The 119,194-nt window shown below is 46.5% G+C and overlaps 1 protein-coding gene and 1 pseudogene across 4 annotated transcripts; both read right to left on the bottom strand.

Annotated features, from left to right (window-relative positions):
• Positions 1-14,366: 14,366 nt before the first annotated feature.
• On the bottom strand, positions 14,367-117,563 carry DOP1B (DOP1 leucine zipper like protein B; the record flags this gene model as incomplete). Of its 3 annotated transcripts, none has more annotated exons than XM_081302373.1 (36): positions 14,367-14,885; positions 15,890-16,019; positions 17,725-17,883; positions 18,383-18,438; positions 18,841-18,977; positions 24,465-24,593; positions 25,287-25,348; positions 27,491-27,637; positions 27,744-27,853; positions 28,399-28,481; positions 35,456-35,600; positions 43,121-43,187; positions 43,286-43,390; positions 45,738-45,793; positions 48,051-48,185; positions 50,480-50,602; positions 52,468-52,656; positions 53,334-53,445; positions 54,652-56,275; positions 61,332-61,522; positions 62,155-62,255; positions 62,895-63,047; positions 66,723-66,994; positions 67,998-68,673; positions 71,824-72,015; positions 72,694-72,796; positions 75,813-75,932; positions 76,642-76,762; positions 80,143-80,257; positions 80,483-80,589; positions 81,967-82,090; positions 82,421-82,519; positions 85,088-85,277; positions 91,411-91,581; positions 92,284-92,465; positions 117,426-117,563. In XM_081302373.1, the coding sequence occupies 36 exons, from the start codon at positions 117,561-117,563 to the stop codon at positions 14,634-14,636; spliced, it is 6,876 nt and encodes a 2,291-aa protein (XP_081158499.1). In that variant the 3' UTR covers positions 14,367-14,633. The 3 variants fall into 3 exon arrangements, 2 of the variants coding, with proteins under 2 accessions (XP_081158499.1, XP_081158500.1); XM_081302374.1 differs by having other exon boundaries at positions 14,368-14,885; positions 28,399-28,478; XR_014023091.1 differs by lacking the exons at positions 14,367-14,885; positions 15,890-16,019 and having other exon boundaries at positions 17,802-17,883; positions 18,841-18,907.
• LOC308652734 (BRCA2 and CDKN1A-interacting protein-like) lies at positions 57,444-60,767 on the bottom strand (annotated as a pseudogene). Its single transcript has 3 exons — positions 60,745-60,767; positions 58,741-59,584; positions 57,444-57,490 (listed from the first exon to the last, which is right to left on the bottom strand). The product of its transcript is annotated as a BRCA2 and CDKN1A-interacting protein-like (transcript).
• Positions 117,564-119,194: the final 1,631 nt, after the last annotated feature.

The raw sequence follows: 119,194 nt of genomic DNA, 5'->3' as shown, positions 1-119,194 counted from the left end.
GCAATTTGGGAGGCTGAGGCAGGAGGATCGCGAGTTCAGAGTCAGCCTCAGCAACCGCGAGGCGCTAAGCAACTCAGTGAGCCTCTGTCTCTAAATAAAATACAAAATAGGGCTGGAGTTGTGGCTCAGTGGTTGAGTGCCCTGAGTTCAGTCCCCAGTATCCCGGTATTCCCCCCCCACCACCACCACCAAAGAAAAGAAATTAAGACAGAACATAGTTCATTCTTTGGGAAGTTACCAGAAGATTATCAGCCTTCAACCCGATAAACGCCTTTAGCTGAACGCCCTGGTGCATGTCTGTAATCCCAGCGACTCTGAGGCTTTGGCAGAAGGATCCAAAGTTCCAGACCAGCCTGGGAGACACAGCAAGAACCTGTCTCCAATTTTTAGAAAGACTGGGGATGTAGTTCAGGGGAAGTGCTACCCTAGCATGCTTGAAGCCTAGGTTCAATCTCCAGCACGGAAAATAAATTAATAAAAGCAATATAGAAATAAAAAGGCTTACTCCAGATTTACTACTTACTAAGTATTGTTTGCATTATGGGACTCCATTGAAGCAAGGTTAAAGACAGGCAGTCAAAATAGATAGGTAATCAGACAGAGGATGGTTTGGGTTGGGGAAGTTGAAGGCTGCCTCTGGGGCATTGAAATGTTAATGCCTGCAAAGTCCTTTCTCTACCTTTACCAACCTGTAGCTAAGGTAACGATTCCTGTTGCGGGAATTGTTCCTCCCTGAAGGGAATTGTAAAAGTTGTTAAAGAATGCCTTCTGGGCTGCTCCTTCCTGCCCGCATCACTCCACCTTTGGCCATTCTCCCTTGTACATTTGCTTCTCAGCTTTTGGCCATCCCAAGGCATCTCCTGGACCAAGTCAAGTGCCTCTGGGAAAACAGAGCTCAGCATTGGTAATCAGCAAAGGTAACTCAGCAAAGATATCACTACCTTTCCTACTCTTCTGCAATTTGCATCTTATCATGTATTTTAACTTGAGACTCTCGTAAATGTCAAGGATTTTTAAATTAATGAAAGAATAAGGAAATATAAAACCAAACAACCCTGTGATCTCTTGTCATCTTTGTCACTGAAGAATAAAGTAAATCACCTAGAAGTGCTAGTTATTACCATTTGCGAAGCTCTGAACCAGGCAAGTTCTCAGGTTTCCTGGGGCTTTCAGATTGTTTTGTTAGGTGCGAATCTCTTTCATCAACTGTATATTAAGAGCCTTCTTGGTGTCTGGCAAAGTAAGAGTGTTGAAGGGTACACTGGTAAGCAAAATAGAGAAAGTTTCAAGACTCTTAAATGAGAGGTGGCAGTAATGACAGTGAGTTGTGAAATCAATGGTGAGTCTTAGCCTCTCTTGGTTAAAAGAAAAAGCATTTTAATATAATGGCAAAGTGCAAGGTCTCTTTGAGCTTCCATGTGTACTTACTAGCTGTGTGACATCCAGCATGTTACTTTATCTCGTTGTCTCAGTATCCTTACCTGTAAAATGGGGGAAACTATAGTACTTTCCTTGTAGGGCTATATGAGAATTTAATTATTTGGAGGGGCGGGGGAGGGGTTTTGAACTCAGGGGCACTTAACCACTGAGCCATATCTCCAGGCCTTTTTTGTATTTTATTTAGAGATAGGGTCTCATTAAGTTGCTTAGGGCCTCGCTAAATTGCTGAGGTGAATTAGTATTTTTTTAATATATTTTTTTATTTTTTAGTTGCCAATGGACCCTTATTACTTATATGTGGTGCTAAGAATCGAACCCAGTGCCTCACACATGCTAGGCAGGCGCTCTACCACTGAGCCACCACCCCAGCCCCATGAATTAATATTTTTAAAAGAGCTTTGAAGCTTACCTGGCACATGGAAAGTGCTGTATCAGGCTTGGTGGTGGTGCATGTCTGTAATCCCAGCAGCTTGGGAGGCTGAGGCAGGAGGATCACCAGTTCAGAGCCAGCCTCAACAACACCAAGTTACTAATCAACTCAGTAAGACTGAAAGGAAATCGAGGAACCAGAAGACAGGCAGGCGAGAAATGAAAGACGGAGACCAGGCAGAGATGCACAGGAAAGTTTATTTGTCAGAGCTAACAGATAAAGGCCATCTCTCCATAGATGGAGATAGGCAATCCAGGCTTAAGAGTTCCTCAACTCTTATGGGGCAGGCTCAGGGATTAGAGCAGGGCAGGTCCTAATGTGGGCAGTTAAGGATGGGGTTGGTATGGTCCTTTCTCAGAAAGGTTCTTGGGTGAGAAAGCAAAACTTTTTCCTTAAGATGGTGCTGTCACTTACAAGAACTTACAAGACCCTGTCTGTAACTAAAATACAAAGTAGGGCTGGGGATCGGCTCAGTGGTAGAGTGCCCCTGAGTTCAGTCCCCATGACCAAAAAAAAAAAAAAAAAGAGAGAGAGAGAAAGAAAAGAAAGTGCTATATGAATGTTAAATGAACACTTACAAATTTGAGGTCTACTTTAGATACAGTGACAAGGGGAAGGCCGACCTAATGAGGCAAATGGGAATAGAGAGGAGTTTCCACAGCCTCCTGTGGAGGCATTTCAGGGAGATATGACTGCATTTCCAAGGACAGAGCAACTGAAAAGCCTAGAAGATTGAAGAAGGCCACTCACTAAGGCTGAGCTATTGCCTTGGCCCGTGACTGTCTCTTTGGCTGTATGCTTTTAGTCCTGAAGTCTGAATTTTTTTGTTAACTGTCATTTGGGTCCACCCCCATTTCCATCCACCATTCCCAACCCCCCCACCCCCCACTCTGGAGACAAAGGAGTGGACCAGAATGCTAGCCTCACAGGGTCGCCTTTACATTTGAAAAAACCTTATCTGTGGTGCATTACACTCATGTACGGCCCATGACATCATGTTAGGCCCATGACATCATGTTAATCAAGATGATTAATTTGCCTATCTTACTGGGGGGTAAAAAGTAAAAGCTGCTAGTCACAAGAAATGGGGCAATAGGTTCCAGTACTATTAAATAAAATTATAACCTGGGGACAAAATAGTCTCCACTTTTTAAGATCTAACAGGATGCCCTATTTGGCCAGAGGACACTTCCGAGTGCAGCCCTTCCTGTTGCCCAAAAAGCTAAAATACAAGGGCCTCCCTGAGTCTCCATGAATTCAAGCACCTATATCTTGGCTTCACTGATTTCTACAGAGAGGGGTCCCTAATAATCTTTGTATGGTCGGTGTGACCTTCATCGGACAGAATGAAGGTCTTCATATATGTATGTATCTAGGACCTTCGTTTTCCCGCCCTAGGGAAATGAAGGCCCTAGATATATACATATTAAAAAGAGAATCTCTGGGTACAATTGACAGTGGGAAATTTACTTAAAGTTGATGGTATTATGATGATTATGATAGGCAGACTAGTCAAACAACAATAACCTGTGTTCCAACCCCATGAGTGCAAACTGGAAGGGAAAAAGATTTAAGGCACAGTTGTTGTTTTTAATATGCTAGACTGTCTGATAGCTCTCCTGGGATAAAATTTGTTATGTAAATTAAATGTACAAATAACATGCTCTCCCAAAAAGTAACAAATTCATTTGCAAGTGCCTTCCTGGAAAACAAAACAGAACCTGTTCTGCTGGAGGTCTCCTAGAAGAGAATAAGGCCTTAGGCCAAAGGGACTCTAAGAAAATGATCAATGTTATCTTAACCAAGATTTTATTTTAGGAGGAAATAACTTGCCCCCTGGGTGGGGGTATAACTGCTTAAGAAACATTAATGGGAATTCTGGGGATTCATTCTCTTCTGAACAGTTGTTTAAAATGTGAATTGAGTCAGCCTTTCCAGATATCTTACTCTGCCTATTCTTCCCGTTTTAAAAAACCTCACACTGATGAGTAACAATTAGTGCAAAGCTTCAGAGCTATAAAATATTAAAGTTTAGTGTCCATTACTTTTAGGATTTTTATTGTTGTTGTTGTTAGGGAAACAGCCAACTTACAATTTTAACCAGGCTTGATTTTTCATAAATAACCTAAATATATGTGTCTAGAGATATGTATATATCTGAAACTAAATATGTTTGTCTGAATCTTATCTCAATGTTCTGTAAAATTTATAAAATGAAAGTTCATATAGGTTTAAACAATAAGTGCTGTCTTTTATATTTTGCATCTGGCATAAAAAGGGCCACACTGCTATTTGAGAAACTGACTTATATCTGTCTGCTTTAACTAAGTCTAGTTCTGATCATTAACACAGTTCCCTAAATGTATAAGAGATTTAAGTCTATCCTTTGATTTTTGCTAGTACCGCTACACTCTGCAAGCCTATAATGATCAACAGATTCTAAATTTTACTGTGAAAAATTAAACCTAATTAATATAAGGACATCTGTGTAATGGTGATGCTAACTATTAGTTCTTTGCATATTAAGTATACTCATGTTCTTCTAGTATACAAGTTTTAAAATATAAAGCTTGAAAAAGTACTTTATCAAACTAATGTTCTCCAAACTAAAGTTGTCTGAAATGGTAATTTTAAACTTAAAGAAAAAACAAATTTGGGGCTGGGGATGTGGCTTAAGAGGTAGCGCACTCGCCTGGCATGCGTGCGGCCCGGGGGTTCGATCCTCAGCACCACATACAAACAAAGATGTTGTGTCTGGCGAGAACTAAAAAATAAATAAATAAATATTAAAAAAAAGAAAAAACAAATTTAATTGGAGATTTATTTATGTCATTTAATGTTCTGTAACAGGACCTATTATCAATAAGATGTATGTAAAATTTTGGTACTTTTTACACTGGGGAAGAAATTTAAATGTATTTTTAAAAGATAATGAGAGCCTGATCTGTTTAAAGCTAAATATTACAAAACATGAAAACATTTTACCATTTTCCCCTCACAAAAAAGGTTAAAAGCTCTCTAAACAATTTTTTTATTCATATTTCAGATGTAAAGATGTATTATGTTATTTGTGAAAAGCCCTGCCATTTCTGAGATAAGGCTCTGCCTCCCACCTTACCCCATGTTAGAATGGCTCCAAAAGGCTAAACTTCAGCTCAATTAAAGTTGGGTTCAAGGGGCTGGGGCTGTAGCTCAGTGGTAGAGCGCTTTCCTAGCATGCATGAGGCACTGGGTTCGATCCTCAGCACCATATGAAAATAAATAAAATAAAGGCGTTCTGTCCATCTACAACTCCAAAAGAAAACTTTTTAAAATAAAATAAGTTGTGTTCAAAAGATTATTTTTATTTTAAAGATTACTGTGATCTCAAACAGGGGATATAATGTGTAAGTTGTAAAGGTAAAATTTCTAAGCTGATTCCAAGCTGCAAAAGCTTGAGTTAAAGTGTAAAAGACTGAGCATTGTAAAGCTTCTAGATTACAAGGCCTGGGCTAAAAAGCAAAAGACAATTGTTACAATTGTAAAAGTCTATTGTTACAATTCCTCTGCTACCCCCCCCCCCCAACCTGTAATCTCTGTAAATTGTTAGGACAATGCGGGAACTGCCCAGTAAATATCTCCATTGATTCCCTGGTTGTTTAATAGCTAAGGGCTCCAGGTAACTTGGCACTTAAGCATCTAGGCCCCAAAACCAATCAGTTTAAATGTGTACCCCGCTTAGGAATGACCAATCACCCCTGCCCAGATTGTTCCCGCCAATGAATGTACTAATCCCGTCTTAGAGTTGTTGTTCAATTTTCCCGCGCCTCATGATGATTTGTTCTGATGTATGCAAAGCCCACCCCCCTCTCCAAAAAGTGTACTTAAGCTCTGCTTGACCTCTGCTCTGGGCTCTGGGCTGCTCTCCCTTCTTGAGTGAGCACAGAGCCCCAGCCGCTGGAACGGATCCCTAATAAATCACCCTTGCCAATTGCATGAAGCTAGTCTCGTGTGGTGTCTTTCTCCGACGTTCCGCCGGACCCTTACAAAGTAAAGGTTCAAGATTATAAAAATCATTTTTCTTGATTCATAACTATTATATAAGCTAAATGTTTTTGCTCTGTTCATTTCACTTCGTATATTCCTTTTAGACTTTACAACTATTGCCTGTTAGTGTTTTACAAAGGTTCTGCTTCTAAAAACAAAACTCTCAGGTTAATTTGAGAGCATAAACCATCACCTACAGGACAAATAGTATATAATGGTGATTTCCAGCCCTAATACTAACCCGGTTAAATAAAAGGGATAATTATAAAATTAAAGTTGTAACCTGTTACTCCCTCTTTAAGACTGGTGAAACTAGCTTGCTGGGTGTTAAAACTGGGAGACCAAAGTCAAAGAAGTAAAAGGGTCAAGGAAAAAGCAGCCAATATTTGGCCTTTGCCCTCTAACGTCAGCCAGCACACAGAGAAGGATGGGACCCCTCTGAGGGCTCCTATAATCTGATGAGTCACCTGATCTGCCAATCAGGGAGATGGAGAGGACGAAAGTCAACTGGTGATACACATTCTGCAAAGGGGAGGGTCACTGGAGAATGAAATGCCTGAAGTTTCCTGGAGAAGCTGTAGTGGCACCCCCTCCTTCACAGAAGATCTTAATTAATCTTCTCCAGAAATCTTCACCATGATTGATTTTAGGACTATAAGTAAAAGAGTCTCTACAAAAGAGTTCAATGTGGTTAAACTTCCTATTTTCCTGTTGCTCTATTTTACTTGGCCTCAGGCCTAAAAGAGATCACTCTAGGTGCTGAATGCCCCTTTACTAGTCTTTCACAAACATTTATCCAGTATAGTAGTTTGCAGAAGTGTGTTTGCAAATGCAAAATGTATAAAGGAATTGTCTTTTTTTTTTTTTTTTTTTTTTTTTTAAACAAGGCCTCTGGCCTTGAGCTGGGCTTCTCAGAGATGTCTACATTTCTAAGATAAGATAAGTTACTAATTGACTCCACGGTAATAGCTGGCAGGGGGAGGGAAGAAGGTGGGGGAAGAAGCTCTCCCCTTCTCAGGAGCTGTCCTTGAAGGGTTAACTTGCCAGAACCGTGAAAGGAAAAGCTACTTTTGTGTGAACTTCTGAGCCCCTCCCCTTACATGCTGGGTATAAAGTTCTGAAACTACCTGAACAAGGGGTTCAGGGGATTAATTGATTACAATGAAAGGAAGCTGTGCCCTCTGGACCTGAACCAACCAAATAAAGATCTTTCCTACTATCTTCTTTTTTCAGTGGTGCTGGGAATTGAACCCATAGCCTTGGTACATGCAATGCAGACACTCTACCAAGTGAGCCATATCTCCACCCCCTGTCTCTTGCTATCTTCAGTGCCCTGCCTGTCTGTCCTCCACAACAAAGCCACATATGTGGTCATCAAGACCCTGACTTGACCCATCCTGGCCCATGATACCACTGATAAATGAAACCTAAAGGAGCCAGGAGGCTTCACACAGGTCCCCAAGAGTGATCTCAGAGGAATCTCAGCTGGCTCTTAAGAATAGATAAGAACAAGGTCAGTTTTTACCAGCTTGGTCTTAAACATCTGGCAGGAGAGTATAATAGCCTGAGCACAGTCCTATATGGACACTTAAAACAATGCTTTTTTTTTTTTTAATTTAACTTAAGATGTACACTTGTGTCAGCCCTAACAAAAGTAAGTAAAACTGGAGGCTGTAAAGGAAGTGTTCTTATAAGAGTGACCAATAGTTAATTATCACAAAGGACTCTGGAGACACAAGCTTGTCTTGCATTCCAGAGACTGGCTGAAATACTAATTGTTTTCATATTAATTGTTTACCAAAAAAGTAATGCTTTTGCTATCTTGTTTATTGTTGTTCTAGCATAAACCTTGCCCTATGGATACCTTGTGCAGTCACCTGCCAATTGCCACCATGGACCTTTGGATTGCTGTGGTGCCTAATACTCTTAACTCTCCATGCCCCACCTGACAGAAAACAAGGACTTTGGGCTACTCCCCCCAACTTCAACTTCTCAGCAGGAAATAACCTGCAGATGTTGTTGCCCACTTTTTATTTTTTAGTTATAGGTGGATGCAATATTCCCATTTTATTTTTAGGTGATGCTAAGGATGGAACCCAGTGCCTCATGCATGGGGTGAGCGCTCCACCTCTGAGCCACAACCCCAGCCCTATTGCCCACTTTTCCATAGAAATGGAAGGTAGAAATTGACAGTGGGGAAATGTAACCGTGGTAATGAAGCCAGATTTAAAGTTAGGTAGGTAGTCAGTGTAGTTAGGTAAATCGGTCTAATATCTAGTAAACTCGAAAATGGAGGCCATTGTTGAGAATGAATTCCGGGAAAACCTGAACAACTCTTGGAATGTTAATGAAGTCGGGAAAGGAAGGAAAACTCATGGAATGTTAATGTTCCCAAGGCCCAGAGCCCATCATAAAGGAGTGTTAATGAAACAGCTCCCAGCAAACTTGAAGATGCTGACCCAAAAGTCCTTCCTGCCCAGATTACTTCTTTGGCCCACCTGTGCCCCACGCTTCGGGCCTTCCCACCTACATCCCATCACTGAAGGAACTATAAAATGGGGAGACAACCGCACTTCCACGGATTCCACCTCTTGGGTCCCCTTCTTCCTCCAGGAGAAGTCTTTTCTGCTGTCCTTTAATAAACTTCTACTTTCCACTCTGACCTTGCCTCGGCCTTGCCTCTGCGTGCTTCTCTGGTGTTATACTTCAACATTGGGGAAGCAAGGACTCGTCACCCCTGTCAGCAGCGGTAACAGTAACAACCTTCTGAATGTAGTTCTCATTGCTCTAAGACTTTTTTTTTTTAAGTACTTAAATTTTTTTTTTTTTTTTTTAGTTGTAGATAAACACAGTACCTTTATTTTATTTTATTTATTTGTGGTGCTGCAGATGGAATCCAAGGCCTCACACGTGCTAGGTGAGCTCTCTACTGTAGAGTCGCAACCCCAGCCCCAGGCTTTATTATTATTTTTAAAATTTTTTTCTCTCTTCTCCTCTCTCCCCCTCCCTAACAAAATTGGGGAGAGGGTGTTACCTTTTCTTTCCTAGTTAATTGCCCTTGAACACACCCACTACGGAAAGCAGGTGACTGCTGAGGATCTTGGAAGTAAACAACTCCCAAATTAACAAATGAATTCTAACACACTGAGGTCGGGGCATGCCCTGGGCCCCCTACCAGAGCACACCTGGAAAGTAACCCTTGAATTTCCTTTAAAACTCGCTGTTCCTCCTGATCTGGAGAGTCACAGACTTTGGGACAGGAGTCTCCTGTGTTTCTCCTTTGCTAGCAAAGGAACAAATCTTCTTTTTCTCAAAACCGTGTCCTCATTAAATTGGCATTGATTGACACTGGGGACAGGGACCAAGCTTTTGGTTACAGAATGAAATCGGATGAGTGCATTAAGAGTCTGGCAGTTGGAGCAGAGTGTGACAGGACAGCGATGAGTTGATAAGGCAACTGGTTGCACAGTACAGTGTATCTTCCAAATTTCCTAGCAGGGCTAGCAGGGAAAAGACCATGCAGGGCAGCTGAAACCACAGGGAGACGTACCTGACAAACAAGCACCGGGAAGTTGGGGCTCCGTATGTGACCACCTCTCCTGGCCATAATTACATTCCCGTAAGACAACATTGTTTCCAGGTCCTGCAGCACCCCACCAGCTGGCCCTGACCCTACCTCATCCCAGAAATGTCAGAACCCTCAACCACCCTAACCACCAAAATATCAGGACCACCACAGAGAAAGCTTGTGGAGGGCTACTCCAGGGTAATAAGCTGATTAAAGGGGCAGGACATTGAGGAAAACAAGGGGACTCAAATTCCTTAAAAATTCCAACTCTGTGAGCACTCCACCCTCCTCTCCTGGAGGGGGTCCTTGCAGTTCCTATGATGTCCATTAAAGTCAAAAGGAGGGGCTGGGATGGGGCTCCGTGGCAGAGCGCTTGCCTCACACATACCAGGCCCTGGGTTCAATCCTCAGCACCACATAAAAATAAATAAAATAAAGGCATTGTGTCCATCTACCAAAAAAAAAAAAAAAGTAAAAAGGATGACCTGGGCAGTTCTTTCTGGAAGCTTCCTTGGACTCCACCAATAAAGTTGGAGGACAGGAGAGACATATTGTCCCTTTCCTCTCTGACAGGAAACATTCTCTCCTTTGAGAGTGTCCCCTTTCTGAGGAACATGTCTGAAAATTTTCTGACTTGGTCACAAGAATCAGGGTTTGATTTTGTTTAGTTTTAGAGGTGTTGGAGATTGAACCCAGGGCCTTTTGCATGCGAGGCAAGCACTCTACCAACTGAGCTATACCCCAGCCCCAGGAATCATGGCTTTGAAAGGGGGTCTTTGCACTGCCTCAGTTTCCTGGAAGGCCTCAGCCAGGCAAGAATTTCATATAAAATAAGCCATAAGAGGCTGGGGTTGTGGCTCAGAGGTAGAGTGCTTGCCCAGCACTCGAGGCACGGGGTTTGATCCTCAGCCACACATAAAAATGAAATAAAGATGTTGTGTCCACGAAAACCAAAAAAAAAAAAAAAAAAAAAAAAAAAAAAAAAGTAAGCTACTTAGGAGTTGTGCCATAAGCTGGGGTAGGGTCGATCGATCATTTAGCAGGCCAATGTTCTTACGGGAAGTTAAGCAGCTTTGCCTCAGAATCGAAACTTGGGAGCCTCTTGATAAAATGGCAAATCTAATATTGATCTGGTGCCAATGTTGATCTGATGCCAATAAGCACTACAAAAGAATAAAAAGAAGCCAAGTTAGGCTGGGTGTGTATGTCAAAGAAAACCTGTCTTCTTTGGGGCAGGAATTTAAAAATCCCATACAAGGGTCAAATAGACTTATTTATTCAAATCAAGACATGATGTGAAATCTAGGTGCTTTCAAAATAGTCTATGAAGCTTTCCATCTTTATTCTTATTTTATATTTGACACTGGGGATTGAGCCCAGGGGTGCTCTATTACTGACTTACACCCCCAATCCTTTTTATTTTTTGAGACAGGTTCTCCCTAAATTGCCCATGCTGATCTCAAACCTGCAATCCTCCTACCTCAAGTCTCCTGAGTAGCTGGAACTGCAGGCACACACCACCACACCTGTTTGTAACTTGATTTGTTTTGGCAGGGGGCTACTGGAGATTTAACCCAGGGCCACTTTACCATACTGCCTTACATCCCTACCACTTTTTGAGACAGAGTCTCATTAAGTTGCTGAGGGCCTCATTAAATTGCTGAGGCTGGCCTCAAGGATGCCGTCCTCTTGCCTTGAACTACAGGGGAGCACCACCGCACCCGGGTTGCAACTTGATTTTTACATTGATCAATATGTCTTGGGGGGCTGGGGAGGTGGCTCAGGCGGTAGCGGCTCGCCTGGCATGCGTGCGGCCCGGGTTCGATCCTCAGCACCACAGACACACAAAGATGTTGTGTCCGCCGAGAACTAAACAATAAATATTAAAAATTCTCATTCTCTCTCTCTCTCTCCCTCTTAAAAAAAAAATATGTCTTGGAGATCCTTCTGCGTCAGTATTTTGCGCTTCAGTAATATTCCATTATATCAATGTATTGTAATTTATTTAGCCAATCTCCCCCTGGAGGACATTTAGGTTGTCTCCAAAGTTTTGCTATTACTATTAATACTATAATGCATAATGTGTACATAAAAATTTTGCACATATGCACGAATATCACATAAATTCTTGGAAGTGAACTTGTAAGGTCAAAAATATGTCAATTTGTAATTTTGATAGAAACTGCCATTTCCTCCATCAATCAATTTATATTTCTACCAACAATGTTTAAGGGACTACTCTATTTTTGATTCCACAAAGTTAGTGAACGCAGAGCAATTTTCTTTCTCATCTTGTAAACTTGGGCATCTGGTCATAACAGAGCAAGGCCGTTGTTGAAAGTCTCTTCCTTGGTGATGGCCGGCAGCAGCTGCCTAATTCCAGTTTCACTTTCCCCCGTAGTGGGCTGATAGGCAGAACTCTCCTGGCCCTGAATCTCTGAAACTCAGTTCTGTTTTTTTTTTTTTTTTTTTTTAAATATTTCTTAGTTTTCAATGGACCTTTATTTTATTTATTTACATGTGGTGCTGAGAACCGAACCCAGTGCCTCACACGTGTTAGGCAAGTGCTCTCCCTCCAGCTAAGCCACCACCCAACCCCCTCAGTTCTGTTCTGCTGGTTTGCAGAATGGGTAACAGCCCTCACCTCCCAGGGTGGTGAGAAATGAAGTCCTGCATGCGAGGCACTGGGCGCCCGCCTGGCCCCTGCAGCAGGGTTCCTTCATGCCCACACGTGAGCTATACTCCCACCAACGCCCCCAGAGCTCCCTACATCTAAAAGTAGAACACAGCATGTGCTCCCACAAGCCCTGGCAAGCACCTCTCCTCCAACATACTGCCTGCCCTCAGTGTGGTGATCCTTTTCTCCTTGGGCCACATAAGCATGGAACTTAGAGCAGGTAGCTCTCCTGTTGAATGGAAAGAAGAAAGTATCAGAAATGCTCATTTTGTTTTCCCTCACACTTTGACAACTGTTTATAGAGGCCACAGAGATGGCATGGAGTAGCCTAGCTGCTACCTCTTGGGGTGGTAGCATCTTTTGGATCAGAACTGAGGTCCCATTTTATGGATGAGAAAATTGAGGCACAAAGCATCTGCCCAGGCAAGTAGGAAGGGAAGCTGACAATCAAGCTCAGCCATGTGGACAAGAGCGCCAGCACTCTCAGCTACAGCAAACAGCTTTGAGGAAAAAGAGATTTGGGCATTTATCACTTTAGGAATTCTTTCTTATCAGGAGTGGTGGTACATGGCCTGTAATCTCAGAGACTGGGGAGGCTGAGACAGGAGGATCATAGACAACCTCACTAATTTAGCAAGGCTCTAAGCAACTTAGCAAGCCCCTGTCTCAAAATACAAAATAAAAAGGGCTGGGGATGTGTCTCTGTGGTTAAGCACCCTGGGCTCAAGTCCTGGCACACAAAAAAGATAGACTTGAGTACTCCCAGCTAAACATAAATATGCAAGTGTTGAATCCCCATCTTTTAGGATTTCTAGTTAACAAATAAAGATTAAATCATATGTGAAATCAGTAGAAAACAATAAAGTATTGTAAATACTGGAGAGAAAAAAGCCAAAAAGTTAAACTTGTAAGTCTACATAAAGACTCAAGAACCAACTTTCAAGGCCTAATAGCTGCTGGTGATATAAATCAGCTATTGATTTTGTTGATAAATGTACATACACATCTACCTTGACATTAGCTATTAATCAAGGTAGGGTCAGCTTCACACAGCCTGAGTTACAGATAACTCAATGTGTAAGCAATTGTGACACAGAACTTACTATTTCACACTTCAATAATTTTAGTGACCAAACATTAAATGTTTTTAAGAATATCTCCTTGCACACAAAAATGACATACCCTCCATGTAATTTTCAACCAGTATTTGCGTGATTGCCTTCACATCCGGGGGTGATTTTTAGCTCATAGGCAGGGAGGAGGTTTGGTGAGGCCAAAATGCTGTTTGAGCTAATGATATAACTGCTTTTGCACTGCACCAAATCAGTAGTCAGATGTTAAAATAAACTACTACTACTAATCAAATTCCCAGAGTACCCTTGTGTGCAGTAGGAGTGGGTGGGTGTGTGAGCATTCACAGGAGAGAGGACTAAGCTCGCTCTGCAATGTGGACGTGAGGAGGGGCTGGAGGACACACTGTGCTCACCATGGAGAAGGAGCTCCAAGCCAGGATCTGAAGCAGGGGAGTGGGCAGAAGACAGAGGCTGCCAAGCCAGGGTTATCTGAATGTACAGCAGTGTCTGCCAAGTGGTACAGAAATCCCCGGGGAGACAGTAAAGAGAAAAGGCCAAGAGCGAGCGCCGACTGACTTGTATTACATAGCACGCACTTGGAAGGTACACAGATACATAACTAAGGTTACAGTTGTCAGAATTTTAAAACTACATAATTCTTATGCAGTGATTTTTGTGGGCAAGGGCCAAATATGTTGGTATATATTACACACACGCACACACACACACTCGCACAATTTTGGTACTGGGGATTGAACCCAGGGATGCTTTACCACTGATTCATATCCCAGTCCTTTTCTTTTTGAGACAGTGTCTAAGTAGCTAAGGCTGACCTCAAACTTGTGATCCTCCTGCCTCAGCCTCCCAAGTCTCTGGGATAACAGGAGTGCACTGCCACACCTGGCTACTATTGAGATATATCCAAGTGCTTAGATCTGCTGAATCGGTAACAGGGCCATTATTATTTTCAGAAAGCAATATATTTTAGTTCTAAAATTCAGTATCAAATAAATGTTGAAAGGACATTTGTGTGAAACATTAAAGATAACATTCTTAAAAGTTTAAACTTTCAGAGGAATATATTAAGAAAGACCCATTCATCTGCTTCAACAAAATGACTTCTTCATTTTCTTTATACTTTACTTCATATTATAAATTGTGCACTGCCATTAGATGATAATATTAATTTTATTTCCATTACATAAATCCAGGAAGAAACACAGAATGAGATCCAGATATATTACAAGACATTTAGGGAGGTGTGTTTTGTTGCCGGACAGAGAGTTATCTGAAATTAACTTTTGGAATTGAAACAAGAGTTGCTTAAAAGTACTATCCTGGCTCCTTTTTTGTATAGACGGTTTCCGGGTTTTCATTAAAGCATCAATAAATGAACTGAACAAATTCTTTCTTATGAAGTTAACATTCCGGGTGTTCCAAAAAATCATATTCCACACATTCCTCCAGTTGTCTCAAGACCCTTGGGCTCTCGGTGACGGGAAGCTCTGCGAGTGGAGCTGTGGGGGCATCTGCAGGCAGCTGACTCTGGGTTTTAAAAGCACAGTTGAGAGTCCTGAAGAATGGCACCAACTGCCGAACGCTGGGAATGGAGTGCTGGCGCAGAAGAGGAAACTCGCTCCTCATGGTGAGCTCATCCGAGCTGCTGATTTCCTGCAAAACCAAGACCACAAAAATGATGTGGCTTTACTAGGGGAGATGCCCATGAAGCACCTGATGCAGCCACACCTAAGAGATGAGTTCTTCCAGAAAACTCATGCCCAGCTCAGTGACAGGGGCAGGGACTCAAACTGCAGGTCTTCTATTTATTTATTTATTTGGTTATAGGGAATTGAACTCAGGGGCACTCGACCCCTGAGCCACATCCTCAGCTCTATTTTGTATTTTATTTAGGATCTCACTGCAGAGGCTGGCTTTGAACTCCCACCCAAGCTGAGGCCTTCCATTCCTCCCAGTGGGCTCTCCCTCCTCCTGGATGCTAGAGCAACCTGGGGAAGGTGACTTCCATGGGACTGTGCCACCAAGGGAGATGTATCTTAGCCACTGGATGACAGGTAAGAAAACAAGGTGAATTTATAGTCCTTTCAAGTTTCAAAACTTGTATTTTGAAAAACTTACAAGTCATTAAAATCAAGTCACATAGAAGTTACTTTCTCACTACTTAGCCCTTTTCCCATTTAACAAAAAAAATATTATTATTTTTTTTTTTGTACGAGGAATTTTGTTAGAGACACTTTACCACTGAGCCAAATCTCTAGCCCTTTTTACTTTTTATTTTGAGACAGGGTCTCTCTAAGTTGCTTAGGGCTTCACTGAGTTGCTGAGGCTGGCTTTGAACTTGTGATGCTCTTTCCTCAAGTCTCCTGAGCCACCAGGATTACAGGTGTGCACCACTGTGCCTGGCACAAATGTAATTTATTTATTTTTTTTTTTTTAAATAAAGGTATTTTTTTTTAAAGAGAGAGTGAGAGAGGGGGGAGAGAGAGAGAGAGAGAATTTTTTTTAATATTTATTTTTTAGTTCTCGGCAGACACATCATCTTTGTTGGTATGTGGTGCTGAGGATCGAACCCGGGCCGCACGCATGCCAGGCGAGCGCGCTTTTGCTTGAGCCACATCCCCAGCCCCACAAATGTAATTTAAAAAGAAAATATTTACCCCATATTTCAATCTCAGAAGCTCTAGAATCCTAACAGTGTGGGGTTTGCACTCTTGGTGATTCTCCTCTAGATCTGGTAGGAAGGCAGGGCTCTCTGTGTCCACCTCTGGAACAAATGCCCATCTATAACTGGAGAGAAAAACCACAGGTCAGACATGCTGGATCAGAGCCCATGTAAAAATTTTTTAATTTTATTAAGATATAATGTTTGCCTCACCCATTTAATATATACCACTCAATGGCTCTTATGATGTTTGAAAGAATTATACATTTATCAACACGATGAATTCTAGAGTATTTATTACCCCCAAAAAACCCCTGCTCCCCTCGGCTCTCACACCTGGATCTCCTCACCCCTTGGTCCAGGCCGCCCACTGCTCTTCCTGCTGCCCCAGGGCTTTCCTTATTCTGGAGATTCCACAGGAATGGAATCACTTTATGTGTTCCTTACACGGGCTCCTCTCACTTAGAATAAGGTTCATTCACGTGTAGCATGTCTCAGTTTCTTATTTCTTTATGCTGTTGGGTGAGATTTCACTACCATCTGGGCAAGAGTTAGTCTCCACTTTTTGGCTATGATAAATAACACTACTGAGAACTATCTGTTTTTTTTCTTTTTCTTTTTTTTAAATAGATCTTTTTTTGGTGATTTAGGTTCACAGTTAAATCGAGAAATTACAGATTTCCATATATCACTTATCTCCCCTCATACTGAGCCTCCCCTACGACTGACATCCCAAGCCACTGTGGAAATTTGTTACAATTTGTGAAATTTGTGAATCCATATTGATACACCATTATCACACAGCATCCATAGTTTACATTAAAGCTCATTCACTCTTGGTGGTGAGCACTTTATAGGTTTTGACAAACGTGTAATGACACATACCCACCATCACAGTAGTCTATAGTAATGTCCTAAAGACCTGAGCCCACTCCCCTCCTTCAATCAATCCCTAGTAGCCACTGCATTTTTTTTTTTTGTACCAGAGATTGAACCCAGGGGTGCCCAACCACTGAACCACATCCCCAGACCATTTTTATATTTTATTTAGAGACAGGGCCTCAACTGAGTTGCTTAGGGCTTTGCTAAATTGCTGAGGCTGGCTTTGAACTCGAGATCTTCCTGCCTCAACCTCCCCAGCTGCTGGGACTACAGGTGTGTGCCACCGCAATCAGCACCACTGCTCTTCATACTGTCTGTGTAGCCCTGTCTTTTCCAGAATGTCATACAATTTGGAATGATACGGTGTGTGGCCTTTCGGTTTGGCTCTTTCAATTAGTAATACGCACTTAAGAGAACCCACAAATGTTTTAACCACAAGCATTTCTGCAGGACTACTCCTTTGGTGGGGCAGGACAGAGAGCAGTGGCCTCTGGGGCCAGGCATGAAATTAATCCCCGAGCAGCTGTGTCGAGCCTGAGGGAAATGTGCGCCACTGGGCAAAGTGACCCGGACACGGCACATTCTGAATAAAGGCATGCAGATTTAACTACAGATGGACAATAAAATCTATGTGAAGGCAGCGAGGACTACCAGGGGGTGACCCCTGTTCCAGAAGCATCCAACAGCAAAAAATAAAAATGTATGTTCAAGCAAAAACCGCCCAAACTCACAACACGTGCGGGCACACACTGCGCAGAGACACACTCATGAACACCACTGCAGCCAAACTCGTGGAACGTCAGGGCTGTGCGTGGCGTGGCATGGGTTCCCAGCCGGCTCTGGGCCACTGGAAGCTCATACTGGGGCTTCTCGCTACTGCAGGGGCGAGAGCAAGCGAAGCTGAAGGAGAGGAAGGCCCCACTGGGAAGGGCGGCTGGTCTGACTTACATCTGAAACAGCGGCATCTTGTCGGGTGGGAAAGACAGCGCCGTGTCCAAGAACTTGCACGCAGATAAGTACAAGAGGAGCTCACTCGGGGCCATCTCCCCCACCGAGGGCCCGTTTCCATCAGCCACTGAAGCTTTTGTTCTGTTTATTTTGCTGTTTCTATAAATTAGCAGAGACATTTTTGTTATAAATCCCTTCATGTCTATGAGAGTTCATTTCCTTATGAAGAGTTTATTTATTTTATTTTATTTTTTTTTAAAGAGAGAGTGAGAGAGGAGGGGGAGAGAGAGAGAGAGAGAGAGAGAGAGAGAGAGAGAGAGAGAGAGAATTTTTAATATTTATTTTTTAGTTCTCGGTGGACACAACATCTTTGTTGGTATGTGGTGCTGAGGATCGAACCCGGGCAGCACGCATGCCAGGCGAGCGCGCTACCGCTTGAGCCACATCCCCAGCCCCCTTATGAAGAGTTTATAAGGTGAAGTTTTCTTAAGAGATTTTCACACTAGCTGGTCCCTTCACAAGTCCTCTGAGAAGACAGTACTTGGCATTAGACAACCCTCCGTCACACAGGAACATCCCTTAGCCCTGACACACACACACACACACACACACACACACACACACACACACACACACACACACACCTGGTTTCACTTACCTCAGTGACTCGTCTTCCTCTCTCAGATCATCTTCAAGCTGGATGAATGTCTGAATCTTAAAGAGAAAATGTGTATTCAAGTAAATACCGGAAGGAGATTAAATCTACTAAAATTAATATGTCTAGAAGAACTAGCAGGGCTGGGGACACAACTCAGTGGTAGAGTGCTGGCCGAGCGTGTGGCGAGGCCCTGGGTTCCAGCCCCAGCGCCACGGAGGGGGGATCTAGCAAATAATATGGAATGATACAAATCAATTGGCTTAACTGACAGGAGGCACTAAACCAGGATAAAATATTCTCTATTTAACAAGGAGCCGACTAGTACTACCAACCTGATTAACAAGTTTCAGATAAAATAAGATTACACATGGAGTGGCATACTGCGCGGCAATGAAAAGCATCTCAGAAAGCTCCAGCCTGCTCTCAGGACAGACAGTAGGACAGATAGGCGGACTCACCAGTTCAGAGACCATTATTGGCCACAGTGAGGTGAGGTGTTGAGGAGATATCCTTAGCAGCAAAACTCTGAAAAAAAGAAACATCTGAGCAGCAACTGTGGATGTCTGTCCGACTCTGAGATTGTCTGTCAGGCGCTCTACGGAAAGAAGATTTTAAAGATGTCACGCAAAGATGCAGCTTGGGGTTTCTCATTACCCAAAGAAGAAAAAAACAAAACTGCTAACTGCTTTGACATTTTCATGACAGTGCTGGGGGGAGGGTTCTGTGCAACCCGCTGCCTGCAGCCCATTCTGGGAAGTGAGCAGGCCACAGCCCTGAAGGAGGGGAGCCAGATTGCTGTCAACCCCCAGCCACAGCTGAGGAAGGCATGGCCTCTGATAACCTGCGACACTTACATCTCCTCTTCCTCCTCCTTTTTTTTGGTACCAGGAATTGAACCCAGGGAGCTTAATGTCTTGAGCCACATCCCCACATCTTATTTTTCATTTTGAGACAGGGTCTCACTATGTCGCTTAGGGCCTTGCTAAGTTGCTGAGGTTGCCCTCGAACCTGTGATTCTCCTGCCTCAGCCTCCCAAGCTGCTGGGATTACAGGTGTGTGCCACCATGCCCAGCTACATCTTCTTCTAAGGATGAGAATTAGGAGACATGGGAACCAAAGGCAGCCTTGGCTGAGTGACGTAGATGACCTTACAGATTGCCTGGCACACAGCACAACTTGGAGGGGGCGGGGTGGATGGGAAGTGAAGCAAGTGAATAAAATAGATTTATCCAATAAAGTTTGGATTTGGTGACCATGCACAAACTAATTCCTCAAGGGAGAAAAACACCCCAAGCTAAATTCTCCAACCTTTAACATTCTTCCCCACTGAAATAACTGTTTGTAGAATGAGATTTTTAAGGGTTTCTTAGGAGTATAACACTGCTAGAACGAAAAGCTCAATGATGGTCATGCTAGCTAAGATCTGCTGCAGAACATCAGCAACTTCTCTTTTTTTTTTAAAGAGAGAGAGAGAATTTTTTTTTTTTTTAGAGAGGGGGGAGAGAGAGAGAGAGAGAATTTTAATATTTATTTTTTTTTTAGTTTTCGGCGGACACAACATCTTTGTTTGTATGTGGTGCTGAGGATCAAACCCGGGCTGCACGCATGCCAGGCGAGCGCACTACCGCTTGAGCCACATCCCCAGCCCAACAGCACCTTATTTATTTATAAAAAAGTTGTTTTTGGTTTTTTTTTTTTTTTTTTTGGTAGCTGTAGATGGACAGCATGCCCTTATTTTGTTTATTTTTATGTGGTGCTAAGGCTCGAACCCAGTGCCCGACATGTGCTAGGAGAGCTCTTTGCCACTGGGCTACATCCCCAGCTCCTGGAAAAAACAGCACCTTGACCCCCTTTAAAAACTGTTTTCGGCTTATTATAGTTTCTCTTATGATCAATGTAAAATTTAAAAATCTGTATATGTGAGGTGTACGTGATGTCCCCAGGCTCCCAGTGAGACACAGGGTGATCAACATAGTCCAGCAAACCAACAGCAGCGCCATCTTGGAGCATCACTTTTCTTTTTTTGTTGCAAGGCTACCTAATACCTTTACCTCATGGGTGTGCTCCTGGTTAACTGCCAGGATGTAACGTGCTATTATTAACTCAGTCCTCATGCTGTGCATCCAGTGGCTTTGTACAGTGGAATTTATGTCTCCCCATTTCTCTCCATCAGTGTAAGATTTATGTCACTCTGAGCCAAGATGGGTGCTCAGCTCTCCACTCCATGCACATCAATCTCTTTCACTGCTATCTGATGGTGCTATAAATCAGGGTGAAAGAACCTAACGAGAAATGTTAGAAGTCTGCCGTCCCTGCCCTTTTTGGTTGGGCTAAGCTATCCACCAGGAAGTGCTATCCCTCCTTAGAGGCAGACGTGGTCACTGTTCCATGGAGCATCTTGAGGCCAGCCAAGTGTCCCAAGACTCGGTCAGAGACTGCTGTGAATGCACTCCAGCCCCTCACACTGCTGGGCCTACCCAGGCACAGTGCTGGGGACAAGGACAATAAGTAGGAAAGAGCTTTGTAAACAGCTAATCAAAATAGAGAATAGGGGAAAAGTATATTATTTTAAGCCAGTACTTTTTTTTAGAAATGTAGCACTTGAGTGGGTGTAGTTTATTGGGAGATTGCTTGCCTAGTAGTGAAAGGCCCTGGGTTCCATTCCTAGCATTGGCAACAAAAAAGAGAGAAAGAAATGTACTTGTTTACAAATTCTTTTCTTTCCCCCAAGAGCTCCCAAACCACCTTCTATTTAAGTCAGCAATATGCTGACTTTATTACATATGAAAAAATAAATCAGTATATTTGAGGATTTGGGGCTGGGGCTCAGTGGTAGAGCACCTGCCTAATGTGTGTGAGGCCCCATGTTCAAACCTCAGAAGCAGTAAATAAATATCGTTATATTATAATCATATTTTAATGTTATTACTATGTTAACATCATATTTTTAGTATTATTAGGGATCATCAGTGTAATAGCGATATAAAATGTACATGCTAGTACACAGCCCCCAATTCTGTCCCTCAGTGGAATGATTTCTCAGAATTGTTTGGATGGACACATCTGCACACCACAGCTTGAGAAAGGCTGCTTGCTGGCTACTCTTTTTTTCATTCTAGCCTCTATGCAGCTGGAAGCATCTCTGTAGCTCTCTGGGCCTCACTCATGTCTTACCCAAGATGTGGGAGAGGGAAGGAGCTGGTGTTTGCTCTCAGACCAAAAGGAAAACAAGGTACATGCCCAACACATTCTTCATTTCCTACTGGCTCCTCTATCGATAAAGGAGACTCAGCGTTCCCATTGAGACTACTGTCCCCTGGCCAGGTTTGTAAAGCACATCCAGAAGCTGCATGTCAACTGTGGGAAACCTGACGCCCATGGTTTTCACCCCTGCATATTCTGTAGGCATGCAACCAAGTTCAGCTCTGATCTGCTTCCAGCCAAAATCAATGGAGGGCTGCCCTCGTCCTCACTGGCATTCCTGGTCTCCCTCTGATCAGATCAACCTCTTGGTAATTCATGTAAGGCATGCCATTTGCATCTGTCAATATTCAAATATCTGCTTTCATGTATCTTACGTGTTCAAGATATTATGAGGTGAAGATTTTAATGTGCATTACATGTTGAAGTTACATCATCTGAAGCATAAAGATACTTTATTATTGCAAATATAAATTATTATAATTAATAGTCATAAAAGTTGTTAATATTTTATATTAAAACAATTAAGACCTTCCAACAGTTAGAAGCTTGAAGTAGACTGATATTAAGAATCATATTGGGCTGGGGATGTGGCTCAAGCGGTAGCGCGCTCGCCTGGCATGCGTGCGGCCCGGGTTCGATCCTCAGCACCACATACCAACAAAGATGTTGTGTCCGCCGAGAACTAAAAAATAAATATTAAAAAAATTCTCTCACTCTCTCTCCTCTCTCACTCTCTCTTTTTTTTTTTTTTAAAAAAAAAAAGAATCATATTGCTGAGCATAGTGGTGTTCGCCTATAATCTCAGCAACTTGGGAGACAGAGACAGGAGGATCCCAAGTTCGGGGCAAGCTTCAGCAACTTAGGAAAGGCCCTAAGCAACCTGCCAAGACTCTGGCTCAAAATAAAAAATAAGAAGGACTGGGGATGTGGCTCAAGTGGTTAAGCTCCCCTGGGTTCAATTCTTAGTTCCAAAAACAAAGGAGTCAATCCTGATGACTTCAGGAAAAGCACAAATGAGACGACAGATGTTGAAGAGCACACACATTGAGCTGACACGTTTATAAGCAAAAAAATTTTTAAAGATCAGAGCAAAAGACACATCGTGTTTCTACCTAAAAACAATCCAAATGCCCTTCCATTGGTGAGGGAGTAAATAAACTACAGAGTAAAATCTCCTAGAAAAAAACATTAGCTACTAATAAATGCAATGATGTGGATTACTCTCAGATATATTATGCAAAGAGAAAGAAGCCAGACTCCAAGGCTATACGCCATGTGATCACATGTGAATGACATCAGGAAGCAGACTGGTGGCCCCAGGGGCTATGGGGAGGGGCTCACTCTTAAGGGCACAAAAGCTGGGTGCTGTGGCACATGCCTAGGATCCCAACTAACTGGGAGGCTGAGGCAGGAGGACTGCAGGTTCAAGGGCAGCCAAAGCAACTTATGGAGACCCAAAATAAAGTAAAATCGGTTGGGGGTGTAGCTTAGTGGTGGAGACTCTTTCATGAAGCCCTAGTTCAATCACCAGTACTGCAAAAAAAAAAAAAAAAAAAAAAAAGAGGAGAGGCATGAGGGAACAATGAGGTGGAACGTTCTATACCTTGACTGTGGTGATGTCTATATGCATGGGCTTATCAAAATCCCAGAACTGTATAACTAAGGGGTGACATGAACTACATGTAAATTATACCTTCATGAATCTGATCAAAAGAAAAAAAGATTTATTCTATGATTTTATTTGTAGAATTGTTCATTATGGTAGCCTTTATAACATGAAACAACAAAATCCTTGTACTAATTTTATTTGATTCTATTTAGGCCATGAGTCTTAAGAAAAATAAATTCCTGTTTGGGAATTTTTTTCATATCTTGGAGGAGGGTGAATTAAAAGCAGAGTATCCACTTTGCCACCTGTTTTGGTTTGGATCTGGAAAGTCACCCAATGGCCTGGTCCCAATGCAGCAAGGTTCAGAAGCGGGGATTTTGGGAAGTGACCGAATCATGAGGCTTGGACCCCATCAGGGGATTAATTCCCCGAGAGCTGAAGGGACAACTGGGAGTGAAGGAAGCTGTAGGCGGTGGAAGTCACTGGAAGGGCCTACCTTGTCTCTCTCTCTCTCTCTCTCTGCTTCCTGGCTATTATGGGGTGAGCAGCTTTCCTCTACCACACGCCTCTGCCATGATGCTCTGCCTCACCTCGGGGCCAAAGCAATGGAGGCGGCCGAGCATGGGCTGGAACTGTGAGTGAAAGCAGACCTCCCCTCCCTGGAACTGCTTTCCTCAGTATCTGTCACTGCAATGGAAAGGTGACTAACACACCCCTTTAACGTTTTAAAGAAGGAAAAGAGCCCTCAAACTCATGGACGATATCTGTGACAGTTAATTTTTTTTATGCAGACAAAAAATTTATATGAAGGAAAAAAGGGCCTTTACCAGCCCGTGTTCAAAGTGCTGATTGAGGGAGTTCTATCAACATGAAGCACAGTGGCTGTGGGAAGAGGCTAGCAGGAGACTGGTGTGAAGACAGTAAACAGTCAGACTTCTAGGTCTGAAGGTCTGTCCTATCCAACACACTGAAATTCAATTGCCAATGTAATGCTATTAAGAGGTAATTAGGCCACTAGGGCTCCACCCTCACAGGTGGGATAATCGGTGCCATTATAAAATAAGGAGTTTGACCTCCCTCTTGCTCTCCTGTCCTTCTGCCTTCCACCATGAGATGAAGCAGGAAGAAGACCATCATCAGAGAAATTGATGAGCCCGTTAATTTCCCAGCTTCCAGAGCTGTGAGCCAGTACATTTCTGTTCATTATAAATTACCTAGTCTCAGTAATCTGTTCTAGTAACTAAAGACAGACTAACACAGCCATCTTACCTTGTATCAATGGAAGGTAAAGGTGGTACTGATCAAGTTCTCCACTGAAGACAGCAAAAGCCTGGCGCTTTAACAGCATGGCTTTCTGCTCAAAACTTGAGAACAGTTTTAAAGAACTGCTCTGCATGTCTGGAACAAATATATAGCAGATAGATTGATTACACTTGGTAAGAAAACCACAGACAGAGGTTAAGTGAAATTGAGTCCAGTGCAATTCCCATTTTCCCCATTGAAAAATCATGACCATGATTAAGTGAGAGTGTGTGATAATTATTTTCATGTATTATTAAAAATACTCATTTCATTAATGATATATAATGACAGGGCAGTAGAAGAGGATCTGAGGTATAGAAAAGTACTCCTGTTATGGAAAACAAATTACTTTTGACACAAAGGTGTGAACCTGGCTGCTTTCAGCAGTATTTCTCCACAATAAAGTTGTAAAAAAGGCGTCATGAGGCCGGACACAGGCTGGGCACAGTGGCGCACACCTGGAATCCCAGTTCAAGGTCAGTCTCAGCAACTTAGTGAGACCCTGTCTCAAAATAAAAAAAAAAAGGGCTGAGGGGGTATAGCTCTGTGACTGAGCACCCCTGAGTTCAATCCTGAGCACTGAAGGAAAAAAAAAAAAAAGGGTTGTCCAGGCCTCCTAGTAAACAGAGGGAACGGGAGGACACAGTCACGTAGTCCTGACAGTTGGCACATCTCATCACAGTTTAAGGCTCAGCACAGAAAAGGTTTGGGAGGGGTTCTGAAATGCATGGTAAGAGCCAGTTAGGCTGGCCTTGGTCCTTAAAGTGTGGCAAGGAACACACAACTTACTCATTAGGTCCTTAAACATGGTTTTCTCATGAGTCAGAAGATGGTCAATAATGGACTTCCAACTGGATATTAAAAAAAGCAATATTAATTAAATTTGTAATGTTTGATAATAAAATTAAAAGCATCAAGAAAATAGCCTACTTTTAAAATAAGATCTGTTAAAAAAAAAAAACAAAACTGTTCTCTGAAGAGGCTGTTACACAAATACATAAGCTGTTGTATGAGGAAAGGATAAACCTTAGCATTTCTTGTCTTTATTTAAAAACCTTTCTTTATGACCCTAGCATCAGGAAGAAGGATGCTCTGCCCAGCTGGCCACGAAGCCCACTCACACTGCCAGGGTGCTCTGGTTTCCCAAGGGTGCTCTTCAACATACCTATACCAGGCGATGCTCCAAGTTTTGTGGAGGGAAGGTGGTGGGTGGTGAAGACAAATACCACCCTTGGCTCTTACTTCCAAAGGGCTAATCTGGGCTACCCAGCAGAGCAAAAAGCTTATGGCCAGCCCTTTCCATATATCCTATTTGCAGACTCAGCCAATCATGGATTGAAAATACTCAGGAAAAAGATTGTGTTTGTATTGGACATGTGCAGACTTTGTTATTATTCCCTAAACAATACAGTAAAACAAGTATATACATAGCATTGACATTCTGTTAGGTGTTAAAAGTCACTTGGGGATGATTTACAGTACAAGGAGAATGTGTGTAGGTTCTATGCAAATCTAGTGCATTTTATATAAGATACCTGAGCATCCGTGGATCTGGGAACCCACAGGGACAGAGGCTCCAAGCAGCCTTCTGGTGGCAGAACAAACATTTAGGGCACACAAAAAGGCTGTCCCAGGCATTTTTGGTGGGCACACTTGTACGACCAGCTACTTGAGAGGCCAAGGCAGGAGGATTGCATATTTGTGACCAGCCTGGGCAATCTAACAAAACTGTGTCTCAAAATTAAAAAAAAAACAAAAACAAAAACAAAACAAAAAACGGGGGTGAGGGCTGGCGTTGTGGCTCAGTGGTAGAGCGCTCACCTAGCATGTGTGAGGCACTGGGTTAGATCTTCAGCATCACATAAAAATAAATAAATAAAGGTATTGTATCCAACTACAACTAAAATAAATAAACACACACACACAAATTAAAAAAAGAAAGAAAAGAAGAGAAAAAGGGTGTGGTATGGTGAAGTAACCCTGTTATCTCAGCAACTTGAGAGGCCAAGGCAAGAGGATCACAAGTTTGAGGCCATCCTCAGCAATTTAGCGAGATCCTAAGCAGCTTAGTGAGATCCTGCCTCAAAATAAAAAATAAAAGGGCTGGGGATGTGGCTGAGTGGTAGAGCTACATCCCTGGGTTCAATTCCTAACACTGCCAAACAAACAAAAAACTCTGCCCCCATCTGCACTGTCTCTCCCCACACTCCCTTGTCTTTAAAAAAGGCCCATTCAGCAAGCCAGGGGAGCCACTGAGTGGGTTCCTTGATTTCCAGGGAAAAGGCACAGGAAGCACATCTTGCATCTGTGTCTCAGGTGATCTCTAATGGCAATGTGGGGCTTGGCCCACTGCAAGATCTCAGTATGAACTTGGGGTGTATGAGCTGAAAAATGGGGTCAAGATACCACCTGCATCACAGTGGGCTCTGCCACCTCAATGCTGGCCAAATATTCCATGATGATGATAAAGCAGCATATCCGGGCACAGTGGCACAAGCCTGTGGTCCCAGCTACTTGGGAGGCTGAGGCAGGAGGGTCAGGAGTTTGAGATCAGCCTGGGCAGCACATCAAGATCCTATCTCAAACCCACAAACAAACAAAAAACTCAAAGCAACACTGGACCAAGTGTCCCTAGAACACCTACAACCCTATATTATGCTCTTCAGGAATAATGCACTAACTCTCTCTCTTTTTTTTCCTATGCTAGGGATCAAACTCAGGGTCGTGCATTCTAGGTGGACACTCTGCCTCTGAGCCATACCCCAGCCTATGCACTCTTCATTTAGCAAAATTATTCTTTTGATGAAAAAGGCACCTTTGTATCCTAAGAGATTCTGAGTGCCTTTCTGGTGAAGGCCTGGCTGACTACGAGCCTGTGACATGTGTCCTATGATCGGAGTCGATGCTAAGGGTCTGCTTCCATCTCCACAGTGATAACTACTGAACCACAACCCTGAGGTCCAGAGTGTGCTGTCCAGGGCAGCGTTTCTTACTGAACACAAGAAGTATCCATCTGAAAGAAAGCAGGGTCCAGAAACAGCTCCAGCACGTCCTTCTTCCAGGCGCGTTTCGTGTAGGCGTAGCCGCTCAGGGAGCTGAGCAGCTGGGCGCTGGCCCGGAAGCTTGGAGCGTTGTAGGCGCTAAACAGGGATGGGAAGAGCAGCAGTCAAGGTCAAGAAAACCCCTAGATTCTTCTTCAAAACACATTCTGCATCTGGGGGGATGAAAGGGAGGAGACAGCCTCACCTGTGGTTGCGTAAGTAGGGAAAGACATAATAGAGCAAGCGGGAGATTAAGGGCACGGCCTTCTCTTTCTCGTCACTGCGGTAAACCATGTCCAGCAGAGAAGCCAGAACCTAGAAGGACCAGAAGGTAAGAAAACAGAAACAAATATCCTCAGGAGAAAAGCCCACGCTGTAGCTGGAGGCCTGCTGTGGTCTGGATGAGGCAGCTCCTCTCAAGGCTCTGTGGGTAAAGGCAGATCACCAGCCTGGGGCACTGTTGGGAGGTGGTGGGACCTTAGTGGAGGAAGTTAGGTCACTGAGGACAGGTCCTTGAAAGGGATACTGGGGTCATGGCCCCTCCTCTTGGTACTTCCTGGCCACCAGAGGAGGGCAGTTTTGCTCCACCACACCCTCTTTACCATGGTATTCTGCCTCACTACACGCCCTAAAGCTTCTGAAATTGTGAGCCCAAAGAGACCTTTCTTCATTTTGACTTGATTTTCTCAGGTACTTTGTCATAGCAAAAGGAAGCTGACAAACAAGGTCCTCACTGACTTTGGAGCTCACCTGGGAGGGTGAGCCCACACTCGCTGGCACCTGAGAATAAACACATGCCTTTTCGATAATTCAGGATGGCAAGCATTTCCACAAGGGACCACACTCAGGTGTGTATTTACCTCTGCCAGGAGAGAGAGGGCTTGCACACTGTAAACCGAGGGGGCAGACGCGGACACCATTGCTGAAGCCGCAGCAGCATCTGCTGACAGAAAGGCATTTGTGTTTAACTATGAGGGTCGGGTCACCATTTACTGCCCCTAAAACACCACATGAACCTGAGCCATGAGCTTCTGTCTTTCTTATTGACTGGGTTTAACAAAGACATTCTTCTCGGTTAACACTGAATTTCATCAACTAAGAATGGAGATATTTGGACAAAATAAATTAGCACCAACTCACCCTTTCCCTCCTCATTTCTATTCTTGTCATTATTTTTCAAACTTCAATATCCCCTTGGGTGATCCATCTAACATTCTGGTCCCTATGTGCCTTGACCTCTTCCAAAAATCTGTGACTGTGCTCCAGCCCAGACACTAAATGTGTTTGTCATATCCCTGAGCTCACATATTTCACAGCCTCCATTTCCAGCTGTGAACACCCATAGGGGATTTTCCTAAGTCCCTGTGTGGCCTCCACTCCTCTACTCTGCACTAGGCCCTTGTCTCTGCCCTACCTGGCAAACACGTGTACCTCTCTTGATTCTCTCTCCTCTGAAGAAATCACCTAAAAAACTCAACGCTGGCTAACCCCAACCATCTACAGCTATGACTAGAATGTGGTTTGGCCTGTGGGGCCTTTCAGAAATGATTAGGTTAAGAGGGAAAAATGCCTTTTTTGCAGGATGGGGTTAGTTCTTGTGGGTCTGGATCAGTTATCAGAGAGTGGGTTGCTAAACAGTGAGGCCGCCACTACTGTCGTTGATTCTTCTGCACATGCCTGCTAGCCCTTGACCTTTCTCCTGTTATGACAGAACACAAAGGCCTCACTAGAAGCCAAGCAGATGGCAGCACCAAGATTCTGGGACATTCTAGCCTTCAGAACCACAAGCCAAAACAAACTTTTGACTTGCAATCCTCCTGTCTCAGCCTCCTGAGCTGCTGGGATTACAGGAGTGCGCCATCGCTCCGGTCAAAATAAACCTCTTTATATATTTCAAAAGGGACCTGATGCAAGCAGACCGTCTTGTCACATGTTCCTTGGTGGTGTGCTGGCTTTTCTCTCTCCGATACAATTCTTTTACATCCTCCCTCAACACCGACTCCCACTGATAACCTCTCACCCCATATTTCTTCTCTTTTTAAAAATTTCTTTTATTTTAAAAAAAATATCTAAATAAAGATATTATGTGGTGTTGGGGATTGAACCCAGGGCCTTGCCCGTGACAGGCGAGTGCTCTACTGCTGAGCCAACCCCAGCCCCTTTCATCCCATATTTCATTGAAAAAATTAAGGCAATCAAAGGTCACCCCTTCATTTTACCACTAAGAAATTATTAACCCCAGTGTTTACATTTATGTTCTCTGTCTCATCTCCTATTTTAATAGACAGCTTTCTGGTTCTTATCAAAGAACAATAAGCCCATTTATGATCTCAATTCTGTCCCAACAGTGGTGAAGAACTCTGCTCTCAATTCTCCTCTCCCTCTCTTGCATTAAGAGGAACTACCACATCATTCCATTGCCATGCACGCAGGCCCTGAAACACTCCAGCGTAAAAGCAAAGCATAAGAATAAGCATCTTTGGTCCTTAGTTCTAACTGGTTATTGCCCTACTAGTTAAGCTTCAAGGATTCTCTCCATCCACTGTCTCTACTCCTACCCCAACCCCCGCTTCACCTACTCCATTGAGTGTTCCCCCTCGTCATCCCAACCACATCCCCACGGCTTCGTACTGTCCAGTCCAGCAGGTCCTGTCCTCCCCTAACCACTTCTACTCCTGGAATCTCTTCTGTGCTCTCTCAGCTTTCCTCCCCACCCCATGACTGCCTCTTCACCTTTTGCTGGATGCTTCTCTTTTTTATATATCTTAGCTTTAACCCATGTAAGACCAAGCTCAATGTCCCTTTCCAACCCAATGATCTCCTCCTTCGGTCTTTTCTACCTCAATAAACTACTTAAGCCCCAAACCTAAGTCATCCTCGATTGCACTCAATCCCCAATCCTCCTGCTGGCCTGAATTTAAACCACTGCTCGCCCTGCCTCCCAGCCAACAGCATCTCTTTCCCAAATGACTGTGAAATCCTTTAGGCTAGACTTCTGGCTTCCACTGGCTCAGGACACTCTATCACTCGGACAGCCTAGGTGATATTTTCTTTCTTTTTTTGGTACTGAGGATTGAACTCAGGGTGCACTTAACCATTGAGCCACATCCCCAACGACCCCCCCCACACACACTTTTTTCTTTCTTTTTTTTTTTTTAGAGACAAGGTCTCACTGAATTGTTTAGGGCCTCAATAAATTGCTGAGGCTGGCTTTGAACTCAACAGTTCTCTTGCCTCAGCCTCCCAAGCCGCTGGGATTACAGGCGTGCGCCACTGTACCCGGTATTTCTAAGAATTTTTTTAAAGCCAGGTAATCATATTACACAACACTGTCTCAAGGTTACATTTAATTGTTGCACAAAAGCCAGGCCCAGCAATACTTGATGCAACCAAGTTGCCAGAGCCCCAGGGGTGGGTGGAAGCGTCCTCACGCCTAGGCAGAAATGCCCAGCAGGGCAGCCAGGGAGGAGGGTGCACTCCTCCCCTACCACCCCCAGTCATAGCGCAGAAAGCACAACTGCTGGTTATCGCTCGCCAAGGGTAGTACTCAGAGTATCTTCATTACAGGATTAGGTGCAACTACTTCTTAGGCAGACCACAGGGCCAGCTATCTAGCAAATATGGCACAAGTAATGGTGTGGTATCAAAATCCGCCCAGCGCTCTGCCCTTCCTCCTTTTGGGAAGAGAACCAACTTTTGGGTGAGAGCCCACATCACGTGGCTTCTGCCCTTCCTCTGGGTTAGGTATGTCACCCAGAAGAGCTACCAGAGTCATTTGAGCATCTGGTCACTCCACTGCTTAAAGCAGATATTATTAGCCCTGGGCTTTTCATGTGCAGGAGCCCAGAGTTCTTCATGTGGTATTTTTGTTTTTGTTCATCTGCAATAGATTTCTGTTATCTGTAAGGGAAAAGAGCCCTGACTCATGGACGCGTCTTCCCTTGTATATAAAAAATGACCAACTTGGGGCTGGGGATGTGGCTCAAGCGGTAGCTGGCTCGCCTGGCATGCGTGCGGCCCGGGTTCGATCCTCAGCACCACATACAAACAAAGATGTTGTGTCCACCGAAAACTAAAAAATAAATATAGAAAAAAAAAAATGACCAACTTAACCAGATGAAGTGGCACATGCCTGTAATCCCAGAAGCTTGGGAGGTTAAGGCAGGAGGATTGCAAGTTCAAAGTCAGTTTAGCAACTTAGTGAGGCCCTAAGCAAATTACTGAGCCCCTGTCTCAAAATAAAAAATAAAATAAAAAAAAAGGCTGGGGATGTGGCTCAGTGGTTAAGCACTCCTGGGTTCAATCCCTGGTACCAAAAGAAAAAAGACCCATTTAGCATTGTTTCTGTGGATATATCCATCACTAACAATTCTGAAAGAAGAGTAATATAAGCTAAGAAGTTTTGAACATTTACTCTGTGGCAGGTACTGTGCCATACAGTTCATACTGAAAACAAAAATGTAATTTCTGTTCACTGTGTTTAATAAAACTGGGACTAAACTTACCTCTCATCCTGCATTAAGCAACAGTGCACAGGCTCTCCAGTCCCCATGTTAAATAAAATGCAGAACTAGCACAGAAAATCAATTGCCCCAAGGCACACTGACTCCCAAGAGAAAACTGAACACCAACTAAAGCAGTTAGCTCATCAAAACTGGCAGCGCACTTACCAAGAGTCACTTCTGGGTCCTCACCTCATGCTGCACCCACCAATCCAAACCACTAACTCTGTGAGAAGAAAGGGACTAGAAGAAGCACACGTGCGTGTGTACACACACATACACACATGCACACTCCTTAACCTTTGCCACGTGTTGCTTTGTGCTGCCTGGGGACTCTGCCATCATAGGAAAGACCCCTAGACCTCGCACCTCCAGAACCACGAGCTGAAATAAACCTTCTTTATAAGTTACCCAGTCTATAGTACTGTGTTTTTGGTAAGAGAAAATGGATTAATACACCCACCTTAAAAGATCTGTCACAACTCAGCTCAGCCAAGGTCCTGAAACTTTATAAATATCCTTGCCGACTATGTTTGAGATACTCCTTTGACACATTCCAGTGTCTCCCTTACTGAGTGCCATGCCCTGAGATCTGCCTGGTTGGCAGGTGTGCCTGCGGGTCTTTAGGGCCTGACAATTGACAGCCTAAACTACCACACTGAGTTTGTAACAATGATGTAGAGGCTGTTTTTGCTAAAAAGCACTGACTCTTCACTTTGGCCTGCAGATGCCCAATGGGAAGCAGCATCTCTGCCTGTGTCTCTATCTCCTTTACCACCTTAAACTTTGGGTCAGAATCCTATTTGGCTCTCCAGGCATGTTAATCACTTAGGGAGTGTCTGTGTAAAAACAGGTACTACAAAGACGATTAGTCCTAAATCTACCTAATTTATTTTGTCTTCCTTTAAGACTGAGGACACCAAGATAAGGGTAACCAGGGCATTTTCAAGACCTCCTGGAGTGGTGCCTAGAAGTCTCTAGTCACTGCCCAAAGCTGCAGTCACCCGGAATAGCACAGCCTTGCAGACACATCACCCCACAATGGATGAGATCACCGTCCTAAGCAGGAACAATTACCCCATGACAGGAACTGTGGCTGCCCCCCAATTAGGAGTAATCATCTCGTGGTAACTGAACTGCCCTTTTAAGCAACAAGGACCTCTCCAGAGTCACCTTGAAAAACTGAAGGAGATAATGATCAAGACTGCTCTGCTCTCCACCAGTACAGTAGTGGTTTGGATCTAAAATGTCCCCCAAAGACTCATGTGTCAAAGGCTTGTGCGGTGTCCAGAGGTGGGGTTTTGACCTCACCAGTGGAGCCAAATTTGAGGACATTATTGGGAGGCGGTGGAAACTACGGGAGTGGGTCTTTGGGAGCATGCCCTTGGGGACTGTTCCTGCTTCTCTCCTTTTTGCTGCCACACCCCCCCCATCTCCCCCACCTCCCATTTTCCAGCTACCACGAGCTACTCAGCTTTCCTCTGCCAGGCACTCTGCTGTGATGCTCTGCCTCACTCAGGCCCAAAGCAATGGAGCCAGCCGACCACCACAAACTGAGACCTCTTAAACCATGAGCCAAGAAAAACCTTTCTTTCTGGTCACGTTTTTTTCTCAGGTATTCTGTCTCACCATCAGAAACCCATCTAACACATGTCACTCTAACCCCCACCCTAATTCTTCCTCTATTTAAACCTACAGCCCATGTCAGTAGCCCCAAAGACAGGGCCAGCATGCCTGATCCGTCTTCCAAGTACAGCTCTATTGATTACACGCCTTTCCTGCTTTCACCATTACCTTTGTTTGCTGTCTTTGGGGCAAAGAGTCAGACCTGACTTGTTGGGACTATTAATCAATTTTTGACTCCAGTGGCTGAATCCTTTTTCCCCCTTGGAACTGTGGAACCAGTAATAAGATCAAGCACTAATTGAACAGCAAAAGAGATTTTTATTCTTGGCCGAGAATAGAAGTGGGAGACAAATTTATGAATCAACTCCCTACCCCTTTGGGGCTGGGAGATTACCCATATTGGGCAAAAGAAATGAGGAAGACAAATAGGCTAATAAAGGGGAGGAACAGTCATTTCTTTTATTATAATGAAGCTAGAGATTGTCTGGTGGTCACCCTGGATGTCACCTTAGATCCAATTGGCTTTGGCCAGCACACCTGAAGAGGGACTTCTGGCCTTCAGGCACCCCGTGCATGTGCATTATCTAGGGAGGTCACCTTTGGGACTCTCCCTGGGCCCAGCGAAGGTTAACATGGCATCTGTCCCTGGGATGCCATCAGAGGGACCCTACTGTCCGTTACACACACAACTCAAGTTGTTAAGAAGTGAAGACTGTTCATTCACTTAGCTGCTGAGCACAAAGGGCACTTGGGTGAATGGACGCAGGCCTAAGCAAGCAGGACATGCTTTTTCCTTAGCTTAAACTTTTCCCCCTTTGGTCCTGGGGACTGAACTCAGGGCCTCCCATTTCCTAGGCAAGTACTCTACCACTGAGCTATACCCCCAGCTTATTGTTTAATTTTGAGACAGGCCTCCCTAATTTACCCAGGCTAGCCTTGAACTTTGGATCATTCTGCTTCAGCCTTGGGCCACCAGGCCTGGCCCTAATCTTGCTTATTCTGAGGACAAGGGGCTGGAAGGCCAGAAGTTCCTCTTTGGATGGGCTGGCTGAAGCTGGCTGGATCTAGGACAAGCTGCCAGCTGTAGACCAGACAACTTCAGCTTCATCACAATCCCATCTGCATGCTGAAGGAGTACTCTCTGGTGCCAGATAGCTGACCATCATGACAATAACCAGAAAGAACCATATAAAGAACAAGGTGGTGCCCAAACAACAGGAAAATATCTACCCATTCCCCGAAAATACATGCATATTTCTTCCCTTTATTAGCCTACTCCCCCATTTCTCTTATTCTTCATCTATGACCCCCCAACCCCCAAGGGGTGGGAACTTGATTTGCAAGTTCATCTCCCACTTTTATTTTTGGCCAAGAATAAAAGTCTCCTTCAGTGCTTGGTCTTGTTAATGTTTCCACAATTCCAGGAGGAAGCAAGCACCCAGCCTTTGGGATTGAAAACCAGTACAGGGCTGGGGCTGGGGCTCAGTGGTGGAGCCCTCACCTAGCATGTGTGAGGCCCTGGGTTCGATTGTCAGCACCACGTAAGAATACATAAAAAAAAATAAAGGTACAATGCCTTTGTGTACAACTACAACTAAAAATAAATATTAAAAAACAAAAACAAAAACAAACAGTACCACCTTCACTTCCCAACCTCATAGCTTCTCCTCTCTTTCTCCCCAGGTGTGTCTATCTGTTTTTGGTGGTGAGAACACTTAAGCTCCTTCCAAAGGCCAGCGAGGGCCCCAAGCGGGCAGCAAGCATTACCCTCTGATGCCCCCACACCTACCGTACAAGTCCTCCTCAGGGTCAGACTCTTCCAGGGCCACCTGTGGCTGAGCCTTCACTTCCAAGTTTCTGCTGAGCCAGCTGGTTTGTTCCAGGGAAGAGCCAGCAATGTTCCCTATGGCTTCCAGGATTTTCTGAGTGATTTCCTGAGAGCCATCAGAGGAAGAGGAATGGAAGTCAGTTAAGAAGTTTAGATGCGAAGAGGCAGCACCATCCAATAAAAATATAACTCAGGGGCTGGGGCTATGGCTCAGTGATAGTGCACTTGCCTGGCATGCGTGAGGCACTGGCTTCGATTCTCAGCACCGCATATAATAAATAAAATAAATAAATAAAGTTCTATCATCAGCTTAAAAAAATATATATATAAATACATATAACTCAGGTCATAACTGTGAGCCATTTACATAACATCAAGTATTCTATGGTCACATTCAAGGTAAAAAGAAATAGGGCAGCTGATTTTTTTTAAACATTTATTTTTTTAGTTGTAGGTGCACACAATAGCTTTATTTATTCTTATGTGGAGCTGAGGATCGAACCCAGTGCCTCACGCATGCTGGGCAAGCGCTTCTACCTCTGAGCCCCAACCCCAGTCCTAGAGGCAGCTAATTTTAATATGTCCTATTTAACCCAATGTATTCAACACACACAACGTATCCAATCAATATAAAATTACTAATGAGGTTTTGTACTTTATTTTGTATCATGTCTGGAACCAACATGCATTTTACATTTCTAGCACATTCAATTCAGCCACACTTCCAGGTGCGCAGTGGTCACATGGTTAGGCAACAGTCAGACACAGGGGTTTGAGCAGTTAGGTCAGGGGTGTAAGAAAACACTCAGTGCCAAACAAATCAGTTAATCAACAGCACTGCCTCTGTGGCACCACAAGGTCTGAGAAGATAGCTACTTCAGGGCCCCACCTGATCTCAGCCCTATAAACTATTCCTCTTACAACCGGACAAGATAAACTCAGGGGTTAAGCACCAAGGGCAAAGGTACGATTGCTCCAGAGGGTCTAACTGCTACAACATCTTAAGCAAGGCCCTGCACAAACAATGCTGACCAGACTATGTGTTGGGTAAACGTATAACGGCAGCAGCACCCCAGAGAAAAACCCCAACATGGAGTCTAACGACCCTCTTTCTCCTCTTTGTTTCTTTCACTGGCGCGAAACGTTCCCGCCGGCGAAAATGTTCAAACCCTGCTGGTGGGAAGCCTTAGCCCCAATTAGAATTCACTTCTTGGGCTCCAGAACTGACACATGGAAGAGCTTGCCAATAAACGGGCGACTTGTTATCTACCTCAGCCCTGCGACCCCTCCTCAGGCCCATATAAACACACAGCCTTTTGTAATAAAGCGGGAACCTCTTTGGTACTCTGTGTCGTGTGGTGCGGCGTCTTCCAGCCTTTCACTATGGCCTAAGATAAACACAACGCAACCATAAAGCTCACGATGGTCATGGGACCCTGAGTCCCTGGGAAAGCAGGGTGACGAGGTCCAGAGCCCATCAGCCCATCTGTAAAATAAGTTCCAATTGGAACTTGCCAGCTGGTCAGGATGACAGAGAGTTGCCCTTAGGTTATTAGCATAACCTCGCCTTACTCCCCTTCTCATGGGGTTCCTGGAACACCTACAGGTAAAAGTGTTGTAGGGCAACTTTGGGAATCTAGTGGAGTTTGTCAATCCAGACCACAAAGGACCTTCCAACAACTTTGCCTCCTACCCCAATTAAACCACACTCACAAAACAAATTGCTGTTCTCTTTGAGATGACCCATCCTCCTCTCTGGGTGTTTTCTTTCTTAATAAACTTTGCTATATTTGTATGGTTGAGGTCTTGCTCAGAACACAAAGGCGATGGCATTTCTGGTAACGACAAGTGCCCAGTGGTTACTGTACTGGCCAGGTACACAGACATCAGGAATCAGACATATTCTGATAACAAAGGAGCACATTGTTAACAGGTTGGTCTTCTGGTTTCTCTAGGACCAGGGGTTCTTACTAGTGTTAAATAAAAATTACAGGAGACCACTTTTTTGAACTGAGCTCCACTACTAGCCCTGACAGGAACAGCCTAAAATGAAAATGGGGTCATTCATGCTGATGTCCACATCGCCAAGCTGCAACTAAGCTGTTTATCTAACCCTCTGAAAAATCAGGACTAGCCAGGTAACAGACAGGTTCCCCAAACAGGTCAGTTTCAATTGGCTTAATACTGAAGTTCACTCTCTGCCTTAATCTTTGGATAAAAAGTAACCTGAACTAACCTATTGTTAACTAGTTAATTAAAAAAAAAAAATTTTCCACGTCTCCCTGTACCCTCATTACAAGAAAAGTAGCTTTTTTAAAAAAAAAATTTTTTTAGTTGTAGTTGGATACAATACCTTTATTTTACATATTTATTTTTATGTGGTGCTGAGGATTGAATCCAGAGCCTCACACATGCTAGGTGAGTGCTCTACTAATGAGCCCCAACCCCAGCCCAAGAATAGCTTTTCTTTTTGGTACTGGGGACTGAACCCAGGGACACTTTATCACTGAGTTATATCTCCAGCCCTATTTTTAATTTTGAGACAGGGTCTGGCCAAGTTGCTGAGACTGATCTTGAACCTGTATCCTTCTGACTAAGCCTCCTGAACTGCTGGGATTACAAACTTGTGCCACCACAAAAACAAAGAACGTAAATGACTGTGGTCATTTCCAAGTTCTTGCTTTTTTCAGTCCTTTTTAAATCACACCAAGCTCCTCTGCTCAGCTCAATGGAGCACACTGTATTATGACATGAAGTCATTAATGGGAGATGTAAATAAATCCTCCAGCTTCACTTGCTCTTAATTGACTTAAAAATCATTAATTTTGGGGGCTGGGGATGTGGCTCAAGCGGTAGCGCGCTCGCCTGGCATGCGTGCGGCCCGGGTTCGATCCTCAGCACCACATACCAACAAAGATGTTGTGTCCGCCGAGAACTAAAAAATAAATATTAAAAAAAAAATTCTCTCTCTCTCTCTCTCCTCTCTCACTCACTCTCTAAAAAAAAAACAAAACATTAATTTTGGAGGAGGTCACACAGCTGGGCAATATGTTACCAGCCTCCCACTAACTTGGTGGGGGTGACATCTCTGATGTGTGGTTATGACGGTAAGGGCAGCTAGGCTACTCTTTAGGGAGCAGAAGGCCACTTCTGCTGAAAACACTGGCTCTCTTCTTGGACTTGCAGGTGTCTGCTGGGTGACTGGAATGGAATTAGAAGGCCCGCACCTCTACCTTCAGATTTGGCTGGTGTCCTCTGCTGCTGAGAGCCATAGCCAAGTAGGAATGATACATGGCATTTTGGGTTGAAAGGTGACCCTGCTCAGGAATTAGGGTGGCTCTGGGTTTTTTTTTTTTTAAAAGAGAGAGAGAGAGAGAAAGAGAATTTTAATATTTATTTTTTTTTAGTTCTTGGCGGACACAACATCTTTGTATATGGTGCTGAGGATCGAACCGGGCCGCACGCATACCAGGCGAGCACGCTACCGCTTGAGCCACATCCCCAGCCCCAGTGGCTCTGGGTTTAGGGTGGATCCTGCTGGGAATAGGGCGGCTCCAGGATTAGGGTGTATCCTGCTGCCTCAGGCACCCACTCCTTTGGAGTTCCCTTGAGTTCTCCCGGGGTTCTGAGAGAACTGGGACACAGAGCCCGGTGGAGGGAGTGTATTTCCCAGGTAGTGTGTGTAGAGTGCCGGTGAGAGTTTGGGAAGAAAGAGTTGCTGTTTAAATCTACAAGGCTTTGTGGTGGCTTGGTGATTTTATGCCCAGACAGACTGCGGCACTCTGCTGCCTTGACCCTGCCTTGACTCTACTCAGGTCTGCATGTAGACGTGTTGATCATTTAAGAAATGTCTCTCCCAAACTATAACACAAGGATAATCTGACCCAGGCTTTCTTAGCCTCTGTCCTCCTCCTTCAAGGCTAAAGACATCTATCAGCTGCCATAACCAGAAAGACCAGACTAAGAAGAGAGCAAAAACAGCTGGCACCTGAATTCCAGAAAGATCTCTGCCTATTTCCAGAAAAGACATGGATGTTCCTCCCCTTCATTAGTCTCCCTCTCCCTCCCAACCCCTGCAGTAGAGAAGCTGGCTGGGAAACACAGTTCCCTCTTTTCCACTCTTTGGCCACTGAATAAAGCCCTTCTTTCTCCCTAGTACTGTCCCATGGAACACTGAGTTTTCTGTGGCTGAGCTTTGGGACTAAGCATGCCTGAGACTAGAATGGAAAATCGAGACATTGTTATGCTAAATTGTTGTAGTTTTGTCCTTTGACACTGGGATTGTACCTTTCAATAATATAAAAAATAAAATTAAATAAATTGGCTAGATGGGGGCAAACTTACAGGTTACCCACTCTCAGGAGCACCATCAGGGAAGAACTTGGTCAGCAGGTGAATAGACAGGAACCCTGAGCAGGGTTCATGGCCAGTATAACGGCTGACCAACCACCAGCTAAGAGCAACTATAACCCCTGACCTCAATTATTACACAAGGTCCATCAGCTTTGGAGCTATGTTTAGGCACAAAACAAACACATCTGCCTCCTGAGTGGGAAGGGGGCGCACCTGAGCAAATCAGCTGGCTGGCAAACCTGTATGTGTGTGTGTGTGTGTGTGTGAGGGGCGAGTAATGGGCAGAGTGAAAGATCAGGAAATGGGGTTTGTGCTAAGAGAATTCCCACGAGGATCCTGCACAAATATGTCCTGTGAAATACTTACTTGGTCTTCCTCCCACTTTCCTGGCATCTCTCTTCTAAAATCCTTGGAAATCTCCCAAACTATCTACCTATCATTTTTTGAGACAGATATATATCTAGATAATATGTATCTAGATATAGGTATAAATCTAGATATAGATTTTTCCACCTCAAAATGATATATCAAGGTATATATCTTTCAAGATGACTGAGATATATAGCCATCTTAAATTCATACATATATATATAAAATATATCACATACATATATATGTAATTTTGTAGATATTCCATTTTTTTTTTCTTTTTGTGATATGGTGATGCTGGAGATCGAATGCAGGAGTGCTCTACCACTGAGCTACATCCCCAGTCCTTTTTAAGACAAGGTCTTACTAAATTGCTGAAGCTGGTCTATTTTTTTTTTCTTTCCTGGTGCTGGGGATTGAACTCAGGGCCTTTTGCATGTGAGGCAGGCACTCTACCAACTGAGCTATATCCCCAGCCCCTTGAGGCTGGTCTTAAAAACTTGAGATCCTCTTGCCTCAGCCTTCTGACTTCCTAGGATGGTGTATACCACCACGCCTGGTGAGGGGTGGGATTTTCAGCCCCATATTTCAACCACCTGTGCTGAAAGAGGACTAAACGTTGAGCTGATCCCCAATGGTCAGTGACTCAATCAATCATTCCTTCATAATGAAGTCTCCATAAAACCCCCACAGGACTAGGCTGAGAGATCTTCCAGTGAGCTGAACACACAGCAGTTCCTGGAGGAGGCCATCTGGGGAGCATGGAAGCTCATGTCCCTACCCACACCTGGCCTTTGTACTTCTTTACCTGTAATATATGTGATAATAAACTGGTAAATATGTTTCCCTAAGTACTGAATTGCCCCAGCAAATTAAATGAACCCCGATTTAGAGGACAATAAGCAGCACAGGCAAAATAACCTGGGTTGTGCATTTGAAATGAGGAACAGCCAGTGGGTTAGAGCTTTCCCCTTGTGCAGGCAGCTGACTCCAGGTAGGTAAGCCTCCGAACTGACCTGATTTAGAGGCCACCAGGCTGGTATGCCCTGGAGAATGCATTGCATGGTAGCAATTCACACATTTTGAGATAGAAATTTGGGGATACAGGAAAAATACACTGAGTCTCAAAGGAGAAGCACCCATGAACTGTTGGAACCTAGGAAACACCCATGAACTTTTGAAATGCAGTGAGCAACTGTGAGCAACCCAGCCCATGTCCTTGGCCTTCTTTCTTTTACTCAGGAAGGCAATGTACACACACTAGAAGAACTGTCAGGAAATCAAACTCCATACTCCCTCCACCTCCAGTCCAACCCCTAGCTGCTGTCCTCTATAAATATCAACATCCCAGGGCAGCATTGCATGGTAATGATGCTTTCTTCTCCACAAGTTGAGTCCAAAGGAGCCACTCAAAACTTCTCATTATGCTTTATACAGTTCCTATTGTGGTACGTCCTGATACTGTTGCAGGATATACCTTATACAAATGCTGGGGATCATAACAATTTTCAATAATATCACTAAAGACATAAAACTGTTAGACAAGCCTTGGGATCTACACATTCAATCAACCAGGAATGGAAGTATCAGAAAGAAAACTGTATTTGCACTGAACACCTATAGACTTTTTTCTTCAGCATTATTCCCTAAACAGTACAGGATAACACCTCTTTACTTAGCAATTCAGTACTTAGGGAAACATATTTTCCAGTTTATTATCAAATATATTACAGGTAAAGAGGTGCAAAGGCTAGGCAAAATAAGTAACCTAGAGATGATTAAAAGCATCCAGGAAGATATGTACAGGGGGGCTGGGATTGTGGCTCAGCGGTAGAGCACCCGCCTAGCATGGGCGGGACCTGGGTTCGATCCTCAGCACCACATTAAAAAAAAAGAAGGCATTGTGTTGTGTCCATCTACACCTATAAAATAAATATTAAAAAAAAAAGATATGTACAGGTTATATACAAATAATATGCCATTTAATACAAGGGACTTCAGCATCTTTGGACTTTTGTATTTTGTGTGTGGGGTCTTGGAATTGACAGATACTGGGCTGGGGTTATAGCTAAGTGGTAGAGCGCTTGCCTAGCACATATGAGGCACTGGGTTCAATCCTCATCACTACATATAAATAAATAAAATAAAGGTATGGTGTCCATCTACAACTAAATATATATTAAAAAAGAAAGAAAGAAAACAATTGACAAATACTACACATCCCAGGTTAAATTGAAGCCTTTGACCACAAGTCACCATCTCAATCAATATTTTATAACAGTGGCAAAATAGTGATTTTCTAACTCCATCTTTTTTAAAGAATATTTTTTAGTTTTAGGTTGACAAAATATTTTATATTTATGTGGCGCTGGGGATCGAACCTAGTGCCTTATGCATACTAGGTGAGCACTCTACCACTGAGCCATAACCCCAGCCCCTCTAACTCCATCTTGAAGTCTACATATTAGTCAGCTTTCTGCTCTGAGAAGTTTTCCATCTGAGCAAGTTGTACTTTTGTTTTTCAGTATTTACAAAATTTTCTATAAGCATGCAATGCTTCTATAACAGAGAAAAATAAAGGGAAGAAATATTTCTTCTTTTAAGGAAAGAAATCTATGTGTAACGGCAGATGGATGTTTTAGTGAGGGCTCCACAGACATCTGCATACCCTGCAGGGTTGGGGGGGCCCAGTAAATTCTAGGGTAGGCTGCTCAAACACTAACCAGGAATCTTCATAGCAAATATAGGCCCCAAGCCTGCCTGCACCTCCATTGGCAGATGATGAACTTGATCATAAAGGCAAAGCCAAGATGGGACTCTGCCAGTGCTGGTCATTGGTGGTGACCTACCCTAAAGATGGCATCGCAGGAATGACAACATTCACTAAACACTGCACATACAGACCTGCAGGTCTTTCTGGTCCTTCTTGCTTTCCAGGTTGGGAGTTCTTGTTACAAAGTCATTCAGCATGCTGTTGGGGGACAATTAGTTTCTGATCAAAAATGCTGCAGAAACAAAATATGTTCCGACAGAAAACACTACCTCCATATGAATGTGGTGATGTGATACCTGAGAAGCAGAAAATATCCAGGTGGAGCCAGATTCAATTGCACAGATTCCTTCAGTACTCCCAACAGGGAAGCAAAGTTCTCCTGCAAGGCTAGTATTGGAAGCCTATTTAAACAAACAAAGGAAACAATGTTAGCATGGGAAGGCAGCTAGGGATGAGCAGGAAATGGATCAGGGAAGGATAGGAAGGAGTATAAGAAAAGCCCCTTGCTGGGAACTGACGCTGAGGTGCCAGTCTCCTTCCACATTCCCCCTCTCTCCATTTATACTCATGGGCACGTATCATGTTCCAGAGTTATGCATGTGCCCATAAGTTGCCCCCAGAGTCAGCTGACCATCACATGACCTTCCACTTGTAGTCTTAGGCCAGAAAAGGTAAAATGGCCCAAAGTACACAGTTGCATGCCCTCAACACGTTAACAGCACAGGTGTGTGACTCCCCCCACATGGGGGACCCTACACCAACACCAGGCCAAGGAGGGGAAGCACCTGTCACTTCAGAGTTTCTTCACTGAAAGCCCCACCTCCTATCCTAACAAAAGCAGAAAGCTGAATCATGTCAGGGGCCCTGGCCCCGGTTAAATTGAACGCTTCTGCCCCCCATTCTCTAGGGAGTATCTCCCTCTCCCTTGCCTCCCCAGCCTTACAATAAGCCTGCCTTGGATGGTCTTTTCTTAAGTGCCCTCCTGCAGGAGCAGAAGCTTCTGGCCCCAGGACCACCTTAACCCTCTGTCTTCGCCTCATTTGTCTTTGTGTGTTGCACTGGGGTAACTGTCTAATCTTAGACCAATGATACCAAGGGCCAGATCATCACAACCCACAGTCAACCTCCAATGACAAAAACACCATCCATGAACAACTGCAAATACATTTACTTATTAAAAACATTTCAGGCCAGGAGTTGGTAAGCAGAGAGGAAAACAGCACATCTGACTGGCCTGTGTTTTGTTTTTCTCCTTCGTGCTCTGGCAAGCAGCTGGAGTTAGGGGACCAAACCCTGCTGTGGACAGGAGAGATCTGGCTTCCTCGTCAACAGAATAAAAGCCCGAGATGACTGGTCTCAGTCTCTCTCTGGCCTAGTACCCTGCTTCCCTGACAATGCTGGTGACACACATCGACCCCCAGCAGCTCTCGGGCAGGCTCCTGAGGGATGAGGCAGACCCTAACAGGATGGCCACAAGGCCAGGCAGCAGTGCAGTCTTCTAAAGCTCAGGTGCAGACAGAGGTCCCAGGGCCTAGTTCTGGTCCCTGGCCACCCCGAAGGATGGCAAAAACCTACCTTGCAGCTGCTGGGAAGGTTCAGACACTATACAATACTGTCTGTGCCATGTTTGCTCTCATAAGAGGGAAGTAACCAGCTCATCTTTAACTGCTCTAGGAGAGACCCGCTCTGAATGTAACCCCTAGACCCGGGGTCTCTGGGGTCATGGTCCTCGATTTACCCTCCTGCAACTTTATAACTTGGCAAGTTCGAATAACTGAAATGTTAAATGTGAACCAGGGAGACTGTAGCTGGCTGTGACACTCGGGGAAGATAGGTGAGGATACTGAGGCTTCCCTGAGAAGTCATTGGTACCCCTCCATCTGTGTTTACTGCACAGAATAGTCCCTGAAGCAGTACCCGGGGGGGGGAGTTGCCTTTTAAGAGCTCAAAGAGGTCAGCGAAACTTCCTGTGCAGGACTTCCACACCTCCACAGCTACCAAGGAGTCAAACAACGCAGAAGCCACCCAGCATAGGCCAGTAGAGCCATGAGCACAATCACCAAAACCATCATTTCTCCTTTTGCTAAGAGAGGCCTTTGACACTTTGTATTTGTGTGTGTGTGTGTGTGTGTGTGTGTGTGTGTGTGTGTGTTAGGGGCTGGTATCAGTTTAATGCAAATCTGAATCTTTTAAAGTTTAACAGGTCTCACATAAAGTTTTGCTGACATAATGAAGTCAATACGGATTTTTAAATGTCAGATTAGATCTCTGGAGAAGGAAAAATAAAGCTACTTGTCCATTCCCTTGCCCCAGGAAGAAAGGAGGACACCTTTAAGATATTATCTGATCTAAGGCTCTCCAGTAATCAAGAAATAAAACCAAGCTGGGCATGGAGCCACATGCCTATAATCCCAGTGATTAGGGAGGCCAGGGCAGGAGGGATTATAAATTCGAGACCAGCCTGGGCAACTGAATGAGAATTGTTTCAAAATAAAACATAAAGAAAGAGCTTAGGGATACAGCTCAGTGGTGCTGCGCCTGTGGTTCAATGCAAAAAATGAATGAATAAATAAAGTGGGGGTGGGGAGTGAGTCCAGGGATGTAGCTCAGTGGTGGAGCCCTTCTGGGTTCAATATCCAGTTCTACAAAAATGAAAAAAAAGAAAAAAAGAAAACCAGAGTAGTCTACGTCCATGGTCACTGCAGTAGCATCTGCAATTCAGCAATGTATCTGAGGGGACTACATTACCTTTGGATAAAAGCATAGCAAAACTGCAGCACGGGAATATCCACAAGGGGCGACTTCTGAAAGTTAAAGCAAAACCAATTACTCCAAGTTGGGAGGAAAGAAAACTGATTATCAAAGAATCCAAATCAAAGAGAAATAGCTCTGCATCCGAACAAAAAACAGATTTTAGCCGAAAAATCTTTCAGATAAAACAAGACACACCATAGTAAAATTTGGCATTTTAGTTGAATCTCCCCGAACAGAAAGCTGGGCCAGTGTTGACCCTCATAAATCCACTTGCTTACCTACAGACAGGGGACAAGAGCAATTCCACCTCTTAGCTACACGGATTCCCACAAAACCAGCGCACAGCCTCCCCAAGTGGCTGAACTCCTTTGTGGCTTTGAAACACATTCCGCGCTGCCCCCCACCCCCCACTGGCTTCTTCATAAAAGGTTATTTGTAGAAGCTGAGCTAAGGAACTAAACAAAACGTAGTTTGGGTTTGGAATGCTAAAAACCAGTCTGCCATCAACTTCCTACTAAGGCCTGGACAAAACAGGAAGTTGCCAATATCTGTAGACATTCAAGTAATGCGAGGGAACAAAACCCACAAGTGCCCACTCTGTCTGGACAAGCCACCACAGGGCCCTCTCCTATATACTTCCTATGCTTCTGCCACCATAGAGGCAGGGCAGGCATGGGCCACCCTCAGGGAGTATCATTTCCTGACACCCACCACTTGCTCAGTCCTCAATCCCAGCAGGCCGAGGATGTGCTTGCCTCTCCATCCCTGCTCCTCTCTGATCTACATGGCTGCTTTAATATTCATGTACAGGAGTGAACGGCAGGGATGGGGATATAGCTCAGCTGGTGGAGTGCTTGCCTAGCATGCGCAAGGCCCTGGGTTCAATCCCCAGCACAACAACAACAAAAAAAAGTGACCGGCAACAGGGGGACCACATGTTCTCGGAGATGCTGGGCCAGAGCTCCAGCAAACACTTGGAAGTTATCTTGGGTTCTTGTACATCCTTATCACTTGGCTGGTGCCATAACCAGGCCTCTCAGTGTTAAATTTTAGGTGGGCTTCTCTTCTTTTCTCACTGATTTTCCAACCTAGAACATCAGGGTTAGAATGTGGACCAAGGGGGGGAACCCTTTTGCACAGCTTAGGATCCCTACCAGGCAATGCACAGAGTTGACTTTCCACAGATGTTGGAAAGGGTGAGGTCCCTGAGCATAGGACGGACTCACAGCCCACAGAAGCCAGGCCCTCGGCCCAGGTGTTTCTATGGAGGGGTGTCCTGTGCTACATGTGAGAGGCCCTTCCAGAGAAGACGAGGGCAGGACAACCACGCACGAGATCTCCAGCCCCCGGCAGCATGTCTATAAATACTGCTGAAGATAAGATCATCTGCAGTCATCTCTCACTATGGGGTAAAGATGATGGTGACTGAGAATAATTTTATGATTCTCAAATGATTTAGCTTTTGCTCACCAGCTTCTGAGGTAGGAGAGATGAAAGAAAAACACAGGTGGAAGGAGACTAAAGAAGGACAAGAACATATAACTTTAATCTAAAGCCTTGAGCTGAAGCTCCACATGCTTCTCCTCCCAAGTCGGCTCTCGCCCAGGCCTGTCTCAAAATAAAACAACAAAAAGGACAGGGTATGTAGCTCAATGGTGAGGCCTGGGCCCTGGGCCCTATCCCAAATACTGCCAAACAACAAAAGAACTTCAGCATAGGGAACTTCCTCCAATCCCCACACTAGGAGGCTTGGGCAAATGCAAATACACACAGCACAGTTTCTACCAGTCCCCTGGAATGAGAGCCCTAGTCACCACCCTGCTCCAAGTCCCTGCCTGGAAAGCTCAAGGCCACCAGAGGAATTCACCTGCTCCTGTCCACACCTGACTGTAGGCTCCTTACATCCTTTTCTCAGAACATTTTATTTATAAAAATAGTTCGTAATTATGAATATTCCTCCTGTCCCTTTGAGGTGCCCATGTAACTCCTACAATGCAAGAGTTCTTTCCCAAGGACCTCAGAGCCATCCCTTTGAAGAATAATGACAAAAAAGTCAAGGTCTTGTCTCCCAGTCTCTGGTAAGGTAGGAGCCTACCCACCCTGAGCAGCTATCAGCAAACCCAGCAACCCTCATCCGCTAGCTGCCCAGTTCTACGTGGTGTTCTGTACCTTCCCACCTTCCCCGACTCTGCCGGAGCCCCTGCTTGTCGCTCACCCTACCTGCTGCTCTCCTTTAGTCCTTGCTGCACAAATCCTAATGAAGCCCAAACCCTTCCCCTACAGGAGCAATATTCCTGGGCTTCTCACCTCGTCCCCTTTGATTTGCAGTGGCCTCTTCACCACCTCCTTCACCAGGTGCAGCACTGTGTCCGTCTGCAGGGTGCTGAGTGCACAGATCAAGTCCACAAGGGTGAGCTGGGATGCACTTGCCACTGGGACTATCTGCAGAGAAAAAAAGAATTCCTTGAAAGTTTGAGAGAGAACAAAAATAAATGACACACAAAATGTCAGAGAGAGAAATTTGCTTCAATTATTTGAACAAATATTTCCTATTTATTTCCTATTTTGGGTAAAGGGCTTCATTTGTGGGACTAGAGTGAGTTAAGCAATAGCCACAGAAACATAAATCAGGGATAAAAGCTGCAGTGGATGCTGGAGTAATACTGTTATGTCTGAAATGAGAAAGTATTTTAGGGGCTGAGGGTGTGGGGAAATGGACTGAATTTTCCCCCCACAAACTGAAATTGAGAATGGCTTCCTCATGCTGGGAAGAGGAATGGAGGCTATGACCCTCTCCCAGTTCTTTTTCCAATCCAACCCTCCATCTCTTACAGCCTGTCTTTTGATATTGTAAGTTTTGAAGAACCCCTGGTGGGGTTGGGGTTGTGGCTCAGCGGTAGAGTCCTCGCCTCGTGCATGTAAGGCCCTGGGTTTGATCCTCAGCACCACATAAAAAATAAATAAAATAAAAATATTTTTATAAACTAAAAAAAAAAAGAACCCATGGGCTGGGGATGTGGCTCAAGCGGTAGCACGCTCGCCTGGCATGCGTGCGGCCCGGGTTCGATCCTCAGCACCACATACCAACAAAGATGTTGTGTCTGCCGAGAACTAAAAAATAAATGTTAAAAAAATTCTCTCTCTCTTAAAAAAAAAAAAAAAAAACCCTTGGTAATACTTTCTCTTCTCCTCAGTTAAAAAGATAACGTGTTTATCTAAAAGGGTGACATAGCAGAGGCCTGAAATCCCAGGGGCTCGGGAGGCTGAGGCAGGAGGACTGCATATTCAAAGCCAGCTTCAGCAATTCAGCAAGGCCCTAAGCAACTTGTTGAGATCCTGTCTTAAAATAAAAAAAATTTAAAAAGGGCTGGGGATGTGGCTCAGTGGTTACGCACCCCTGGGTTCCATCTCTGGTACTAAATAAATAAAATAAAAGGGCAATATAGGTGCCAACCTCCAGGAAGTCCTGGTTCTTCTGATATGCTAAAGAACCTGTGAAGCATCCCACAGGTGCTATGGAGGGTGACCTGGGGACCCAACGCCTGGCTCTTCCTCAGAGCAGGAGCCTGCCCTGACCATGGAGCCAGGAACACTGTGGGGTTTCCACTGTAGGCCTTCCTCTCTGAGGGAGGTCCCAGGTAGAACAAGGAATGTGCAGACCTTTTAGAAGGAGGTAAACTGAGTCCTGGAGGACTACACGACCCATGAGTTCACGGACAAAATGCATAAGGACATGATAGCATCGTTTTTCTTTACTGTTGTGGACAAGTGATATTTTTACACATTAAAAAAGTGGTGATGCCAGGTGCAGTGGCACATGCCTATAATCCCAGCAATTCAGGAAGCTGAGGCAGGAGGATCACTAGTTCAAAGCCAGCCTCAGCAGATAGGCACTTAGCAACTCAGTAAGACCCTGTCTCTATTAAAAAAAAAAAAAGGGCTGAGGACATGGTTCAGTGGTTAAACACCCCTGGTACCAAAAAAAAAAAAAAAAAAAAAAAAAAAAAAAAAAAAAAGTGGTGACCTGTAACTAGCACCAGGGAATAAATAACCCACAGCAGCCTTCATAGGAGGGCAATGAACCATTTCTTAAGCCAGGTGGCAGGTTCATGGGTGGTTTTTAAATTCCATAAAATGTACCTGTTATGGAAAGTTGAAGGGGACTATTAGAGAATAGGTCAGGGGACCAAGAGGGTAGGGAGAGGAGGGTGGGGGGCAGGGCTAGGACATGATCAAAGTATGTGCATGTAGGATCCTGCTACAGTGAACCTTGTTATTTCATATAATTAATATGCACTGATAAAAAAAGGACACGTTGTCCACACCATTGTAGGTATATCAGAAAGCAGAAGGCAGAGGTGGGCTCCCCCCGCCCCAAACCCAGATTGAGATGTGGCTGTATTAACTGAGGCATTTAAAAGGGTGAAGTTAACTCAATGGTTTTCCCATTTGACATGCAACATCACCTGTGATTCCAACCTTCCAGCGTTTCTTTCTTGGTTTTTTTTTTTTTTTTTTTTGGTATTGGGGATCAAACTCAGGGGCACTCTATCACTAAGCTATCTCCCCAGCCCTCTTTATTTTAAGACAGGGTCTCCCTAAATTGCCCACACTGGCCTTGAACTTGAGGTCCTCCTGCCTCAGCCTGAGTGGCTGGGAGTACAGGTGTGTACACCATGCCCAGCCTCAGGTGCATCTTTGTGGAGTAAGTGTACCCCTCCCACCACTCACCCTACCTTTGTCTTACTGTGCCGCTGAGCCTTCTTTCTGCTCCACACAGCTGCAACTGCTGCTATCAGCTGAGCCCCAAGGGGGGCAGTCAAGGGGTTTAAGAAGTCCAAAATCTTCTGTCTTATGGTCTAGAAAATAGAAAACAAAATGATTGCAGAAAAATATCAGGGCTCTCATGTAAGATACATTTGGCCACCACCTACTGTAAGCACAGAGAGCAGGACCTGTCACATTAGTGTCCCAATACCATCCTGAGACACTTCATAGCTGGGTGGATCCCAGGAAGAGGAAGGTCAGGAGTCCCCCTCCAAGAAGTTGGGTGTGTGATGGGGGTGTGCCTCCCACGCAGGCTCAATGCATGGCCAGGGTGGAGGGCACAGTCAGCTGCGTTAAGCTGAGGTGATCTAGAGTCTCAGGAGATGTGTCTATGGCCCCCAGCTGTGAGCAGAGTGCCATCTTATTTTTATTTTTATGTTGCTAGGGATGGAATCCAGGGCCCTGCACATGTTAGGCAAGGGTTTCACCATTGAGCCATACCCCATCCCTGGATGAGTCTTGAAGAAGTCATGCAAAACTTCCAGAGACAGGGAGAGGAACCCAGGAGGCCCGGCCAGCGCTTTGCACCTAGGAACCTTGGCCTGAGCTGGCCTCCTGCAGCTGGGGCTGGCTTATGGCCATGTGGAAAGCTGACTTTCCATTAAGAACTATTTAACCAATGTATTATTAAAACAGTTTAAAATACACTGTTCCTGGCTCTGGATGTCACCCAGCTCTCTCCCTTTGGTCCTTGTGGATTTTCTGCTCCTCAGCTGTCTGTTTCTTGCTTTGCAGACTCAGAGTTCCCAGGCCTGAAATGCTCCACTCGCGCTAACTCCTCCTACCTGGAGTCTGCTCAGCCCCTGACTGGTAACTTCAGACCAAGTCCAGTTCCTGTTACATGCTGTCATAGCAGCCTGTCTCTCCTTGAAGGGCTTCCCCTCATCACTGGTCCTCGTCTCTGCCACAAGGGCAGGGGCCTCGTGTCTCCTCCACGTGCATAACAGGGCCTGGCACACGTCAGCAGGCACAGGAATGACTGCTGGGTGCTGTGAACTTACTCCCCATATTTATTTCACATCAGACACAACTGAGCCTGAACAGAGGTGTCCTCTCCATTCTAGCAGGTTTCTTCTCTAGAGAGATAACTGGGAGTCCCACTCTACTGCCCTGGGGGCTTCGGGGAGGGTGAGAGCGAGTGTTCAATAAGCACTCCCCATTACTACCATTAATCTTTCTACCCATGGGACAGAACACTAACCATAACCTTGTCTCACAGATGAAGAAATAGGCTCAGACAGGCCCAGTGCAAAGGGTTTTTTGAAACTTTTTAGGGCAGGTTCCTTGGTAGCTTGAACTACATCAGAATTCCCCTGCAGGGCAGCCTTGTAACCAACAGAACATTCTGGATCCTGTGCTTCATTGCACCTAAATGAAGGAACGCAGGATGGAAGAACCCGAGTGCTGTGTGTAAGGAGAGGCCACGTGTGGCTTCTGGGGCACTGGACTGACAGCAGCTGCAGCAGGCAATTCTGAGCCACTCAACACAGTACCAGAGGTCATCAGGGGCCAGGACGTGTGCCCGGAAGGAGACGGGAAAACCCAGGGAGATGTTCTGGGTTGTGTGCTGCCAATTTAATTTAAAAAGACTCCAAGGTGACCTGATGTGCCATGTTTCAAAGGTACTGCTAAGAGCTGAGCACAGAAGGAAGCAGTGTTTTAGCAGAAATTCCCTAGAGGCTCACTGAGTACTTGAATACCCTTGAAGCCATTTATGCTGCCTTGTTTCGTGCATATTCACAGATGAACAAAGTGGAGCTGCCCACTTCCGACTTCCACCTGGGACTTCCACCTGGGATCTACTGGCGTTATCTGTGTTCACCTTCCTATACATAAGAATTCTTTTGTGGGCCAATACAAGACAAAGTAAGTGATGGCAGAGAAAGGCCTTTCTCACTTTGGTGGTTTTAAAGTAAACAGAAGAGGATCCTTTTGTGGCTCCCAGGAGATCCACAGGTCTCTTTTGAGTCTCCTCCTTTCTGAGAACATTCCAGAGAAGGGCCATGGTGTTCACGATGCGAGGCAGCTCTTCCAAAATGGCATTCCTGGCATTTCTCAAGCTGGCAGGATCGCTGGCGGCGGAGGTCTGAGAGTCAGAAGGGAAATTGAGATGAGACTCAGCCCAGCAGCGATGTTTCCCTTTTCCTGGGGGCAGTGGTGCCTTGGGGTTGGTGGGCCCCTGGCCCCCTCCAGGCAGTGTGCTTCCCGCAACCAGACAACACTTGGCTTCTTTCAAAGAGAGACAGCTGGGAGGCCAACCCTACAAACGACACACTTCAAATCCTTCAACCAAAGCACCGGATGTTGTCTAGGATTTAATCCCAGTGAGGGCCAAAACAGCTACAACGTCTTACCCTCAGATTTCAAGAACACCATGACAGCAAGTAAAAGATGCATTTAAAAAAAAAACACACACATTTGTAAATTTAAAATCAATCTTTAAAGCTTTACGCTTTATCCCATATGGTAACTGCTGGGACAGCGGGAAAGGGCTGAAGGAGCCCGTGCATGGGGGTCCCTAGCCACATCATCTATATAGCAACACACTACATGTTTGCATGATGTCCATGCATGCATTTGCCCACACATTTGTACCACATGCAAGCATTCGCATACATGTTTGCGTCACACATAACTTGCATACAGATGCATGACTTCATGTGTACATTACTCACGTACATTTAACTTACTCCAAATAATCATAATATGATGAAGACAAAGCAACATGTGAAAACTGCCTTGAATTTAGGGGGGGAAATGTACCTTTTTGCTCTGGTTGGGTTGTTCCAAAAGACAAAAATGACTAATGGTTGTCAGACCTTCCAAAAGCGTGAGTGGATAATCCGGAGAAATGTTTTCCTTCTTGGAGGTTGTGCTTTGGTGAAGAAACAAGAACTGGTTTTGAGAATTTTTGAGAATAAGGCCATAAAGGTTTGTAACCCTAGATACAAATGCTATGGGCCAGGCTCTATGGGCAGTGGCCACACAGACTCCATTTTACCTTGGGACTCCACATCATGTAAGAATGCTTCTCCCTGGGAAAGCCCCTCCTCTGTACCCATTAATAATTACCTAGCATAACACACTTGGCAACAAAAAACAGCAATTCTTATACAATGTAAAATTGTTCTCCTTGGTTTCCACTTTTCTTGGGCAATGTATCTTGTCAGAGATCATTGTCTAGATCTTAGTAACCATTCTCTAATGTATACTGAACTAGGGTCACTTTGACCCCCTTCCCTCTGTTTGCTTGCTGCTATGCCAACCTGGAAAGTCCTGTGGGAGTGGGAAATACCAATGTACCCACTGCATTGTTTCGCTAACTGCCCAATTCAGCTTCTGTACCTATTGCTTGTAGCTACGTCAACCCAGATGTAGTTTTTGCCTTTAAATATCCTAAAATGCTCAGGCTCGGGGCTGTTCCTTGCAGAGATAGTCATGGGTCCTGCAGGGGGCAGTCACCAGCCGGCCGGCTAAGTAAAGACTCTTCAATTTGGATAAAACTGGGACTTGAGGGCTGGGTGGCTTGTGGCTCAGTGGTAGAGCAATTGTCTCAAATGCATGAGGCATTGGGTTCAATCCTCAGCACCACAAAAAAGTAAGTAAATAAATAAAGATATTGTGTCCATCTACAAATAAAAAATTATAAAAAAAAAGAGACCCAAACAAACCAAAAAACCGGTACTTGGTGTATTTTCTGAGCGACCTTCCCAAAAATAAACAAAGCAGACAAAGAGCTCTCACAATGAAAGACCATCATAGGAATGATATGCGTTTTGGTGCTATTTTATATTCAGTTATTGGGGAAATGGTTTAAGGTGTCTTAGGGTTTCTGTGAAGACGACTCATGTTTTTATTTCTGTTTTGCAAAAATGACAGTAAATGACTTGCTGGCAGCACTAAGCTAGCCTGGGAAGCTGTGGGGAATTAAAGGATCTGAACATTCAGTTCCTTGCTATCCCTCTTGACAACACTAAAGGGGTTTGGATTAGGCTGTCTTATGCTCCAACTGGCATCCACAGCAAATTGTCCATTACAGAACCGTCATCAGAGCAGTAAGAGGCCTCAGAGTTAAACGTACCTTATGGAGAGCTTCACGGACTCGCTTTCATATTGCTTGACCAGCTCGTCCAAATTTTTGCAAATCTGGACAAGAAAGGGTGTCACGGTCCATCCCAGGGACTTTCCAAAGTAAGGCAAGGAATGTGTGACCAGGCTCACCCAGGCAGGGTGCATGCCGTAGCCATAGGCGGGCTGTAGGCCCCTCACCACGGCTGAGACCAGCAGGCCCTGGGAGGTGAGGGGGTGCGGCTGCACATACTGCATGGCGCCGATGGCCTGCTGGAAGTTCAGGGCCCTCTGCCACTCCCTGGATAGGGTCGGCTGGCTTTCGGCCTCCTCCTGGCCCTGGCCCAGATGGTGCTCCAGGACGATGAGTGCTTGCAGGAGCTTAAGCAGCTCGATTTGCAGCGGGTGTTCGCTCCAGATCTGGTCCTGCCCCAGGTTGATGAGACTCTCCTCAAAGACACTGTCCTCTAGCAGGGCCCTGCCCCGGTCGGTGGCCAGGCCATAGCGCTTCTGGCTGGTGTACATGGACGCTGACAGTGAGAGCAGGACGAACTCCTGGACCTTGCACCTCTGCAGGAGGCTGTGGATGAAGTCCACGTTCTTCCCTTCTGAGGACTTGGCCACTGAGACCAGCTGTGTCATTATTCTAATCAGAACCTCAACGCTTTTGACCTGCACGTCCCGGTTGCCGAGGATGTCTCGGTGGGAGACCTTCAAGTAGCAGGGATAGTAGGAGCGCAGGAAGCTCAGGCAGAGGTAGGTGAGGAGCTCGATCAGCAGAGAGTGGGGGCACACGTTGGGGGCCTGGGTCTGGAGCTTTCCGTAGAAACTCTGGCCAATGAGGGCCTCCTGGTGGCGCGCGAGTAGGTTGGAGATGAGGTTGAGGTGCGCTGTGGAGCTGGTGTCCATGCTGGTCTTGGACACGGCCTCGATAAACTCCTTTGGATTGGTTTTGAGCACGGCCTCCAACACAGAGAAGGCGTACAGAACCCGCCGGGAGTCATAGGGCTGCAGGTAGAGCAGGATGTGCTTAAACAAGGCCTGCAGTGTCTCCTGCCTCTCCCTCTGCTGCTTCAGCAGCCGAGACGTGGTGAGGGCCTGCAGCTCCAAGTCGGCCTCCTCGTCACTGGAGAAGGACTCTGAGGCCTGGGTCTTGTCCGAGTCTGCCCGCACCAGGCTCAATTTGGCACTGGACTTGAAGCTCTCTGGCTGGAAGGCTGCCAGCAAGGCTGAGCGCTTGGGGTACACCCTGCCCCCCATGGGGATGGGGGCACAGCAGTTCTCCTCATGGCTCAGTTCCTGCGGGTCGTGGGAGGGGGACGAGAAGGTGGATGTGTTCTCGCTGTCCGTGTGGCCAGAGCTTGTATCTGCCGATTCTGTGTGCTCACTGCTGTCTGGGGCACCAGGGCCCATCCTGTCGGGGAGGTCCACGTAGTAGGGCAGGTCTTCATCACTCAGCTCACCTCTGGGAGGGCACTTCTCTGGTTCTCTCTCCACTTCAGCCCAGATGGCTTCTCGATCAACAGTGGTGAACTGGCTCAGGGGGAGCTGTTCTTCAGGGGCTTCCTGAAGCTCGGGTGCCCCACCTGTCTCTTTGAAGGAGGGTTTCTTTCTGATAAACCAGCGATGCAAGTCCTCTGGGAATCACAAAGTGACAAATGACTTTAGAACATAAGAGTCTGCAATGATAAACTTGCCCTGGGGCAGTTTTTGTCTTAAAATCAGAAAGGTAAATTTTTTTTTTGGGGGGGGGGGGACCAAGGATTGAACCCAGCCAGGGGCCCTTAACCACTGGGCCACATCCCCAGTCCTTTTTTATATTTTATTTAGAGACAGGGTCTTGCTAAGTTGCTGAGGGCCTTATTAAGTTGCTGAGGCTGGTCTTGAACTCGTGGCCCTCCTGCCTCAGCCTCCCAGCCACTGGGATTATAGGTGTGTGACACCCAGCAGAAAGATCAACATTAATAAAGTCCCCCCATCAAATATACCACCAAAGTCTAGACTGCATTATGGACAACCCACAGACCAAGGAAAGCAGGCAGTTTTTTTAAGTTTAAAGATGGGACACCATAATAAATTTCAGTTATCACAACTTTTGGGGGAAGGCAATCTGAAAAAAATACTATGATTTTGTCCCAGGAAGTCCTTTTCCAGAAATGTATCCTACAGAAATATTGGCAAAGCTATGAGGATAAGGGTGTTCCGTGAAATGTCTTGTGTGAAGATACGCTGGACTGCAAGCTGAAGACCCACAGAGAAGGGCTCACTGAACATATCGGGTACATGCACGCAATAGACCACTGTTCCCAGTCAGGTACAGTGGCACACACCTGTAATTCCAGTAGCTCGAGGCCAGCCTCAGCAACCTACCAAGGCCCTCAGCAACTGAGCAAGACCCTGTCCCAAAAAATAAAAGGGGGAGCTATGGTTGTGGCTCAGTGGTAGAGCACTTGCCTGGCCTGTGTGAGGCACTGGGTTTGATTCTCAGCACCACATATAAATAAATGAATAAAATAAAGTTCTGTCAACATCTAAAAAAATTTTTTTTTAAATAAATAAAAGATAAAAAGGGATGGGGATGTGGCTCAGTGGTTGAGCAACCTTGGATTCACTCCCCAGTACTAAAAGAAAAAAGAAAAACAATACATTCCCCTTTTTAATTAAAATATTTTTCAGGGCTAGGGATTGATGCAGGCCCTTGCACATGGTAGGCAAGCACTCTAACACTGAGCTTCATCCCCAGCCCCTAAAACATTTATTTACATGTGCTCAGAGGAGCAATGTGTAGGACACATAGAGGGAGAATCAAGATGTAGAATAATACTCTGTGCAAGAGCCTTTGGGGAGAGCATCTGTAAGAGTGAGAGAGACTGAAGAGGATCTGCCTCGCCTTCATCAGACCCAGCTCTAGGGACTGGCACTACCAGGGATTTCCATTCATGCTTTTACTTCCTCATTAATTCTAATTTAAAAATAAGCACAATGGCACTTCTTCATCAGAAAATACACAGTACTTCTAAATATTCAATTCTCTTTGAAAAAGATATGGAAAGCCAAAATTATTTGATATTGCTGAAGATTCGTGTGTGGGTATGTGGTACTGGGGATGGAACCCAGGGCTTTGCCCATGCTAGGCAAGTGCTCTACCATTAAGCTACAGCCTCAGTGCTTTTTTTTTTTTTTTTTTTTTAAGTACAGAGGACTGAACCCAGGAATGCTTTACCACTGAGCCACATCCCCAGTCCTTTCTATTTTTTGAGTCAAGTTCTCACTAAATTGCCGAGGCTGGCCTGGAACCTGCAATCCTGCCGAAGCCTCCCAAGTCACTTGGATTACAGCTGTGTGCCACCACACCCAGCCTGGTGCCAAACATTTTTTTTTTTTAAATATTTTTTAGTAAATGGATCTTTTATTTTTATTTATTTATATGTGGTGCTGATGATTGCCAGGGCCTCACACATGCCAGGCAAGTGCTCTACCACTGAGCCACAACCCCAGCCCTGCAAACATTTTTATTAAACAGAATTCAACATATCTGTGCCATGAACACTAAGCAAGACTAAGAAAGGAGGAAGGATGAGATAGAAATCCATGAGCCAGTGGAAGTACATAGTAATACTCTAAAAATAGATTTCTACAGGATTATGTAGGTAAGATTGGGGTGGGCAGTGCACTCCTGGTTTCTTTCTTTTTAAATAAAAAAAAAATAGGATTTTTATTGAATTCTTCAAATTACTACTCAACTTTTTTTTTTAAGTTGTAGATGGACACAGTATCTTTATTTTGTTTATGTTTATTTGGTGCTGAGGTTTGAACCCAGTGCCTCACACATGCTAGGCAAGCGCTCTGCCACTGAGCCACAACCCACTCATTGGTAGGAGTTTTTAGTCAACCATTCATAATTGACCAAAAAAAGAGATATTTTGTAATACATCACAGGCACGTGGAAAAGAACCCTGCTTTTTGTAAAGGACTTAAATCTGAATAAAATCATGTTTTTCAATGAATCTCCACTGGGTTTTCTGGTAATTTTATAAAAATAACTCCATCAGTGTCCATGAAAAACGTGCTGGCTGGACAGACAGACTTTCTTTCAGTTTACCCATGACTGCACTCGTCTCGCTATCTGGAATCAACACCACAGTTGGCAAGGGCTCCATGGGTTTATCATTGAAGACCACCTGCCTCCCAGGTGTGCGTCGCTCTCCTCTGGCGCTCAGTAGTTGAACTTCACGACAGCCTTCCCGTAGAAAAACTCTTCCTCTGCATTTGCAAACATTTAAATTTGTCCTTCTGGTTGCTCCATCTCTCTTTGGAACTGTTTTTTCCTGCTTCCACAAATGTCTTACTAATCAGAAGTATGAGGAGCACTTCCCACGTAGCTTCTTAGTTTTGTGTGACTCTGCTCGTTCTTTCTGAAACTGCTGGTGCATGAGCAGAGCCATCTGAGGAGGGACATTAATGAATCTTCTGCTTAGGAGAAAGCCTGCAGGCTTGGTGGTGTCCTTTAAAAGCTTGTCCAGCTGTTCAACCAGGCTCTTTTCACAGTTCTTCTCACAGAAGCTTAGAAATAACCCTTTAATTTGTTCAGTACACTGAGTACCCTTTCTTTCAGTTAAATGTAAAAAGGCTATGAAACCAAAAATTTCATCACTATCCACATCATCAGCGCTGTTTTCTGAAACATTTGTTTGCTAATCACTCTCCCAATATGGCTTTGCTCAATGAAAAGACCTGTTAGCTCTGCAGTGTTCACAGGAGCCGTTAGGAAAAGCTGCTGCAGTAACTTCTGAATTCCGTCATAATCATTATCTGCGAGGGAATAAGCTTCAAATTCTGTATTCACTTCCTTGACAACAACCTCATCGTCTTCGTCCTCATCCTTGATTTTGTCTTCCCCTTTCTCCTTGTCCGGTGTGGCCTGGAACAATCTGTACTTCTTGTTTCTTCCAGGGAAAGAAAAGACAGAGCAAAGATGTCCAGTTGGATCAGGAGGCAGCAGACCATTCAGGCCCCTGCAGCTGGTTGGCAGAAGACAGAGCAAGGAAGCAGGAGGCCGTGTGGGAGACTTGCGAAACCCAAACAAGTGTCGAGCCAGAACTTTTCTCTTAAAAAGACAAACACTAAAAAATGGAGTGGACGTGAATTGTAGCCAAACTTTTAAGAAGATGCTTAGTTCATACTTTCAGTTTTCCTTTCTTAGACTGTGGAACGATCATAAATGTCTCCTGTTTGAGAAGACAGCCAGCTTTCCTTTCAAAAGGAAAACCAGAGCTTATAGGTTCAGGCAAAGACCCTGCAGGGACAGGAGGCCACCTCCATGTCGCTCACTCAGGGGAGGGGCTTGTCCTCCCTGAGAAGCACCCCTGGACCAACGGACCCCACAACCAGTGAGCTCCACAAACTGACTCAGGGCTCCAAGCCATCCTTAGAACACTGCAAAGTCTGAATCACAACAAACGAGCAGGTAATATTAGTTACTCTGCATGAAGCACCAACCATTGTAGTTTAACGAACTGGCTAGGTTTCTAAAGATTTCCTTTTCTTTCCTTATTTTTACTTATATTCTTTTAAATTTGTGTTAAAAATGTTTCTGGGGAAAAAAATAATGTTTCTGAGCCAGGCTCAGTGGCACATGCCTGTGATCCCTGTGACTTGGCAGTCTGAGGCAGGACGATTTCAAGTTTGAAGCCAGCCCTGGCAACGCATTGAAACCCTGTCTCAAAATAAACAGTAAAAATAAAAAAGGGCTTGGGACGTAGCTCAGTAGTACCGTGCTTACCTAGCATGCATGAGGCCCTGGGTTCAATCCTCACTACTACAAAAACAAAGAAGAAAAAGAAGACTCCTCTAAGAGGTCTGCCTTTCTGACATCTGATCAACAGAACTCAACAGCTGCAAGCACCTTAAGAGAACAGTCAGGAAAAAACCCATTTACTTTGTAGTTAAAGGTTCACAGTAAGACGCTTTCATGGATAAAGTATACCTGACCAGGTTATACTTGGACACTTTCAGCCACTCATACCTGGAGGCCACCGAACTATTCTGCCCCCAGAAGCTGGTGGCAGATCTGGCCAAAGTGCTACCTAGTATACGTACACCTCACCTGGTGCCTGGATGCACAGCCATGAGTTGGCCAAACAGTGCAAGTGTAGCTCTGGAGGCACCTGATAGGGATCAGCTGGGTGGTAACTGTAGGCAGATAGGATGTGGCTGGAGAAGATGGATCATGGCAGTGGGCATGCCTTTGGGGTGTATATTTTGTCTGTGGTGCAGGGAGCTCTGACCCTCTCTCTGCTTCCCAATTGCCATGTCTTGAGCTGCTTTTCATCTGCACACCTTTCCACCATGATGCTCTGCCTTACTCAGGCCCAGAGCAATGGAGCCAGCAATCTATGGACTGAGACTTTTGAAACTGTGAGCTCCAAGTAACCTTTTCCTCCTCTAGAATTGTTCTTGTCAGGTCTTTTGGTCATAGCAATAAAAAAGCCAACTAAAACACCCACTAACTAGTAAGTAGTTTTAAGTTCTAGTCCCATGGTCTTAAACTGTCAAAGTCCCCATAAGTTTATAAGGTATTTTCACACTACCTGAATCTAGCAAAACCGTCAAGTGGGTCTAAGTCCCTAAACTGTGACAACAGGCAGCCAAGCCCCTCCCTCCTGTTCACAGGACCCTGCACAGCCCACTCACCAGCTGAGTTCTCCTGCTTGAGGCAGTGGATGGAGGTCCTCTGGGTTTTGGGCTGGAGCAGCAGCAGGAGCACAGGCTCAAGGATCCGTGCCACGTCCCCCAGGGACAATGCACGCACCAGCCAGCCCTGGGCCGCTGCACTAATAGCACCATCTGTGCAGGCCAGGCTGTCCAGCACGACGAACAAGGACCTGCACGCAGAGGTGACACCACCAAGTCCACACCCTGCTGCCCTGCCTGCCAGTCCTGGTGTGCACACTGGGCACTCACTGTCAGCAACAGGGACACCCACCCCAGGAAGCTTCAGCAAGCTGGTCACAGACCAGGCAGAGGAGGGCAAGGTGGTGCAACCTCCATTTCCTGTTAGAATGATGCGGGGAGCTCCTAATGCTCTGAAGCCCAAGCCTCACCCCAGTGCTGTGTGCCGGCCTCACAGCTACCACCTCAGAGACAGTGGGGCACTTGAAGAAAGCCAAGTGTAGCAGAATGTGCCTGCAATAAAACTCACACCTGAAGGTGGTCGGCTGCACCACTGTATGCACAGTGTGGAGAGCGAGCCAGGCGAGGCCTGGACTCTCTGCACCGCCCCAGAAAGTCCTCCCATGGGAGTCAGTTGGAAAAGCTCCACTGGTGACTGAGGCACGCTGAGCTTCCTCATTCCTCCCCAAATCAAGAAAATTCTTCACTGTGCTCACATTTCCAGCTAATTTCCCTCAGAGGACCATGGGTACCATGGCAGGGTTTTCAGCTTCACCCGCCCTCCATCCCCAGCCCTGCATGCAGACCAGGAGCCTCTGAGTCTCCGTGGTACCCACCACCTCACCTATCGAAGGAGCGGTTGTGGGACGTCACTCGGCTGCCTTGGATCTCTCTCGTCAGGTGCCAGATCACAGAAAACCTGAACAGAGCTTCCAACCTTGTTCCCTTGGTCAGAAAAGAAAGGGTGAGGAGCTTGGTGGTATAAACGGATGCTGTTCTCAGCCACGGTGAATCTCGCCTCAATACAAGTGAGTGCCCCGTCTCCTCCAAGGGACTGTGTTTTCATGCGGGACTTTGGCCAGTGGGAGAAGAGAAACTGGCCTCCTCCCTCTTTTCCTGCTGTGTACTGAGCGCACATTCTAGACTCCCCCTGAGCGGGGTCCAGGTCACTCCCGAGAACAGTGGTCCAAGGACTAAGCAGAGTGCTGCTTCCTCATGCCCTGGGGAAGTGCCAGGCCCAGGGCCTTAAGGAACAAGGCTGCACATCAACACTTAACAACTTCTGAAAGGACAACACATTCCGCAGCTGCCTCTTTTTGCCAACAGCCCAGAAGCCCTCAAGCCCTGCTAGGCAGCTGGTGCGGATCTCCTAGTGGCCTTCACATAGGAGGACACAAATCACATTGTCAGAACTCTAAAGCGGGTGGCTCGAGATCCCAGAGATCCTCCAGGCCCCGAGCTCTGCTCTTGAGTCAGGAGTCCATGGGGCTGGAAAGCCTTTGCTGGGGGTATATGAGTCTGCCACGGGCAAGTAGAGCAGGGTGGCCCAGCAGGGGGTGGTGGCAGGTTGGGTTGAAAGCTCACCTTATCGGGATCAAGGAGGGCGTGGCAGATGATATCCTCGCAGATGTTGGCTGTTGGGGCCAGGCAGTGCAGCCGGTAGAATAGCTCCACACAGGTGATGTGATGCTCCCGGGTCTCTTTGTTGAGCTGATTCCAAAGCACACGGGCCACCCTCTGGGACAAAGAAAAGGTGGCAGAGACTGCGTGAACACAGGCAACACCGGCTCCTTTCCACCAGCCTATGCCCAGCCCGACATGCTGGCTTTCACCTATGTTTGCTAAGTATTCTAGAATCCTTAACACCCAGATGCACATTACCAACACAAAACAAAGCCAGCACCCACCAGGAGTCCTGCAGCAACAGGGAGCATTATTGGTTAAATTTGGAGGTTTCTGACTGGCTAAAAGCACTGCAGTCTTTTCTAGATATAAATGTCACGTTCAGGAAGGGAACTGACCAGAGGCGGATCTGAAGTATTGGAGCTTCTCAGTAAACACACACCAAGACTCAGCTTGTGCCAGCACTTGGCAAGCCAAAAACATGCCCTCTAGGGAGCCCAGTGGCTTCGAAGAGGCTATTAGGATGGCCCAGTCTGCAGCTGAACACAGAGTACACCACCCTTGTGGGCAGGCTCCAACCAGCCCCATGCAGCACTGGTGAAGAGTCACAGCTTGCCAGTGCTAACTGACGAACATGTCCATCCCTTCTCTGCCCAGGAGCCTGCTTCAGTGTCAGTACCCAAATCGCATCCCTAATCCAGCTGTTCATCTCCCTAGTCCTGATCTTAGCTTTTTAAACACAGGGGTCTGCAAGCAGCTGCAGCCCCTTCCCAAGTCCTAAGGACAACAAGTGGAGTTGCCTGACCCAGCGAGGCTGGGTCCCCCACTCACAGGAGGGAGTTCTTTCAGGTCATGAAAACAGTTTAGATTTCAGACTGCTCTATCCTAGGCACACTTTAGATCACATAACATTTTTTTGGTTCATTTATTTCTATTTGACAAAGCTCTTCCTGGCACAAATCAATAAATTAACTACTGACTAATTTGAGCCCCTAACCATTACTTTTTTATTTTTTTCTCTAGGGGAAAGTAATTTCCAATGATCAAATTACAATTAAACTTTGAAGACTTTCTAACTAAGCAAAGGAATCCCATCCCCTCCTTCTAGCCCTTATGGCAAATGCATATATAAAAGATTTCTTCTGGGCTGGGGATGTGGCTCAGGCGGTGGTGCGCTTGCCTGGCATGCATGCAGCCCGGGTTCGATCCTCAGCACCACATACAAAGATGTTGTGTCCACCGAAAAAACTGAAAAATAAATATTAAAAAATTCTCTCTCTCTCCCCCCCTCCCTCTTTCTTTAAAAAAAAAAGAGAAGATTTCTTCTGGACTATTTAAAAATATTTATTTTTGAACAAAGATGAAAACAAATACTTAATAATTAGCATACATGATTAAAAATAAACTTCGGGCTGGGGATGTGGCTCAAGCGGTAGCGCGCTCGCCTGGCATGCGTGCGGCCCAGGTTCGATCCTCAGCACCACGTACAAACAGAGATGTTGTGTCCGCCAAAAAAAAAAAAAAAACTAAAATAAATTCTCTCTCTCTCTCTCCCCCCCCTCTCTCTTAAAAAAAAAAAAGAAAAAAAATAAACTTCAAGGAAATTAAACTTTTGTGTAACAATCTAACCCAAATATGTATAAAATAGAAATCTCACTATACTAGTTCCTGAAAATTTTGAGGGGAAATTTTTAAAATTCCCCTAGTACTGGGGAATTAAGCTCAGGGGTACTCTACCACTGAGCTACATCCCCAGCCCTTTTTGTTCCTTTTTTTTTTTCAAACATTTTTTAATGTATATTTTTTTAGTTGTAGATGAACACACAGTATCTTTATTTATTTTTATGTGGTGCTGAGGATCAAACTCAGTGCCTCATGCATGCGAGGCAAGCACTTTACTCCTGAGCTACAGCTTCAGCCCCTTTTTTGTTTCATTTAAATTTTGGGACAGGGTCTTGCTAAATTGCTGAGGCCAGTCTTGAACTTGCAATCCTCCTGCCTCAGCCTCCTAAGCTCTACCATGCCTGGCGAAGGGAAAGTATCACCTTGAAATAGAAAAGCGTAGGAAACAATGTAACAACCATCTTGTTTGAGTCTCTCTTACTGATTAGCATCTAAGGAAGAGGCAACACAGGCCCAGGATCCGCATTTCTTCCAAGGAGATGATCCAGTGGGAGTGGGGCAGGTGCTCTTAAAGGGGCTGGGAAAGGTGTGGTCTCTGCACACCCCAGGAGCCCTGGATGGTGGTGGTGCGCTGAACGGCCAAGAGTCAGTGGGGCAGAGGGCAGAAACTGTCCCTGTCCTCCCTGCTGCCCCAGGTAAGGAGCTGCCCTCTTCCTCCAGAGTGGTGTCTTCTCCTCAGTGGGGGTGCGCTGGTGTGGGTGCCCAGCCGTACACAGTAGCATCCCACAATGTCCACTTGAGGACATAACAGACCCACCATTCTTGTGGGTGCCTAGGTCATGCCCTAGTGCTGTGTGGCTACAGTCCCTGATGGTGAGGCATGGAGAGGAGCAGTCAAGGAAAGAGCGAACAGGCATGGGGGAGGGGCCAGGCCCTAGCAGCCAGAGACCAGCCTTGGGTTGGGAGGAGAGGCCCCAACTCGCAGATATGGAAGATTAGAAGTCTGGGAGGAGCTTCTTTTTGTCTGTCTAATCTCTTTTTCTTCTTCTTTTTTACAGTGCTGGGGATTGACTAGGGTCTTTTTTTTTTTTTTTTTTTTTTGTACCAGGAATTGAAGCCAGGGGCACTTAACCACCAAGCCACATCCCCATCCCTTTTTTATATTTTATTAGATTCAGGTTCTCACTAAGTTGCTGAGGCTGGCTTTGAACTCACGATCCTCCTTTTTTCTTCCCTGTGCTTGCAGGGTAATTATATCGAACTTTCTGATCCAGGCAGGCAGGAACAAGGAAACACTGGCCCAATAACAGCTGCTTACAGTAGTGCTGGTCCTCGCTCCAAGTTCAATAGATTCAAGATAGACACTGTGACTCTACTTTGGTAAAAGGGAAAGGAGGATGTGGTGTCCAAGTCAAAGAACAAGTGCATACTGGCTCCCCAAAGGCCTGAACTGTGGAGAGAGCCCTGCTTCTGAACCAAAGATGAGCCAGAAAAGCAGTTCACAGAGCCCTAGGGATTGTCTTCCTAAAGACACCACCACTAACTGGTGAAGAACAACACTGGGACTATGGGATTATGCTAAGGGCATTCAGGAAATGGAGGAACAGTTATTCAAGAAAATCTCTATCTTGGTAGAAGCAACAAGAGCCTATGGCACTTGAGCGGATGGGTTCCTTCTCTACTTCCTACCCAGCTCGGCCTGATGGAAACTTGACTATCCACTCCTGGTGGGTGTGACCAAGACAAAGGGGTGCCCTCTTGCTTTGGCTCCCTGGCGAGGGCTTCTGCATCTCCCAGGGACAGGCAGGTCGCCACCATGTCGTCTTCCCGCTCCTTTGCTTAGCAGAGGGCCACTCCAAGTGGGGGCAGAGGAGGGGTCCCAGCACCCTGCCTCCATCCAGCCCCAATTCATTGACAGAGGCTCCTCCCAGGCACTGCAGGCCAAGCTGCTCTTACTGTAGCTTGCCCAATAGAGCCAGAAACGATGCCAGGAGCTTGGGATACAGACAGACAAGGCAGCCTTGGATCTCAGCAAACCTCTGGGTGCCCCTGGAGTTGCACGCTCCTTACCCTGGGCAGTCACTGCGTTCTTAGGGAGGACCTTAGGTGAATGATTCAGAGAGACGCCCACTCACCCTTCACCACCCTCTTCCTAGTGGGAAGTACCTGATAAAAGTCTGTTTTTTCTGCGATGATTTTCAATATGCCTGGGGCAATGGGAGGCAATGTCACCATCTGTAGCTTGCCAAAGAATGGGTTGTGCCCAGAGCTTTTGTAGCGTTTCATCTTGTCTTCAATGACAAGAGCGAGGGACTGGGAATGGTTTATCACTTCCAGCAGGGTGGAGATGGCCACATTCTGGAGGTAGCAATCACTCACACAGCAGCAGATGGTCATGAGGGATTTCAGCCACGATGGGAAGCTGGAATCGCTGGCTCCTGAAAGGAAGGCAGCCAGAGAGGACAGAAACAAGCAGATCCAGGTGAGATGGGTTTCTAATCCACAAATTCTATGGCATCCTGGGTCCAGCAGTAACTGGAGAGTCACATGGACAGCAGTGTGCCAACCTGGGGGTGTGACGCTTACTTGGAAATAGGGCCTGTACAGATGTGACCACGTTAAGACGAGGTCATCAAGGTGTCCTTTATAGAGGAAGAGGCCACGTGAGGAGACACGAGGAGATCGCCAGGTGAGGGTAGAGGCAGAGACTGGAGAGAGGCAGCCACTAGCTCAGGAAGGCCAAGGTTGCTCTGGGAAGATGCAAGGCAGGTTCAACCCAGAATCTCAGGATGCATGGCCCAGGGAACACCTTGACTTTGGACCTCTGGCCTCTTGGACTATGAAACAGTAAGTTTCTATTATTGATGTCACCCAGCTGTGGCCCTTTGTTATAGTGCCCATGAAAGCCATACATAAATCTCTAACAACAGGTATCATGGAATGGTCTGCTTACTATGACTGGGCACGGTTAATGTGATAGATCTTTTGACGGGCTGTTCCAGACATTCAAATTTTAAAAACATAGACCCAGCCCTTATCAACTTGTTATATAATGACACATAAACTAAAAATGTATACAACTTCAATCCCCAGCATCAGACAAACATAAAACTATATACACCTGATTACAAAATAAGGAGGGAAACAACTGTGGCGGATATAGGCTAAGCATCACTTATCCAAAAGGTCTGGGACCAGAAGTGCTTCAGGTTTTAGATTTTAGGATTTCTGGAATATTTGCATAGCCTTAACTGATTGAGCATCACTAATCCAAAATGCTTCAAAATCATGTGTCAGTCTCAAAAAAATTTGGATCTCGGGTTGGGATGCCCCAGCACAGTTGGGATGCCCTTCTTGGCTGACACACTTTTAGCTGGTCTGTAAGCATCAGCCACCTCAGTTACAGTGTCCTCAACATCAGGCTCCCTGCCTCCCTCTCACCTGGAAGCTGGAAGAGAGTTTCACAGAGCTGCTCTGTCTCCTCCTCAGACAGGTAGACAGGGAAGGTGGCGCAGTCCAGCAGCAGGTGGCAGGCGGCGGCAAAGGCCTCCCTGCAGTCCTCCTTGGAGCCCTCCAGGTGGATGACCACCTGGTCAACATCCCATTCTCCTCCTGTTTTTCTGCCAGGGCTACTGGGCAAGGATGACGGCGATTCTGAACTTTTTGTCTTGAATGGAGACCCACGTACGGTGAATAGGTCTGAAAGCATCTGCTTAAACTGGGGCACAGTGAGGGGCTTGGCCTCCCACGAGTTCTTCCTGCCCGTGTCGTCACCCACCGTGCCCTGGGGCCCGCCTTTTGCCCTCTGCCCTGCAGGCTCTTCAGACTTGCTTTCTTCCCCAGACGTGGTCAGTGGTACTGTAAAGATGTTCCTGCTGGCAAAGTTGGCAATCAGCTCCTGGATGCAAAGGAACGTCCTCTGCATGCTCCCACCCTTCTTCCAAATGTCATCTCTTTCAGGAGAAACTCGAGGGACCCTCAAGTGCTCAGAAAGCTCTGGGGATGAGGCACTGAGCCCGATTCCGCTGTCCTCAGATTTCAGTGGGGGAAAGGAAGCGTCTTCATCCACTGGAACCACTGCCTTTGTTTCCACAGTGATTTCGCCTTTTACTGGACTCTGCAAAAGATGAAAAACACGTTGTATTGTGAGCATCACTTAAGACCACCTGTGGTGGTCAGTGAATCAAGTGTCAGACGAATCAGACAAACGGTGAATGTGTTTCAAACCTCTTTTTCCAAAACAAAACTCTTGCAACAAAAGAGTCCCCTGTAAAAGTGTGTAATAAGAGGGCAGGGAAGGAGATGACAGCCCTAGGGGAGGAACCAGCACACTCAGCAGGCCAGCCAGCCTTGGAGTCTACTTTGTCTTATTTATTGAGATTCTTCAGTGTTCAAAACAGTTGTTTAAAAATTGTTTCTAACTGGGCTGGGGATATAGCTCAGTTGGTAAAGTGTCTGCCTTGCATGCACAAGGCCCTGGGTTCAATCCCCAGCACCACCACCACCAAAAAAAAAAAAAAAAAAGATTTTGACAAATTTAAAAATACGAATAGGAAAATGAGTTGATGGCAAAATAAAGGCACGAAGAAATAAAGCAAAGAGGAAGCTGGCACAGAGCAGCTCCTCCAAAACACACACGCAGGTTGACAATCACTAATCTGAAATGCTCCAAAATCCAAACTCTATAAGCACTGACACAATGCTGGAAATGCAAAACTTCAAACCTGATCTCACATGACGGGTCACAATCAAAATGAAGGGGCACTGGGGCTGGGGATGTGGCTCAAGCGGTAGCATGCTCGCCTGGCATGCGTGCGGCCCGGGTTTGATCCTCAGCACCACATACCAACAAAGATATTGTATCCACGGAAAACTAAAAAATAAATATTAAAATTCTCTCTCTCAAAAAAATATTAAGGGGCTGGGGATGTGGCTCAAGCTGTAGGGCGCTCGCCTGGCATGCGTGCGGCCTGGGTTCGATCCTCAGCACCACATACCAACAAAGATGTTGTGTCCACCGACGACTAAAAAATAAATATTAAAAAAATTTAAAAAAAAAATATTAAAAAAAAGAAATACAAGAAAATTAAAAAAAAATGAAGGGGCACTAAAAATACTGTCTGAGGTGTATATACAACATAAAAGAATTCTATGTTCTGACTTGGGTCCCCTTCCCATGATATCTCATTATATATATGCAAATATTACAAAATCTAAAACACATCTGGTTCCAAGCATTTTAGATAAGGGATACTCAACCTGTCCATGTCACACATGAACACACACATACAGTGATGACACTTCAAACATTAAACACTTTTCTCTTTTCCTATACTGTTCTTTAGACATTATATTCAATGCGAAATTCCTTAGCATTTACCCCGCTGTGCTTTCAGGGAAGAGTGAGACGGGTTTTAGAAGTGTGTTGTTATTCATATCTGAAAACTAGAAATGATTAATGTTCTAGTTTGGATCTGGAATGTCCTCCCAAAGGCTCCTGTGTTGAACAACGAAGGCCTGATCCCCAGGTGGCAGCAGAATCTTCAGGAGATGGGAAAAAGCAGGTCACTGGGGCGGGCCACTGCAAGGGTCTAGCCTGTGTCCAGTCTGCCTGTCTGTCTCTCCTTCTCTGCTTCCTGGTTTCCATGGGGTGAGCAGCTCCTGCCCTTGCTCCTACCAGGATGCTCTGCCTCACCACAGGCTCAGACACAATGCAGCTAAGTGACTCTGAGCCCCATGAGCCTTTCCCTCTCCCAGCTGGTTCGCTCAGTGGTTTGTCAAGCTGACAGACACTTGAGCTTTGTACCTTGGATCTTATTTCAGGACTTTTTTTCTAACAGCTAGAACAGCCAGAGGAAAAAAGAACACTAAATTCTAGGTCTGCAATTAGTCTATAATCTGAGACTGAATGTCTATCGATCACTCATTTGCCACCAAACCCTAATCAATACCTGCGACACTCTCTCTGAACACCTCAATTTTTAGTCTGTTTGTACCCATCTGCCGTTGCCCTGAACTGGTTTCAAATCTCCAAATAAAGAAGGAAATAAAAATAATTCAAAGAACATGGGTATCAAACATTTGAGATGATCACTGTTTGTCTTTTTGGAAGACGTGTCAGCATCTCTCACAGATTAAGAGGCTGTATGTGCTTTTCAATCACAACCTGTTGTCAAAAATTCATCCTTCAGAGACACTGGCGCCTGTGCACAGTTGTAGAAGGAGGCTGCCTGTGAAACTGCTTTGAACAGAGAAAAATGAGAAAGAACCCAAATGATCTGTCTAGTTTTTTTTAGTACTCATGTCCCCCAAATATTGTCTGAGTGAAAACCAAAGAAAGTCACAAAAGTGTGTGCCGTGGGTTGGACCATGAACCTCAATCCTAGCCCCGAGTGCCCTGGAATGTGACCTTATTTGAAAACAAGGTCTTTGCAGGTGATCAAGTGAGAATGGAGTGAGAATTAGGATAGGTGCTACTCCAACAGGACTTCGGTCCTCATAAAATGGAGAAATCTGGACACAGAGATAGATGCATTCAGGGAGAGAGTCCCGTGAACATGAAGACTGATGTTTCAATGAACCAAGAACACCCAGGACTTCCAGCACTCCAGCAGAAACTGGGAAAGGCCTGCACAGTCTTCTTCTGTGGTGCATTCAGGAAAAGCCAACCCTGTGGACACCTTAATACTGCTCTCTAGCCTCCAGAACTGTGAAAAAATTTCTGTTGTTTAAGCCACCCAGTCTTAGGAACTTTGTTATAGCAGCCCTACAAAGCAATCCATATGGTTGCTTGCCTTTTATTTATTTATTTTTTAGTTTTCTTTTTAGTTATACATGGACACAATATCTTCATTTTGTTTGTTTATTTTTATGTGGTGCTGAGGATCAAACCCAGTGCCTCACATGCGAGGCAAGTGCTCTGCCACTGAGCCACAACCCCAGCCCAAAAGCTTGCCTTTTAAGTAACCCAAATCACATGCATCCACACTTACACATCCAAAGATTTGAAGCCCGGCTACATGCAGGCACTGAGTGTAGCTGCATAGTATGAGTTAGCTATATCTTGCCATTAACCACAACTATGTAGCGTGGGAGGGGTGAGATGAAGGGAGGTTAGTAACACTGAAACCTTTCAAAGTGTTCATGTGTTTCACAAGCTTACTTGATGTGTTACCTGTATACCTTCTCATCCATAATCCTGCCCAGACCAACCCTCATTACCTCCCACTTCCCGGACATGAGAGCCAGCTCACTCCCAGACACCTACCGAGTTTCCACTTGTGGGCTCCGTATCTAGGTAGGAGGGCGGCATCTGGACTTTGCTGAGCACCTTGAAACATGTCTTCAAGGCGTGCGTGAGCTCAGGTAAGCTTAAGGCTTCCACCTCCTCAGCAAGAGGGTGCACCAGGCAGCCGAGCACCTGAGGAAGGTACTGGGTCTGCACCTCTGAGTACAGCTCCTGTGGAATAAAAGCACTATTCATACACACGTTCCCAGTTTCCCACCCAGAAAAATAATGCACCTCAAAATGGCACTTCACAAATTTTTTTTTTGTGTCCTGGATTGAACCCAGGGGTGCTTAACCACTAAGCCACATCCACAGACCTTTTTATTTTTCATTTTGAGAAAAAAGTCTTGTTAAGTTAATGAGATGGCCTTGAACTTATGATCCTTTTGCCTCAGCCTCCTGAGTTGCTGGGATTACAGGCATGTGCCACCAAGCTTGGCTCAAGTGCACAATTTTAACTAGGAAGTAGCTTTCACACCTAAGTAACTGTACTATCAGTTCATCCCATCATCTGGTTTATATAACTTTAGTTTTGCCCACTTACAACTGGCCAAATGTTATAATACCTTTCAAATGAGATATTCAAAATATAAAAGGACACAGCTCAGTAGTACAGCATGTGCTTAGCATGCAGGAGGTGCTGGGTTTGATCTGCAGTACCCCCCAAAAAAGGAAGAAAGGAAAAAAAAAAAGAGAGATTACATCCAGACACACACTTCATAGCCAAACAAACATAAAGATCTGTGTGTGTGTATTTAGGTAAAGCTGCTTTTCAGTACATTTAGGTTTATAAAGTAGGCTCCCAGCACTAATAAGAGCATGAGCTGTCTGTCCACAGCAAGCACCTACCAAGGGAATAACATCCAGAAGGAACACGAGGAGGGTGCAGAGCTCCGAGACCGTTGGGGCAGGGCTGACGCCTTTTCCAATAGCGTTACTCTGCTTCACCGGTCTACATTATTTAAAAGAAAGAAAATCAGATTCATCTTTCATCCTACAGTAATTTCAAGCATCTTATGATTTATAGTAATGAATCCATTTCAAACCTAATGAAAGACAGCTTTGATAGTTCCAACACCTAAGCTATGGTGACCAACTCAGAGAAGGGTCAGCAAGTGCCCTGAATCTGTCTCCCAACTCGGTTCCTTTGGTTTGAACTCCACTGGTGCAAATGTGGGTGGTTCCATGACTGCGTGGGATTCCACACCCAGCAGACCTCAGAGCTTTCAGTGGGCATATCCAAGGCCCCCGACCCCAAACCAAAGGCAGGTTCTGAGGAAACAGGCCTGGGCCAGAGACAGTGCAGGCCCTGAGACACCACCTTCCTAGCGGACAGTCAGGAGCTCATTAGCAAGAGCTGCTTAGAATTCTCCCATGTCACAGAGAAGTGCAACTCCTAAACCCAAAGCTCTCCAAGTACTGCTGACATGGTGCCACGGGTGGGAACCAACCCATAGTCAGCTGCTTAGCTGATCCAAACTCAACACTTTTTACTCAGCAGGTAACTGGGTAAATGGTTAAAAAGTACCATCAACCTGGTGAATCCCTGAATTCCACAAATGTGGATCCAACCAACCACAGATGGCAAAAAACCCAAACAAATATGCATCTGTACTGAACAGGTACAAATTTTTTCCTGTTCATTATTCTCTAAACAATGTAACCATTCACAATGACAACTATTCACAGCACTGACATCATATGGAGCATTGTCAGGTCATCTAGAGATGATTTAGCACACACCGGAAGATGGGCATAGGCCATAAGCAACTACTGTCTTTCATCTCAGGGACCAGAGCATCCAGACCTGGGCATCTGCAGGGGATCCTGGGAGCAATTCCCCGAGGACACCAAGGCACGACTGGATATGTTGGTTCTCAAAACACAGTAACCTGGGATGCATCTAGCTGCCACAGTACTACTCGACCTGAGTTAGTGTGTTTTCTTGTAAAGCAACGCTAGTTATCTTGGAGCTCACCTTAGAAGGAGAATTCCTGCAGAGAGCTGTAGCCTATGCTGCACCTTGGGGATTCTGCTTCTAGGTGTCTACTGGAAAGACAGTGTGCACCTACACAGACAGGGTGAACGTTCCCCATGGTACTACTCACACGACTGAGAGTGAAACTGGGCCACCAGCATGAGCTGCTACCGTGCCTCAGACACACAAACTGGATGAATGCGTTAAGATACAGCTGTAGAGTGCTAACCCCCAAGGAGCACCTTACAGGAGGGTGCGTACCACCTGGCGTCACTCAGGTAGCGTGCAGCAGATGACACAGACTGCCACTCACGGACACACACTTGCTGTAACAGTACACACCAGCATCATGGGAAAGACACCAAGTGCAGGACGGGGACCAACCTGGGATAAAAGGAGGAAGCGCGGGCAGGTGGGCATTAGCTCTATCTGGGGAGCAACGTTTAAACAAGCATCTTGGGGTGGAGTTCAGTGGTAAGGCCTCCCCAGCCAGGCAGGAGCCTGGGTTTAATCACCAGTACCACAAATAAAACAAAACAAACAGCCCAGGGGCTGGTAGTGTGGTAGAATGCCTGCCTAGCACTAAGGTCCTGGTACCACAGTACCACAAACAAGTTTTTAAAAATTCAACAAAAAATAGCCGGGTTTGGTGAAGCACACCTGTAATCCCAGTGGCTTGGGACATGAGGCAGGGGGATCACAAGTTCAAAGCCAGTCTCAGCAAAAGTGAGGTGCTAAACAATGCAGTGAGACCCTGTCTCTAAATGAAATACAAAATAGGGCTGAGGATGTGGCTCAGTGGTCGAGTGCCCCTGAGTTCAATCCCCGGTACCCCTCCCCCCAAAAATATAGACTGGGATATGGATCAGGGGTACAGTACTCGCCTGGCATGAGCAAGACCCTGGGTTCTATCCTTTGGGATGAAGTTAAAGTAAATAAATAGCCCCAGGTGACCAAAGCAAGCTTCAAGCTCAGTACCACTTGGCCTTGCTGCTGCCTGTGGGTCCAGTGACAAATGACTCAGGACAGGATAAGCCTATCTGGCCTGGTGGTTGGGGAGGCAGAAGAGCCTCACTGCAGCAGTTGGGAAGTCAGATGCCCAAGGCAGGCACTGCTGGGTTCTAGTCGTGGCTGCCACTGAGGAGTGGATTCTTCATGTCACTGGGCTCTAGCTTTCTCATGTCAAAATCATGATGACAAAGTGCCTGTTTCTCTTGAGGATGCTCCAAAGCACTGAAGTAAGGCTACCTAGCCACCAGACATGCCCAGCACACTGTTTATGTGGAAAGCTTCTGTTACAGCTGGGCATGTGAATAGGGAGAGGTCCAAGCATCACAGCAGAGATTAAAAAGAAAGAAAGAAAGGAAGTTCTACCACAGACCTCAAGGGACAAAACAGAGTTGAAAAGGCTGCATTCCTCCTCCTGAAAGGCAATGACCTGGGAGAGCTCTCTGGGGAGCCTGCTGTCCCTGCTTGTCCCAAGCACAATTCTGAGGTCATGCAATTCACCCACAGATTAAAAGTAACAGCAAAGCTGATTACAGTAGCTTAAAACATTACTGCTTTTATCTGACCCAATACACACTCATTTCAATAAGAATTTAAAAAGAGTGAAGAGATCAAAAGCACTCCATCCAGTCCCCAAGACATAGAACTAAGCTACGCTAAGGAGATTGGGCCAGCAAGAGAACAGTGCACAGAAAGCCGATTTGATGAATATAAGCAGAAAATGCACCGCGAGTTTTCTAAAGTGAGATTTAGTAAATAAAGCAGCTTCAGAATTATGTGGCAAAGGTTATGTGAATCATCTTCTTGGGGACATTTTTAATCCTGTGAGAATCTCAAGTGGATTCTTCCCAATCCTGTTTTGGCTGAATGCTGAAGCTCAGGAGAGACCACCTGACTTCAGCTCTTACGAACACTCCGCCACACTGAGCAGCCCAGAGCAGTGACACCTGCCCAGCTTCCTACCTGTGCCACACCTGCTTACCTGAAGCATTGCTCAAAACACCTCATCATGTAATCCCACAGGAAGTCCGTGCTGAGGGAGGAGACCAGCAAGTTCACTGTCTTCACGATCTCAGAGGCATTTCTGTTCTCTTTGATTGTGCTGTAAAAGGAGGGGAGAAAGGAGACACACCTATGAAAAGCCCCAAGTTGCAGGAACACTGAATCTGCAAAGTTGTAATAGATTTCTCCATTTATGAGGTATTTCCACAGAGGCTGACAAATTCTAATCAAGATTAAAAATATTGTTGTTCAGGGGCTCAGTGGTAGGGTGCTTGCCCAGCAGTGTGAGACCGCAGGGGGAAAAGATGAGTTCTAGCTGGGTGTGGTGGCACAAAAACAAGACACAGGGGTCACAGGTAACCGCACACTTGAAGCCAAGGTGCCTGCTGTCCCCAAACTCCACCCCTCTGCCTCAGCACGAGGGCTCTGCCCTTGGTGTCCTGCCTCAGTTCACCGGCCCACGTCTGGACTTCCTCCCCATCTGCTCTTCTCCCTGTGCGGGACTTGCCATGTGCCACCCTGGATCAAGCTGCCTTTGTTGCACAATTTGCACATTTCATCAGTGAACACCATCTGCACACCCAGGCCAGGGAAGGGACCAAACTCCTTCACATTCTTCACTGGACTCAGTGGGGAACAATCAATTCGTGTTGACTGACTTAAGAGCATGGATTGTTGTCACAGGTGACTCAGCCTGCTCCATGTCCACTGTCTGTAGCATGTTACGACTTACAGTGAACTGCAGAGAAAAAGAAAATTTGGGCTGTGGGAGGGAGGAAGACATGTGAGGTTAGAGGCCATATCCATACCTTATCAGTAGATTTCCACTCTGAGTATAGCTGAGCTTAAGGTCAGAGCCAAGGGCATCTCTACAGTAAGAATAAAAGGCTCTGATGACTTCGAGAAACAAACTCTCAACCACTTGAGGCCCTGTAATCAAAAGAAAATGGTCAGAGAAGGACTAAAAATCCTTTAAAAATCACATGCAAGGGGCTGGGGTTGTGGCTCAGTGGTAGAGCGCTTGCCTAGCACGTTCAAGGCACTGGGTTCGATCCTCAGCACCACATAAAAATAAATAAATATAATGAAGGTATTGTGTCCAATGACAACTAAAAAAAATATTTTAAAAAATCATATGCAACACACATAAAACATAGAGTAACTCCACATATAGGCCTTTTACTCCAGATCACACAGCAACATAACTTAAGGGGTGAGAATGACATCTTTGACTAGGGGATGACGTTGATGAAAAAAGCCAGCACCTCTGTCGAGCTTGCTTTGTGCAGATTCTGCTGTTGGCACTTCACATGAAGACCTTCCTGAATCCTCACCACTGCCACACACAAAGTGCTCTGCTGTTGTTCCCAAGGACACCTAAGGTGACTGGGGCACAGACAGCCTCGGCAAGTTGCCCAAGCCAGCTTCTGCTAGGTGCAGGCCAGCTGCCGTGACATGTTCCAAGAGTGCACAAATGGCATGGCCAGACGTGTTACTCAACAGAAATAACCGCCAAGGAGAGCCACTTCCCTATCCTCGGTTCTTCCCTATCTTCTATCATGAGCCAAAATAATGCAAAAGAAATAACCCCAGTCCTGAAAAGCCTACAAAGATCCACAAAAGAACTGCACTAGCTGGGCGTGATAGTGCACACCTGTGATCCCAGTGACTCAGGAGGCAGAGGCAGGAGGATCCCAAGTTCAAGGTTAGCCTTGGAAATTTAGTGATATTGTCTCAAAACAAAAAATAACCAGGGCTGGGAACATAGCTCAGTGGCCTAGCAGTAGCTGCACGTCAAATAGCTTTCTGCCAATCAGGCAGTACACTGGACAGGACATTCTGCTACACGAACAGCAGCCATTGGGTAGGCAGCTAGGGGATTAACACCTCCCCACATATTCAGAGGGATGTCAGTTCATAGAATATGAAAGTCTGTCAACACCACTGTACAAAAAGCAATTAGTAGATGGATCTAATCTCCCCCACCCTGGTTTTGTGGCACTGGGGGTTGTAGACACTAAGCACACCCTACCACTGAGCTGAAACAGTCAGAAGATGTGCCTCTGAGAAAACTATCTCCAAGATAAACCTTGTATATATCTTATCTTTGGCGTAAGAATGCCAAATGTCTCTTACAAAACAAAGGCGATTTTGTCATTCCTGCTCTTGGAGGAGGAGGTCAGATATGGCTAAAAGCCCAGGTGCTGAGAGGACAGAGAGACTGGAAGGCTGTGCTGTGCCTTCCAGCTCCACATCATCTCCTTCCTCACCCCCTGTGAACGCTGTCCCTCAGAGAACCAAGTCATCAGGCCAGCAAATTAGTGGCTGTTATGACTGGACAGAAGCTGGACATTGTCCCCTTCCAGAAAATACGACCTGGAGATCCAGAGAGTAGCAGCAACAGTTACTTGGCTCACAAGGCGCATGGCTCGGACATAAAACACACAGCTCCAAAACGCTGAGCTACAGTTTCTTCTTGAGTACTTGCCCAAGCCCCCAGCACATCAACACGACCGGCTTCAGTTTTAGTCTAAACTTGTGGCTTTGGAGAGGTGCAGTTATTCCACAGTCACAGAGGAAGGTTGGCAGGGGAGGGAGAGTAATAGGAGTCTGAGCAGCCCACAGACAGCAGAGGTAGTGCGTAAAGGGCAGGGCTAGGAAGAACAGACCACCTCACGCTTGGGTTTGGTTGACAGCGGCTGGAGCCACAGTGGAGGCAAAGTTCCTTTTGTGGCACAGGAAGCATCTCAGGGATGGCTGGTCTCAGTGTACCCAGGTCAGCAGCAGGGTCTGATCAGGAGAGTTTGGGCCTCTGGAAAGCCTTGGTCAAGCAGCTCACCTGGCTCAACCTCAGGCTCTCCCTATGCAAAATGGGTATCACGAGAGAACCCCCCTTCTACGGAGACATGTTAAAACCCACCATGTCCCACCATGACACTCATAGAGGACACTATAAAATCCTATAAAAACTGCTCAATTTAAGTGGTTATAGGTGGCCCATATACAAGATGGATTACAGGACACAATGGATTAAACGATATATGCAATGGGGTAGAGTGGCCCCCAACTGTGATCCCAACTATTTGCGAGACTGAGGCAGAAGAATTGAAAGTTGGAAGCCACCTAGGCAACTTATCAATACTCTGTCTCAAAATAAAAAATTAAAAAGGACTGGGGATGTAGCTTAGTGGTAGAGTGCCCCTGGATTCAATCTCCAGTATGGCAGAAAAAAACAATGTGTGCAAATCACCTGGCACAAAATAATTGCTCAAAAATTGTCAGCTACTGTCATTATTTTTAAAAAAACAATACAAGGCAGGGGTACTGGCTCATGCCTGTAATCCCAGCTACTGGGGAGGCTGAGTGGGGAGGATTGAAAGTTTGAGGCCAGTGTGAGCAATTCATCAAAAACAGTACAGACACTCCAGGACCTCAGGGTGCCCTCCATTGATCTGGGTGAGGAGCCTCCAACCTCTGTGCACCCACAGAGCCTGACACGGCCCTTGCCACACAGCAGAGGCTTTGTAACAGACTCAGCGAATAAAGGAAGGGCCTCCCTCCTGAGATCAGAGAGATAAGCACCACCAGAATGTCCTGGCTCCTGTTCTCTGCAAGCAGGGGGCAGGGGCAGGGGCAGGCACGTGCGACGAGAAGAGGGAGAGTTCCCTGTCCCGGGCTCAAGTGACCAGATGTCAGATCAGACAGTGAATGGATACTGCAGAGAATGTTTTGAAAAGGCCAGAGAGGGGGCATCTCCGCCGATGCTCACAGGGCTGCGAGAGTAGGAGGAGGTCCTCAGGGGGCCCAGCCTGGTTCGACCGCCATCATTTTTTTTTTTTTCAGAGTAGAAATTAGAAGTTTATTAAAGGACAGCAGAAAAGACTTCTCCCGGAGGAAGAAGGGGACCCAAGAGGTGGAATCGACCGCCATCATTTTATGGTAAAATGCTTTCATTTCACTCAGTGATGTGTTCATAGTCACAAAGCAGAAATTCAAGGCAGGTGCTCCCCTACCTAGCTGAAAATAAAGCCCAAGTGCACTGGAGCAGGACACTGAGACCAAATGTTCCTCAGGAGCAAATCTCTACAGGCTCCAGTGGCACAGGCACCTGCACACGCAGGAGCTGACAGGCACGTTCCTAAGAAAAACAGTCCAACCACTGGCAAGACCTCCAGGCAGCCTAGGGGAGAGAACCAAACCTCCCGGCTTCCAGATTCCAAAGACCAGAGTATCGTCAAAACAACACAGTGATCGTCCTCACTGTATTTTAATTCTCTGAAAACAGGTGGTCCACATGTTACTAACGTTACCTATTTCTGGCTTGTCAAGCAGACTGACGAGGATGCGGAAGGGCTTCAGGTAGGCGTGGTGACGGTCCTCCATGTCAGCGTCTAAAAACTTCTGATGCAGTATCTCAGCCAGACTCTGTTTAAAAGCCACACACTAGGACATTTCGTATGGTTAAGCATGACATTTGGTTGTCCTAACTGCTAAACACTGGGAGAGAGAACCCTTCCCCGGCACACACACACACCATGGTCCTCCCAGCCCCGTGGCAAGGGCCACTGTGAAGTCTCACAGAGAAACCCGCGACAGAGTCCTGATGAGGAATGCCCCAAAAGGGGTCAGCTTTCCAGAAATGTCCTTTACCTCAACTAAGAGATCCTTGGAATATTTTTCAAAAAAATAAGAAGACTGGTCTTCGTAAGAAGAGATTTTAGATTCCGGCACAATGGTGTTTCCCTTAATGTCTGAACCTATAAAAGAACACACATCACAAACAGTAAAGAGACCTATGCTTTTACAAGACTTCAGTGGACAAAAGTCTCAGACACTGATATCTTTAAAAACAGAACTCCTCCAATAGAACTCCCAAATCAGATCAAGCCACATCATTTTCTCCCAGTGCTGGGGATGGAACCCAGGGCCTCCTACGTGCGAGATGTGAGCTCCACTCTGAGCGACACCCAGCCCCACACCTCCTGACAGTGGGGTGACTGAGCATCAGGCAGGCGGATTCCATCTCCGTTTGTCCCAGGGATCCACCCTGCCTGGGACAAGTGTAACTGCAAGTATGTGGCAGAAGGAGGACTGCTTTCTAAACCTGCCTCCACTTGTCCAGCACCACGTGAGGTGCTGGCATTTCCGTGGATGCACTACACACCCTCATTCTGAGGCACGGCAGTCCACGAGGTCCTCAGGCCAAGGACAAGCACTGTCCTCACAAGGTGATCAAGAATCTGGGGCTCCTGGGACACAGCTGGGGATGGTCTGGCGTCCTCACTATCCATGGAATATGCATTTAACAGAGGAGCCTTCCGCTACACATCCTGAAAGAGCCCTGGCCAGCATGAGTCCTTAGTGAGCTTCTTGCAACACCTGTTGGAGGCTATGTACCTAGGGAGGTAAAGGGAAGAGCAACCCAGAGGACTTCCTGACTTAGGTGTGATAAGGTCACGCACTGATGGTGAACAAAAGCGATGGTGCTCAGTCACAATGGCTTCTCGCATTACCTTTCCTTAGGGACATGAAGAAGGGACTCTATGAAGTTCATAGAAGGGCTACCTTCAGTCCTCTGATCTCCTGGGCTCCGTGACTTGGAAGCTTTCTGACCAATAGTCCCGGGCACTTTGCCTATGAGTCCACAGACCACCTAGGGACACACATGCTCCTGCACAGAAACTCAGCCCAGCGGCTTTGTGCGCTCCAAAGTTACCAACGCCTCCCCAGGCGTCCCATTGACACCAGACCTTCTCTGTTATTTACACATATTCCAGTATTTGTGGGCTTTCTCCATATACACCCTCATCCTATGAAACTTTTCTTTAGAATAGGCTGCTAATTCAGTAAGATTCAGCTACAATTATTTTGTGTGTGGTATTTCAAGCTCTTGAAATGGAAAATGGAATTCAGTTGGCATTTTGAAAATCCCACTAATTTCCCTTTTAAAAAAAAAAAGCTGCAAAGAACCCAAGCTGTGTGTGGGAAGCAGCCCTCGACTGACCAGTGCTATACTTAGTGTGGCATCTTGGCATCTTTCCACACTCTGACTCAGAAACATCACCAAGACTGAAACTCATCCCCAGGTCAGTGCTAGGAGGTTCTGTGCCCCCTGACTCTGAATGACTGCGTACCCAGCAGCCAGGCATAGAGTCTTCTGTTGAGAGACATGTCCCTTCTCAGCAGGGTTTGGGTGGCGGCCGAGAGAATGTGCACGATGTCCCATCTGAGCAGGGGAATGGCTCTCTCGTTGGAATCCTGTTAGAAGGACAGAGAAGACCTTACTGCAAGGGACTGACACAGCAACCGCTGGCTCTGACACGCAGCCCTTCCTTCACCACCCACCCCAAGGGCAGTTCTCAAAAGAGGTGGATTTTTCCACATCACCCTTGGAAAGAAGCTAATTGATAATTGCTATGGAAACACCATCCTACGAAAACAAACAAAGGCCTTTAATTGGCAGAAAGCAAACAGTGACGATGCAGAGGCCTCAAGCTCTGCTCTCACCAGACAATGCTTGAGCCTTATGCCCAACTCCCGTGCCTGCGAAGTGGCAGGGACTTGTCCAGAAGGACTCACACGACTTACCAGACAGGAATAAAATGGGAAGAAGAAGAGAACAATCTCCAGATTATTTCTCTGTACAAGAACATTCGAGTCCAACAAGGATGCACATAGTGATTTCACCTATAAATGATAAATGACACAGTTTGTTCCAACGACATGTGACATCCTTTGCAGGCTGTCCTTTATAGTCATAAAAATGAAGTCACCCTTTGACAACACCACATTAGAGCATGCAGAATAGAACAAGCTGTACGTCAGGACGGTAGGGGCTGGATATCTAGGGGGTAGGGGTTAAGTGACATGGGGAAGATGCCCAGCTCGGACCGCACCTGCTCCACGAGGGCTGCAGGAACATCAATCAGATGGTCAGCTCTGAGATCTCAAACTCTGTGATCCCAGAGAGGATCCGACAGGAATCTTGCACTAAATGAAAACTCAGAAGACATGATCCAGTGGATTCCAGATAATCAATACCTACTTCAAGTGTCATTTCTGAATATAGACAGCGATAATACACCTGCATCAGAGCTAAAAGCCAAAGACAATGTATCGTGAAAAGCCATGAGGGTCCAGAAGAGGAGGAAATACCTTTCCACTGGGGAAAACTGGAAGCTAGGCTTCAAGGACAGGAAGCAGACACACTGAGTTCTGTGTGGAGGAAGGATGAGAGGAAGTTGTGAGTCACGAGGAGGGAGCTGGCTAGGCAAACAGCCTCACGACCAGGCCCCGTGGGCAGCCCTGCGGAGGGCAGAGGGCCTGAGAGGAGCAGGTGAGTGGCAACTGGGAGCCGACTCAGAAAATTCGAGTTGGACCTTCTCTGTAAGCAAGAGGAAGTCAGACATCTTAACGGCATAGGACGGATATTAACAAAACCATGTTTTAGTAAAGCAAAACTCTTGGCAACTGACGAGGACAGGATGAGTAGAAATCAGTTAGAAAATTACATTTTGATGGTAGAGAAAAATCTGAGAAGCCAAAGCAGAGCCATGAAAATGGAGAGAAAGAGACACTGACAGGGCAGGAAGGAAGGAGGCTTATTGATGTGTCTCCCACATTCCAGCCACCGGCAAGGTAATTTTCATCCACTTCGTCAACAGAAAGACCCTGTGAGGGAGAGCTACCATCCACAGAGGAACAAGCTCACAGGAATAAAAGGGAAATGAACCAAACTGACACTTCTCAGAAGGAGAAATACAAATGGCCGAGAAATACATGAAAAAATGTTCAATACATCAGATGTTAGGGAAATGCACATCAAAACTACACCATGATTTCACCTCACACAAGTCAGAATGGCAGTCATCAAGAATGCAAATAATAATAAATGCTGGAGAGGATGTGGAGAAAAAGGAACTTTTATACCACGGTAGGATTGTAAATTAATTCAACCACCATGGAAATCAGCATGGAGGTTCCTCAAAAGACCAGGCAGGGAACCCATGCCCATAGGACACAGCTATACCACTCCTCAGAACTTATCCTAGAGAATTACCGTCAGCACACCACAGCAACGCAGGAGTACCCACGCCGAGGGCAGCACAACAGCCAGACTATGGGACCAGCCAGGTGTCCATCATTGGATGAATGGATAAAGAAAACGTGGTATATGTACACAATGTAGTTTTATTCAGCCATGTCGAAAAATAAAATTATGTCATTTGCAGGAAAATGGATGGAACTAGAGACCATTATGTGAAGTGAAATGAGCCAAACTCAGAAGTCAAGGGTCGTGTTTTCTCTGATGTGAAAGCTAGAGAGGAAAAGAAAAAACAGTGGAGGAGGCAGGGATCTCATGAAAATCAAAGAGAGATCAGTGGAGGGGAGGGACTGGGGGAGGAGGCCAGGAAGGAGGAGGGAAAGTGCTGGAGAGCGATATGTCAAATTATACTGTTAACTGTGTGCATGTACAAATAAGTAACAGAAGCCCCCTCACTATGTACAAATATTAATGCATCAATAAAAAATGTGAAAAGAGGAAAAAAGAGAGGAATGTGCTCAGAGACTAAGTCATTCTTTCAAACCTGTGAATTCTATTTGCCTGTTAAGTTCAAAGTGCGGGTCCACCACCAGGTGGCGACAGACAGCAAGCCATTAACAGGAGGTGGGTGGGGAAGAGCGATTCCCTAGGTCACTGAGAAGGGATGCCGCTGTCTCCATGGAAGAGAGCTTCCTTGGAGGGCCAGGAGGTGGGCACCTGGAGAACCCCAGTGGTTTAGGCTGGAGAGCAGCCAAATGAAGGAACAGTGCCAAGAGCTGCAGGGATAGCACGCAGGAGGAGGGGATGTGTCAGCCTAAGAGGAGGTTGGTGTGACACAATAAAGGACAGGGAGGAATCAAGATGGAAGCCACAGCAACCTCCCTGCAGAGGTTTTCTGTGCCTCTGAGCACAGCAACCCGCTGTTGCTGAGAGGCCACGGGGAAACTCCTAGGGTGTAAACATCACCTATGCGAATGCATAAACCTTAATGCATGAGTTTAAAAAAGGGAATCCACCACCATCCTTGACCCACAGCGCCACAGTGCCGCCCCTCCTCTTGCGGATCAGCTCATCTCACACCCCTGAACCTTGGGATGCTCTACTTCTCTCACCGCTGCCTGATGTCCCTTCACAGCCTCAGGACAAGCTGCACACAAGAGCCATGCCCCCCCCCCCCCCCCCCCCCCCCCCCGGAGAAGCAAAGCACCCACCGTGAGCTGGTAGTCGGTCCCCAGCATGTACTTCTGCTCCTTGCCGGGCAAGTCCCTGTTGATGTGGCTCACCACGAAGAGCGAGGCGGGGAGACGGATGGAGGGGCTCGCCAGAACACTCCCCCACAGGGCAGCATAGAACACCTCCCTGCCCACCACCAGGGACAGTCTCAGGAGCAGGGCGTCTGTCCTGGGGGTGAGAGATGAAAGCTGTGAGGTCTGTCCCACTGTCCCCATCGCACGGTGCACAGCTCCATGAGCAGACTCACCCTGGCTGGGGAATCACCACTGTTCTCATCGTCCTGAGCTGTGGCCATCTCTTGCCCTTCCGTGTTTGTCCACCCAGCCATGGTGAATCTAAATTTGCTAAAACAAACACATCACCGAGAGGAGCAGCTTCCTGGCCAACCGGAAACATCTGGCTGGGTCGTGTCAAGGTAGCACAGAGACTGTCTCCAACACGCTTTGCCATGGACACAGAGAAAGAAAGGTGGCTCCATCAGCAGAAAGGGCACCAGCAGATCAGCCACTTGATGAAAAGCACAGGAGTCATTTGTGTGTCAGCAAACTAAAGCTGCTGGGACCGACAGAAGACTCGGCAACATACAGATGGCCCCAACCTGGGCACAGCCAGAAACGTGCCAGGTGACATTTGACTTCAGAACACTGGGACAAAACTGGCCAGCTTTCTGCTAGCCTGCAAACGCCCTTGTGCCTGGAGTGGTGTCTTCTTTCACCCTGCCCACAGCGCCTCCTCACGCTGACTGCGCTCTGAGAAGCTCCTGTGCTGGGGCCTGACAGGTACTGGACTCCTATCTTTACCTAGGCCTCCATGATACAAAGTCAGCACCTCCTCCTGAGAAGCTCATCAGCAGATCAGGGCCTGTTTTCCATTGACCACAGCCAACCCCATTCCGCTGGATGGCAAGGTAACCTCCCTGTCAGCACCAAAAACAACCTGGAGGCTGGTGACAGCATCTGTCAGTGACCCAGCAGAGGCAAATTCCCATGCAGAGGTTTCGCATGATGATCTGACTCATGATCTGCAAGGATTTCACTTGTCACATGCTTCCTACTCACAAGGGAGACGGGAAGACATGGCAACGCTGGCCCAGTATGATCGAGAAGCTCCCTTTCCAGAGTCAACCCTTCTGCTGTGAGGCTTCCAGGCTATGGGACCGAGGACAAGTTCACCTCCTGTGCATGTCCATACTAAGTGATGAGACAGAGCAGAAGCCGCTGCCTCATGGAGATGCGAGAGTCCCTGTGTGAAAACTCAGTGTGAAAACTCAGTGCAGGAGAACAGGGCCTGCTTGGGCTGCACCACCTGCTGTGACCACCAGCTCTGCTGTCTGCTGAGGAGTGACACACCACAGACGGGGAAACCGTCAGATGAATGCCACTCCTGACTCACGATGACACCAATGACCTGCAGCTCACTTTTCAACCATCAGTTCAGAGTATATAAAAATACTTCATACAAAGACTACACCCTTTATATGTTAAAAATGGATCTTGTTCTCCTCAAAATGAGTCTGCATCTTTTGTCTCATAAATTATTTGTAGGAAATGATCCACAATATCATCTTAGAAAAACAAAAGTGAGGTATAAGTGGACAGCCAAAGGTTTAGGAAAGGTACACAGAACAGTTTCACGGCTGAAGTCATTGACTGGTCATCTGTTAAAGGCTGAACAAACAAATAAAGGTTAGCTTTGCCAAGGTCAGAAAAAAATCACAGCAAAAGCTCTAATGCTGGGCAGAAGTCCCACTTGGCGGCTGTAATTATGTCAAGGTGGCGAGATGGGTCAACAGTGCCCTGGACAGGCCTGCTGGGCAGCCTCTGTGTGGAGCAGACAGGATGGTCCTGTCTGCTTATTTGGAGACTCCACAGCAGCAGATTAATCAGGAAGCCCCTGGAGCACGTCTCCGGGATCCCTTCATGACAAGACCGATACCCCCACTGTGTACTGCACATGCACAGCCCCTTGGCCTAGAACAGAGCATGCCCAAAGTACGTTCCACACAACACTAGCCACTAGAGGCCCTCTACAGAGGAGGGTTTCCACGATCAAAAAGCCTGGGAAAGGCTGGGGCTGGGGCTCAGCGGTAGCGCACTTGCCTGGCATGTGTGAGGCACTGGGTTTGATTCTCAGCATCACGTAAAATAAATAAAGGTCTATCAACAACTAAAATAAATAAATAAATAAAAATAAAATTTAAAAAAGCCTGGGAAATGCTGTGTGTGTCATTCCTTTTCCAATATTCAGGGTACACTGGCTAGATTTCTGCATTAAAGAAATGTAACTTTATTCCTTAAGTTTTACTTTATTCTAAAAAAAGTTAAAAGGTACTAACAATTTAATCACAATGGAGGAAAAAGCAATTACAACATGTTTTCACTATGGAAGAACAAAATAACTGAGGTTAAAAACCAAGCAACTCTCTGCTGAACGAGAGTCCCTCTGCTCATCTTGACTACTAAATTACAAAATGAGCACATAGCCTAGAAACCAAAACCAATGTTTTAATTCAAAACCAACCACTAACTCTAACAACCCTAAGTGCCCAGCCCTACGATTCCACCTTCCCATTTACTCTGGCTGCTGCCGTCCTGTGCCTCCTGCAGACACAGCCCACTCAAGTGACAACGACCTCTGCTCAGCGTGACGTGGGGGAGTGGCCTAGGAATGGCATTTTGCACCTTTGGCTCTGTAGCCGCTCGTCCATCTGACAGCCACAGACTGCACAGCTTCCATGTGGTCATCTGCCACTGAACGGGCAGCTTAGTGACAACAGTGTCCTACTTCGTGAACCACAGGTCGGACACAAGGCTGAGGGAGGGTGAGAATGAAGCCCAGAACCAGCCACGCTCACTGTCACAGCACTGGGACCCGACCAGAAGAAATGCTCAATCATTTAAACCAGGGTTTCTCAGCTGGCACAGCGACCCAGGAGGATGGCTGATCCCAGGAGTCCGAGACCATCCTGGGCAACACAGTAAGATCCTATCTCAAAACAGGGAATGAACAAGTCCGGGCTTCTCCGAATACCCAGTTGCTGTGGGGCAGCTTGTGCACAGCGGTGTTCAGCGCCCCTGGCCTCCACCCCCGGGTGACAGAAACATCTCCAGATACTGCGAGAAGACCCTGAGGGAGGGGCACCATGCCTGGCTGGAGAACTGCTGGTTTAAATGGAAATGCCCACCAAGGCAGTTCCTGCTTCCTTACAGACCACCGAAGACTCTCACCTCTCCTGGCTCCAGGGGAGAGGGAAACTCCTCTCCGCTTCCCCGTCCTTCCTGTCGGGACAGCAAAACAGCTCGCAGCTACTCTGCGGGCACTTTAAAAAAGGGTTTCTGGCCAGGTGTAGGCAGTTTGCAGGCTTCTAAAGGTGGGAAAGCAGGGAGAATCAGGCTTCCTAACACCTGCCAAGGTTTCCATCCCTGTGGTTCTCTAAAAAGTGCAAACCAGGAACAGTCTCCACCTGTAGGACACTTATGGGTGGCCCGGCCCTCCCAGCCCCACCCTAACTTTGTCTACCAGCATGCACTTTTGACCCCTCGCACCCACCCACCCTTTCCCGGCTGCACACAATGGCTGCTGGGTGTTCCACTCAGTTCCTAAGCACTTTAGGAAATGTGGGCAAACTGCCTCAGGCTAAAATGAAGACCTCAAGAAGACTGTGCAGTGCCCGCCCTGTTCACAGGGCCTGTGCACTCCCACCCGACAGAACCTTTGACCAGCGTCTGCCTTGGAAAGCTGATAACTAATAATTCCGGGTGCAACAGACCCTGGGGCTTGGTGTTCTATGACAGCTAAGTCTATTCAATGATTCATGCAGCTACTCTGCTCTTGGTTCAATGTCAGGAAATATCACTGCGAAGCAACCTTAACCGCTGTTCAAGTGCACCTCATTTATTAATTAAGAGAACAAGGAGGGGCTGGGGATGTGGCTCAAGCGGTAGCGCGCTCGCCTGGCATGCGTGCGGCCCGGGTTCGATCCTCAGCACCACATACCAACAAAGACGTTGTGTCCGCCGAAAACTAAAAAATAAGTATTAAAAATTCTCTCTCTCTCTCTCTCTCTCTCTCTCTCCTCTCTCACTCTCTCTTAAAAAAAAAAAAAAAAAAAAAAAAAAGAGAACAAGGAAAAACACTCTATTTACATATAGTTACAGTTTGGATCCAGAATGTCCCCAAAGGCTCATGTGTTCAAAGTTTGGACCCCAAGGTGGCAATGTGTGGGGCTTTGGGGCGGTGACTGGATCCTGAGGCCGCTGACCTCATCTGTGGACTAATTCACCAATGGAGTCACAACCTGGGGCATTACCCAGAGGTGATGGAAACTGCAGGAGGTAAAGGGCACACCTAGTCCCTGGACTCTTCCTTTCTCTCTCTCACTCTCTTTCCCTCTGCTTCCTGGCAGTCGCAAGAGAGAAGCTCTACTCTGCCATATATACCCTCTGCCAGGAAGCTCTGCCTCATCACAAGCCATTCATCTTTCTTCCTTTGAGTTGGTTTCTGTCAGGTATTCTGTCACAGCAACAAAAAGCTAACACATACTTCTAGTGTGATTCACAATTACAGATTTAAAAGACAGTGATACATTTGGGGAGTTAATGTGTTCCACCCTCAGATGATAAAAGAAAATATACATGCGCACTCGCACACACTCTCTCTCTCTCACACACACACACACACACACACACACAGGTATACACACCCATCTGTTATGAGAACATGAATGCAGCAGAACTTCTGGAAAGAGCCTGAGACTAGAAGTCAAGAGGCATGACTCCAACTACCTCCAATGTGACCTTGACCATTCATAACTCGACACGGAACCCAAGCCTCACTACTTGCCAGCTGCAGCTCAGAGTGCCAGGATTAACACGGCAACAAGACCAATGCACCTCTTAATGAAGTGACTGTAAAGGTGGGCTCTCCACTGAGAAGTGGAAAGTCACTACCTGGTCTGCATGAAAGCTTGGATGGTTGAAGTGCAAACCTCTGGTTAGATCTGTCAAGTCCTGGCCACAACAGCCCAAGCCACCTGATTCCTGGGTTTCCTCAAGTCTAGGGAAGGAGCACTCCAAGTGGGGCCTAGATTGATTCCTTCATTCCGCCCCAGCCCCTTGCAGCTCTCAGTCATGGCCAATGCCACAGGCCAGGGTGCGGTGGCCCATGCCTCAGCACAGGGAAAAGCAAGTGCTGCACCCTGTCACCAAGGGGAAACTCCAGGCCCAGTCACCCCCAGTCCCTGCAGCGGGGCCCTTAGAACGGGTCCCATTAACAGGAGCTGATCGCTGCAGCCACTGTCAAGCGTTGGCAGGCCAGAAACAAGTTCTTCTTTTTTTCTTTTTTTTAGAAAGAGAGTGAGAAAGAGGGAGAGAGAGAATTTAATATTTATTTTTTAGTTCTCGGTGGACACAACATCTTTGTCTGTATGTGGTGCTGAGGATCGAACCCGGGTCGCACGCATGCCAGGCGAGCGCGCTACCGCTTGAGCCACATCCCCAGCCCCAGAAACAAGTTCTTCATGATTCTCAAAAAAAAAAAAAAAAAAAAAAAAAAAAAAAAAAAAAAAAAAAAAAAAAGGACCCTGCTTCTACTGCAAAAGTCTGAGTGGACATATGCCCTCCCCCACTCCTAGGCAGCAACAAGAAAATCTCGTGAACTCCTACTCCTGACTTTACAAGTCTCTCAAGGTGCTGCTGAAACTGGCCAAGGGAGTCGCTTTTCCTGGCCCCGCTGCTCTGTGAACCTGGCTTTGTTTTCTTCTTTAGTAGCTCAAAGAAGGACTTTAGAACGTGACACCTATGGCTTAGAATCCTGGCTCGGCCACTTGTGGCCATGTGCCTGGGCCTCCTCCCCACCTTCTCACCCTCGCAGTGGTGGAGGCAGTTCTCAGAGCACAGGAGGCTGGGGGACGAGGGGCAGAGTGTGTGCTGCAGGCGCCCTGCAATCTGCGTCCCCCTCAGGGGCAGCTGCATCAAGCCTTCTCCAGCTCCAACTGTGACGACCTGGTGCCTCTGTGACGGGTGGGGATGTAGTGGAACCCCCTGTACATGGCCTCCCTTACTAACCACTACACTTCTCCAGGTATAGGGTCTAATCGCTCTGCTTGGGACGGCCCCATTCGTTGAGAGACACAGTGCAGTGCCAGGAAGCCAAGACCACACAGAGCCGCAACCATCCACCTCCCGAAGCACCCTCCCCCACTGCTCGAGTCTTGGTGCTTCTCTCCCCGTCTCCTGTAAAGCAGCAGAACAACCACGGCCTGGACAGGCCAAGCATCACGCTGGGCAAGAGGCCTACCCACCTGTCGTAGATCTCGGAGCCCTCCTCTAGGCCGGGCAGCAGGCCCACGAGGAAGGCCTGGAGACTGGGCAGGAGAAGCTTCTGCAGCGGGAGGAAGTACTTCTCATACAGGCTGAGCAGCACGGGCCGCACCGCCATGGCGGCGTTCGCCAGGAGCGGGAACAGACCGCAGCTTTGGGAAGGAGAAAAGGGAGGGTTGGGGAGAATCAGGTACCACTCAGGAGGACATCAGCCTGCAGGAGGCAGTGTCTCTGTTTGCAGTGCTGGGGATGGAACCCAAGGCCATGCACGTGCCAGGCAAGCACCACCACTGAGCCACAGGCCCAGGTGCAGAAGGGGGTCATTCATTCACTCATTCATTCATTCTGGGAACTGAACCCAGAGGCACTTAACTATTTAACCACATCCAGCTCTTCTTAAAAATTTTATTTAGAGACAGGGTCTCATTAGGGTCTTGCTGAGTTGCTGAGGCTGGCTTTAAACTCCCAATCCTCCTGCCTCAGCCTCCCAAACTGCTGGGATTATAGGTATGTGCCACTGTGCACAGCAAAAGGAGTTTTCAAGAACAAACAGACTGCCGTTTGAACTAGTGATATAGATGAATGCTGGCAATGAGATGGTCATAAGATATTGTTAAGCAAAGAGCAGGAAACCAAGCTGCGTGCATACTCTGGTTCTCCTTCAAACACATGTACAGTCTGGCCACAGAGGCTCTGGAAGGTGACCGTCAGTCACCTCCCAGTGGTGGCTTAGGACCTGTGTGGTGCATGCACCCCTCCCCCACATGCATTCTGCTTGTCGTTTTTTAATCCTGTGAACTGAAAGATGGATTGCTCATGTAACAGAAAGTCCTATGGCAGAGAAGCAATCGTACCTGTACAAGAACAAGTCCTTGGCCAGCCATTTGGTCCCCACAATTTTAAAGATAATCTCGTAGGTTTCCAGAGCTTTCAAGTGGACTCCACTGGGCAGGGCGGGGTGCAAACACTGAGCTAACCTCTTGCTGATAACCAGGCGTTTGGGCAACAAGGAATACTTCAGGTTGCTCTGGAGAGCCTGTGCAATGAGGAAAAGCACGTGAGCAAGGCGGAGGTGATATCTGCAACACAGAGTCAATCTGTTGAGGTGAGGAAGACCACGGTGTGGCCCCAAGACAGATATGCAGGATGGGGGTGATGTAGTGGAACGTGACGGGTGGGGATGTAGTGGAACCCAGAGGGCCCAGGAAGGGCCATGAGCTAGGCTCTGAGACCACAGGTGGCTGGAAAGCCCCTAGCCAATGCTGGGGAGGAGGAAGGCAGTAGCATGACCGTGTCATCATCAAGCAGGTTTCTTAGCCACACCTTGGACACCACATGCAGATGACAGCTTGGTGAATCTCCAGCTCCACAAGAAACCAGTCTACACTCAAGACAAGCAGAACACAGGCTGTATGGGGCAGACACCCCCTGTCCCTTGTTCGGGGACAGGAAGATGGCTGTGTCTTCCTTCGCTCTCTCTGCTGAGCTGCCCAGCCAGGTGGCTCTGAGTGGGGGCTCACCTACACTGAGTGGGGGTGGGGGGCACACTTCCTGGCATCTACACCAGCTGGGGTGGTCCTGGAAGGGATCCAGTGTCCATCGGAGAAAACCGCCACCACCCCGTTGGGATGAGCAATGGCGTCTCAGGCGAGGTGTCCAGGGGTGGGACCCAGGGCTGTGGCAAGAAGGGTCTGCAGGATGTGATGTGCCTTGCCAAGACACCGGGTCCAGAGCATGAGCAGGTCAGAGCTGCCCTCCTAGCTTCAAGTGACCACTGCAGAGCCCCGCGGCTGGGAGTAGCTGATGTCTCCGTGGTGCGGCACAGGGTCTGATGCTCTGCTACGCACCCACGTCACAGCACATCCTCCCACACGTGAATCGCCGAAAGCCCCTGGGTGAACTCCAAGCTGCCTGGGGCTTCCAGGCCTGGCTCCTGCCTGTGCTGCTCACTGCTCCCTAACACTCCAGTTCTAGCCTTCGCCACACACAGAGCAGTCCACGGGTCCCACTGGCCTGCTGCTGCTCCTCGCCTGTCCTCTCACCCCGAGCAGGGAACCTCCTCTCCACCGCCTGGGGGAGGGACCATCACCCATCTCTGCTGTCTTCAGCACTTCCTGCAGTGCCTAAACCAGAGCAGGCGGCTGGAACATCTGCCATGCCAACTGCATTCCACTTGGCCAGGATGGCCACCCTGGGCCATGTGCCCTTCAGGCCATGACAGCTGTTTTTTTACAAAGAAAATGGTCCCTCCTCTAACACGCACTCAGGTTATGTGGGAGGTAGAGGAGGGAGAGGAAAACAACATGTATCATCAGAGGCCTGAGGCCTACATGAACTCTCAAAGTCAATAAAATTACAGATGCATACTTATAGTCCCAGCCACTCAGGAGGCTGAGGCAGGAGGATCTCAAGTTCAGGGTCAGCCTGGGTAACTTAGTGAGACCCTGCCTCAAAATAATATTTTAAAAAAGGGTAGGGGATATAGCTCATTGGTAGAGCATGCCAGGGTTCAATCATCAAGAAATATTTTAAGACATTATAAAAAACCTAGTATTTTAAACAAAGGGAAAAACCAACAAAATAATTTGAATAATGTGCTTATGTTCAAAAAAAAAAATCAAGGAGGCCACTTAAGTTACACACTGTAACAGAAGATGAGAACAAACAGAGATGCTGCGATAGGAAGGCCGCACGGGCACTGGAAGGGAAAGGCACTTTCACAAGGGACATTTTCAAACGTGAGAAAGGCAGGAGGGCCAGGAGCTGTCACCCAGCTGCAGCAAGTGTGGCTCCTGGCCAGCCCAGAGGACAAGCTCCCAGAGAGTCCTTTCTACCACTGGTGGCTGGCGGGCGTGGTGTGGGCAGGGGGCTCAAGGCTGTCTTCACTGGAAGTTATTTTTGATAAGATGGTTTTCTCTAATCTCAGTTTTGCTCAGTGTAGTTTAAGGACTTCTGCTATTTCTGGTGCCACAGATGTCCAGTCCCTCAGATGGCATTTAGGATTTGTGGGCATTTTGCTCCCCTCAGTCTGTGCAAAGCAGGATCCCATTGTTCTGCCCTTTGATCCCAGGATGGCAACAGGACTTACTCCAGCCAGTGAGGTGAGTGGCACTGTGAGCCGACTCTGGCTTGGGCTTTGAAAGCCAACCCAGAGCTTGTCAGGCCTTCTGACCACTCTAAGATCAAGAAACAGAGGCTGGGCTGGGGGTGTGGCTCAATGGTAGAGCACTTGCCTGGAATGTGTGAGGCACTGGGTTCTATCCCCAGCACCACATAAACAAATTAAATAAACAAAATAAAGGTATCGTGTCCATCTACAACTTAAAAAAAAAAAAAAAAGAAAGAAAGAAACAGAGGCTGACCCCAGGGGCTTGGGAGGCTGAGCAGGAGGATCACAAGTTCAAGGCCTGCTCCAACAACCTAGTGAGGCTCTAAACAACTTAGTGAGATCCTGTCTCAAAAAAAAAAAAAAAAAAAAAAAAAAAGGGCTGGGAATGTGGCTCAGTGGAAAAGCACCCCGGGTTGGAACTCCAATACAAAAAAAAAAAAGGTTGAGGGGGGAAAAAAAAAGGACCCCAGCCTGGGTCCTGGGAAACTGGAGAGACAGAAACCAGCTGCTGACCCAGTGAGCCAGAAGAACACCAGGTGTGAAAGTCAAATGGCTCAGTGGCAGAGCACTTGCCTAGTGTGCACAGGGCCCTGGCCTCCACCCCCAGCACAGCAAAAAAAGGTCTCTGAGATTCGAGGCTTGTCTGTTGCCACAGCATAACCACATCAAGATCACCTCCTTCTCAGACAAATTAATAAGAGTCCCTCCTATCTGTATGGTGACGTGTCCCAAGACTCCCTGTGGATGTTCAATACCACAGATAATGAGCCTCTCATACTGCATTTTTGCTTATACATACAATCTATAATAAAGTCTTACTTATAAGTCAGGCACTGAAAACAATAACAAAACAGAACAGTGAAAGCCGTATCATGTACCAGAAATTATGCGAATGTGGTCTCTCTAAGCACCTCACTGTACTGCACTGGCTCTCCTTGTGCAGATGAGAGATGACAGTCCACGTGACAAGATGAAGCGAGGTGCAGGACAGGCAAGTGATACAGCATCGGGGCTGCTGTCAGACCCCAGCAGCAACACGACGTTCAGGACAGCTTCTAGGTGATGAACAGGGAGGGCATGTACCAAGCTGTGTGGACACGCTGGACAGAGGGAGGATGCATGGCCCAGTGGGATGGCAAGAGCAGAAGCTTATCTTTTGGATGCAGTAGTAAGAGTTCCCTTACGAAAGAAAGAGCTATCCATTATTTACTCCCTCCTTCTGGATGCTAAAAGCTCAGAGCTTGATGGGGTCCTCCACTGCCCCATTTCTTTGGTTAGACCCCCTGATTCAGAAGTTCCTCTGCCCATGCCCTTGGAAAAGAGCCGAGGCGCCTGGCCTACATGGCCAGCCACATTCTCTTCTGAGGACACTTCTCTGCAGGACCTGGGTGTTCCATGCCTCCTCTCTATTAGGGGAGATGGAGCGTACTATCTGTAGCTGCTGCTATTTTTGTAAAAGAAGGTATTCTAGAAGGAACAGCCCTTGCCTGGGAGGATCAATACTAAACACTGTGCACTGCTGCTGGGGATGCATACCGCGTGGCCACTGTGGAGAACAGTGAGGTGACTCGCCCAGAGACTGAACATTTCATGTGCTTATCAAAGTGTCATCAGATCAATTAATCCCACGTCTAGATATATATCCAAAAGGTGCAAAAGCAGGGACGTTAGCAGATACTTGCAACCCCTTGTCCACAGCAGCAGTACACACAGCACTGCCAACGACAAACAGCCCGGTGTCCACTGATGATGAAGGGCTCAACAAAATGTGAATACACAGTGGGACATTCTGAGGCTTAGAGGGGAAGGAAGTTCTGACACAGGCTACAACCTGGATTAACCCCAAGGACACGGTGCTAAGTGAAGGGAGCTGTCATAAAAGAACAAATATCATGTGATTCCACTTAGCTGAGGTCCCTAGTGTAGCTGAATTCAGAGAGACAGGAAGTAGAAAGGAGGCTGCCAGGGTCTGGGAGGAGGGAGGAACAGAAGTTATTATTTAATGGGTATAAAGTTTCAGTTTGGGAAGATGAAAACATTCTGGAGATGGATGGTGGTGACATCCACAAAACACAAATGCACTTTAATGCTATGTTACCAAACGAAGACTGTGTGTGTGGGGGGGGTACTGAGGATTGAACCCAGGGCTTTGTGCATGCGAATCAAGCACTCTACCAACTGAGCTATTCCAAACCCATGAATGTACACTTAAAACTGGTTAAGATGGGCTCAGTGATGTGCACCTGCAATCCCTGCCGCTTGGACAGCTGAGGCAGGAGGATCCCTTGAGCCCAGGAATTCAAAGCCATCCTGGGCAACACAGCAAGATCCTGTCTCGGGGGAGGGGGGGAGTCAAAATGCTAACTTTTATATTATGTATATTTTACTACAATTAAAAATATAAAAGATTCGGTTTCATGGCAATTGCTCACATTGGCTAAGGCTACGTAAACCATAAACTTGTGTGTCACTTCCACAACAGACCTTTCCCACACCAAACTGAAGACTCCTTCTTGACCAGATAACCAGGGGACATATTTCAGCAAACCCTCAAGAGACCCATGGCCACAGTCCAGCATCTGAAACTGAGAGTGAGCTTCAGTTTCTAATTAGGCTCTAAGGGCTTGTAAACTCCTGATTCCTCTGTGTGTGTGTGTGTGTGTGTGTGCGCGTGTGTGTGTGCATGTGTCCCCTCCTTAATGAACTAGTAAATTCTATTAAAGTTCTGGTGGGTGTTCTTATTCTCTGGAAGCCTCTTCACCCTTTGCCCTACACCAAAACCAGCTCACACCTGCATGGGTAAATGACATTATGACCCACGAAACCTAGCTCAGAAAAAGTGAAGACATGAAGCACTGGGATGTTAAAAAGGAAGCCATAGCTCACGGGCAACTCTCAAGCTGTCCTCCTGATTCAAAACGCAGGACAAAGCAAGAGCACCTGCCCTCCTGTGCAATCTTGGTGATTTTTTCTCCTTTGGGCTAAAACTGGGCCACACGTGAAGTCAGCCTCTCTTCCCAGACTTTCCCTCATTCTCATCCACCTCCAGCTCTCCAAGAGCTGCTAGGACTGGCATCCTGGCACAGACGGAAAGGCTACCCTCTGTCTCTCTTTTTCCAGCCTCTATCCGGGCATTTTGTTCTGGCAAGAATCCTCTCCAGCAAGAAGGCTCAGCAAATACTCGCAGGACTGTTTCATGTTTTGGGTGGGGTTTTTAGATTGGCTGGCTAGTCAGCCTAATATAGGTAGCTTGGAGAAATGTCCTACAACTGGGGAATAAATACATCAGAGAAATAGATGAACCTGGAAGGAAAAATGGCCATGTTTTCAAAATCACACTTTGAAAGTGCTATATGGGAAGGAAAAGCTACAATTAAACAGGAAATTAGACTTCCTTATTTCACCCAGGAACTGTACCATTCCAAAAGCATTTCTAGAACTATAATTAAGATATAATTACAATATTTTTTACCTCATTATATTTGTAGGCTTAGTAGATTGATCTTAAAACAAAATAACAAGGGCTGGGGTTGGAGCTCAGTGCACACTTAGCATACACAGGCCCCTGGGCTGAATCCCCAGCACCAATAAGTAAGTAAACAAATATTTACAAAACACAAGAAAGGTGTCTCTCTCAGGAAAGTAGCAACTCAGAAGAAAACCTGGCTTACCTAAGGTCTTTGGGAGACAGAGGATACTGAACTTCTTTTGCTTCCCTTTGGCTGCAAACATGCATATTTAGTTCCTCTGGATGGATCATATCTTCAATCCACAGGCTGAATTGGCCATCTTTCTTGACATAGGCCAGAGGCGCTGATGTGCAGCAGGTTTCTTTAGTCATCAACTATGACCTTCCTACCAACAGGGAAAACTACATCCACAAAATTGGCCGAGGTGGGCGTTTTGACTGTAAGGGTGTGGTATTAACATGGTAGCAGAAGACGACAGAGGACTCTTTGAGACACTGAGATCTTCTACAACACCTCCACTGAAGAGATGCCCCTTAATGCTGCTGACCTCATTTGAGAGGCTGTCCTGCTACCTAACTCCAGCCAGGGTTCAATTCTGAGGGCTAAGGTCAGCTGGAAGGGGGAAGGAAGGGAGCCAAGGGATGGACATCTCGTCTTTTTTTTTTTTCCTTTTCTTTGAATAAATGTCACTTTTTGAGGCAAAAGAAAAAAAATACAAAAAATAAAATCTAAGTTTAAGGTGGGGGGCTGGGACTGTAGCTCAGCAGTAGAGTACCTGCCTTGCATGTGTGAAGAGCTGGATTCGATCCTCAGCACCACATAAAAATAAATAAAGATACTGTGTCCATCTACGACTAAAAGAATATTTAAAAACAAAAATAAGTGGGTGGGGGGAGCCTTGAACTACATCCCAATATCATTCCCAAAGGCTAGGAAAGTTATCTCACTTTGTTTAACCCAAGAAAATACCTGTTTTCCTTTGGCATTATACAATCTGACAGTGTGATATTCGCCAGGACTCTCCAGCTGATTTAGAAGGGTTCCACGTAGGAACTACAATGAAAATTTTTAAAAGACTAGAGCATGAACTCAAAAGGTAATTCAACAGACTTCAAAATGGTTAAGATGGTAAATTTTATATTATGTGTATTTTACAATTACAAATGTTTTTAAATGAACATAAATTAATAATATGGGTGGGAAGGAGGAAGAATTATGTTTGATTTTAAAAATGCTTTATTTAGCCTGTAAAATCAGTTTTAAAAAATGTTTCCTTTAAAAGTTCCCAGCAGGGAGTGGCATTGTGGCTCAGCGGTAGCGCGTTCACCTTGCACATGCAAGGCCCTGGGTTCGATCCTCAGCACCACATTAAAAAAAAAAAAAGATAAATATTAAAAAAAAAAAATTCCCAGAAGGCTAGGGCTGTGGCTCAGTGGTAGAGTGCTTGCCTAGCATATGTGAGGCACTGGGTTTGATTCTCAGCACCACATAAAAATAAATAAAGGTCCATCAACTAAAAAATATTTTAAAAAACAAAAAAAGTTCTCAGCAGAGAGTCCCAACCTCCCCTGCACAGGGCAATGACATGGCTCCAGCAGCCAAATATTTGTCCACAAAAAAACGTGAGTCATTTGGAAGCCTGTCTCCTCAAGCAAAGGAGGAACTGTGTTCACCGCATGAGATACGGGCCTGCTCCCTCTGGAAGTCAGTCATCTTTATAAGGATGTTCTTTTCATGCCATGAAACGCAGCTGTGAGCCGGCACAGTGAGTCAGACCTGACAGGTGGCACTAGTTTCAACACTGGCTGTGTACTCGCCAAGGGACACCAGCAGTGCCCTTTAACAAAGGAAAGAACAGACCTGAGCGATAACAGATTGGCCAGGACTTGCCACATTACAGCAAGCCAAGGCCCCACAGCCCGAGCGGAGTGTCATGCTTTCCTTGAATGGCGGTGCCTTGGGGGCTGAGAGAGAGAAGCTGAGAAATAGGTCCATCAGCAAGGGCCCTGGGAGCCACTGCAGGAAGCTAGGTCCCACCGGCACCTGTGAGGTCACTTTTAACTGGGGGAGGGACATTGTCAGAACTACTAAAACAAGGAGCTTCCTTCTCAAAAAGGTCACCAGCTGGAACACAGCCATGCTGCATTCGGCCAGCCAGTCCTAGTTACCAGCTCTGGGCAGCTACCATCTGCAGCTCACCCCAGCTGCCAGACAGCCACTAGTGAGGGATGGAAATCCTGGGTTCCCTATGCCTTCCACGCCAGTGAGAGATGCACTAGAACACTTGTTTTTTTTTTCTTTAAAATTCTTCTTAAGAGTGTTTTACTTCTTTTGAATCCATTTACCTCCTTGCTTAGGCTTGCTCTAGCTAATACTGACTCATGCTTTCTGAGCAGGCCTCGTTCCTGGCAGAGGGCACGGAAGGCTACCACATGGACAAGCGACCAAGACTTTCAAAGGCACAGGTGGGAAGATGGAGGCAGCCAGGGAGTCCGGCAGGCCTGGCCTGATGGCTCTAAAAGCCCCTCTGTGCAATTGCCTGACCTGGCTCTGCAGGGAGGGAGTGCTGATCTTGGAACTGCCGAGCCTGTTCACGCAGCACAGCTCGAAACCAGACACCAGCAGCTCCATCTGCCCCCCCTGAGGGTCACCTGAACACTCCACAGAGGCTTCCTCACACAGAATGTGTGCTGCCACCACTCACAGGCTGGCCTCAGAGAAGAGGGGAGCACACGGGCACGCGTCCATGTCCATCTCCTGGCCTCACAGGGGCAACACCAAATGCAGACACCTACACACACAGACTGCCCAGGCATACACTTGCCACACACGAACACACACATGCATGCCCACCCACACGTTCCACACATGTAGGTGTCTGCCCCCACAAGCACACACACGTCTACATCACATGCAACATGGATACATAAGTAGCACACGCCTACACATGTGAGCAACAGCTACCTTCACACCCAACACACGACATACACTCACACCCACACATGCACACGCTCTACACAGTCAGACACACTCACACATGTGCACCCCATATGTGTAAGCACAGACTTACACATGTGCGCACACATGTAAACACACACCCACACAGGTACAGTCCACACAGACACCCCCCACATGCATACACATATATATACACACTGATACAAACACATATCAAACTCATAAGCACACACCCACATATACACCACACATGCACACACATGCCACCTATCCCCCCATGCACATATGTGCACCAGGGGGTCATGAGCAAGAGGCCCTCCAACCACACAGGATACTCCCAATCTCTTAGTTAAGATGACCTAGGTATCAACATTCTAGATCAGAAAACAACTTGTTACAACACAACGTGACAAACACATTGCTACCTCACCACACAGGCCACAGCACACCACTTGCGTACCCCCTTCTGCGATTATTCCATTTAGGTTCCTAAAGCCACTCAGCACCACCTCTAACCCCTACTGTCCTACCTTCCCACAAAGATACAGGACAGCTGTGACACTGGGCGGCGCTCTCCCTGCTTCAGACTCCCCTTTTATTCTTCGACAGCATCACATCCTTCCCTGATCCCACCATGCTCCACCCTGAGGGGGGATCCCCCAGCTGAAGGACAGAAATGCTATCCACACAGCCCACAGCCAAGCGAGCTACTGAGCTTCTGTTTCTTCATCACCCATTTACTAATGGGTGAATGGGGCTGAGTTCAGAGGTTGGAAAAGCACGTTACAGGGGCTTACAAGGAAATCACACTATTTTGCGGGGCAGGGGGTGGTGGTGGTGGTGGTGTTAACGGCCAGCAGGCTCAGAAGTGGCGGGAGGAGGTTGAGGCAACCGAGTTTTGTAGGAAGCCAAGGAAAAGAGAGTGAAGACAGGGAAAAACGTACCCTCAGAACCCAGACTAAACCTCAGAACACACGCCACAGAGAACACTGGGATTCTTACTTTGTGTGTGTGTGTGTGTGTGTTAGAGAGAGAGAGAGACGCACACACACAGAGACACTGGGGATTGAATTGGGGGCTTAAGCTACATCCCCAGCCCTTTATTTTTTTAATTTTGAGAAAAGGTCTTGCTGAATTGCCGAGATTGGCCTTGGACTTAAGATCCTTCTGCCTCGGCCTACCAAGCAGCTGGGAAAACAGGCATGTGTCACCCTGACAAGCAAAATACTTCAATATTTACACCTGTGTGTCAGAGATTTAACAGAAGAATGGAATTAGATGTGGCACCTGGAAACGTCACCTTCCTTCTATTTAAATGTATTGTGATCCACATGCAGATAATATAGTTAACAATAACCTGTTAAAGTTCAAGCTGAGAGAAGAAAGGACATCTTAGGAACCTCTCATCACAAATCCCAAACAGGTTTCAGTCCCAAAAATTCCACAGGTAGGAGTCAATATATACATATTTATATATACATACATATATATATATATATATTTATTTATTTATTTATTTATTTATTTATTTTGGTGCTTCTGGGGACTGAACCCAGGCCCTTGTACATGTGAGGCATGCACTCTACCACCGAGCTGCATCCCCAGCTAAGTCAATATTCTTCAAAAGTCATGCCTAGAGACCAGAGTGGGACTGGTTCCTCGAGAGCACGGAGGTAGGATGGCTTCAGAATGGCTTCCCAACTGGGGACACGGCCTCCAGAGCTCTGGTTCCCACTGGCACAAGATCCTCCTCTCTGGAATGCATGGGAGCTCCCCAGTGGGCTGGCTCTGCAGCAGGTGACAGGCCAGGCAGCAGGGCACCAGAGTGTAGTGCAGAGTCTCGGCGGGACATGAAAACACAGCTCCCTAAGGCTGTGAGGCCTGCTCAGCCTCATCCACCTGGTCACGGTTTTCCTCCTCGGTGCTTTCCCTTTGCTTCCCTGTCCCTCAAACAAGCCATGTGCATGGGAGCAGAGCTCTTTGTGGCTGGGTGGGAAGTGGTGGTTAACAATGCACAGGAAATGTGACAAAGAATAGTCCTGGCTTCCTCCAGACCAATGCAAGGCCAGAGCTGACTCTTCTCTAAAACACCAGCAGCTCTAAAACTGTCCAGGGACACTCGGGACAAAGAGGTAGAGTACCATGGCTGCCACAGAGGCGGCACTGCAAGAACATGCCCTCGTGAAAATACAAGGTTCTGCCTTAGAAACCTCTGCAATCATGTGGTAAAAGTCTTGATCCCAGGCAGCAGCCCTCCAAAGCAGATGGCAAGGGTAGGGGTTGATGCGGGACACTGTGGCTTTTAAGGGTAACAGGTTCCTTCACCATCAGCAGACAACATGCTTGCCTGAGCCCACAGGAAACAGGCTCCAGCTCCAATGTGCTAAGGGTGGTCCAGGGTCCTGGGCTCAGTGAGGACACGCTGGGCTTTAGACCAGACTCCCTAACTGCACAGGTTTAAATGAAGAAAACTCACCACCTCACGAGACCACAGATCTAGGGCAGGTCCTCAGCTGGGGTGGTTTTACATGGGGACATTTGGCAATGTCTGGAGACATTTCTGGCTGCTGCAATAGGGGTGAGGGATGGGTGACACCAGCAGGCAGCAGAGAGAACCTAGAATGTTAATAAACCCCTACAGCGAAGGGCAGTAACCCCTGCAGCCTGGATGTCCACTGGGCTGAGCTGAGACCTGGTCCAGAGCAGCACATGGCTGTCTTTGGCTTATGCAAAGGGCTCCTAAGAGGACCCAGGGTTTTATGTACCTATGTGCTGCCAAAGGCGAGTGGACGTGCAGCCTGTCTCTTCCTGTCAATGGCCATGGGTTCAGGCATTAGATTCTCCGACAAGTACACAGAAGAGCCAACAAAACAACCAAAAACACAAGTGCCTATTCTTCACTATTCTGTGTATTAGAGGAAATCCTTCCCAGACACCAGCTGCAGCCTTCCCTGCACCTCTCATGGGTCATAGAAGGTCATGTGCCATGTCTGAATTCATCTGTGCCAAGGAACACAGATTAGGGTTCCATCCTAGAACCATATCATCTACCACTTGGGCACCATGGGAGAGCATGCTCCTACTGGACCCCTACACATAACTGGAGTTCCACTGGCTAAGACAGAAGAGGGGTGACCAGCTGCTGGGGGGCAACCAGGAGTCTGCCCTAACCTGGGAAGGCAGGACAAGTCTGACTGTGAACCTCGGGGTCCAATCCTGCTCCTTCCTTCATCCCCAGCAGAACCTGGGAATTAGATGACGTTCCAGCCCCTATACTTCCACAGCATGAGGAGAACTTGGCCTGAGTATCACCTTCACCACAAGCACAGGATGGGACTGTGCTGCTGGGAAAAAGGTTGACACTCTGCACACTGAGCAGTAATGAGGTGACATGCATGTATGCTATACGAAGACAAGCAGCAAATAAACTCAGTAAGGAAGAGACGGATCCTTAAGGAGACACTCGACAGAGGGCAGCTGAGGGTTGAGGTAATGGTGAGCCACTAGAGGCCCTTCCTCTCCTAGTTATTAGCATGTGCCAGGTGCGGACAGTGTCAGGGATATGCCTTCACACCATGTGCCCCTTGTCCCGCAGTAAGGGGTGCAGTCCAGCCATTTGTTCAGTGAGATGTGTTCACACTAGATATTTTCCTGGTGTGCCTCGAGCATGTGAGCGGAAGTGACATGTGCCACTAAGGCCTGTCAGGACATCACTATGGGGCTGGATGCAGTTCAGGGGGGAGCCCTGCCCAGCATGCAGAAGGTCCTGGGTTTTATTTGCAGCACCACAAACAAAACACATAAACACTTCCCTGCGCATGCTTTCACACAGCACTGAGTTTCTAGTCTGGTTTTAGCAGCTAACATTACTGTAGCATCATTATTTAACCCTGTTCCAGAAAATGCTAGCAAAATATTAGGAAAAAATAGGGCTGGGTTTGTGGTACAGTGGAAAAGCGCTTGCCTAGCATGTGTGAAGCACTGGGTTCAATCCTCAGCGCCACATAAAAATAAATAAAATAAAGGTCCATCAGCAACTAAAAAAATTAAAAAAAAATATTAGGAAAAAATACACAAATTTAGTATTGGTGGATGGTGCACCTGTCTACCTGAAGAACTCAAAGACAAGAACCTAAGAAAACAAATACATTCATTCACTAAGATAATCAGTTCTCAGTTCCACCGGTTGATGGTTTCCTCTCCTCCAACTAGTTAAAACAGAGGAGGGCTGGGGTGCAGCTCAGCGGCACAGTGCTCCCCTAGCCTATGTGAGGCCTGGTGCCACTTCCAGCATCACACACACACACACACACACACACACACACACACACACGCGCGCGCGCGCGCGCCCAGAAAAGAAATCCAGTCACGATAGCAAAACGCATGCATAACATATCCCTAATAACCTGAGGAACAGGAAGGACTTATGTGAGAAGAATGACAAAATCCTTAGGGACACCAGTGAATACTTCTTAATGACTGAAGAGACTCACTACATCCCCACGTGGACGGCCCATCTGTGTAAACATGTTGCTTCTTCACAGAGTAATTGTTAGCTAATGTCCACAAACCTCCCCACTTCACGGTTTTTAAACTTTACAAGTGATTCTAAAGTTCCCAGCCTGAAAATGCCAGAGGAATTCGGAAAGAGAGGAGGTGAGGAGGGGGGAAAGAGAACCGTCCTTCCAGATCAATGCATGATAAGGACGGCAGTTAACAGGTGGAGTCCCCAGCATCCATGCAGACAGATTAGTGGACAAAATAAGGCCACCAAAAGATCCTGTGGCATTAGCCACAGGCCCTCTGGCACAGCAACGCCTCCCCAGCCAGCTCACCTTGATGTAAACAGCCGTGTGCACAGAGAGGCTCACGACAGCTTTCTTTAGAATCATGAAAAACTGGAAGTACATTAGCCCAACAATAAAGGGCTTCTAGATTTTGTCCCCGCATGTGTGTGGCTAAGAGGCTACAGAGAAGTGTCAACCTGCCTTTTCTGCTCCCTCATTTCCTCACGAGCATTTCTCGTGTGCTCACGTCAGTGGACTACAGGTCTGTCCCACTGGAAGGCTGCGACTGCCAGGGCACTGTTCTAGCACAGACTGCCTCATGACCACACCCCTACAGCTGGTGGCTACCTCCCACTTTTTACTATACACGATGACACTATGGAGACCCTCGCGGCTATCTTTGGGGGATGTCTGTCCATGGGACTAGAACACATTCACAGCAACCTGTGCTCCCCTCCTAGTCCTCGGTCATGGGGGAAATGCAGAGCCACAGTGAGGTGCTCACTCCACTGAAGTGGCTGAAGTTAACCTGACCCTACCAAGTGGGGCGAGGACACAGAGGAGCTGTGGCCTCAGCCACTGTGGCTGGGAATGCAAAATGATACAACCACTAGGGAAAAGGTCGGGCAGTTTCTTAAAACAATTAAACCTATATCCTTGGATGTAACCCAAACGTCCATTAACGGGGAAGTGGATAAACCACCCGTATATATCCATGGGCCTTACTCAGCAAAAGGGAATGATCAACATCCACAACAACTCTCAAAATAGCTTTGCTGAGGAAAAGAAGCCAGATCAGAGAAACAGATGACTTTATTTATATAGAGTTTTAGAAAATGCAAACGAATCTATAGTGATAGGAAGCAGACTGGCACTCATCTAGGGACCAAGAGGGAGTAAGTGGTTACGAAAGTGCATGGGGAAACTTCTGGGGGTGACAGATACACATTCATTATCTTGATTGTGGCAATAGTTTCACCCAGATATACACAAATCTCAACAGTTGCCAAATTATACACTTCAAATGTGTGCAGTTTACTTTATTATGTTAAGAAAATGGGAATGGAAAAAAAGGGAAGTTAAAGACCATTTTAAAAAATAAATAAATGGGAATGCCCATAATAGGCTTAAATACCTGCTTACATCACAACAGGTATTCATGTTCAAACAGCTGCCTTGAGTGAAAACCAGCCAAGTTTAACTTATTTCCTTCTGTGTCAGTCTACACAGGCTGCTACAACAAAATACCACATACCGTGTGGCTTAAACAACAGAAAATTCACTTCTCCCAGTACTGGAGGTTGAGGTCCATGATCAAGGTGACAGGTGATTCAGTTCTCTTCCTACCTGGCTTGAAGAGAGCCTCCTCTGGCTGTGTCCTCACATGGGGTAAGGCGAGGAATGGAGGAAGGAGGGGGTGTCTCTCTCTTCTTATAAGGCCACAGTGATATCAGCTCAGGGCCCCACCATAATGACTTCATTTAACCTAGATTACCTGAAGACCTTGCTCCATAGGGAGTCACACTGAGGGTTATGGCAGCAGCATATGAATTTGGCAGTGGTGGGTGTGGCAATTCAGTTCATAGTGCCTTCCATACCAAGGCCTGCAAGACATTTCTAGCTCTACAACTTTCTCAGAAGAATTTATACCACATAAGTGGATCACAAGCCCTTTCCTTTATCCATAAACTCAATTCTGCTAGAGGAGCTTTTGTCGCCAGGAAAGTGGAGGGCTAATTCATCTGTCTAAACCTGGACTGTTTCTCTCTAGCAGGCTTGGAAAGGAAGAAAGGCAAAAGGTTCTTTTACTCAAACACAAAACCAGTAAGACCTTATTCTAGCTACCAGGAATTGAAATGCAGAGTCAATTCTGCTTGGCAAAGAGAAGCGCTCTCAATCCTACAGTGTCCAAGTGGCTTGCACACAGGCTGCTGATGAAGCCCGAGTCGGCAAGGCCCTTGCACAATCTCAGCTCCTTCCAGATGGCCTGGGGTAGGGAATGGAGCCAGAACGTCATGTCATCTGAGCCCTACAGTCACTGTGGCAAACCAGGACTGCACAACCTCTGCCACCCATTAGAAGCAGGGTTAGATGTGCCATACTTTTAGCTACATCTTCTCAATTCTGCTGCCAAGAACATCAGGATGCTGCCAGAAATAAATGGATCCTATGTGTACTTTCAGCACAAGGCTACTTTACTTAAGAGAGAAGGGAGTCGGTAATTGTCAACAGCATCCTCTCCACTTGGCCTCTTCTCAGAAGGCCATCCAGGCCATGTCCTCCCACCGTGACCCTAGTATTGCACTATGTGACAACTTCAAGGTCACAGGCACAGAGACACCAGAAGGTTACTGGTGAATGGCTAAAATAGTAGTCCCCTACTAAGGTGCCACACTGTAACAGATGGGCCTATGAGAGAGGACAAGATGAAAACAGGCATCCTGTAGGCAAAGATGTCACCTCAGACACCCCCACTCAGATCCAGAGTGGGGAGTTAACTGTGGCAGCAGCAGCCACTGAGATGTAGGGGCACCTGCAAGACACTCAGAAGTAGGCAACCCACAATGCACCCTCCACGAAGCAGTCAGCGCAGAGCTCTGGAGGCGCGGCTCTGGGCGTAGATCATCAGGAAGGATCTCTGACACGGATGTCCAGAGTCAATTCTTCTGTGTCAGTCTACACAGGCTGCTAAGTATGCAGGGCATCACCGCATCACTGCACACGCAAGAACTGAAGGTCTCTAGGGCACTCATGGGCACGAAGGAGATTAAAGAAATGAACTTTTTACTTCTATCAGGGGTATGACGAAAGACCACCTGGGCTTCCACCAGAAATGAGCTTTCTTAAAAAAGCTAGTGTGTGCAGAGACGATGTGCACCCCCTCAGACCTGGTTACGGGCTGAATCACATTGCCTGCAAATGCCCAAGCTGAAGTTCCAACTCCAACATCTCAGGGTGTGACCGTATAGGGAGACAGGGCCTCAAAATAGGCAATTAAGTAGAACAAGGCCCTTAGGGTGGGCCGTTATCCCTATAAGAACAGATTAGAATACAGACACAGAGGGACAAACACAGGGAGAAGACACCATCTGCAAGCCAAGGAAAGAAGCCTCAGGAGAAACCACCTGGAGCCACCTTCACCCTGGACTTCTGGCCTCCAGGATGGTGAAAAGCAAGCCAAGTGTGTGCAGCCCCCCAGCCTGGGGTGTTTGGTGGTGGTGGTCCTAGTGAACAAGGCAGGCTCAGAACTAGAGTGGCTCTATGTGAACAGATACCAGTCAACAGAGGAGAGGGGGTGATTTGGGCAGGGGTGAAAATTAAGATCCTGCCTGGACTCTGCAAAGGTCCAGAACAGATCACCTGGCCCGAGCCCTGAGTCCATGCGCCTCCTGCTCCTCCAGAACTGTGGTGCTCATTCTAAGACCAATGATGAGGCGGCTCTGCTCTACAAGGAGACCAAAATAAACCGAAGACTTCAGGAGCTGTCCGGGGATGCCCAAGGTCCCTAGCTGTCCATGTGGTTCAGGAAACCTGCCTCTGGCCATCTGTGAGATTTATGGTGTCTGTCCTCAAAAGCAGCAAAAAGAGATGGGTCGCTTGGGGCACTGGTATTACCAAGGACAATTTTTAAAAAAGATTGGTCATAAGCTTTTAAATCCACAGAGGCATTCACTCTATCCTTCATTTGGGGGCTGGGAGCCACCATACGCTGCTGAGCTTCTTTCTAACTGAAATCTGGTATCCTTTAACCAAGAGCTCCCAGTCCCTGGCCCCCTCCTTGACTTTCTACCTCTAAAGCTCAGCATTCTTCCCTCCACTGGAGTTCAGACTGCAGTATCCATCTTTCTGTGGTAGGTGCTGAGGGCCATTGACAAGTAGGAATGACGCATCGAAATTTCCTTGCCAGCGTACCCCATGTTATATGGACTTGCCTTAGAATTTCGCTGTTGACATTGCATGTAAGGTGACCTTGCTCAAGGACCAGGGCGGATCGGGTTTAGAGCTGATCAGGTTTGAGGAAGTATCCCGCTCCTTGAGTTTAAGGCGTTCCCGGTTTAAGACAATAGGGGTTTTAGGGAAGTTGGAGGTTGAGGATTATTGCTGCTGGGATTAGGGTGTTCCTGCTGCCTGAGCTCCCGTTGAGTTCTCGTTAGATTCAGAAAGTAGATTGGAAAAAAAGCCTCGTGGAGTAGGTGAATTGGGCGGCAGCAGAACTGGGATTTCCCCAGAACGTGTGTGTAGAGGCCGGTGTGAGTTCGGGAATAAAGAATTTCTGTTTGAATCTACAAGGTGTGTGTGGTGGCTCGTGATTCTGTGCCCAGCCAAGACATTGGCAGTAGGCTTAGTGCACTTAACATAACCTTCCTCAGCTTCATCCATCTGTCCCAAATGACAGGATGCACTCCTTTTTTAAAAGCTGAATGGTATTTTGTTTTATAAATTTTATTGATTAAAATTTATCTAAAAATAATTAGATGATGGCTTGAAGTCTCAGATGAACAAGTAGCCAAAGCTACCCTGATTATGCTGACACACCCAAAAACTACGAAAGCTACACAATACCCTAAAAAAAGTCAGTGATACCTTATTACAGAAAAATTCTAGAAATTGTATTGAAAATTTAACAAGTTGGTAAAATGATACAATTAGAATCTGTCTACAGTTGAATAAAGCAAGACCTCTCAGAGCTCAGTTTTCTGTTAGTAAAAAAAAGGTTGAGCAAGAAGCATCTGCTCTTCTGAATCTATGGTTTGTGCTTACAGCCACCCACCAAGAGAGCATCTTGACCAAACCCACAGTATGGTTTGCATCTGCATCATAACAGTTTTTATTAATTCAATGCTAAAGTAACTGAGTTCTGTGCATATACATTAATCTAAGAAATCCCACCACATTAAACCTTAGGAAAGATCTCCATGCACATTGGCTCCCTCAGGTCCCACAGAACACAGAAGCTACAAGCCTCAGAGAAGCAGTAACAAGTAGAGTCACCCTGATGCAACTTGCTCCCTCCTGCGCCTCCAACCTCAGCCAGTCACTGCTCTCGGGCTACAGGTGCCCATGTCCACCAGGCCTCCCGTGCTCTATGGCAGCCAGAGGGATCCTCTTAACAGGTAAGGACAGGTCTCCTTGCTCAAGTCCTCCCAGGAGGGGCTCTCAGTGGCTTCCCCTCCCCTGCCCACTCTAGAATAAAACCCGACCTGAGACCTGGCCCCACTGCCATCCAGGCCATGTCCTCCCACTTCGACCCTAGTATTGCACTATGTGACAACCTCAAGGTCATGGAGACACCAGAAGGTTGCTGGTGAATAACTAAAATAGTAGTCCCCTACTGAGGTGCCACACTGTAACAGATGGGCCTACGAGAGGACAAGATGAAAACAGATATCCTGTAGGCAAAGATGTCACCTCAGACCCCCCACTCAGATTCAGAGTGGGGAGTTAACTGTGGCAGCAGCAGCCACTGAGATGTAGGGGCACCTGCAAGACACTCAGAAGTAGGCACCCCACAATGCACCCTCCACGATGCACCCTCAGGCCTATGCCCCAGAAGGCCTTCCCGCCAGCTTGCCCACTGCTTTCAGGCCTCTGCTCCATGTCCTGTGATCAGAGTTGTCTCTAAAACAGCACCTGGCCTCCTCACCACCCCACAACCCAGGAGTATCTCCTTCTTGGTGTCCAGCACACATCACATATTTGTTGCCTATTGTCTGTGTCCTGCCAATGAAGCCTCCCACTCCATGGGAGCAGGAGCTCTGTGTTGGGGGCACATCGCAGCACCCAGGCGTACAAGTGTCTTGGTTTTGCCACTGTGTTTGTGTGCTAGGGCTGCAGGAACACAGTACCACATGCCGAGTGGCTCCAACCACTGAAATGCATTGTCTCGCATTCCTGGGGGCCAGAAGTCAGACATCAAAGTACCAAAAGAGCCAGTCCTTCTGAATGCTGTCAAAATCTGTTCCAGACCTCCCTGGTGTCTGCCAGTTGCCATTGGCCTCTGGTGTTCCCTGGCTGGTGGATGCCTCGTCCTCTCCGGGTGTTCTCCCTCTGTGCAAGTCTGTCCAATTTCCCTTTCTTTTGAGGACCAGTCAGACTGGATCACCGCCACACCCTAATGACCCATTTAGCTTGACTGTCTCTATAAAGATCCTATTTGCAAATTCAGTTACTTCTAGGGGTCAGGACTGCAACATGTTCTTTTTGGAAGACACAATTCAACCCTGTTACCACTAGAAGCTATGTAACATTGGGCAAGTTGGTCAACAGTCATTGGTAAAATGGGGCTAGTGGCTATACCCACCTCCTTTGGGCGAAGGAGTCAGGGTCCTTGGTGGTGAAGTGGCACAGTCCTCGGAAAGAATGAAAACTTGGACAAGCACAGAGGGAGAACCCAGGCAGAGATCAGGATGATGCGCCCACTGACTAAGAAACTCCAGAGACTGTCAGCAGCCAGCAGGCGCAGGGAGGCCTGGTACAGACTCTGACAGCCCTCAGAAGGACTGGCTCTGATGCCACTCTGATTTCTGACTTCTGGCCTCTAGGAGTGTGAGACAACACATTTCTGTGGTTGAAGCCACTCAGGGTGGTACATTCCAGCAGCCCTAGCACACGAATGCAGTGGTAAACATGAGCTTCACAGACACTGACATGGAAAAGCCCGGGAAACCCTGCTCAAGACCACAGATTCAGCCAGGTGCAGCAGCACACGCCTGTAATCCCAGCAGCTTAGAAGGCTGAGGCAGGAAGATTTCAGGTTCAAAGCCAGCCTCAGCAATTTAGTAAGACCTTGTCTCAAAAAATACAAAGGGCTGGGAATGTGGCTCAGTGGTTAAGCACCCTTGGGTTCAATCCCTGGTACCAAAAAAGAAAAAAAAAGACCATGTGCCCAGGGCCAGGCTGTGCTAGGTCTGAGTCCTCCCCCTGTGGCTGGCTGGCTGGCTGCGGCCCCGCACAAGCTGCTTAGGTTAGACCTGATCTCAAGATATGTTGCAAAGGTTACACAACAAAGCTGAGGACACCAAGTCGTGGGCAGATTGAGACAGGCCTGATTGTCACCTTTGTCCCTCTGACGCCTTAAAAATCTTTCAGGGTGGCTGGTGTAACTTGTTGCTTAATTACAATGACAGAACAAGCAGCAGGGCCAAGATGAGACGGTGGGAGTCCTGGAGTCACAACCACAATGACAAGTTGTCTTTTAAAACTTCTAACCAGTACAATACTATAAAAGGAGTTCAAGTTAGTGAGTGAGTCTTTGAAGAAGGAAGGCATCTGGAAGTGCACTCTGGTCCTGCCATGGCTGGAAGAGAATGAATGGAGGACTCCTTGTGCACCACTTGTTTCTAGAGAGTAGAAGTGGGTGTCGATGGAAGGCAGGCCAACCCCAATCCTGCAGTGCACCCGTGGGCTGGGATAAGAAAGGAAAATGATGCCCACAACAGGCCATACTAAGGGATCAAGCTCTTCAAAATGCCTCGTGGGGCAGATGGAGACACTGTCCCTGCCACAACACATAAGTACGCAGCACCCACGAAGGTCCTGGGCTCCAGGAATGTGGCAAGGAGAGGGAATCAGAGTCTGCCCTTTTTTTGCGTACACTGGCTGCACCGTGTGGTAACAGACAGGCTCTGCGTGTTCCCGCTCTCCTGGGTTGATGGAGGATGGAGTCAGTTACCACACACAGCATGTCTGGACCGGGCCACTCTGTGTTAGCTAATCTGACATTTGTGGACTGAATGGATTAAGATGGCCTTTTGGTCACATTTTATATTAGGGGACAGAGAACCCAGAGAGACTCAGTCACCCATCCACGGCCTGTGAGCATAGCTCAGAAATGGAGCACATACTTAGCCTGCTTGAAGCCTCAGGTTCCATCCCAACACAAAAATAAATAAATAAAAACAAAAACAAACAATAAGAGAGGTAAATAGGGAGCCTACATCCTGGGAACAAATTTTTACTCCTCACACTTCAGATAGAGCCCTAATATCCAGAGTATACAAAGAACTCAAAAAATTAGATAATAAGATAACAAATAACCCAATCAACAAATGGGCCAAGGACCTGAACAGACACTTCTCAGAGGAGGACATACAATCAATCAACAAGTACACGAAAAAATGCTCACCATCTCTAGCAGTCAGAGAAATGCAAATCAAAACCACCCTAAGATACCATCTCACTCCAGTAAGATTGGCAGCCACTATGAAGTCAAACAACAACAAGTGCTGGCGAGGATGTGGAGAAAAGGGTACACTTGTACATTGCTGGTGGGACTGCAAATTGGTGCGGCCAATTTGGAAAGCAGTTTGGAGATTCCTGGGAAAGCTGGGAATGGAACCACCATTTGACCCTGCTATTGCCCTTCTCGGACTATTCCCTGAAGACCTTAAAAGAGCATGCTACAGGGACACTGCCACATCGATGTTCATAGCAGCACAATTCACAATAGCTAGACTGTGGAACCAACCCAGATGCCCTTCAATAGATGAATGGATAAAAAAAAATGTGGCATCTATACACAATGGAGTACTATGCAGCAATAAAAAATGACAAAATCATAGAATTTGCAGGGAAATGGATGGCATTAGAGCAGATTATGCTTAGTGAAGCTAGCCAATCCCTAAAAAACAAATACCAAATGTCTTCTTTGATATAATGAGAGCAACTATGAACAGAGCAGGGAGGAAGAGTAGGAAGAAAAGAGTAACATTAAACAGAGACATGAGATGGGAGGGAAAGGGAGAGAAAAGGGAAATTGCATGGAAATGAAGGGAGACCCTCATTGCTATACAAAATTACATATAAGAGGTTGTGAGGGGAATGGGAAAATAAACAAGGAGAGAAATGAATTACAGTAGATGGGGTAGAGAGAGAAGATGGGAGAGGAGGGGAGGGGGGATAGTAGGGGATAGGAAAGGTAGCAGAATACAACAATTACTAATAGGGCATTATGTAAAATTGTGGATGTGTAACCGACGTGATTCTGCCATCTGCATTTGGGGTAAAATTGGGGGTTCATAACCCACTTCAATCTAACGTATGAAATATGATATATCAAGAGCTTTGTAATGTTGTGAACAACCAATTAAAAAAAAAAAAACAACCCCCCCACACCCACAATGTGGTACTAGCAATAAGTATATAAGTACAGAGCAATAGGAAAGAACTGGAGTTCAAACACACCCGTATCTCTGCGGTCAGTTGGTTACCAACAGCGCTCCCACACCTTTCAATGGGAAAAGACCAACTAGTGCTGGGGCAACTGGATCTCCACAGGCAGAGGAGTGAAGCTGGACCCTTGCCTGGCATCGTGCACAGAAATTTACTCAAAAGGAATCAAAGATCACAACACAAGAGCTAAAACTAAAAGAGCTCTTAGAAGAAAACACAGGGCAAGTGTTCCTGATGCTGGATTTGGCAGCCCTTTCATACAGAACACCAAAAGCTCAAGCAAAAAAACAGTTAATTGGACATCAAAATTAAAAACTTTTGTACATCAAGGACATCATCAGAAAATTTAAAATGACAACCCACAGAATGGGGGAAAAAAAAACATTTTGTAAATCATACACCCAAAAAGAGCCTAGCATCCAAAATACATAACGAACTATAAATCAACAACAAAAATGGGCCAGATATTGAATGGAAATTTTTTTGAAAAGGGTATACAAATAGCCCATAAACACATGAAAAAGTGCCCCAAATTATTAGTCACTAGGAAAATGCAAATCAAAACCACAATGAGATATCATTTCACACACTTTAGGAAGGCTATTATCAAATAAAAACTGAAAACAAGTGGTGGTGAAGATGAGGAGAAATCAGAACCCTTCTGTGTTGCTGGAAGGTGAGTAAAATCGTGCAGCTGCTGAGAAAAACAGGCTGGTGTTTCCTCGGAGAGTTCCAGCAACCTCATTCCTACATGTATACGCTAAAGTCCTGAAGACTGGTGTTCAAACAAACTATATGCACAAATAGAGTCACAGCCTATTCACAACAGCCACAAGGTGAAGACCCATCACTGATGGACAGTCTTTCTAGACAGTGGAATAACAGCCCTAAAACAGCGAATTCTTGTAGATGCTGCAAGACGGATGAACCTTGAGAATCTTCCGCTAAGTGAAATAAGGCAGACTCAAAGGGCACACAGTGTGTGATTCCCTTTGCAGGAACTGTCCATAAAGACAGAAGTAGGCTAGTGGCTGCTTGTGGCAGGGGAAAGGGGAGGTTGGGGGAAGACCGCGTCATGTGCATGGGTTTCCTTTAAGATGATGAAAAGGTTTCAGAACTGAATAGGAGTGCTGGTTGCACAACTATGCAAATGTACTAAACGCCAAGCAACTGTTATGTTTTAAAATGGGTAAATGGTGAATTTTATGTTAATTTTATCTCAATTAAGAAAAAGGAAGACAGAAATAATGAACACCCCACACATATACTCACAAAAAACCTTAGACTCCAGGTGAGCCAAAATAGTGAAATACAAAGTGCTAAACTAGTAAAATACAAAGAAGCTGAATACACCTCCACCCCAGTCTTCCATTTTGCCCTAAAATAGCGACCTCCTCCAGGTGAGCAGGCGATCACTGTCTTCAATTGAGAATTCCTTATTTGCAGCTGGATGACTGCAGGAAGCTCAGGCTCCTATCTGGTAAGAAGACCTTAGGAGCAGATGCTTGTCCACCCCAGCCAGCACCCAACCCTGACATTTACCTGTTATACATGTGCCTTGCAAGAGACCAGCTGTAATAACCACCTATCTCCACTGAGTGTGACAGCCACCTCTCAGGGACTGAGAGCACATTTCAGCATCAGGGCTGCACTACTGCCCAGGCAGTGCATGGGCTCAACCTGCTCACATTCTTCGCTCACACCTGTTGCTGGAGGGGAACGGAGACCTCTTCCTCTCCAGGGAGGCCTGTTAAGAGTTCCCTGTTGTGTCTGACCCGAGGAGTCCAGGCCTGCAGGGTACAGCTGGGAGTCTCCCAATTCCCACCTGGCACACAGGTTCCATACTCAAGTGCTGGCCACAGAGCTGGGCACCACCTCTTTGAGCGCAAATATTCTCTACTTATATGCCACACTAGTCATATGAGGGCTTAAGGGTGTCTCTGTCATCACCCTCTGGGCAGAATAGGAAAATATATGATAGTCTTGGCTGTAGGCCATTTAAGAGCTCAAGGTCAAGCCCACATCTGACCAGTGTGGGTCCCCCCAGATCTCGCCCCTTGCTCTTATCCAAACACACACACACACACACACATACACTAGTGTGGGATGGATTTCAATGTTCACTTCATCCTTTAATCTTCTGGGAGTTACCAGTCAGGAGAAAAAGGATCAAAAAAGTAAATGAAAAAAAAATAGTAAAAATCCTGGGCCGTGTATAAAGAGCAATCTTTGAATAACAGAGCTGACGATTTTAAACTTTATCTTGTGCAGACATAATTATTGAAAAGAAGATGGTTTAAATGTGTGAACACTATAATGTTAGGCTCAGCAAGGCTAGGAGACATACATACAGATGACTAGCAGAGGGTAACTGAGGTACAGCACTGGAGTGGTTTTTCTTTTCTGTATTGTTTAATTGTTATAGTCACCACAAATTCCTTGCAATAAATACTAAAAAGACAACTGTGTCCCCACCTCCAAAAAGTACCTGTCCCACGTACCTTGTTGAGCTTGCCAAGTGAAGATATGAGATCTGCCCATTCACTTGAGGACTCAAAATTTCTTAAAGCTTTTTCAATCCCTGAGGAATAATTTCTGTATCTGTAGTCATTTAACAGCTCCTGCTCCTCTGGATCCATCTTACATTCTCACAGTGCAGAGAGTATCTAAAGCAAATCAAAGAACAGACAAATGAGGGATCTGTTCAGGGACACAAATACTTTCCAGTGCAGAGCCATGGGCGACACGTGTCCACAAACACTGCCGTGTAGATGCACTTGGCAATACAGTTCAAATATTTAGCAGGGTTTCTGGGCCGGGCACTATGGTAAATAAAAGATCAGTGATTCCAGCCTCCAGGATTCTGAGGGAGACAAACACGCTCAGCAGAAAGGAGGCGGCCAGCTTCCACCTAATTGACAGCATTAATTCTAGGAGTGAAATTTGCTAAACTACTAAACTATATATTGTTGCCAGGTGCCGATTCTCAGTGCAGTCAGCCCTTCCCCCATCACAGGGTATCTGTAATACCTAAGGACATGCTCTTAAACTGAATGGTGTATTGAGCACCTGAATCCTCTCCATGACACCAGAAGACTGGAAATATTCTACAAGAAGATCTGGTGAGAAAAAAAAAATATATAATAGGATGTATGTGCGTTGGGGAGGTAGCTCAGTGGTAGAGTCCTTGCCTAGCATTTGTGAGGCCCAAGGCTTGATCCCCAGCACTGCAAAAGCAAAGAAAATAAGGATGGGATATGAAGCACCTGAGAGCAGCACTGTTCCTCACAGCGGACGGCAACGAGGAGGAACTAAGTGCTGACATGGGCTACAGCGCAGTGACTCCTGAAAACCCAGCTGAGGGGGCGTGTGGGGGAGGTGAGGGGGGGAAGAAGCCGAGAAAGACCATATGCTACACGACTCCATCATGTGAAATGCCCACAGCGGGTGAATCTTCACTGACAGCAAGGCTGGCAGTTGCCGAGGGTGGGTGGAAGCAGAGGGACCCCCATGTGGGCACACATCTCTCGGAGGTGGTGGAAATATAGAATATGGCGATGGCTACACAGCTCTGTGAACTTACTAAAATCCACTGGATTATATCCTTGAATGAATGGACTTTATGATCTTTCAATTATATCTCAATAACACTACTATAAAAACTAAACTCTAAATTCCACTCACAGAGCATGCTTCTTCCTGTCTTCCTCTTCTCAGAAAGTGGCACCTGTGTCCCTGGGACATTCTGTCATCCTGACTCTTCCTTCACCACACCCAACCCAAGTCCTGTTGGTTTCTTTAGAAAATGCTGTTGACTCCATGGTTCTCCATCCCATTTCAATGCACAGCAAGCCTCCTGCCCCATGCAGGTTTGCACAGGGTTCCTAACAGCTCTCTCTCACATCTTTGTCCCTCTCCAGTATATTTCATAGGTCAGGAATCGTCTTAAAACACACATTAAGAAAACATCATGGGGGGCTGGGGATGTGGCTCAAGTGGTAGCGCGCTCGCCTGGCATGCGTGCGGCCCGGGTTTGATCCTCAGCACCACATACAAACTAAGATGTTGTGTTCGCCGAAAACTAAAAAATAAATATTAAAATTCTCTCTCTCCTCTCCCTCTCTCTCCTTACTCTCTCTTTAAAAAAAAAAAAGGGCTGGGGATGTGGCTCAGCGGTAGCGCGCTCGCCTGGCATGCGTGCGGCCCGGGTTCGATCCTCAGCACCACATACAAACAAAGATGTTGTGTCCGCCGAGAACTAAAAATAAAT

The sequence above is a fragment of the Spermophilus citellus genome (genome assembly GCF_964194105.1).
Source record: "Spermophilus citellus genome assembly, chromosome: 7".
Classification (NCBI taxonomy): domain Eukaryota; kingdom Metazoa; phylum Chordata; class Mammalia; order Rodentia; family Sciuridae; genus Spermophilus; species Spermophilus citellus.
Note: the sequence above shows the minus strand (reverse complement) of the source record. Positions and strands in the feature narration are given on the sequence as shown.